Source organism: Pelobates fuscus, chromosome 4 (genome assembly GCF_036172605.1).
Source record: "Pelobates fuscus isolate aPelFus1 chromosome 4, aPelFus1.pri, whole genome shotgun sequence".
NCBI classification, from domain to species: domain Eukaryota; kingdom Metazoa; phylum Chordata; class Amphibia; order Anura; family Pelobatidae; genus Pelobates; species Pelobates fuscus.
This window is the reverse complement of record NC_086320.1, coordinates 69,438,124-69,563,360: the sequence shown is the minus strand read 5'-3', so window position 1 is coordinate 69,563,360 and position 125,237 is coordinate 69,438,124. Positions and strand designations below refer to the sequence as shown.

Below are 125,237 nucleotides of genomic sequence, written 5' to 3'. Positions count from 1 at the left end.
TAAACCGACTTGACAAAATTCATCACATATTAAACTTGAAAAAAACAACACAATTTTCTCTACAGTAAGTGCAACATTTTAATATATTCACAGATGTTACAGTGTGGGAGAAACAAAGTGTGAAAGTGAATTCATTAAAGCTAAATGATTAAAAGTTATTTTTATGTATTTATCTTAATGGGAAAAAAGAATAAAGCAAAAAAAGTACTTTTTTTAAAATATCTCTGGACACTCCTTACTAGAAATATGCATGGGGGAAACATTTGTTTAGGTATGTTTCAGATCAATTTGCCATTTTCCAATTTTGGAAAGCCGAAAATTCGGAAAATATTAATTTGGACTAATGAATTTCGGTTTTGAAATTTGTTACTTTTCAAATTTCAGTTTCAGTTTTCGAAATCTTTCAGCTGTTCAGCATATAACTCCCTAATTGGATACGTTTATGAGAGATATTTAAGAATACTAAATTCGGGCTGAAAATAAAAATTGGTGAGAGCACACAAATACTGTACAATTTTACCACAGGCTGTACAAGGATATAAACCTAGAAAAACTAAATGTATAAAAGACAATTTATTAAAATATGAACAAACACAAGTTAAAACATACAATTGGTCTCACTCACAGGATGCTGAGCCACTCAGATAGCTGGCTCAGACTTAAAGGCCTTCAATGGAAAGATGAAATGGATTTTTCATGAGATCGGCTAATTTGTATTGCCCAGCTTTGTTGTCAGAGTTTTCACATTATAGAATCCAGGATGCAGGATAAAAGTAAAATTTAAAATTATTGAACAAAAAATAATGAAAGAAAATAAGACCCCCACTTGATGTGTTTCGGCTCCTACCTTTATCAAACGTGTTCAGGTCTTTCCATACCAGGCATAGGTCATCCTTTTTATATCAAAATTTGGACCGCTTTCCAGTCAGATTCCAGTGTTTCTCCCGTCGGCCATGGTCTCTCCCTCTTTTGCATTCATCATCACTAACTTTAGGATGCATCTCCCGTACACGCATCCTTGCGCCTGACGTCATGCGATAGCATATCACGTGGGTCAGCACTCGAGACGACATCCTTATGTGATAGCGTCTTTCCGTCTTGCGGTTTATAGTCACATGGTCGACCACAGAGTCTTTTGATCAATCGGACGACACTATAATAGTCCGCCATTTTATTGGAGTCCTTGATCATTCAAGAAATCGTAAGATACACATAAGGGAATGTGGTGGAACCAACCTCGCCACTGTGCACTGGAGAAGCCTGGTTGCTCACCTGCTCCCTTTAGACTATGGCCCGGCAGTTAAAACCTTTTATTTTCCCTGCTGAAAGGCTTATTCGTGCCTTTCTGCCGGGGTGTTCGGTAGATTCAATCTACCGAACAAAGTAACGATCGATGGACCACTTGGGAACTGGAGTGTGCCGTCAATTGACCGCCCAGAAGCTGCGGTTAACCGCAGCTTAATTGACGAACGCTGCGTGGCCTTTGTTCGTTTGCCGTGTTCAGCGCCCAAACTATGGAACTGAAAACGGACACTTAATTGCGCGAACACCGCTGAGCCGCCAGTCTCCTTACCTCTGCATTCGGTAGTGGAACAGACTGACTGTTCATTCGGTAGTTTGACCGTATGAACAGCATCACCCCAGATAGCCATGCCATGGAGCCTATTCGTGTAACGAAAGACTATGGGAAAGACTTTGGCTCCATGGCAATTGAACCGTATGTATGTGATCTGAGTGCCATTCGGTAGTAATGTGGGCTCAGATCTAAGCTATCTGGGGATATGTAGAATGTGTGGGTTTTGTGTAAAAGCAACCGTGTGTAATTTTATGTCTTTTTACCAACATGTGTGTAATGGAGTTTTGCCTCTGTCCTTGGAGATAATTGGATTACTTCCCAATTATCTCCAGGCCAGAGAGGAGGGATTGTGATGCATTGTGGGATGCTTGAAATGTGTAAGTCTGTGATTGGTTCTTTTACCCTTTGTGTCCCAGTCTCCCATCTGGTCCCCTAGGGGAGTGTCCACCAGGTGGGAGACCTGCATAAAAGCCGGGCAGTTAGCCCCAGTAAACCAGATTCTGCTTGACCCTCAAAACGAAGTGTCGTCTCGTTCTTGGGGGGAATTGGATTGTATGCTTATTGCCAGGAGTGTAAGCTGATTGTATGCTTTTCCTGTTCGGCTGTTTCCAGTGTTCGTGTGTTTCCGGTTCGGGGGTTGGAGAATTTGTGTAGTTTGCAGTTCGGGAGATTGGTGCTTACAGTAGCTGCCTGGGCATCTGAAAGGGGAATATCGCCTAAACGGTTTTTAACGTCTGGTGAGAAAAACGGTCCGTTACAGGGAACATAGATATAATATTAATAGAAAATTTAGCAATCATAGTGTAGAAAAAAATTAAGTCCACTGCACTGGAGAGGTGGAGATAAAAACAATCTTCTTAGCAAAACAGAAATGAGATGGATTTTTAACAAGGATACTTTGCTACCTCATGGTTTAAATGCTGATTTTGAAATTAACTATTTTATTTAATTTATTGATTTTATTAATCTTGCTTTTACCCTTTGTTGTGCTAATCATTAATTTCATGAAGAGCCAATATTAAAAAGCAATAATCAATTACCCTAAGGTATATTGGTGGGCACCAAAACCCTATTGGGGATGAGTGAATTGAGTATTTGAGAAAGGGAAAGAAACTGACACCAAGTACTTGTAAATAATCAATACCAACTTTATTGACTAACAGACACTTAATTAATAAGTAATAACATTTAATCTATAGTGCACATTCAGCTTAAGGAATCAGTTTAATTATCTAGATATTCAGTTTAAGTTATACATCACCATTAGAGAAGCTTGCTGCACTCGACTGAGAGAACTTAGAAACATAGAACGTGACAGCAGATAAGAACCATTCGGCCCATCTAGTCTGCCCAATTTTTCTAAATACTTTCATTAGTCCCTAGCCTTATCTTATAGTTAGGACAGCCTTATGCCTATCCCACGCATGCTTAAACTCCTTTACTGTGTTAACCTCTACCACTTCAGCTGGAAGGCTATTCCATGCATCCACTACCCTCTCAGTAAAGTAATACTTCCTGATATTGTTTTTAAACCCTTGCCCCTCTAATTTAAGACTATGTCCTCTTGTTGTGGTAGTGTTTCTTCTTTTAAATATAGTCTCCTCCTTTACTATGGTGATTCCCTTTATGTATTTAAATGTTTCTATCATATCACCCCTGTCTCGTCTTTCCTCCAAGCTATACATGTTAAGATCCTTTAACCTTTCCTGGTACGTTTTATCCTGCAATCCATGAACCAGTTTAGTAGCCCTTCTCTGAACTCTCTCTAAAGTACCAATATCCTTCTGAAAATACGGTCTCCAGTACTGCGTACAATATTCCAAGTGAGGTCTCACCAGTGTTCTGTACAATGGCACGAGCACTTCCCTCTTTCTACTGCTAATACCTCTCCCTATACAACCAAGCATTCTGCTAGAATTTCCTGCTTCTCTATTACATTGTCTTCCTACCTTTAAGTCATCAGAAATAATCACCCCTAAATCCCTTTCCTCAGATGTTAAGGTTAGGACTCTATTAAATATTCGGTACTCTGCCCTTGGGTTTTTACATCCAAGATGCATTATCTTGTACTTATCCACATTAAATGTCAGTTGCCACAACTCTGACAATTTTTCTAGTTTACCTAAATCATTTGCCATTTGCGTTATCCTCCTTGAACATCAACCCTGTTACATATCTTAGTTTCATCAGCAAAAAGACATACCGTATATACCAGAGTAAAGGTCGACCCGAATATAAGTCGAGACCCCTAATTTTACCCCCCAAAAACTGGGAAAACTTATTGACTTGAGTACAAGACTAGGGTGGGAAATGCAGCAGCTACTGGTAAATTTCTAAATAAAATTAGATCCCCCAAAAATTATATTAATTTAATATTTATTTACAGTGTGTGTATATAATTAATGCAGTGTGTGTGTGTATAATGCAGTGTGTTTGTATGAATGCAGTGTGTGTATGAATTCTGTGTGTGTGTGTATGAATTCAGTGTGTGTGTGTATGAAAGCAGAGTGTGTGTGTGTATGAGTGCAGTGTGTGTGTGTGTATGAGTGCAGTGTGTGTGTATGTGTGTGTCAATGCAGTGTGTGTGTATGAATGCAGTGTGTGTGTGTGTATGAGTGCAGTGTGTGTGTGTGTGTGTGTGTGTGTATGAATGCAGTGTGTGTGTGTATGAATGCAGTCTGTGTATGTGATGAAGAGCCTTGGTGGAGGTGGCCATTTTCATTATTATTATTATTTTTATATTAGTAATATTTTTATTTTATTTTGTATAATTAAAATTTGTATTTATTTATTTTCGTCCCCCTCCCTGCTTGTTAGCTGGCCAGGGTGGGGGGCTCTCATTCCCTGGTGGTAGAGTGGATGGGCTGTGTACGAGGGGGGCTGGCAGCGAGCTGTAACTTACCTTTCCTGCAGCTCCTGTCAGCTCCCTTCTCCTGCATTCCGGTCAGCTCCCTTCTCCTCCACTGTAAATCTCGCGGTGTGACTGCCGCGCGGAGCGTTGCCACGGGCTCTGACCCCGCGGCTCTCGCGAGACTTACAGTGGGAGCTGACAGGGGAGCTGACCGTAACGCAGGAGAAGGGAGCTGACAGGAGCTGCAGGAAAGGTAAGTTACAGCTCGCTGCCAGCCCCCAACAGGACCGCCGGGCTTGCAATGAGCCCGGCGGTCCTTGTCTGTATTATGGCAATGTAAGTTGCCATAATACAGACATTGACTCGAGTATAAGTCGAGTAGGGGTTTTTCAGCACAAAAAATGTGCTGAAAAACTCGACTTATACTCGAGTATATACGGTACCTTACCATCAATACCTTCTGCAACATCACTAATAAAAATATTAAAGAGAATGGGTCCAAGTACAGATTCCTGAGGTACCCCACTGGTGACAAGCCCAAGCTTCGAATATACTCCATTGACTACAACCCTCTGTTGCCTGTCACTCAGCCACTGCCTTACCCATTCAACAATATTGGAATCCAAACTTAAAGATTGCAATTTATTGATAAGCCTTCTATGTGCAACAGTGTCAAAAGCCTTACTGGAATCTAGGTAAGCAATGTCTACTGCACCACCCTTATCTATTATTTATTTTTATTTTTTTTCAAACTTGTTTTACATCAGGTGCATATAGAGGAACAGATGTATACAATACATTTAACAAAAACTTCACATGTTGGAGATATTTGCACCCTTGTCAATCCACCCGTTTTTTATTTAGAGATTTGCCTCAAAACCCCCACTTGCTAGGCAAATTTATTCGATGCTGCGTATTTGGAGGGCGCTTGTGACCAGCTATATGAGCTCAGCTTTAGGATGCAGGGACTAATGTTGCACACGAGCTCTTGGTTGATGTTATGGGAGTACATAGGTACGTGGCTTGTGGCCGCTTAGACAGTTGAGTAGGGGTGGGGGGGAAGGGGGGGGAGGGAGGGGGAGGTCGTCTTACACATAATTGCCGGCTATTTGCTTACAGAGCCAGATGCAATAGTTTACGTAAGCTGAAAACTTTGCAAGCTATCAGCAATACACGGGTAGTCGTAGGATTCATGTTATAAAAGTAAACTTGATAGGTAAACTAAACGAAAAACACAATAGACACACATAGTCAACGGATATACCAAGTACGTGAGTTTGTACTAAAAGTCCTAGTTGTAGGCCTGCATTGGTTTGTAGCGAAGGCCAATTGTAGGTAACATGTCCACTAGGTGAGTCTCAGGTCAGGGAGCCTGTCGCCTTCTGTGCCATGTCTCTGGGTGCAAATGGGGTGATGTCTTCCATGTTCCATAACGGGCGGGCGCCCATAGATGCTGCCGGCAGTGAAAGTCCCAACGACTGTAAGAAGGTAGATGCCTCAGAGACATGAGACATGGAGATCTGCTTCCTGGCGTGTTCCGTCGTGAGGCGGTGTGGGCCCCATTTATATGGGATGGAGTTCTCCCTTAGCTGCAGGGTAACGGGACGGAGGGACCTGCGCCACGTGAGGGTCTGTCTGGATAGGTCTCTGCATAACGTTAGGGTATCACCCTCAAAGGTAACTGTAGGTGAGCCTTTTGCAGCTCCCCTCGGTCTGAGTCCCGAATAAACTTAATGAGCATGTCCCTCGGAGCTTCCTGGGGTGCCTTGGTCGCTTTGGGGAGACGAAAGCAGGAGTCCATCCCTACTTGTTTTGCTTGCTTTGGGACCAGTAACGTGGCTATGAGCCTCCTGCAATAATGTGGCAGTTCCACGTTGGTGATCTTTTCGGGAACTCCTCGGATCCTCAAATTCCTAGCTTTGGCCTGGTCTTCCATGCTGGCCATTTGGGCTGTCAGCGTTGCACATTGCTTTTGCAAGGATCCCAGCGTGGCATCCGTGGCCGCTTGCGCCACCCTGGTGCCCTTAAGGGACTCTTCGATTGACCCTACGCGGCCATTGAGCGTCGAGACCTCACCTCGAACTTGTGCCATGTCCGCGTCGAACATCGCCTAATATCTTGCATTAGGGCCTTGATGTTGGCCTTTGTAGCTGGAGCCGCGTCCCCTAGCTCGTGAGGCGGCAGGGATAGGATTTGTGTCTTCCCGGGAGCGGGAATAGAGTCAGGTACACTATCCTCATCCGAGGATTGGGAGGCATAGGCCTCTCTCGGCGCCATCTTGGCGGCACATGCCGTTGTGCCTGACGCAGAAAAGTGCCAATATCTTGGGAACCGGGGTCCGGATCGGCTCGGCTTTTCTTTGCCTTCTTCCCCATGGTGTACGGGACCAGTGGACCGGTTTGCGGGTCCCAGAGTTTGTTCTGGCCGCTGAAATGTAAGGTTTAGCGGGTCCCGAACACGGAGCTGTCGTGTATTGCGACTTGCTCGCTCAGGCGCTGGCTCCGCCCCCCTTATCTATTATTTTAGTTAAGCAATCAAAAAAATCAATAAGATTAGTTTGGCATGATCTCCCTGAAGTAAGCCCATGTTGTCTCTGACCTTGAAATCCATGTGTTTTTAGATGTTCAACAATCCTATGCTTTAACATGGTTTCCATTACGTTCCCCACTACTGAAGTAAGGCTTACTGGCCTATAGTTGCCCGACTCCTCCCTACTACCTTTCTTGTGAATGGGCACAACATTCGCCAACTTCCAATCTTCTGTGACTACTCCTGTTAACAATGATTGGTTAAATAAATCTGTTAATGGTTTTGCTAGTATACCACTAAACTTCTGGCAGTCAGGCTTGAAGGGGATCTTCTCTTACTGAGAATCAGCAGAACCAGCAATACACGTCCGTATTACAGGTGGGTAGTACTCCAAGGAGTGCCAAGTTTTCTCGTATTTTATACCTTTTTTACCAATGGGATGGATAGTCTGTACTTTTCCACCAAGTCTCCTTATCAGTGCAGCCCAGCAAAGACCTTGCAAAAGCGTTGGATGGGACCGGCAGCTGGCCAGGCTGTTCAGGCCCACCAACAATGCCATGCCAGGTATGTGCGGTTAATTATCTCTTATCTAAAAGCTAGCTCTGTACTAATAATTATCTCGTGATGGTATGCTGTGTTTTGTGGTTCTAATAACATTTTTAGTGCTGTGTGTTAACCGGTGCCATTTTAACTATCGATAAGAGTTTAATTTGCTCAATAGTGATCAATCAATCATTCTTAATTAATATGGAATATTATTATCACACCTTATAGATCTCTTATTTCACTATTGAATTAGACACCTATGTTAAATTAATTATAATAGTAAATTAACATATTTTCTCTCTATATTGTTTCAAATTTTTAAAAAAAATAATATAATTTTCTTTAAAATGCATTAATAATTTAAGTATATACTTTAAATAGTTTTTAGTTTTATTCTATTTTGTACTTGATGTGTGTGGTGGTGTGACCCACATAGGTGATAGTAGTACCAGTTTTTATTCCTTACCAAATAGTTTCTCGTTTATTATTGTCAAATTATAGATCTATCTACTAAAAAGCTAAAAGATCAAAATTAAGAGCCCTTTTTTTTAATATTGATCTTTCAGATGTTTAGTATAACACAGTAGATGCTCAGTTAGAAATTCTGTGAAATAGAAATTACACACTGTCTGTAGTAAGCTACAAAGAAGAAATTGCTTAGTAAATGTTTTACTTGGTTAAATAAGAGGTCTGACAGTTCATGCAAGGAAACAAAGGATCTGGTTCTCATTTATTAACTCTTTTTATTTAGTCTAACATTATTATATATAATGACTGTCAAATGTCCTTGTCCTTAAAAGCCCTCACCTCTCCCCCCTACTCTGGATTGAGTATCGTGTTTGGTTAATGCACAGTAGAGTGTATTTAACTATTTAATGCTCCAAAAAACTAAAACAAAAATTACAACTTGGAAATTTATAACTGTGCTCTTTTAACTGAATTGTGTTACAAAATAATTTAAACACCTGAAATTAAACACAAGTTTAAGTTTACATTTACAAGGAAATGCTCACTTCTGAGAATTCCGTGAAATGGAAATATGTATTGTCTGGTTACGAGAAAGGAGAATGCAAAGCAAATTGTCTTTTGTTTTTTTATTTGGTTAAATAAAATGTCCAGCAGACTTCTCTGCAAGGAGACAAAACGTTTCAGGTACTCCTTTATTTAGTCTATTGTTATTTTTAACCAGGTGCCACATATAATTCCTGTTGTTTCAAAAATTAGCTTAGACTTGCCCAGACCAATTGAATGTTAGGTAATGAAAGTTAAAACATACCCTTTAATTTAATACAATGAAAATGGTGTCTGAAACACTCAGGTGCAGGGATAAGAAAAGCTTTATTAGAGTAAGAAAAAAAATATATAAGATTAAAAAAATAAGGTATATACAAGGGAAATTATTAGGAAATATAAACAAAATGATCATTAAGACCAGACTTTAGTATATCAAGAAATATCAGACTTATATATATTTAAAAAAAAATGCCATTATTCAAGTCTCCATGAACAGTCCAGAGCAAATTCCAAACAACTGGCGGACATTGGCAAAGGATTGTGGCACTTTTGTTTCGATCGGGACATTGTTTTGAGAGCAGATTATTTTCCCGGTCTTTCCAATAATTATTGGAATTTCCAATTTCTAGTGGATTACAGGGATTGGATCCTACCATTTTCCAACGTCTATTTTACCTTTGGGGTCTGTTTCACTACAACCTATTTACATCACATCTCAGTTGTCAATTAGAAAAACATTTTTAGTTGGAGTCTGGACCTAGAAGTGATATCAAGATGCATTTTTCCAAAGTTGGGAAGATAGAGTCAACTATGCATTTGCCCCGTTTGCAATTATCTCGAGTTCTTCTCTAAACATTACCCAAGACTCATCCAGATGCGTCGGGATTCTCTTCTCGATCCGGAGGAGAATTTTCATTGGGTGGTAGTATCAGGTCAACTACCTCCTAATAGCATCACTTATTTTGCATCACAGTAATCTCATAGAGAGTTTTCAAATTCAACTAGAAACATTCTCTCAGAAGCATGGGCACAAGGTACCTGTGCAAATTGGGCATCAGCTTGGAAAATTTGGCTTAATTGGTGCTTGGAACGGGTTGTCGATTCATTACATTCTAATTTAGCTAACATTCTAAATTTTATCTTTCTCTTTTGATTTGGGTAAAGCTTACTGCACTATTAATGTTTACCACTCAGCTATATCAGCAAATCACAACCATTTTTACTCTTTTCCTGTGGTCACACATCCTCTAGTCTGCAGTCTTATGAAAGGTATTAAATGCCCTCAATGCCTTAAATATCAACATACATGGGATATTACCCTGGTCATCAAATTAATCGAATCCTGGGACCATAATGATTATTGTCCCTTTAAATTCCTTTTGTTTAAATTTACAGTTTTGATTTGCCTCACTTTATTTAAAATAATTTCTGATGTTAAAGCTTTAGACCTAAATAAAAGACAATATACTCCTGATGGTGTTCTTTTCTCTATTTTTAGACGTACTAAAACTAATCTCTGTTTTTTTTCCAGATAATCCTTTTTTATGTGTTGTCAATTGTTTACAAATGTGTGAGCTGAAAACTTCTTCTATAAGAAATTCGAATTTCTCTCAACTACTAATTTATTTTCGTAAACCTTTTTTTTTTCCTGTCTATTCTACATCTTGATCTATATGGGTAAAACAAACTTTAGCTTTAGCAGATATTGACATTTCTATTTTCAGAGCTCACTCTTCTAGAGGGGCTATGTCTACTAAAGTCTTTAACCCGTTAACGCCGTTACGGCGTTCTATGCCGTCCCGCATTAAATGGGCTTTAAAGCCGTTGCGGCGGCATAGAACGCCGTAACGGCTTTGAGCCCTGGAGCGCCCGGTATACTCACCTTCCCGGCGCTCCGCTTCGGGAGGACTGCCTGACAGCCTAGGCAGCCCTCCCCTGGCAAAAGAAGCCCCTGGGGGCCATGTGATCGCTCTCAAAGAGCAACCACATGGCCCCCTATAGCTGGCTGTGGATCTGCCAGCAGGGTGACTGACTGAAATGTCAGACAGTCCCCCTGCTGGTGGGAAATGAAGAAAAAAAAAACATTATTAGACAAGTTTTAAAATAAAATCGAAATGTATATATATATATATATATATATATATATATATATATATATATATACACATATCCAAATGAACGGATAGCACTCCAAGGTCTTCATAAATAAAATTTATATAAATAAACTTTTATTTCATAATAAAATAAAAAATAATATCAACGTTTCGGCTCACATCTGGAGCCTTCTTCTACACTAAAGGGGTAAAACATTCAAGAGGAAGGGATAAGTTCCAAATGAACTGGCAAAAGATAAAAAAGGATGTTGAAGACTAAATAAATGAAAATAAAGATGATAAAAGCAGGGAAACAAGACTCAAAAGAGAAAGAAGACACAAAAAGTTGGTAAGATACAGAAAAGGACCAAAAGGATGAGTAAGGGGGGCAAAAGGGGAGATAAGAGACACACAGGCCTACACAGTCAAAGACTAATTTTAGGGGGTAGCGAAATGTGTCTTCGCATGTGTAGCCAAAAATCTTTGTACCAGCCCTACCTTGATGTATTTTATGACAAATGTTATAAAACATTATAAAAGTGTATTAAATCAAGCATATTATGATGTAAAAATAATAATACTGATTGAATCCCAGACCTTACCCACTCTCTCCTTTCTCTCCCCAATTTTACTTCTTTCTTCTAGATTCTAACCTTTTAGCTTTAATGGTTCTGGTGACTATATTGTCCATTTAATATGACATTCTGAAGAGTGGTGGTTCTGTATGAGAGGAATTTTGTGTACTTACTATTGCGTCTGTATGCTACTACAAAATTATTTCAACAATATTTGAATATGAAAAAGACAATTCTGAACACGTATATCAGCAAAAGGCTAATGACTTGTGAGTGAAAGAAGCAGTACCACAAAATGGTGTAGTGTGTGGATGTACCAGCCCATGATATGACCTAGTGTTTAATCCCAGGCTTCTGTCATCCAACTTCACAAATATGAGGTGAAGTGAATTTGCAAAGTTTTGGTGATTTTTTTTTAGGTATGATATAAGATGCCATATACAAATTTTACCAAACCCAGGAATTGTTATTGGGGTTGCCCCATGGGATAGGCTATGGGATAGGCTTACATAATTTAACACCTTCACTACTTAGTAGGCTCTATTTTGTCTTATGGTATCTCTTGACTGCGTTGGAATTTCAATGTAATTCTAATACAGTCAATATGAGTGTTTCATCAAGATTCTATGTTTATGAAACTTATTTTTTTTGTGAAGTAACAGAGCCACTTTAAAAATGATTATAGTTAAGTTTTTTGGGGTTAAAGAACAGGAGTGTGTCTTTAGACCAAGTTTATATTTAATATTCCAGAACACTAGCTAAACATGCATTCTAACTTGGAAATGTATAATTGTGATCTGTTCATAGCGTCTGCTTTCAAGAGAGTAAGCTGCAAAGAAAATGGTTTTAGTAAATGTTTTACTTGGTTAAATAAAAGGTTTGACTGTTAAATAATGACAGTAAAATGCAACTAAAAATCCTCAATCCTCCCACCTACTAAGGATCCATTAAATTTTTATACCTCCCTAGTGTCCCTATTTTTCGTCCAAATCACATTTTTACACCAGTGTCCCTCTTTAATAGAAGCTCGATATTGTTGTTGTGTCTTAAGAGTATAACAGAGCTCCACAGCTATAATACTCCAAGTAATGTATCTTTAAACTACAATAAATGTATTTCTCAATTTGTGTATATATGATACATTGTTCTGCTTTATTACAATTTAGTTACATAAAGTGCTATTAGTAAGTCACCTAAAATTGCTCAGAACAACCCCACCCCTGGCCACACCCCTAGAATTAAAGTATCCCACTTTCCCCATTTGAAATGTCAAGAGGTATGCTTTTTGGTTAAAGCACAGTAGAATGTCTTTAGATGGAATTCAATTGTAATTGTTCAAAACAATTAACAAAACATAAATTACAACTTGTATTTGTATAATAGTGCTCTTGTCAACGCAAATGTATTACAAAATAATTTATACACCTGAAATCAGGGGTGTCCAAACTTTTTTCAAAGAGGGCCAGATTTGATGAAGTGAACATGCGTGATTGCCAACCATTTAGCCTGACATTCTTTGAACCATTAAAATTGAATACAAATTAACTATTTGATGCAAAGTTTATTGCAAACGGCATACCTTTAATTTAATCTCTTTATACTGTCCCTTCTCTCTTTATTCTGTCCCTTCTCTCTTTATTCTGTCTAATTCTCTTTATTCTGTCCCTCCTCTCTTTATTCTGTTATGTCTCTCTTTATTCTGTCCCTTCTCTCTTTATTATGTCCCTATTTATTCTGTCCCTCTTTATTCTGTCCATTCTCTCTTTCTGTCCCAGCAGGGAGAAGGAACCAAATCCCGCAGTCTTGCGCACCAAATCCCGTGACGTCCAAGAGATTGCAAGAACGCAGACTGAGGTCACTGCACGCGGCATTCAAAGATCCAGAGATCCCCGGGGTCCTGAGCGGCGCTGGTGGATTCACTGGGGGCCACAACAGATAGATTTACCAAAATTAACTGTGGGGCCATATTAAACCGGAACGTGGGCCGTAATTGGCCCGCGGGCCGGACTTTGGACATGACTGCCTGAAATGAAACACAGATGGAGTGATATTTGAAATAAAAAGTCCAGCAGACCTCTACAAGGAGACAAAAAGCGTCTGGCACTCTTTATGTAATGTATTGTTATTTTAACCATGTGCCACTAGCAGGGACTTACCTGGAGCATTTTGCACCTGTGGCGGACCCTGTATTTGACACCCTACCCTCTGCCCTCCCGCTGCCTCCTACTGAGTACACAACTGGCCACATATCATTGTTGGTATATGTCCAAAAATTAGGAGCATTGGGAATGGTAGGTTCTCTATTGCTGTATGATATATTACAACCAAAACTAGATGAGCATCTGAGGCATATGGAGTACTCTAACACTATTGACAAACAATTTAATTTGTGGTAATTTTTTTTAGCTTTAATATTTGCATATACATTATAATACTTTATTTGTGTTAAACAACTAGTTACATACATATATATATATATATATATATATATATATATATATATATATATATATATATATATATATATCAAGGAATATGTAACTTTTAAAAGAACAATGCACAATATGTGTGCAAGGCCGGATTAACATAGGGGCTAATGGAGCTGCTGCTCCAGGCCCATGGAATAGGCCCATTGTAAAAATTATTTTTTTTAACTACCTTTTGTGTTATTTTTGTTTTACTACCTTGTGTTTGCGCACTATGGACTATTGCTGCTTCAGTCTCACTAACACTTTGGCATGTTCCCTTTCTTCTACACTCACTAAATACACATTTTCTCTGTTCCAGACTATATATTAGGAGCTTTTGCTGCTAGTAAGAAGAGGAGTGGACAAGTGAGTGTTAGGTCCTAGTCCCTAGAAAGCGTAGAGCAGGGTTAGGCAACCTTCAGCACTCCAGATGTTGTGGACTACATCCCCCATAATGCTCTTACCCCCATAATGCTGGCAAAGCTTCATGGGAGGTGAAGTACAACACATCTGCAGTGCCAAAGGTTGCCTATGCCTGGCGTAGAGCGAGCGCACTATTAGACACATTGCCAAGCTTGGGGTGCTGTCTGCATGGTATAACCTTTGTTGGCCAGCATGCATGATTGGCAGGTGGGCTTTAATGCATTCACGCCAGTCTGACCTAAATGTTGGGGCAGACACACACCCTTTTTGGGCATTTTCTAGTAATGTAATTTGCGTCAGTGGCCCACCCTTTTATCCCGCCCAATGACATTCTGCTTCACCAGACACTGCTGTTAGGGGGGTCTGGATTTACTTGAAAGATAAAAGCAATAGATTAGCATAGGGTATGTGTTTTCTGATAGCTATATCCTGTGAGTTTCCCTTTAGAACCACCTCAGCCAGATACATGACGCTTGCGTGTTATGACTTTTAGTGTTTTCTGATAAGATTTAGTGATTAAGTCCATCAATTGTCAGCACCAGGCCCAATGGGCTCTTAATCTGGCCCTGTACGTGTGGGTACGCTAAATCAGAGAGCAGAACGTTTTAGTCGAACACATTGCCAAGGGCCTCCCGGAGCCAGAACGAGGTAATTTCAAAGAAATTGTTATGGTGCCCAGAGCGTTTCTTTAAGTAGATTCCACTACTGAATTGCAGTGAATTGAAAATTAGAATTGCAAAATAAAATAAATCAATAAATAGCTCCAATTATTCCATAGTAACCTTTCCGGTATTTTAGCCTGAGGTTTGTAGTTCAGTTTTGCAATTCAGCGCCATAAGTTGTCTAAAAGTGCAAATTCAAGTTTATTTGCAATAATTTTAAGTTTTTTTGCACCATAAAAGCCATGAGAAGCAAAACCCCTGTGTTTGCACTTTAGTAAGAGCTGCTACTAAAACTGCAGAGCCAGCTATTAACCATCACTAACCTAAGGCACTCCTACAGAATAACTGAGCAAGCCCTGATACAACCCATCCTGCAGGTAGGGGGCGGGGAATATTCACACAGGCGGCACGCCCCCGAACCGATGGAACCTATCAGGTCATGCATAGCAGTCGGAGAGCGTGGCACGTACATTGATTGACAGTTCGCTCCCTTTAGACAGTCACCAGGAGTAAGTAGCTAGTGAGAAAGCTGAAACAGGCACGCTATTGGCCGAATCCCATGTCACATGTCGCCGCTGGCGTGGTGACGTCACTGGCCGTTTGACTTGGGACGCGGTAGAAAATATTCCTGTGGTATGGGAGCCGTATAATTAGGACACCCCCGCCCCCCCCCCGTTACCGTGGCAACCAAGTGCAACATTCCCAGTCCCTGCGATGAAGCCGTACAATTAAAGGGGAAAGGCCTGGTATCTGAATGTGTAGCTCGGGGTACCATTACAGGCTCTGTGTATTAACCCCTTCATAGCCGTCACCAGCCAGGACCAGCACCCCAGCACCCCAGCACCCCATAGTGTGAGTGGGGTGACAAGATGGCAGCCGGGGATCCAGAGAGCAGGGAGCTCAGCCTGATGGATAAGCAGGTCTCCAGGTAAGTCCCCTCTCACCCTGGCGAGCTTATTAAACATACCTCATGCAGGGTGACCTGGATACCAATTCAGCCATGCTCCTGCTCTATGAGCTTGCTTAATTTATGTATTTATAAAATGAAATAAAAAAAAAAAATGTATTTTATATTTGTGTGAATTCTGATGCAATATCCATCACACTCTTTTTTTTTTTTTTTTTTTTTTTTACACAATAAAACAAGTTCTGGCTGACTTTCTGATTGCTCTGGGTTGCTGGCTTATGACTGCAGCACATTTCCCCCATTAGAGCAGTTATAAGGCAGTGTCTCTCGTTTAGTGGATGCACAGTGCTTTCTGTACCATCATCACTGCAATCATGCAAGCTTGTCATGATCCCTAGATTAACCCTTTTAGACCCGCCTCAGACAGGATGGTACGGTGATTGAGTGATCTACTGCCCACACTAACTCTCAGCCTGGATGGTGATCAGCTACCATTTAAGGAATGTTTGGACCAGCCCCTTGGACCCAATAAGAATTGTAGAGAGGTCAAATTGGTTACTTCTTAAGGCATACTGCGCTATCATACATTGTATCGTAATATATTTTAATGCTTATTCAGAAAATGAGTTAAGATAAAATCCGGCAGCTTGCTTCAGACTTCCAGCTGTGCAAGCAGACATACCCAAATGAAAAAGCACCTTGTCACAACAAGCCTTTACTTTAAAGGATCACTATAGTGTCAGGAAAACAAACTCGTTTTCCTGACACTAGAGCATCCTTAGAACCCCCCACCCTCAGGGTTCCCCTCCCTTGGTGCTGAAGGGGTTAAAACCCCTTCTGCCTCTTACCTTTATCCCGCGCCAGGCTCCCTCGGCGCTGGTGACATCTCCTCCCCTGCCGACGTCAGCTCCCGAGTGGAGCGGAATGCGCATGCACGGCCAGAGCCGCACGCGCATTCAAACAGTTAATAGGAAAACATTTCTCAATACTTTCCTATGGACGTTCTGCACGCTGAATGCAAATTTTGCATCCTGCGTCGCAGAAGCGCCTCTAGCGGCTGTCAGGAAGACAGCCACTAGAGGTTGGATTAACCCTGCAATGTAAACATAGCAGTTTCTCTGAAACTGCTATGTTTACATCTGAAGGGTTAAAACCTGGGGAACCTGGTCCCCAGACCACTTCATTGAGCTGAAGTGGTCTGGGTGACTATAGTGTCCCTTTAAGCACTTTTTTGCCTTTTATTTGTGTCCTGATGTGACTCCTAAATATATTGAGTAAATGTTTTTTGCTGCAAGAATGATGTGCTGGGATTGACAGTTAATCTGATTTTAGGATCCAGCACCATAAGACATATATCACCCATCATTTGCAGTCATGCAGTACCAATTGGTTACCTGTAAGCATATTTTACATTCAGGAATTGCATGTCTCCTTGTATGTATGCAGGTATAAATGTACAATGTGGCCACTTTTTATATAGATACACCAGTCTATAAAAATATATATATATATAAATATAAAAAAAGTTACCTGCGCTCTTCCCAAATCCCTATGCATATTTAAACAAATGGAGGTTATTTAGTTGCTCCAATGGCTATGAGAGTTTAGCCATGTCAAGGCAGACCTCTCAGGTGGGTCCTACACTGACTTTGCACCTTGCTTCATTGAGCTTCTGGCAAAGATATCTCTAATGAGACTGAGAGGAGTATTTTTATAAACCCCTACATGCATATCAACCCTTAATAAGAAAAACATGGTTTGGGCAGCGGCATTTTAACATAGCTGTGTAATTCTAAAGTGAATACAAATAGAAACAGGTCCTGCGTTAAATCTCTGTATGATTTTGATTGTATGCCATTTATGATTGCGTGCCTGAAAACGATGCCTGTGTGCCTGTGGCTTGGAAGGAAAGACACACAGAGGGATCTGGAGGGGAGGGACACATAAAACGGACTGAGGGGAAAAAGAGCCACACAGAGGGACTGTGGTGGAGAAGGAGACAAAGAAAGGGGCTGGGGTAAGAAGGAAACACCGAAAGGGGCTGGGGTAAGAAGGAAACACCGAAAGGGGCTGGGGTAAGAAGGAAACACCGAAAGGGGCTGGGGTAAGAAGGAAACACCGAAAGGGGCTGGGGTAAGAAGGAAACACCGAAAGGGGCTGGGGTAAGAAGGAAACACCGAAAGGGGCTGGGGTAAGAAGGAAACACCGAAAGGGGCTGGGGTAAGAAGGAAACACGAAAGGGGCTGGGGTAAGAAGGAAACACAGAAAGGGGCTGGGGTAAGAAGGAAACACGGAAAGGGGCTGGGGTAAGAAGGAAACACGGAAAGGGGCTGGGGTAAGAAGGAAACACGGAAAGGGGCTGGGGTAAGAAGGAAACACAGAAAGGGGCTGGGGTAAGAAGGAAACACGGAAAGGGGCTGGGGTAAGAAGGAAACACGGAAAGGGGCTGGGGTAAGAAGGAAACACGGAAAGGGGCTGGGGTAAGAAGGAAACACAGAAAGGGGCTGAGGGAAGAAGGAAATACAGAAAGGGGCTGGAGGGAAGAGACGCACAAAGGGACTGGGGGGTTGTAAGACACACTAAAGGGGGAATAAAATACACTAGAGCACAAAAGGGGTAAGAAATTCAAAGGTGGGGGGTTACAACAAGATTCATTTTTTTTTTAATTTAACAGGGGGTGGGGGCGGCAAAATGCGTCTTCGCCTGTGTAGCTAAAAATCCTTGCACTGGCCCTTGGCCCCAATACATATAGTAAAAACCAAAGAAAAAAAGGTACCTGCGCTCTTCCCAAATCCCTAAAATATAGTATATTTTTTGCAAATACAAAAAAACAGGTCCTGCGCTCAAACTCCCACTACTCTTGGGTGGCAGCAATGACCACAGTACACATCGGCCCCAATACATACAGTAAAAACCAAAGAAAAAAAAGTTACTTGTGCTCTTCCCAAATCTCTATGCATATTTAAACAAATGAAGGTTATTAGGTGCTCCAATGGCCATTTCTTCTTTGGTTTTTACTGTCTGTATTGAGGCCGATGTGTACTTTGGTCGTTGCTGCTGCCCAAGAGTAGTGGGAGTTTGAGCACAGGACCTGTTTTTTTGTATTTGTAAAAAGTAAACTATAGTTTGCCATTCAGTGTTCCACAAGATAACTTCTGATTTAATGCATTATTAACCACAAGGAAGTGTTTCATTTGTTTAATGATGAAAAGCATTAAACTGGTGGCAGACATTGCATTGCAACTTTGTTAGCTTGACATATAGTTTATTTCCAGAATATTACACAGACTTTGCAAGTGACATTCTATATTATCTAAGTGGTACTTTTTATTTTTGTGATTACTTTTATTTTTCTTTCTTTCTTTTTTTTTAGCTTGTTTGATATTTCCTTGAACTCCCATCTCATTTCCATAAATTTACACTGCAATCAAATCTGTAAGCTTGAAGGACTGGAACATCTACGCAATTTACAACATCTCGACCTGTCATCTAATCTCATAACTAGAATTGAGGGCCTTGACTCCTTGATGTGTTTACGCACTTTGAATTTGTCTTGTAACCAGCTTACAAAAATTGAAGGTTTGTGTTGCATTAAGTAGGAATATACTTTGCCTCTTGATACTGTAATTATTAGATCATAAAACATTTGTACTTATAGATTACAAGAAAAAGGAAATGTGAGTCTACATAGATCAGTGGCTCTTGTCAGAGTTCTTGGGGACTGTTATAGAATATGTGTGTGCAGTTGTCATATTGTTGTCAATATTTATAAAACAATGAACAGTATCTTTCAAGTCCTTCATAGATATAGAACTTTAATGCAGTCAACGCCTAAGGTGACCTGTTATATTATGTATACTAATTCCACCATAATCAATTGTCTATAGTGATTTAAGTCCCTTTATTCATTGATAAAGCTCCCATTGGAGCAGAGATTACACTTGTCCTTAGTTATACCAATTCATACCATCAATGGCAGACTGTGATTGTCTGAGAGCGGTAAGCTTACATTCTCAGCCAATCACCTCTGCCAATTGTTGCTTAAAGGACAACTGTCACTTTAAAACAATTTGTAACATAATAATCATTTACTTACATTTTGAAATATATTTTATTTTTAAAAAAAGTATATGTAAAAAAGAAAAAAATGCATCCACACCTTTTAGTATATGACAAAATACTTCAACCATATACATGCACCTTGGGTCAAGCTATGGCTTTTTTGGGATGGATATGAGCGTAGTATATTTAAAGAAAGTGGGGACAGCACCTGAGGAAAAGCAGTTGGAGAAATATGGTAAGGACTGCACAATGCAAAGGGGAGAGATCTGATAAGGAGTAATGGGTGGATGGTGGGAAGAGAGGGTAAAGAGAATGCAGACACCTTGTTTAGTAATTGGGACAAAGACCTGAAGGCTAAGCACATAGCACCAAATCAGAGAGAGAGGAGAATTCTTCCCTTAATTGATCTGTCTTGTCAGTAAAATAGCATAGTTGTTTTGCTTTCGCAGGGTGGAGTATCAAAAAGATGCGTAAGATTCTGACAGTAGATGATTGAGGAAAAAATTTTTTGTTTTTAGCAAAGAAGAGGGCTGTGCTGGTCAAGCATTGTGAATTTGTAATAAATGAAATTTGACAGAGTGCAATACTTTGTTTAGCAGCATTATGCTCTGCAAGAGCTTCTTAGTTGAAGTAGTTTAACTTAGTGTTCCAGTGTTGGAAATGTCTGCCTTGCGTTGTATATGTTTAGTGTGACTACCTTAGTGTGATGATATGAGAGAAGAAATGGGATGACTGATAAAACACCGAACACGTATCTTTAAAAAAAAAAAAAGAAAAGAGGATGAGTATTACCAGCTACATGTGTGTGATTTAGTAGTCCTCTGGGATATCCCAATGGAGGTAGTAATATAAATGAAACATGTTCTTTGTTGTTAAACATTATTGTATGGCATAACATCCTTCCCCCTTTAAATAATTTTACTCCACAATCATCCCTGGTTATGTTGATCATACATTTTTAAATGCTGTTTTAAAGGCTAACCCATCAGATTTAGCATTGCAATTTGGTGTGGGGAAAATATTTCACGTAGTCTGCTCCAAGTTTTCATATTCACTGCAGAATATTTGGTTAAAAATAAAAAAAGCTGCAGGGCAAATAAGGTAATCATTTTATCTGAGTTATTTTTATTTTCTCTCGGTAGGTAATTTCTTCATGTGTTATTTCAGCTAAACATGTTCATATCATTTTTGTTCCTAGGGCTGGAGGGATTATTAAACCTCAGAGAGCTCAATCTAACTTATAACCGCATACACGATCTTACTGGTAAGTAAATGCATAAGTGTTTATTGTTTAAAGTGACATGCATCACTTGACAACTTTTATTTTTTAAACCAAGCAAACACCCTTACACAAATATACAAACATAAAATGAATTATAACAATACCAACTTATGTTTCTGTTGTCAATATTGTGTTATGCAAAACAAACTGTAGTCATGGATTTAAAGGGAAACTGTAGGCACCAATGCAACTTCAGCTCACTGAAGTAGTCTGGGTGCTGTGACCCTTTTGCACTTAGTGCTGCAATGTAAAACATTGCAGTTCAAGAGAACTGCAATGTTTACATTGCAGCTCTAAGTCTGCCCTCTGTGTCTGTCTACCAGACAGCCACTGGAGGGCTTCTGGAATCCAAACTGACTTTTGGTCCGTTATCTGACGCTGGACGTCCTCACGGACCTTCAGAGAGGGGGGCCCTTAGGGAGTTGGGGACCTATTAACTCTATAGTGCCAGTAAAACGGCTTTGTTTTCCTGGCACTATAGGATCCATTGAATGGCTCTGCATAAAGATGAAAGCAATATATGGACATATAATGAAAAGTATTGCTAGGCCTTATTTACACACTGAAAAACATTTAAAATAAACACATTGTGTGTAGAATATAGAGTGGGAGGCATGGAAAGGGAAGATGGGAAGGTGTATTGTTTGTAGGGTGGCTAGGAAGGAAATAAAGGAGACATAAAGAATGGCTAAGGAGTGACATATGGGGAAGGCTGAGACATAGGCATGGCTGGGGAGGACTCTGTAATAGCATACTTTATTATATACGCTAGAGATTAATAGCAGCTTTTTAGTTGTGTAGGGGACGTGCTGGACTGGAATCTGCATGTGGCACATTTGGGGTCGGTGTAGTTCCTAGAATGATGCACATTCCTAGGGAGAGGACACTGCCTGAATTAGTGTCCCCAGGGTGGCTGTGGAAAACACAGGCGAGAAGAAGTAGGTAAATATGGAAAAAAAAATCATATTACCCGTTCTGCCTGCAGGATGAAACAATTGTCTCATTCAAAGGCAAAGCCTTTGTGTAAGACAGTTGTCTCAGGCATGCATGTCACTTTAATTAATGCGACTCTGTGCCTTTTATCCTTCATTAACTTTTCTTTGATAATTTACAATGTTACTTGGGACATTTTATAGCTGCACTTTTAGTTGTGGCTTACATACACCAGCACTGGCATACATTAAAAAAAAAATCTCAAAAGCTATGCACTTAACAACCACCTTCAGTATATGCTAAAAGGGGCATCACAGCCAGCAAGATGCTTCTAGTGTGCATTAAGACTGGCTTAGAACTGTAGTGCCTTGTTTTGTGCATAGAAAACTGTTTGACCTGGTGTGTATTATTAAACTGTAATTATTGCACTATTGTTACTCGATGAGCAGAGCAATACCATACTACTACTGGGATGGTGCAAGTCATGGATGCCATGAGTAGTTGCTTTCACAAGCAAACAACCAATGAGTATACTTAAAAAAATTAAAATGGAAACGTATCCACCCTTTCTTTCCCTCTCTCCTAACCTGTAGTATTAAAATGAGCACTCCAGCATTATAAATAATTATTTTTTTAATTGAACTCTGGAATGTTTAAAATTTATTGGTCCCCCACTTTCCTTTAAAAGTAAAGGGTTAACATGCCTATAATTTAAGAGCGAAGACCGCTCCTTACTGCATATCTGCTCCACACTAGTGACAATCTCCCAGCCAATCCAGAGTTTTATGAAGCAGGAATAATGCGTGTCAATTGCTGTGCGGCACTGGGAATGCTTCTCAGAGTAGAGTAGAGAAGGGCTTAAAGCAGCCAGAAAGAGTTAGAATTAGTCCCTTCTTTGTCTCGGTACATCTCGTGACATTGCAGCTTTAATCTTTAACACGAATTTTAATGTTTGGATGTTTAAATATTAGTTTTTACATGTTTCTTATTTTTGAGAAAATAACTGTAAAATAATTACTCCTTAAATATTTATTGAAACTTTCTCCTAATTCTATAACTTTTACCCTTCAACCTTTCTTTTGCTAAATATTTACTCAAGTTCTGTGGAAAAAAGTATGTGTATGTACTTTGAGTTTCACAAATGTTCCAACTTGTTAAATGGGCAGTTTCTGTGTTTGCAACCAGTAAACTTATATTGTGTGTTTTTTTTATCTTGTTTCCAAGGACTAATACCACTCCATGCACAGACTTATAAGCTCAGCCATCTTTATCTCCATAGCAACTGCATCAATGACTTTGAACATGTAATCCATTGCATAGTTGGGTTACAATCCTTGCTTTATCTCACGTTTGAGCAGAGTGGAAAAGATAATCTGGTTTGCAGTTTAACAGGTAAAATCAAACTTTTATTTTTCCTTCTTGAAGAAACCTTGTCTAGTAATATATTGTCCATCGTCACCATGGCAGTACTGTTAGCCACTGTTTAGTTGAAATACAAGTAGAACCATTTTGTAGAATTTTTTTTTATTTTATTTTTTTAAATACTTTTTAAAAAGTCTTTTCAGTGTTTTCTTAAATTTTTGATAGAGGTTTTACTACATACATCTTGCTAGCCTGCATACCTGCATTTCCTTTAGGCTGGGATATAATCACTACAACTGTACGAATCACTGATTGGCAACTACCAGCTTCTACAATCCGCATAGTTTATTATTAGTAATGATCAGTGAGAGTTTACTTTGATACAGAGAATGTTAATCAATTTCCAGTATTATTTTTCAACTGATTTTATTTAAAAAATATTTAAATAACATAGTTAAAACAATGGAAATGGGGAATCCGATCCCCCGCTAAATAACTGTATTATCTACAGGATACAGAGAAGTTATTTTAGAAGCTTTGCCAAAACTAAGAGGACTTGATGGAATAAACCAGAGTGGTGAATCACTTACTGGACATCATGGAGGATCAATGGACCTGCCTAATATGGAGTTCTTGGAATACTTGATAGCATTTGATATTGGAAGTGGATGCAAGGAGGTAGAGGTAATGGTATTTATGTATTTATTTAATATTATAATTATTGATTGTTGCTGCTTTTTACTTTTTTATTCCCACCCCCCAGATCACCAATAATAAGCCACTTTTTCTGAAAAGCTAGAAATTCTGTCTTTGCTACAGTAAGTGTGCATCTCTCTCTAAAAAAAAAAAAAAAAAAAAGTGTTCCATTATTTGTTTGGATGTAACAAAACCAGAAAATGTCCGTTTCGCTCATATTGGCCAAAAGCTGCCTTACTGTAATGAAAACAGTATTTTCTTTACTTTCCCACATCATTCCATGAGTTCCACCAATCATGAAATTTTGTAGCTATAAATTTAGGGAACTTTACACCAAATGAATAACACCATTTAATCCCACTGTAGACAGTACCCTCACTGCAGCAAAATATTTCCTATCTTTAGATTCACTTTCCCTATGGAAATCTTAAAGGGACACTCCACTGCCCAAATAAAAAATAAATTAAAATCCCTATTTAGTAGATATACCCCAAATAAAACTTGCATGCATTTAATTATGCATATTTTCAATGGTTGTATATCTAAAACAGCTTGCAAAAGCTACAGAACACGTGTGCAGTCTTTACAAACCCTCGCCTTCTAACCCCGTCCAGACTTTCTGTGGCTGTCCTATTACAGACTTCCCAATGGAGCTCAATAATAAAAACAAGAAGAAAGTATATACACTAAAGGTGAAAAAACGTATAACTGGAAGTGATCCCAGGTGTACTTCACAGCCACCTAAGAGAATATACACATATATAAAGAAGTGGAAACCACCCAGAATACGTTAAGATATATATATAAAAATAGAATGACCTGAGGTAGATTATCCAAGAATGTGCTCTGTATAAACAAATCAGATAGCTAACATAGCGTAAAATAGTTTATATTAAGGATGTAAATAAATGTGGTATGAATGCACTCACAAACAGATGAGAGAATCAAGCCTTTCACCCACGCAGGGGTACTGTGATGAATATAAGATGTAGTTTCTTCCAACAAGATATGTAAAATAAAAGAATCAAATATGGTGAAGTACGTTATAAAATAATATAACACATTTTATTGGTCGCACTTACACTTAAGTAGTATAAAACAGCGTATCTCCAAATAGTTATGGACCTCTTGGTGATGTAAATCCAAAGTTTCCACAATAGGAGTCTAGGAGCAGTGATTAAAATACAGCAAAACATAAAATAAACAGTAATAAATAAAAAAAGTTCACAGGGAAAAAGTTCTTTGCAAGACAGGTTCTCTGGGAAATTGTTGCTTCTTGAGTTTAGCTCCACTGAGCTAACCAAACCAGGAAGTAGCAGGACCAGTTTTCTGATTTACAGCCAGGGGGTGTTACCAAATAAATATTCCTTATCACCTACATTTAAAGAAAATGTCAGATCATTTGATAATCTGCAATGCATTTTGTTTAATGAAAGCTAGTTTGCTTTGATTTTAGCTTTTTTGTGCTTCATGTGTGACCAGTTCATGCACACTGTTCTGAAAGACTCCATTCACAATAACCGTAGCAACAACCTGAACCTGTAACTAAAATTTAAAGCAAAAAAGTATTTTCTCATTTAGGTTTAATTACTGTATTATGTTGTATATCTCTTCCTAGGATTCTAAAAATGTACCCGTGATAACACCAAGAATTGATCAAGTATTATCTCACTATAGAAAATCTCCTGGTAGCTATGTATCAGGTAATATGAGTAATGGTGTGAATACCACCACTTCATCAGATAAAGAGAGTGCTACACATCAAGATACCAACAGCATGTTGCGTGAAATGAGAATTAAGAAGCTAGAGGAACAAATGGCAAATCATTTGGAAAAGGTTTGAAATTTTATGATCAGTAATAAAGTATTGTAAATTTGCTATGACTAGACATGCTTATGTCCAGGAGGAGATTATGGAGTCATTTGGCAACTTTTGGTAGCCTAACTGATGCTGGATGTCTATGTCACCCAAAACCCATAGGAAAGCATTATACAGGTAGGTAACCGGTAGAGTGGTTTTTGTTTTCTTTTATTTTTATACAATTCTTTTCCTTTGGGGGGAAGTCCTAATGCAAGCACGGCCAACGATACCCCAAAACAATTCCATAAGAATGAGGCTTGCGGCCAGTCAGCTTTCGAGGGTTGCTGTGCGAACACAGACATACGCTTCCTCTGGCTTTTAGGTAGCAAATGCTCCCCCCAGTCGGTAGTTCATATCTCCTGAATGTCATTCGTCTAGGTGGTCAGGAAGTAGAACGGGCAGCGGTATGAACTCTGCTCGGGTTCGTGGACTTGCGTAGCCAAAAATAGTCCCAGGCCACCCAGGGAAAGCACTCGAGTTAATGTGTTAAGGTGTTGATTTGTGGGTAATAGCCGGGTTTGGGGAGGTATAAAAAGGGGGATCACACACCATCCATTCAGGAGACGAACAAAGGGTACAGACAACCGAACACAAGACAATCAAGTCTGCTACACCAAAATCCTGCAAGCATGAATTGATCAGATGAAATTCTTTTTTTTGTTTTTTTTAAGAAATCTGATTTATAAAATGCTCATCAGCATAAATATAAACTGTTGTAGGTGTGTTCCACACTATGAACTAATGTTTTCCAAAATTTACATGTCAGGCAAATTAAAGTAGCAAGAATAGGTGCAGGGAATAGACTAAACAATGAAGTGTAAATCAAAGCACTGTTGTTCAGTATGTGTCCAGTAAGCTTCCATAGGTAACCGGTAGAGTGGTTTTTGTTTATTTTTTACCATTCTGACTTTATTGTGAAAATTACATTTGAGGGGGCGTGGCCTGGACGCAGAGCTGAGCGGGCGCGGGACAAAGCTGCTCCCGCTCCAAACGACGAATTTGGCGAATAAAATGCCACAAATCTACATTAAAACCCGACAAATGGGCCACCAACGGAGAGCTGCTGACGAGGGCTACACGTTGGTGCCACACACCAGGCACCGACTGCAGAACACCCGGCAAAGCAACCCGAGGCCTACAAGCATGGCCAGCGCGGAGGAGGCGGCCGCTCCTCCGCCGCCAGCGACGGCTTCCAGACAGAGACTAGGCCCACGTTCCCCCTCCTATGGACCGGTGGGGGTTATCCCGGTCCCAGCTAACCATTACTCGATGCCAAATGATGACGGGGTAACCCGAAAACTACGACCACTCTGTGCAGTAGCAGACAAGATGGCGGACTCCACACAGACCCTCACCACATGGGACCTAACGGAGCCGCTGGAGGTCCGCCTTGATCGGCTATTCACAGCCTTCTGGAAGAGGCTTGAGAGCAAACCGCGAACCATGAAACTGCCGCCTGACCCAATGTACCCTCCCCGCTACGCACCAAGCTTGCTCTGCCAGACAGCTCCTGAGACACACCATGATAAGCGGCGGAGGGGACGGGTGAAGCACAAAACATACTCAAAACCACCTCAACTGGGTGACGGAATTGCTACCAGGCCCAAAGATGTGCCCCAACGCCCAAAGCGCAACCTACGACAGGGACGCGGTACTGAAGGCCGCCCACAATGCCTTCCCAGGCTGAAGACCACATGGAGTCAGACTCCTAGACACCGACCACACCGTCAGAGGCTCACCCGCCGCAGGCGGCGGCAGAACATCCGAGCCCCACATGACGCCCGCAGAAGGGACGACCCGGCCTCATTGAGCAACCGTGTCAGTGGAACACAGGTGAGGGCCTTCACGGAGGCCTGGGGCTGGCAGACGGCTGCCACTAGTCCGCACCAAGTCATACCCCTATGGATTTTACAAGCTGCCGGGGCCATTTTTCCCAATCCTCAGACGTGCGCGGCTGCACCACCGAGCAGCGGTATAGGCCGAACAAACCTACAAGGACTGTTGGGACATTACCTGGCTAAGGACTGTTGGGACATTACCTGCTCAGCTACACGACCTCTCTTTGCTGGACTTATGTTTGTAACCTCACCCCCAAGTTACCTGTTAGTTTTCATGTTTAAATATGTCCCACATACAGCGGCTAGGCAACGCATAATTTCATACACCTTCACACGCATAGATGTGAACAGAAGCTTGCAATGTACCTGTATGTACTACTACACTATGTGTGACTGTATGCCCCAACAAGATGACCTATCACCTACATACACGGTACGAGTACCTTTAATATGTGGCTAACTACTACTGTTTTTCACCAAACTATATTGATACAACATTTATTGTACTGTCACAAGCATTGCCTCAGTATTGTTTCAATGATGTTTCGCGGTTACATGAGCGACAACCTACACTGTTGAAAGCCTTAACTCATATTACTTAACCTAAAGATGCCCCACATGATAATACTCTCTAATGAAAAGCCCTTACCCGTTGTATTGCATCTTACTTTAGCTTGCTTAAAACACGTCTCTACTAAGCGACTAACAAAATATAAAAACAAGGCACTACCTTCCTGGAAATGTACCTAACTATGTTTTCAATGTTTTACCACCAAAGATATGTACTACTTATGCATTTCCTTCTCTTTATTCTGTATCCCTCATATATGCCTTAATAAAAGAGAGATTTACAAAAAAAAAAAGAAAATTACATTTGTGTCTACCAAAAAATAAAAGTTGTATTATGTTTCAGTAGCACTCTAAATTGCGATACAAAGTTATTATTATTATTATTATTATTATTATTATTATTATTTTATTATTAGTATTAGTATTTATATAGGGAAACTAACCAAATGAGACAATAACAAGATGTAACAGGAACAATAGGTACAACAAGCTTACAGTCTAGAGGAGGCGGGGTATAAAAACACAATAGGAAGGGATTTGAGAGAGACAGCAAATAGACATGGTGGGAAAGTAGCAGAACTGGAGGTGAGAGTGGAGTGTGGCCCTATAGGAGAGCGCGAGAGGAAGGTTTGAGAGATAGGATGTATGACCTCCAAGAGTAACTTCTAACATCTTACAGTACATTTATACTCTGGATTATACTTGTTTGTGTGTGATATACCTTTTTGGCTTGTAAAACTCTGCTTAGTTCTAGAGAATTTTTTTTAAACATGATTTAACATTTAATCCCCTGACGAAGGTGCCGTTGTTAGCACCGAAACGCGCTTCGGGCACTTTGTTGTTACGTTTTTTTCACTAAATTAGCACTATGCACAGTTAGCACTTTAGGTTTATAGCTTTGATTTATCTTGATAGGGGTTGGGGGAGAGGACGGTTTTATTTTGGAACTACATCTTTCCAGCTTAGAACACCCTTGAAGGTGTTATACAGGAGTTAGATGTGCAGGCTTATTTTCTCTCTCCAGATTAGAACACCCATGAAGGTGTTTACATAGGAGTGGCAAATTTCATCTACATTGACAGCCAGCAGCCTATTCAGACGTTATAGTTTTTTCCTCATGGTTAAGTTCATTTAGGAATTGTCCTGTTTATTTATAATTTTCTAGAGGTTTACTAACAAGCACATGATAGCTGCACAGTAATTGTTACTGTTAAATAGCCCTCTTCTCTAGACATTACTTTGCTCATTATCAGCTGGCTTTCTGAGGATTGATCCTACTCCTGGGTATTTATCCGTCATCCACCTCATTTACATGCAGTGAATTCCTCTAACCAACTCGACAGTGCACTGTTTAGGGGACCTTCCCCTTGTCACATTTCTCTCCTGACTAGCAATTGGGTCCTATAATATCCATAAATCAGGATAGTCACTAGGGGCATCCCACAATTATACTAGAGGTGATTGCTTACCACTCCAATAGTGGGAATAGACTGAACATATGTATTAACCTTTACTTTTGTGACTGTAATAAATTGACTTTACTTTTACATTTTGATACACTGTTCTGAATTAAGTTCCCTGTGGGACTGTGTGGTTGTCTCCCTATCAAGTTTTTAAATTGGTACTTTGCTTTAATTTCATCTAATATACATTTATTTACCAGTCTGGAATCCCTTACTCTTGTTTAGAGTGGGATTTATTCGTTTTTGGTATTACATTTTGATTTAACATTTAGTAGGACAGATCACCTTTTTAAAGTTTTTTTTTTTTTTTTTTTTTTTTTTTTTTTAGACTTCCACATCAAAAACCAAAAGGCCAGTAAGTATAATGAAAGCAAAGAGAGACACCGATCTGACAACTGAAAGTGACTATGATAGTGGAAAAGAAAACTCAAGAAATAGTGAAACAAACCGTAGCCGAATCCCAGCCTATTGTAAAAATAATTACACCCCCAGGACCACTAACAAACCGTCAACAGCCAGGATATCAAACAGGTATTTTGGACACTAAAATAAAAAAAATGAAATATTGTGTTCCTTAACTTACTGTAAAGTGGACACTGTTTACTACTGCAAATATATTTTAGTGTTGTATATTATATAGTGCCTGGATCTAAAATCTATTTTCATGTTATACTTTATAATTAAAGGGACATAACTTAATTGCAATTAAGTTGTTATGGCGTAAGTAGGTCCCGAGCAACTCATACCTGAAGTGGTTAAATTGGTCACAAATGGATTAGTCTGCAAGCCAATGCCCGATCATTTTGCCTGAAGACTTCTGCTCAATGTCCAAGGCTTCAAATCTGATGCCTCTGACCAGGTTCCACTGATAGGATGAGAGCATCAGTAGCTTCCATTTAAGCCCCTTCAGCTAAGACTGTGCCCAGGACCTCCTCGCACTGTAACAACTTAATTATAATTAAGTTGTTATGGTGCCCGGAGTGGTATTTAAACTCCTTCTGCCTAAAATATAGTAAACCAATAAAAATTATTTCACTGTAAAGAGCAATTATTTGTTCTAAATGTTATTACAAAAGAATTGGTGGCCTTTCCTGTGTGCACCAGCTAGATACTTGCATACTGCCATGGTCCCTATCAAATTGCTATGAGGTGTTGTTTTTGTTGTTGTTTTTTTTGGATTTCTATCTTGTTTTGAAATGTAATGAATTTTGCGAAGTTTGTGATGAAATGTATGATGATAGGTTCTTTATCAGACAGACATTGAAATTTTATGTATACATTATCTGATCTAAAAGACTGCAAATGTACAGTATACATTTTAAGTACCTGAAGTTGCATTTCCTCCAATGCCAGTGCATCTCTCACTGCTATAGGGGTGTAGATGCCCATGTATGCACACGTTGCTAAATATTTAGTATATAATTATAGAATGATTTAACCCCTTAAGGACCAAACTTCTGGAATAAAAGGGAATCACGACGTGTCTCACACGTCATGTGTCCTTAAGGGGTTAAAGCAATCTCTTTTTGGATGCTGACTTTGTGTGGTTTTATTTTTTTGCGGGGAGGAGGGGTGATGTGTGTATTCACTCCAGTGGTGAAATTGTACTTTTAAGAATAAAATTGGGCCAAAACAATATATTTTATAATATTTTATTTGTGTTGTTTATATTTTATTTTGAAGTAGCTTCCTTTATTTTGCAGTGTGTTGAAAAAAAGTGCAGTACGGAAGCAGAAAAGCCCCAATCCCTGGGGAAAAGCTGGCGTTCAGAGTTGTTTGTCTTCTGATAGACCAGAAACAGACAGCTCCGAACAAGTATCTGGAAAGCTGCCGACATACCTAAAGAGTCAAAAAAGCAAAGCAGCAGCAACTGTGCCTAATCCAACAGAGGAATCCACTTATCGGGTACATGCTCCAAATAACTATATGGATTGCAAAGTAAACCTGTGTAATATGTAGCTTGTTGGGTCACATGCCTTTTGATATGATGGCACAATTTTAAATGATAACCCACTACTGTATTTTAAGCCTTTATTTTGTTTTTTATAAATATTATTTTGGTGGTTGCTGAAAGGCCAACAAATAAGTTACTGTATAATCCTGATGTTTCTCCAATTCCCATTGGTCACATACTGAATCCCAAAAGTGAGTGTAAATGTACTTTAGATGTGGATTCTCTGGGAAATGCCAGACATGAAACTGCAACCCTGCCAGACATTTTGTAAAGTGGATTCCGCTATCTTTCCTAAACAAAACTACACATTCTGTTATCTGTTAATGAAAATATCCTGTTGTATCATAGAATGCACCTGAGCCAGGTACTGTGTTTATATATAGCTCTATAAAATATTATAAAGCTCTGCGTGAAAGAAACTGCTCTTTGATTCATACAAGCTAATTTAAAACCCTTTACTGCTGTTGTAATTACAAGCTGTTTTTTATGATAATACAGAACAATTGTAGGGGTGTGTAATAAACCATGTTTGTCATGTGGCACCCAAATGAAATTTTGGGACTACAAATCTTAAAAGCCAGGCTGTTTGTGATAGAGAATAATGGGCGCGTCAACACAACATCATCTATTAATCTGCAATGTATTTTCTGTAGTAAGGCAAATACAGTAATCCAAGAATACATAAGAATATGGCTAGATTGGAAAATAAATCCACAAATTAGCCTGACATGTTTTACATTGCAGGGTTAACATGACAGCACCACTGCACCCAGGCCATTTCATTGAGATGACTTTAGTGGTCCTGGAAGGATGTAAAAGGCCAAAGATAGCATTTGCATCCTCATTTGATATGCTTAATTGAGAAAGAATGACATGATCCTGAGAGGCATCACTATATTTCAGTGTTCTAAAACCTTTTTATCTATTCCTGGAGTGTGGAATTATGCCAATTAAAAGTTTGCTGGAGCTACCTGTCCAGTTTCTAGAGGGGGAGCAATAACCAATTCCCTCAAGTACTTAGAGGGGGGGGGGGGGGGAATTGCAGTGAGTAAAAAAACCAAAACTATTTTCATTTTACAGGCTCTTGTACAGGAATTGGACCAAGAACGAGAACGAAGATGGAAAGCAGAACAATCTTTAGTGAGACTAACTGAAAACCTCAAAGATTTACAGTGTCAGGCTAAAGAAGAAAAAAATATCAACAGCGTGGCTGTTTATACCACTGATAGGTAACCCGGTATTATTAGATTGCCTCACTTTATTTTGTTTTGGCTTTGACAATCTGGAGGCTAAGCTGCCATTAAAAATACAGTAGGTAGATTCAACGGCACTAGGCTCTAAATTCTTGGAGCAGCCTAACATGCAATGCATATGTAAAAAGAAAAATAAATCACTGCAGTTATCAGTATTAAAGGAACACTTAATTAAAATAAAAAATCTTGGCTTGCAATACCTTCAAATCTATCATACGCAAATAAGAATGCCCAATTTTGATTCATGCGCATTGCTGTCCAATAACAAACTTTTCAATGAGTATTACAGGCCGTTGAAAAGTCTTTCAAAGTCCAGCACTTTGGTCAAATGTCTGTCTTTGAGTTTAGCTCATTGGAGCTAAATTACAAGGAAGAAAAACCTCCCTGCTGTCTTATTGACGGCCAGAGAGATGTATCAGTGTTTACTTACAAAAGTGCAGATTTCTTTTAAAATGAGAAGGGGAAAAAAAGAGAAAGGGACACACTATACACACAAAGAGCACTTCAGCAAGCTAAAGTGCTTGTGTTTCCTTTAATAAAAAAAATTACACAATACTTGGAAGATACATGAATGCCATAGTTACATAACTGAATGTCCTAAATGTTTCCCTTCTCTTTGGGCATTATATAGAAGCAGAAATGTAGTTTTAGGGCAAAGTTCTTACATTTAAGCAAACCAATAGAATATTCTTCCTTGTTATTTCCATTTTTGAATTTTTCCTTTTATGCACATTAACAGTTCATTTGTATTTTGTATTTACATTTTCAATTGGTTTCTCCTTTTCAGGATTAAAGAATTACTTTTAAAGGAAAAAAATGCAAATGTCATGTTAAAAGGTTTTGTTCAACGCTTGAAAGAAGAAAATGAGACCCTTGCAAATGAACTTGAGAAATGTGCAAACAAAGAGGAAGACTATAAGAAAGCTTTAAAGAATTTGGAAGATTCTCTGTCCAAATTGGAGACCCAACATGTGCAGAAACAAACATTGGAGGTAATCAGTTTATTTATTTTTCTTTGCTTATTTTATTTTTATATATGAATGCAAAACACAGACCCTTTCAAAACCATTTTGTAAGTGAAAACGTCACATATAACATTGCCCTGTGTGTTCTGTGATTTTTATCAGCAACAATGTTGCATATTGCAAAGGTCTCTTAAGGTGATATCTCTGGTTAGGGTCCAGTGGCAGTGGGGTGCAGTCAAATTTAGGTTTACTTACCTGAAGCTGTCCCCTCACGGCTGCTGCTGTCTTCATCCAGGTGACCCTTTTCAGCTCTGACACGAAACTAAGACCTATGGAGGAGACCGTGGAAGCCTCTATAGATGATTTCTAATGATGAGCGAGACGATGCCTGAATCCCACAGCCGTCACTTTTGGTCAAAAACTGATGTTGCTGCTCCTTCTTTTGTCATCAAAGTAGTTCCTTCAACGAAATTTCAGAACACCGCATTAATATTTCATAAAGATTAAAACTATTTATTAAAAACTAAGAAGTGGCAAGGACCTTTTAAGCATATCAAATCGAAAAAAAAAAAAGTTTTTTTTTTTTTTTTAATGTTTTTTGTTTGTTTTTTCTAACTAGTACATTGTTAAATCGGAACCGTTACTTTTCTTGAAGTATAAATAACATGATCAGCCATGGATTTCAAATTATGTACTATATTCACTCACCACAAGATGCCCTGGCAACAGTTTAAGCCTTTTGGGTCTTAAAGCGGCACTGTCAAGTAGGGACTCTTTGCCTTATGGAGGATTCCTCCGCTTGACCAGCTCTGACCAGCGGAGGAGCAAAGTGTGCTTCTTTTCCGCTGGTCAGAGAAATTTTCCCATGATCCTTACCTTTCCTCCCTGTTCCCATGATGCTTCCTGTCATTTTAGACGAAACTGCCGAATTGCGTTCTAACTGAATGAGAACAGTATGTTCGTTTCTTTTACAACGCAATTCGGCACTTTGTTCGGATCGCAATTTCATTCTAATGAATGAAACTCCGATCCTATTCATTGCCGCGGCTGCATCTTGCAGCCGCTTAGTAGATAACTCCCTAATTCCCACGGTATTAGGGAGCTATCTACTAAAAGGCTGAAAGACCTAAATTGGTCTTTCAGCCAAATTTACTAATACTAAGTAAAGATTACGTAGTATTAGTAAATAATATGCCCCTACTCGCTATACCGCGAGTAGGGGCATGTCTAGTAAGCAGTCAGCAGCCTGTGGCTGCTCACTGTAAAAACAAACCAAAAAAAACTAATAACCCCCCCCCTGCGCTGCTGGTGGGGGCCCCCTAAATAACAATAAGAACAATAAGGGCGGGGGGACCTACTGGCCCCCACCCCTTATTGTTTTTTAAAAATAAAGATATGGTGGGGGGGACCTACTGTCCTCCTCCCCGGCCCCCAACCCTGAGCAGTGGGTGGGGTCCCTAAATAAGAATGGTGGGAGGGGGGGGAACCGACCATCCTCCCCCCGGCCCCCACCCCTGAGCAGTGGGTGGGGGCCCTAAATAAAGAGAGGGGGGGGACCTACTGTCCTCCCCCCCTAGCCCCCACCCCTGAGCAGCGGGTGGGGGCTCTAAATGAAAATCCCCCCCCTCCCCCCAATCAAGGTGACTAGGGTTTCCAAGCCCCTAGTCACCCCTCCCCCCAACCCAAATCAAACTATCCCCTACCTAATAGTGTGGGGGAAAAAAAAGAAGACGTCAAATGGTAAGTTTAATTTTTTTTTACAGGTTAGTTATTTTATTCCCCCCACACTATTTTTAGGGTGAGGGGGGTAGGTAGGGGATAGTTTGATTTGGGTGGGGGGGGTGACTAGGGTCTTGGGACCCCTAGTCACCTTGATTGGGGGGGGGATTTTCATTTAGGGCCCCCACCCACTGCTCAGGGGTGGGGGCCGGGGGGGACAGTAGACCCCCCTTCCTCTTTATTTAGGGCCCCCACCAAGGGCCGGACTGGCCCACCGGGATACCGGGAAATTTCCCGGTGGGCCGCGGCACCTGGGGGCTGCAGAGGTATGTGCCACCGGGTGGCCGGTCCGGTGGCACACTCAGAGGGGGCCGTCCGCTTTCCACGCTGGTGCCGCCGGGCCGGGTGGCAGCTCCCTCGCGGTTCCTGTGCTGTGAATTGTGGGAACCGCGAGGGAGCATGGTACAGAGACATGCTCCTCCCTCCTCCTCGCTCCGTCCCCAGCATTAGAAGTGCCGCCGGACCGGCGAGGCTGCCACCCGGCCCGGCAGCACCAGCGTGGAAAGCGGCCGCCCCCCTCTGACTCACTCCTCTCAGGTAAATGGAGGGGAATTATAGAGACACAAAGGGGGGGAGGGGGAATTATAGAGACACAAAGGGGGGGAGGGGGAATTATAGAGACACAAAGGGGGGGAGGGGGTATTATAGAGACACAAAGGGGGGGTTATTATAGAGACACAAAGGGGGGGTATTATAGAGACACAAAGGGGGGGTATTATAGAGACACAAAGGGGGGGTATTTATAGAGACACAAAGGGGGGGATTATTATAGAGACACAAAGGAGGGGAGGGGTATTATAGAGACACAAAGGAGGGGAGGGGTATTATAGAGACACAAAGGAGGGGAGGGGTATTATAGAGACACAAAGGAGGGGAGGGGTATTATAGAGACACAAAGGGGGGGTATTATAGAGACACAAAGGGGGGTATTATAGAGACACAAAGGGGGGGTATTATAGAGACACAAAGGGGGAGGGGTATTATAGAGACACAAAGGGGGGGAGGGGTATTATAGAGACACAAAGGGGGGAGGGGTATTATAGAGACAAAGGGGGGGAGGGGTATTATAGAGACACAAAGGAGGGGAGGGGTATTATAGAGACACAAAGGGGGGGATTATTATAGAGACACAAAGGAGGGGAGGGGTATTATAGAGACCCAAATGGGGTGGGGGGGGGGGGGTATTATAGAGCCACAGGCTGCTCACTGTTTAGTAGACATGCCCCTACTCGCGGTATAGCGAGTAGGGGCATTCGGGAGATTTTAATCTCCCTTGTGCTATTATGGGGGTCATATTGACCCCCATAGAGTGAGGGGTGGGACATGGGGGGCTTATGAAGTGGCGGGGAGCACTGCTCCCTGCTGCTTCTATCTGTACATATTACAAGGAGGGAGCTGCATGCCGGTAGCTCCCTCCTTGTAATAAACCGAACGAGCAAACGAACACTGATACACAGTGTTAGTTTGTTTGTCTGATTTTTTTTCTATTCATTCATTCATTTGTCTGTCTGACGAATGAATGAATAGATGAAATTCCCGTTCGCATGTTCAGGTGTTTCACTGTGCATGTGCGGGAATCTCACAGCGCTATCTAGTGTGGGCAGATGACATGTCTCACAGGGACTTCACCTACCCACACAAAGATGGCGGCGCACTGAATAAAGATCGGGGCAGAAGACAAAGATTAAAAAATATGTAATCTGGGGGGCTTAGGGGTATTTGGGGGTGACTAGGGGGTCAATTGGATGTAGTGGAGACGGGAGGGGGGTTAAAAAAAAAAAAAAAACCGGGATTCGGCATGACAGTGCTGCTTTAAGTGCGGTATCAGAGGTGGTGTTCCTTACCAGAGGTTTGCCAGGAGAGCTGCAATGGAAGGAACAGTTCCTTTATTTCAGTGAGCATTATTGAAGCATTTTCTAGGTTCAATAATGCAGCAGAAAAGTAAAAACGTAGGCCTTCTAGGCATCCTCACTGCTCCATTAATGCCTTTAGTATGCATCTGCGAGGAAATACTGAATGAGCGCATACATATTCAAGTATTCCTTCAGTAGTGCTGTACTCTTGTGCATATAGCAGTGCAGTGGTTAATATAATTTACATGCTGTCTCTTGGTTGCCCAGCAGTGCATGTAACCCTGTGTTCCAAAAATAGCTCAGTCCATAGCTGAACTAAAAGTCTCATCTGTGAATGCTACACTTTAAATGAACCCACTAAGCACTATAACCACTACAGCACACTGTAGTAGTGATGGTGCCATGAGTGCTCTGGCACCATCTCAGTGTAAGTAGTCTAATGTTCTTAGAATGGTAATCCAAAGTATTAGAATGGTTTGACAGCTTACCCAGGACCTGAAAGCACCAGTGGCTTCATGAGAATTCAGTTAGCTTTACTGAACTAAGCAGGTCCAAGTAGGACTGCGCACATCATGCCACAGAGCTATCCTAAACATTAGAAATGCATGGACTCATAGAGCTGGATTCATGCCAGGTAAATATCTGTGTATCTGCTGCCTATATCACTACAACATATGTGGAAGAGAGGAGAGCTTTAAGAAGTAAGACTGATTTCTGGGTTTAGTAGCTTTTTCACTTAGATTTATTTTAACCAGTGGCCAATTCATTTTCTGCCTGGCACAGATGAAGCATATTCAAGAAGTGGAACGTAAAGCATCTGCATCTCAAAGAGAAGTTGACCTGCTTAGAGTGTCTGTTCGCAAGCAGAAAGACAAAGTTCAGCAACTCCATGAACTGCTCACTGCCCGAGAGGAGGCACACAGGTACCGACATTTACGGTGGTTTGAATTTTTCAGCAGCACAGCAATTTTACGAAAGCATAAATTACACAGAGGTTTGATATAATTAGCATCCTGTTCGTTCAATGATTTTTGCTCCTGGCAGTTTAGCTTCTTACTGAGAGAATCACATTCAAACCAGCTTGTGCTTTGCAGTAACCTTCACAGAGCACGTCAAATAGAGCTCGTGTTCCCTGCAGTTGTAGAGAAGCCCATAGGGCAAAAGCGTTTATGTTTCATACTCTTTAGGCCAATGATCAGGCCAAATATTCTAAACATAATCTAAAACACGTTTTTTTCATTTTTTATTTTTATTTTTTTGACACTGCCAAGAAAAACAACAGCGCAAAATGTGTGGAGAAAAATAAGCGTTGATATCAGATAGCATCTGTCCAGTGGAATTATTTTATTTTATATTCTCAACCTCAAGTTTGGTGGTCCCATTCACCTGCAGAAACATATTGTGAATCGATGCTGGTCACATAGCTTTTTGTATATTATTGATTATCAGGCAAGGTTTTGTCATTATAACTAATCTGTCTCCTCTTATGCACTAAAATCATTACAAAACTGAAGAAGCAGAGCCAGTTCATCCATAATTATATCATACTTTGACTGTGGGGTTTATTCACTAAGTGATAAATTGTAGTGAATTGGAAACCAAATACTAAATTTAAATTGTAGGCAGTGCAAATCTGTCAGGTTTTTTCACGAATGTGCTAATTTTTGTAAATTTACCAATACACAAAATGTTAGTGTTTAAAGTTAAACCCTTTATGTAAGTTGTATACTGGATGACTGACATTTCCCCTGTATGAAAAATGTCAAGAAGCACAAAGCTTCCTATCCATTGGATCAGCATTGTGCTCTGCTATATCGAGTCAATAATTTGTACAGTGCTGCCCCCATTGTACTTAGATGGCTGCACTGAGAGGTATTTACAGCTGGGCACTGGATTCAAGCTCCTTCTTGGGAGGAATATGGACCCATCACCTCATTCCTAAACCAATGGCTGCTTGAAATAAATGGCACTTATAGATGTTCAGTATTTTTTTTTATTGCTACTTTAGGAATATGGCATTTCTGTGTTTTTAAAAAAGAAGTGGGCAACTTAATTACCTGTGCGCATATATGTCAGGGGTAGGCAACCTTTGGCACTCCAGGTGTTGTGGACTACATCTCCACTGATGTTTTGCCAGCATTATGGCTGTAAGAGTTTGTGGATGTAATCCACAGTTTGCCTTAACCTGGTATATATAATGTGTATAATATTATTGTTATTATTCAGGGCTCAACGATCCCAGGTGCCAGGTTGCCATGGCGACTAGGATTTTTAAACTGATGTCTGGGTATTTGCTAGCCCATTCCCTCCGCGGCAGGCGGTCGACTGTGGCAGAATAAAGCAGGGCGGTGAGTGAGCTGTTATCTTCAAGCTCCCTTGCATGCCCTGCAGTAATGCATGTCTCTGTCTGTCAGTGTGGGAGAGGTGTTTTTACTAATCTTTTTTTTCCATGCTGTGCCTGTCTCGCCGTAGCTGTCCCCATCTTTATTGCTGAGATAATCAAATCAAGCTTGATGATCTCCGCCAATCCAATGCTTTTCCAGGAAAGCATTAGGAGACTATTGCATGTGCTCAAAACGCTCCACTAATCAGCATCTCCTCATGGAGATTAATTGAATCAATGCAGAGCATGGAGACGCGGAGCGTAGTTGCTGCACACTGAGTAAATTATTTTATTTTTCTTGAATGGCTTCTCACTGTAATATATTTTCCACTGCCCCACACTCCCCTTGTGGGCAAATCGCAAATCTGTAATTAAAAGTACCCTATAGGCCAGATCAGTTTAGCTCAATGAAATATGGGAGCAGTGCCCTTGTAATTTGAATCCTACAATGTAATACGTTGCCTTTTAGAAGATAAGGCAATATTTCCATTGCAGAGTTAAACACGCCTTTCACTGTGAAAACCAAGTCAGACTCTGGTCTCTTACATCACCTTCTCTGAATGCTTCTCATAGAGAGCATTCGATTTTAGAAGCACAGCACTTGCTGCACATGCGCGTCTTGTCCCCAGTAAGGAGCATTGTTTATGACAAGAAGTCGAATAACTAATGATTGCCGATTGAGGTCACGTAGAAGGAGCAGTGGGCAGCACTGAGTAAGTCTCGGCTATGATAAAAAAAAAAAGGCAAGTTTAGATTTTTGTTACATTTCTTTTAGGAGAACACTATAGCATTAGGACTATATGTTACACACTTACGGTGTAAATGCACATACATTCACATATATGCAATGTGTTGTAATGAGAAAAATCATTACCTCTGCCTTTCCAGTTTGTCTATTTTGTCCCAAAATATGAAATTCCTTTGCATAGTCTCCACAATTTCCTGTTTAATGAGTAAGCCTTAATTTGCTCAGAAGCATCCCCCCCCCCTGTCCAGCCTGGGAAAAGGCTCTGTCTATGGATGCTCTTGTTGGATCCTCAAAAGACATCAGTGTTGTACTCTAGCACATGCGCAAGTACGGCACAGACATTGGCTCCTGGCAGATGAAGTGCCAGGAGTTAAAAAGAACCGTGCAGAAGTAGATGGCAGCAGCCATGAGGTACAGGTTCAGATAAGTAAAATCTTTCCCTGTACCCCACAACCATTGATCTGTAAGTGGCAAAATCACCAACGGGGATCTTGACAAACTATGCAGAGCTGCTTACTTTAAAGTAGGGGAGTACAAACTCAGAAGAATAATTTTTATACTGGAAAAATCTGGATCTTCATAATAAATGGCCTCTAAATATTGTAGGCTAATTAAATGCCTGATTTGTAAAGATGTGTTATATTACTGTGGCTATAAAAAAGGGAAGCAGACTCAGTATTTCTATAATCAACTGTGCTGATATTGAATTATACAGTTATAGTGAGTGGATTATTAAAGGGACACTATAGTCACCAGAACAACTACAGCTTATTCAATTTGTTCTGGTGAGTAGAATCATTACCTTCTGGCTTTTTGCTGTAAACCGTGTCTTTTCAGAGAAAATGCAGTGTTTACATTACAGGCCACTCCTCAGATAGCTGATAGAGATCATTCCTGGGTCATGGCTGCCTAAAATGCATCCATTCATTCAGTATCTCCTCCCTCTGCATGCAGACACTGAACTTTCCTCATAGAGATTCGTTGATCCAGTTAATTTATATGAGGAGATGCTGATTGGCCAGGGCTGTGTTTGAATCCTGCTGGCTCTGCCCCTGATCTGCCTCTTTGTTAGTCTCAGCCAATCCTATGGGGAAAAACTGTGATTGGATCAGGCCATCACTTCTGATGATGTCAGCAGACTGCTTGTTTTTGTTATTTAAGGAAAAGAGCATGCAGAGTTACAGCTTCTGGCTTGAATACAGTAAGATTTTGCTATATTTATGGAGGCATGAGGGGCCCAGGGGGGCTTGATGGTGGTTTGAACACTAAAGGGTCAGGAGTACATGTTTGTTTTCCTGACCCTATAGTGATCTTTTACGAATGCGAAGTAAGCAACTCTAACTGTACTGGCTACATTTTAGTGTCAGCTATTTTGATCAACATTTTTTTGGATGGTTTGCATTTCACTTTGTTTCTATTGTTGCTCAACTGTGACAGCATATATGTGCTTACACACTGGGAACACACTGAATTCCAAAGTTGTGTACAACTAATGCAACAGCCATTTCACTCACACTCTGATATTAATGGTCTTGGTGATAAATAATTCACATGGGGGAAGGGGTAATGTTCAGATTTGCATTTACAAAGTCATCTTTACTACAATATCTATCTATCTATCCATCCATATATCTAGATTGTGTATTCTACAATAATTCTTGGTACTGAATATTTGAGCGGCAGCAGCAGGTTTATTTAATAACTTGTATTTATAACTAACAGGAAAGAATTAGAATCAAGAGTACCTCTACATGGGCCTGAATTCCAAGAAGCTGTGTCTAAGGAAGCTTCCAAGGAAGAACGTCGCCATAGTCAACAAATAAATGAATTCCAAGAGAAAATAAATGCACTGACACAGCAGTATACAGCTCTAGAAGACGAATTTCGATCCGCTCTGATTATTGAATCCAGACGGTTTAAAGAGGTACTCTTATTGTATAGAAAGTTTCTATTTTTTCCTTTACATTTTAACTCTTTGTGTGCCAGGTCTTTGTGAAGCAGCCGTGGATGCTCAAAGGGTGTGAATCTATGGCTCTTTCCTTTTATTTATTTTAAAAAAAATTAAGCATGCTGCAGTTACAATTTATTTTTTTATATATAAATTCTACAATACTGAAGTGTGTGCGATAACCACTAAAGAAAATGATTTACAAAAGGGTATTCAAGTGCAGTTATAGTGCTGTTAAAATAGTTTGCATTTTGGGAACTGGGGACTGCTTTTCTTTTTCGAATTACAATTTTTACTAGCTTATCCTTTAATCTCTATTTGAGTCCTACTAACAGACAAAAATGGATATGAAGCAGGTCTTAATTACATGACACAAAGAAGCAGAGTGTGTGCCTTAAACGCCACTATTTGGTCAAATCAGAAGAGTAACCGTAAACTGAGCTTATGCATTCATAAGTGCATAATAAACAAGAAGGTCCCCAGTAAATATACACCGTACTGCACAGAACTGAATTGTAAGTGTTTAGAAGAATGAATACTTGCTGTAGTGGTGGGATGTCTCAGACTAACCCCAACAGTATAACAATTGTCACTTGTAGGGTACACCAGACAACTTCTGAATACACTACTCGTTGCCAATGAATAGATCATAAATTGTCATGGAGAATTCCTTAAGGAGGAGAGCAAAACAGAACATGTTACACACACGAAATGCACACACAATACAGATAGACAATACCTACCATACAAGCACACAGACACATTATACACACCACGCAAACATAACACACATTACACACAGCCTTCAGACACACACACACACACACACTTTGGAGTAGAGGTGGGGAAAACAAAGAGAGACAATCAGTGGGAAGAGGGTGAGAAACTCAGTTATTCAGTAAACTCACAATTTTTGCAAATTAAAATGTTTTGAAGTGATCATGGTGCAAAGAGCCAGTATGTGCAGCATTTCAGTATGATATTTAGGCAGCCTGGCTGTGGTGTAACTGCACCTCTGGCAGAGTAACTAGCAAGCCTGAAACGATAGTTTCCAGCTGGATAATGTCAATTGTTTGCATATTATATGCACAGACGCTCATTCATTGGCTGAGAAGACTTGGCTGACACTCTCTGCAAATGAACCAGCGTCAGGATCAGAATCTGGCTTCTGCAGCTCTGTAGAAGTCAGATACGGTTCAGCCACAATTACAGAAGGCTCTATGCCCTGCAGGACCAGGTAAAAGGGTCTTCTCAACACCAGGAAATAGTGGCATGGTACTCCTAACTTCATGAACATTTCAGCATGCTCTGGTGATTATGATGCTTAGAATAACCCTTTTAATCCAAATAGGAAAACAGAAGCAAAAGGTTGTGACTATAGTAAGAGAGAATTTTTCTAGATTCTTTTTTTTTTTTTTTTTGCCCACGCTTTTCCATTTGGATTTAATTAGCAAAATGCCAGTGGTCACAATCTGAAATTATTATTGTGTATCAGGACAAGTAGATTGCCATGACAGACATGTAGATTGGGTTACCACTTTAGTCTCTTGGACTTGCACCCCTGATAAAAATCCAATAGTCTTTATTTATTGTTGAATCTTCGTATTGGCACACTACAATAGTAATGCTATTGGCACGGGGAAGGCAAAAGAAAGTGCTTTCTCAACATACTTCCATACAAAAATACTGCCATTGTGACAATTGCAATACTGGTATTCCAATAAAAGTTGAGCTTTAATTCTACAACATGTATTCTTTGAAGTGGTAGTAGTACTATGTTACTGCACACCTAAAATTTAGATCTGTTTACACTGGCCAAAGCTATGTCACCACTCCATTGCATGTAAATAGGCATTCAAAAATGGAGTTTGGCTCAACTTACATAACACATGGGAATGATAGAGTTTTTTTTGCTACGGCCTCCTTTGTCTCAATACAAATGAATGTTTGTTCAAAATAAATGGTTACATTATTTATTTGATGATGCGCCAAGGAAAGAAGTTTCATGTTCAGGCAGGATATAGGAAACCGTGTGATAGATTTTAAATTCGTATTTGACAACATTTATTTAGTGAGATGTAGGAAATTTGCATACAGTTATAAATTTGTGTATAACTGTAAAAAAAATGGGGAAAATAATGCTATCTATGTTCTCTAGAGACTCCATAATAATGCCCAAGATTAGCACTGCTTGCTCTTAAGGCATGATTCACCATGTATCTTTTTTAATTATTAAAAGGACACTAAAGTGACCTAAACAACTTTGGTTTGTAGATCATGCCCCTGAAGGTTTACTGCTCAATTCACTGCCATTAAAGCGTTAAATCATGTTTAATTCTGTTTATGCAGCCCTAGCCTCCCTTCCCCTGGCTGTTACTCACACAGCCTGCATGAAAATGAAATGGTTTCATTTTCAATCAGATGTAACTTACTTTAAAAGTTTTTATATCCTGCTCTGTAAATGTAACTTTAATTACATACAGGAGGCTCCTGCAGGGTCTAGCAAGCTCTTAAAAGAGCAGAAGATACACAATTCTAAAGTAGTCAGAATTTGTGATAAAGGAAGTGTAAACATTAAATGACTCTTCACAGGAAGTGTTTAGGAAGCCTATGCAAGTCACATGCAGGAAGGTATGACTAGGGCTGCATAAACAGTGATTTAATTCCTAAATGGCAGAGAATTGAGCAGTCAGGGGCACAATCAATACACCAAAACTGCTTCATTAAGCTACATTTTTTGGTGACGATCGTGTCCCTTTATTATATTTTTTCTTTCAATACGTTTAGGGTAACTTTTCACCCCAACAGGAGTTACATTCCTGGGAAGCTGTTACTGTTATTTCAATCCTCCTTCCAATATTGTAATAATGCTAACATGCAGTGCTGTTGCCCCTGACCTTAGGGGAGCTTATGGACATTTCCATGCATAGAAACATAGAATGTGACGGCAGATAAGAACCATTCGGCCCATCTAGTCTGCCCAGTTTTCTAAATGCTTGCCCATAATTAGGGGGAGGTATGCCACTGGGCATAAATTCACCTTAATTACTTGTCCATTTATTTTAAAGGGCCACACATTTGTTGTTTGTTTTTACCTAAGGAAACTGCCTGTTAACATTGAGGCAGCTCATTTAACAAGAGTTTGAGAATCTTAGAGTAACTTGCCCCATGGCATTCTTTACATTTTGCTACACCCTGGGTGAGAAGACATGGTCTTTTCATCCAACCATTTACATTAATTAATATATATATATATATATATATATATATATATATATATATATATATATATAAAAATTTATTATTTTTGTGTGCACACATCTATTTTGTCAGCGATGCTGTGTAAAGCAAAAATGATTTTAGACATTTTACTTTAATTGCTTTGATTAAATGTTGGTGCTATCTCCATGGCTTCTTCAAAATAGTTCTGTATTTTCTTTTTTGTTGTAGGTTAAAGATGGCTTTGATAGCATGTCTGCAGAAATATCCGAATATAAGGAGGCACTTAATTGCTGCCAACGAAAAGAAAAGCAGTTGGCGGCTTTAAATCAAGAGCTAACTACCATGGTGAAGGAGCAGAAAGCAAGGATAGCAGAAATTACAAAAGCAAAGCAAGAGAAAACCAGTGAATTAAAAGTGTGTAATTTTCTTGGAATTAACTGTTTAATCCTGGACAAAATATAGCTTCTAACTCCTTAACCCCTTCACGTTGGCACTTATGTATACATGATTGCCAGGAAATGTATTCATACCCTACCATCATGTATACACAATTTGCTAAATTGCAAATGAAATTTGTTTATTGCAAACAAACTTTGTTTGCAAATTATGCCTTTATTACAGTTTCTGAGGTGCACACTGTGAACTTCAGAGCTGAATACAGTGAGACTGACTCTGTGTTCATCTCTCCTCCGTCCGAGCTGCAGAATTCTGAAGTGGTGGGAGGTCAGCATTTAATCTTCCCATCTATATTTATTTATATATTTATTTGCAACACTGTTTCCCTATCTGTAGCTTCATTATTTGGTAAATGATTATTCAAGTTTTTTTCTGTCCAACCAAAAGTTTAGTTTAGTTATGTTTTTATTAAATGGTATGCTATCTATATGTACTAAAAAAAAAAAAAAAAACATTTAAACTTTACTTTGCAGGACACCCAAAATACTCGGATTCTGGAGGTCGTTGTTGTGGGTTTTTTTTTGTTATTTTTTGTTTTTTGCAAACTGCTTGGAAGTGATGGGGTTAAGAGCAAATTATAGTTTATAGACCTTATAACTACATGGAATATTTTGCTTATTAAGCATCACCAATACTACACAATCCCCACATTCCCCAAACAAGCACTTAATAGCCTTCAGTGGACTAGATATTTTAACAATGAAATGAGCCATCATTGGTCCTGAAAAGGACACTCTAAGCCAGGGTTAGGCAACCTTCGGCACTCAAGATGTTGTGTACTAAATCTCCCATAATGCTTTTGCACCCATAATGCTGGCAAAGCATCAAGGGAGATGCACTCCACATCTAGAGTGCTGAAGGGTGTCTACCACTGCTTAAGCATTAAAACAAATGTAGCTTAATGAAGTGGCTTTAATGTAGTTTCATGCTCCTGCAATATCACTGCTTAATTATCTGCCATTTGGGAGCTAAATCACATTGTTTGTTTATGTAGCCCTAGCTACACATTCTCCTGGAACCTCAACACACACTTCCTGAAAAATAAGTTTACATTTTTTTCAATTCCCTTATTGCACTGTGTGTTTAATTTAGAAATTCTTATGTCATGCTCTTGTAATTGTCTGCAGCAGCTTCATGTGTGTGATTAAAGTTTAATCGACAGAGCATAAGATAGGAACTTCTAAAGCAAACCACACTGTGCTGCAAAAAACAAAGTGATTCAACACCTAAACATCAGATAATTGAGCAGAGACACTGCAGTGGCATCTACACATCACAATTGCTTTATAAGGCCAGGCGATTTGGGGCTTATATTATGCCTTTAACTGTGCATTCCAATGTAGTGAGTGAATTGCAAATCTTTTGCAAAAGGCTTGTTTTAAATTGTCTCCAAATTTCTTTTTTTTTTTCTTGTTTAGTTTTTTTTTTTCCATATGCACCTTGTATCTAATGACTTACACCCATATAGCCATTTGCAATTATTTATATTTATTATCCTTTCATCCTTGTGCTGGACCTTAGTACCTGGGCTCCTCCATTTGTTCTTCTCTGTCCATGATGTCTGCAGTACCATCTGTGGGATTATTTTATCTGATGCATTTCAGATGGTGCCTTGCCCAAGTACCAACCATCGCCTTTGCTTGTCAAAGTTTACCCTACTTTTTCTTATGCATAACCTAAAAGCACAAGTATAAAGGTGAAAATAAAGGATTCATTTAAAAGCAAAACCTACAAAGTGAGGGAGTCCTAACTGAGGGAATGAATTACAAGCCTTTACAAAGCACAGTTAGAGGGTGAATCTATATTAATATTTTGCTATTTTAAATAAAAATGTATTGCATAAACTTGTTAATCTGAAACATATTCTTATAGAGCAAAATCGGTACCCTGGAAAGAGTTGCTGAAGAAGAAAAACGCAAAACTGTTCAAATTGAAGTTCTGAAGCAAGAAAAATCAAAACTGATTTCACAGCTCACTGCACAGGAGTCATTGATAGATGGATTAAAAGCGGAGAGAAAAATCTGGGGACAAGAGCTAACTCAACAAGGTAGAGATCTAATTTTGTATTCATACCATAGAACTGAATTAAGGTAATAGATCCATTGTGACTTAAAGTTATACCTCACGTCTTGCCTGTAGAAAAAAAAAAAAACAGTTTCAGGTAGATGATCTTGCGATTCGTTTTAACATGGTAACAGAATGATGATAACTTCTGTTAGTATCCTTTCAATGGAAAAGACAAACCAAGTTAAGATGTTTAAATAAGAATGTGGAAAAAACTCGACCTGTCAAAATACAGTATGTTTCTGCATTAATTCACTATATTTTGATTTTGTTAAAGCAGCTCTGTCCCGCTGTTACCACCCTACAACCACTCCACAAAAAAAAAAAAGCAAATTAGTATTTTGTAAAACTGCAAACTTCATGAAATGATCACATTGACTGTGTTATGACCTCTTTAGACTGTGTTGAAATTTAATTGAAGTCCCCCCCCCCCCCCCCAAAAAAAATAAAAAAAATTGGGACTGCTTTGTATTGTGCAATTTTCATGTGCTTAACAAAAAGGTGAGCTACCTCGTCCAGTTTTGTCAGTTCCCCCAGCAATCACTAGTGATGGCTGTGGAGGAAAAAGGCATCGCCTTCCTAATTGCAAGACAATATCTATGGAGGTTCCCATGGTCTCGATCAATGCATTTCGTATCAAACATCTCGACAAAGCGCAACAGCACTTTCCATCATGCTGGACACTTTATTGGTAAACTGTGATATAATCCTGGACTAGACCAACCTGTATTAATCCTATCATTGAGAACCAATGTTAACCTTTCATTTGGACTATGTAGCAAGTTTACATTGTTGCAGTTGTTGCCAAATAAGAAGGGGAAAGAGCAATTTATTTTTGTGAAGCTACTCTTTAAAGCAAGCTTCCTCAAACTCTGGCCCTCCAGATGTTGCTGAACTACAATTCCCTTGATTCTGTGAATGAAATGGGCTGAGAATCATGAGAGTTGTAGTTTAGCAACATCTAGAGGGCCGGAGTTTGGGAAGCCTGCTTTAAAGGCACACTATAGTCACCAGAACAACTACAGCTTAATGTAGTTGTTCTGATGAGTAAAGTCAGTCCCTGCAGGCTGTTAGCTGTAAACACAGCCTTTTCAGAGAAACGGTAGTATTTACATTACAGCCTAGGAACACCTTCACTGGACACTCCCCAGACGACCACTAGAAGTGCTTCCTGGGGCAGTGCTGCACAGTGTGAGGTACACATGTTGAGTGTCTCCACGCTCTGCATGGAGATGCTGAACTTTCCCTATAGAGATGGATTGATTCAATGCATCTCTGAGGAGATCCTGATAGACCAATACGGCATTTGGCTCTGCCCCTCACCCCCATCACCTTGGTGAATTTTATCAGAACTTACTATCTCAGCCAATCCAATGCTTTCTTATAGGAAAGCATTGTGATTGGCTGAGATAATCAATTCTGATGATGTCAGCCAAGGAGGCATGTTGGAGTGGAGCCAGTGCTGGCAGACCCCCACAGAGCTGGAAATCAGGTGAGTTTTTACTATTTTTAACGGGGGCCAGGGCGGCTAAATAGTGTTGTTAACACTATAGGGTCAGAAATACACATTCGTATTCCTGACTTTATAGTGTTCCTTTAAGTAATCTTGGTTAGAAGCACCACATAGCTGTGGCGACAATATGCAGTTTGGAACTCACTTACGCATACTATGTGCACACTTGCTCTCTTCTGCATCTGTTACATGCCTTTGCTGTGGTTAGATAAGGGTCTTTCAGACCAAAGAAGATTTAAAAATGGCAGAAGCAAAGGTGCTCCATTACACAATGAAATTATGTAGTTATTATATTCCTTTGAAAGTTTAACTTACTATCAAGCTTATTTTGCCTCATTCAAGATAGCTCCTGTAGTGTAGTAGATACACAAGATGCTCAGTGCAGCATCTCACAATGCATAGTTGCACACAGAGATCTTCTTTCCAATCTTAGGAATGGTCACAAGTTGTCACCGTTAACAGCCAGTATGCAAGCTACCAAGCTGCCAAAAGGATTCCATCTTTGTCGCTATGTTTTTGTTTTTTATACTGGTTGGCTGCCAATAATGTATTCTTGCAAAGATTAAGACCAGTCATTGCTTAGCGACTTGTGGATAAAGCACATGCTGTATAAGTCATTGCTTAGCGACTTGTGGATAAAGCACATGCTGTATAAGATGACATCATAGCAACCACATGTTGCTGGTATAAAAGACTCACTCGGACCATGCATACTACATCCTTTGATTGGCAATAGCTGAAGATAGTGGCACTGTATACAATCTATTACCCAGTGATGTTTTGCGGGGAAGCTGATATTATGTAGGACAGGGTGGAGACCAGTTTATATTTAAAGGTTAGTGGCTCCCACAGAGAATAGTAGGAGTCATTAACTACTATGTATCATCTAACTTGTAGTAGCAGCAGTTGATCAATATCCACTACTCACTAAAAGTAGCAACAGGCATCTTAGTGAGTAGCAGATGGGCAGTAAGAAGTAGTGACAACATTGGAAATGAGCCCAGAGAAGTCGAGCATACTGCCATTCTGATTAATGAAGGAAATGTATGATCGTGTAGCTAATTATTTAAAAATGAAATCTAATATTTACCTGTAAATTTGCTAACATTGTTTATACAGACATTTGTTTAATCTATATGTTTATTTCCTGTCATCTGTGCATGTCTTGTACAGTTTAAAACCATCACTGTAAAATACTTTCTATTTTAGGGGTTTCACTGGCACAGGATCGAGGAAGGCTAGAAGCAAAAATTGAGGTTCTTTCAAATGAAATTGAAACCTTGAAAAAGCACAATGAACGTGACAATGATGCTCTAAAAATCAAAATCAAAGTTGTTGATGACCAGACAGAAACCATAAGGAAACTTAAAGAAGTGAGTATTTTCATATTTCTTAAATTTTGTTCTTTATATTCATTAGCAGTGTTTTGCTTTTTTTTTTTTTTTTTACAAGATTGCATAGTTTTTGTAAAGAGATTCTATAGTGTAAGGAATCCAAAGCAAGACGTGCCTCTAGTGGCTGTCAGACAGTCTTGGTCCAGCAGTGTAATTATTGCAGATTCTCTCAAACTGAGTGATTTACATTGCCTCACAAGTGCCTCCTGTTGGTATGGCTAAATGTATGTTTGTATGTAATGTTGTATGCTTGGCTGTGGCTGGTTGGTTAATGTGACTGGCTTTGGTGGTGTGTGACATGGTTTGTGATTGGTCTGTATTGACTAGATGAATAGCTACTGTAGTTTGTTGGTTTTTTTTTTCTTCTTCTTGTTTTCAGTGAGATTAGGGTAAGTGGATTAGTATGTGAAAGGGCATGTGATTTATTGGATGTATGCCAGTTTCACATTATGGTATTTGAGTGAGCTGTGCTGGGCCCTGTCTAGCCAGCATTGAAGCAGGGCAAATATTAACAGGATTATTTGCTAAATACCAAAGTGTACACAATTAGATTCAAACCAAAATGGCAAAAACAGTTGATCAGGAAAAATTCTCCAGCTCGATAATAGTCACTGGTTTAAGATTTCAGCATCCATTTTGCAACTCAGATTTGTATTTGGTATAGTTAAGAGTTTGGTGAATACCCTTGTAAGAGGGGTTAACTAGTGTTAAATACAAAGAGCCGGCACAGAGCAGGGACTGGATTCCAGCCAGATTAACCCTTTAACTGAAATCCCGTGATAGTGTCAAAAAGCTGTGGTATAAAGGCACTAGATGAAGGATATAGTAGGTGAAAGCTAAGTGCAGGTTATGGCAGACACAGAGTATAGAGTCTTTTTTTTTTTGGCAAACTTAGCACCTCTGCAGCCAGAATGGCTGAGTATTATGGAAATCATGCATCCCTGTGATGGCACAATATATTTACCTGAAGGTCACTCTTGCAAGCACCGCCATCTTCTTCTTTCTGCTTTCGGTGCTTTGTCTGAGAGAGTGCAAATTAGAACTCTATGGAGGATCCCGCTAGACCGTAATGCAAGAATAAATGCCTGTTTCGTTGTGTCATTCGTAACTGCTGTGGAAATTGACAGAACATATCGGTAAAAGTTTATTGTTTTGTCAACTTCAGACATGACCATATGTAAAGTAGGCCCTTCATTGACTTCTATCTTTTGATTGCTTTGTGATTTTAGTGACACATTTTATCCATATGAAATACTCAGAATTTTATTGTTGTGACAGAGCTGCTAAAAGGTTGACAGAGTTTAGTGTGAATTGTAGTTCACAAACACCTGCAGTGCCACTTGTGATTTTTGAACTACATTTTCCATTTTTTCCATTTATATTCAGCCATATAGGTGACTGCAGTATCCTGATACAAGAAATAAGATCCAAACAATTCTTAGTATGTAACAGCTATTTAATGTAGCATAACACCAAGTGACAAGGCAACGTTTTGGTCACAAAACTTCAGTCACCTTCGTAAAATTAAATGTAAAGTTTAGCTACAGATCCTTGTCAAAATTGGTTTGACACTGAACAGTAGGAACAGCACTTGGGAATCCACTTCAATAAAATGAAGTAGTTATAGTGCCTAGAGTTGCCCTTTATATTTATTTCTTGAGTGATCTAATTTTCACATGGTCTATGCTCCTTTGTATTCATAAGGCAGCAAACGTGTCTTGACTCGTTAAAGCGTCTTCCTCAAAGAATACTCATTAACGAGTCGAAATGCGTTTCCTGCTTTGTGGAACTTTACTTTGAGCTTCTTGCAGTGATTCTTACCTTTAGCCTTTTGAGCTTTTTTATTTTTCACTTCTTATTTATTTTGTGTTCTAGTCCTTCAGTCTATTTTGTTTTTATTTATTTGTAATAAAGTATTCCATCTTTTATCACATCCTGAGTTTCTGAAGTTCCTACCTTGGATCTGAGATCCTGATTTGGATGTAGTTCCTAGCCTGTAAAGAAACCTTGGAGCTTATAATATAGAGCCTGATATTGGCTCTGTTTTTGAGAGTGACATTCTTTATACATATTGTGTTTTATCTCTATACAGAAATGAAGATTTCTCACAAACCATTTTTAATCTGTACCAGCGAGTAGATTACTTTTCCTGTTCTGCTTCATACTAACCGTATATCCATATATTTATTGGTTGATTTGTTTGCACCATAAAGAACCGTGGTTATATCATTGCATTCAGGGGCGTATAATCCGCGAGGCAAACAAGGCATTTGCCTTGGGCGGCATTTTCCAGGGGGCGGCAAAAAAAGCCGCCCCCAAATGCCCAAGGCAAATGTCTTGTTAGCCTCGCGGCTAACAGACATGCTGGGCTGCCGGCGGGCTGCTGGGCGGTCGGGCGGCGCTGGTGGGCGGCCGGCGAGGGAGCACTTCCTCTGAGCTGTCTGCTCAGCTCCCTCGCGCGCCGCAGAGTGAGGCTGGGAGCCGGAATATGACGTCATATTCCGGCTCCCAGCCTCACTCTGAGACGCGCGAGGGAGCTGAGCAGACAGCTCAGGGGAAGTGCTCCCTCGCCAGCCGCCCGCCAGGCAGTGCCGCTCGCCCAGCAGCCACTGGACCACCAGGGAGGAAGAGACACCTCCCCCCCCCCCCCCCAGCATTCCCAAAGGTAAGGAGGCTGGGGGGGTTTAAATAAATTTTAAAAAAATGTGTTATTGTGGGTGTATGTGTCTGTTCGTGTGTGTGTGTGTCTGTTAGTGTGTGTGTCTGTTAGTGTGTGTGTCTGTTAGTGTGTTTCTGTTAGTGTGTTTCTGTTAGTGTGTGTCTGACTGTGTGTGTCTGCTAGTTTGTGTCTGCCAGTGAGTGAGTGTGTCTGTTAGTGTGTGTGTGTTTCTGTTAGCGAGTGTGTGTTTCTGTTAGCTAGTGTATGCGTATCTGTCAGTGAATGTGTGTGTGTGTGTATTTAGAATGCGGGGCGGGGGGAAAGGTTGGGTGGGGGTGGCGCGGGGGGGGGGGGGGGGGTGTATCCACAAAACCAGGATACACCACTGATTGCATTGTGCCCATTGTATGCACACAGGGACTGCAAGAGAGAGATGAACGAATCCGAAAGCTGCGTGAAGAAAATATTGGGCTTGAGAAAGCATTACGAGAACAGACCGACGAAAAGACAGCACAACTGGAGGAACTAAAAGGGAAGCTGGAAAGACAGATTGCGAGGAAGGACGAAGCCGAATTGCTCCTTGAAGAGAGAGAAGCTGAACTGGAAGATGTGAAGAAGGCTTACAGGTGATTAACCGGCCTCTAGAGCAGAGGTTTTAGCAAATAGAGCTTGTGCTGTTTGAAGTTGAATCTCGGCTTATTTGAGGCATTTGCTCTTTCTATTCTTAGTGCAATGAATATGAAGTGGCAGGATAAAGCGGAATTACTAAACCAGCTTGAAACGCAAGTCAGGAAGATGAAAGAGAATTTTGATGCCAAGGAAAATAAGTTGATTGAAGAGAGAGACAAAAGCATCCAAACTCAGAAGTAAGTAAAAAGCTAATTTTGCTTCTATGGAACTTTTTTTAGTTTCCCACTATTCTCCTCCTGCAATCTCTGTGTTAAATCAGCTTTTACATTATAAAGATATTCTCCTTACATTTTCACTATCAAATATATTACATTTAGAATGTATATGTGTGTGTTTTATGTATACTCAAAGTCCTCCCCCCACCCCCATAAAAAGTACCAATAAAACAGGAACAAAGGTGCTATGCAAATTAGACCAATACAGCATTTATAAATTCTCATCAAGCAATGTGCCTTATTTGTATCAATGTCTAGAACCAATATAGGCTAAAGGCAGCTTTAGTGTGTAGAGGTATATTTTGACCAGTTTCTGTGATAGATGCAGTTCTCATACTTTTCTAAAATGATCTCTTAAGTGACTAGATTTAATTCTCACACTGATATGATAATATAATTTAAACCGTTTCATTCCTAAAACACATACTGCATGTCCTGATTAGATAGACCGCAACCTTAAGAAAGCAGTTGTTTCTTTAGTTGTTCCTCTAAATCAGGTAGTAGATGCCATTCCTTCATATGTCTAGGTTTCAGTTTATAACTGGTCACTAAGTAGACGGAGTATTTGTTTTTAAAGTACATTTTTATTAAGAAAGTTGAGTAAATTTAAACTGAGTTGCAAATCATATAGCAGGGTGTTAGAGAGAGCCATTTGATTTTAAATTTTACAGTTGGTTGGTATAAGCAACATTTTTGTGGTTGTTTTCTTTGATTTTATTGTGGAATTTGGTATGTGTCTTTTAAGTTTAATAGCCATTAAAGGAAACAAAATTGTCACACAAAAGTATATATTTATGTAAAGTCTTCACAGGCTATTTATCCACGTTTTTATGTAGCCATTTAACTGCCATTTTCTGTTAAATATTGTCTTTTGAGAACAACAATACAACTAATGTATGCCTTTCTTTGCCAATGTAATAAGTGCCAACGTGCCATAGTAATGGGGGCGAATCCCAATAACTCCCGTCCAGAAGAGGCAGTACCATTCTGTAGAGGGGCTCACCCTCGCAATCATTACCAATAATGATAGGTAATGGCTCAGCTAACAGAGGTGGGCCCAGGTATTTAGGACACCAGTGGTTCTCTTGTTACCAATAGGGAAACAGTCCCTGCTGGTAATATACCGCATAGTGAAATTATTCCATCATGGGTGCTTAATGGAAGAACAAGAATGACAGAATCATTGTTTTTGTTTTTTTCCTATTCAGAAAAATAAAAATCTGCATTATCAGACTCCCTGCAATTCTTTAGCAATAGTTTGCCATTATCCAACTTGTTTATAGAACAAAGTAGAGACACTAATTTGTGTTATGATTTGCTTTTTCACAAAGATAAAGTATTTGTTAATCCGATTTGTTTAGCAAGAGGTCAAACTATCGTGTTTTGTTTCTTTGCAATTCAAATAATGCAGAAACCTAACGTTAAGAAAATTTTACTTCCTTCTCCCGTACTGTCTCCATCCACTCACTGACCATTGTGTAGGAGTCTTGTCGTTATTGGGCAATGTTTTTTTTACAAGTCTAAAAACAGTTTTACAGTGTTAGGATATCTACAGATTCCATATACCTAATAGTTTTCAAACATTGTTTAAGGGTTTGTTAATTCATAGTCCAGAAAGCTGAATTGGCCATTTTTTTCTAAGTCTGCTATTTTGGCCTACATGTTGCAATTGGATTTTGTATTCACCACAGTTAACTGTTTTTTTTTTTTTGTTTGATTTTTACTGAAATAAACCCAAGTGACCCTAAAAGTGGAGAGTATTCTTAAACATACTCTCATTACTGACTGTTTGTTTATCTCTATCAACAAAGACATTTGGGCCGATGTGTGTCTTGTTTCATTTAATATTGAAAATACAAATTTAGACCACCCAGGTGCAGTATGTGAAATATATGTAAAGGAATAATTACTTCCCTTAGTTTGGTCAGGTATAACAAAAGGATTCCTCTTAAACCTCAGTATACACAGAAACAAAGCGAGATATACCTATACCAAAAAAATACAAAAGAAAATACGCTCATAGGGGATTAACGTTCATATAATGAAGTGCCCCTTGTTTATGTGTCACACTCACAAGATTATAGTTGTTTTCAAGCCCATCAAAATATGTAGATTCTCATGGATCTCCCGTTGTTGAAGTGATGGACATTACATGCAAAAAATGAAAGATAGCATAGTATAGCACTATTTGAAAAAGTATAAATTGCTTTAATGGTTGCACTTACAGCATAAAAGATGTAAAAAGGCCCATCAATACAAATCTGTCATCCAGACAATGCAGAGTAACGAAGTCCTTATGGAAATCTCAGGCAAGATAACAAAAAAATATATAAAATCAAGTAAAATCAAATAAAGTAAAAAGTCCAGCAAATAACTCTACGCGTTTCGTCTGTTTGAACAGACTTCCTCAGGAGTGATGAAATGCTTCAAACCTTCTGGGTGCTTTGTCCTCCATTTATAGGTCCTCCCGCCGTTTTTTTCAAGCCAATTTTCCCCCATCAGCTGTCTCTGATCTCCTTTTTTACAGTCCGTGATAGTTTTCCATACATGGAGTTCCGGAGCGTCTCTGTGGAACGCACGTGCGTTCCACCAACCCGGGAACATCCACATCCATTTCGGCTGTGCGGAAGTAATCGGCTCTGCCGGACGCAGTGCATCCCGCTGGAACGCACGTGCGTTCCATTTCGCCCCCACGAAGATTGAGCAGTCATCATAAAGTAAATATAAATAAAAAATACATGGTATTAGTAATTCATAGCACTGTTATTATTAACCAAATCAAAGGGTATATATAAAAACTAGGATCACACTCTGAAGTGTGTTCCAGAGAGATAAGATACTCATGGCTTTTCATGATCTTAAAGTGATATCTGCATGAAAACTTATCACATATAGTGATTCAATATTGGTTAGTCACATCCATTATTCACAATCTATTCATAGAAGACATCATCCATATATAGTTGTAAGATGTCCAAAGTTAAATAAGATACATAAGATGGAACATCATAACATCACAACAAGATTCAAGTGAGGTACAAAAGTAAAAATAAAAATAAACATAAACATAAAAGATAAAATATAACAACTGGAATGAGTGCATAGTGGAGAGAACAGAGAGAGGGATTCTGGAATGTCAAATAAGCCTAGTAAAAATAGATAAAAATGGTAATAATAATAATAAAAAATAAGAAATAAAAAATGAATAAATATGGAAATAAAATTAAAAATAAAAGTAAAAATAAAATAAAAATAAATATAAATAAAAATAAGAAATGAAAAATGAAATAAATAAAAGTGAAAAAATAAAGAAAATTAAGAAAAAATTAAGAAAAAATATGTTATAAAAAACAAACTAAATCAAAATCCACATTCAGCCCTAAGGGCTGAAGTGTTTTCCGCTTATGGATCCAGAATCCCTCCCTCTGTCTGAGTTTGTTCATAATATCCCCTCCTCTTACATCCAGATTCACCCGTTCAATAACAACCCAAGATAGATTGTGGGTTTTAAACGCTGGGCATGTATTGCAATGTGTGGGGACTGAGTGGTTCCTAACCCCCTTCTTAATGTTGTTTAGGTGTTCCAAAAAGCGTATTTTTGCTTTTCGTCCTGTTCTTCCCACGTATTGTGCCCCGCAGCCGCAACTAAGGAGGTATACTACATTAGTGGATATGCATGTGATATGTCCCTTGATTTTAAATTCCTCTCCCGTTGTTGTGCTTTTAAAGGCTGAGACGTGACATGGCATGGATCTACAAGCTTTGCATTTTCCACATGTGAAGAAACCTTTTCTACTACTCTTTTCCTCCTTGGTTTTGTTAGGCGGTTTAAATAGACTAGGTGTTAAATGAGTTGAAAAGTTTCTCCCTTTTCTATAGATGACTTTCGGGATGTCTGGTAGTTGGCATCTCAAAAATTCGTCCTGTTGTAAAATGGACCAATGTTTTTTAATTATTTTATTAATGTGAAAAGCTTTTGAATTATACTGTGTATTAAATGAAAATTCAAAGGGATTCTTTTTGTTGGGTGATTTTTTATGTTTATCCACCAGGAGGTCTCCCCTGTGGATATTTCTAATCTTTTGTACTTCAGTTTGTAATTGGTCCTTCTTGTAACCCTTTTCTACAAATTTTCTAGTCAGGAAATCTGCCTGTTCTATATATAGACTCTCATCTGAACAGTTTCGTCTCAATCTGGTGTATTGGCTCTTTGGAACTCCTGCGAGCCATTTGGGATGGTGTCCACTATCCGATTGGATGAAACTGTTCATATCCGTAGGCTTGAAGTATGTTTTAGTTCTAATCTTTAGATCTTCAATAAAGATCGTCAAATCCAGAAAATCTATAGTTATGTGGTTGAAAATGGGTGTGAACACCAATGAAAATGTGTTATTATTTAAGTATGAGAAAAAGATTTCCAATTGTTCATCAGATCCTTTCCAGATTACAAGGATGTCATCGATGTACTGATGCCAGAGCACCGGGTTTGCCCCAAACGGATTCTAGTTCTTGTAAAAGATGTTTAGTATCTTTTAGGTAAGATTTAGCAGTAACTGCTAAATCTTACCTAAAAGATACTAAACATCTTTTACAAGAACTAGAATCCATTGAATGGCAGAAAGATTACATCTGGATTACTCTGGATGTGAGCTCTTTGTATTCAGTGATAGACCACAATCAAGGACTAGAAGCAGTGAAAAAGAATCTAGAGGGAGATGATACTGTGGATTCTGACTTTAGGTTGTTTTTACTTGAGGCCATTGAGTTTATTCTGACACATAATTTCTTTATGTTCAATGACGAATTTTTTCTACAGATCAAGGGTACGGCTATGGGCACCAGGTTTGCCCCTAGTTATGCCAACATATTCATGGACTATTGGGAGAGGGCCTTCATTTGGGCCGATAGTCCGTTTGGGGCAAACCTGGTGCTCTGGCGTCGGTACATCGATGACATCCTTGTAATCTGGAAAGGATCTGATGAACAATTGGAAAACTTTTTCTCATACTTAAATAATAACACATTTTCATTGGTGTTCACACCCATTTTCAACCACTTAACTATAGATTTTCTGGATTTGACGATCTTTATTGAAGATCTAAAGATTAGAACTAAAACATACTTCAAGCCTACGGATATGAACAGTTTCATCCAATCGGATAGTGGACACCATCCCAAATGGCTCGCAGGAGTTCCAAAGAGCCAATACACCAGATTGAGACGAAACCGTTCAGATGAGAGTCTATATATAGAACAGGCAGATTTCCTGACTAGAAAATTTGTAGAAAAGGGTTACAAGAAGGACCAATTACAAACTGAAGTACAAAAGATTAGAAATATCCACAGGGGAGACCTCCTGGTGGATAAACATAAAAAATCACCCAACAAAAAGAATCCCTTTGAATTTTCATTTAATACACAGTATAATTCAAAAGCTTTTCACATTAATAAAATAATTAAAAAACATTGGTCCATTTTACAACAGGACGAATTTTTGAGATGCCAACTACCAGACATCCCGAAAGTCATCTATAGAAAACGGAGAAACTTTTCAACTCATTTAACACCTAGTCTATTTAAACCGCCTAACAAAACCAAGGAGGAAAAGAGTAGTAGAAAAGGTTTCTTCACATGTGGAAAATGCAAAGCTTGTAGATCCATGCCATGTCACGTCTCAGCCTTTAAAAGCACAACAACGGGAGAGGAATTTAAAATCAAGGGACATATCACATGCATATCCACTAATGTAGTATACCTCCTTAGTTGCGGCTGCGGGGCACAATACGTGGGAAGAACAGGACGAAAAGCAAAAATACGCTTTTTGGAACACCTAAACAACATTAAGAAGGGGGTTAGGAACCACTCAGTCCCCACACATTGCAATACATGCCCAGCGTTTAAAACCCACAATCTATCTTGGGTTGTTATTGAACGGGTGAATCTGGATGTAAGAGGAGGGGATATTATGAACAAACTCAGACAGAGGGAGGGATTCTGGATCCATAAGCGGAAAACACTTCAGCCCTTAGGGCTGAATGTGGATTTTGATTTAGTTTGTTTTTTATAACATATTTTTTCTTAATTTTCTTTATTTTTTCACTTTTATTTATTTCATTTTTCATTTCTTATTTTTATTTATATTTATTTTTATTTTTATTTTATTTTTACTTTTATTTTTCTTTTTAATTTTATTTCCATATTTATTCATTTTTTATTTCTTATTTTTTATTATTATTATTACCATTTGTATCTATTTTTACTAGGCTTATTTGACATTCCAGAATCCCTCTCTCTGTTCTCTCCACTATGCACTCATTCCAGTTGTTATATTTTATCTTTTATGTTTATGTTTATTTTTATTTTTACTTTTGTACCTCACTTGAATCTTGTTGTGATGTTATGATGTTCCATCTTATGTATCTTATTTAACTTTGGACATCTTACAACTATATATGGATGATGTCTTCTATGAATAGATTGTGAATAATGGATGTGACTAACCAATATTGAATCACTATATGTGATAAGTTTTCATGCAGATATCACTTTAAGATCATGAAAAGCCATGAGTATCTTATCTCTCTGGAACACACTTCAGAGTGTGATCCTAGTTTTTATATATACCCTTTGATTTGGTTAATAATAACAGTGCTATGAATTACTAATACCATGTATTTTTTATTTATATTTACTTTATGATGACTGCTCAATCTTCGTGGGGGCGAAATGGAACGCACGTGCGTTCCAGCGGGATGCACTGCGTCCGGCAGAGCCGATTACTTCCGCACAGCCGAAATGGATGTGGATGTTCCCGGGTTGGTGGAACGCATGTGCGTTCCACAGAGACGCTCCGGAACTCCATTTATGGAAAACTATCACGGACTGTAAAAAAGGAGATCAGAGACAGCTGATGGGGGAAAATTGGCTTGAAAAAAACGGCGGGAGGACCTATAAATGGAGGACAAAGCACCCAGAAGGTTTGAAGCATTTCATCACTCCTGAGGAAGTCTGTTCAAACAGACGAAACGCGTAGAGTTATTTGCTGGACTTTTTACTTTATTTGATTTTACTTGATTTTATATATTTTTTTGTTATCTTGCCTGAGATTTCCATAAGGACTTCGTTACTCTGCATTGTCTGGATGACAGATTTGTATTGATGGGCCTTTTTACATCTTTTATGCTGTAAGTGCAACCATTAAAGCAATTTATACTTTTTCAAATAGTGCTATACTATGCTATCTTTCATTTTTTGCATGTAATGTCCATCACTTCAACAACGGGAGATCCATGAGAATCTACATATTTTGATGGGCTTGAAAACAACCATAATCTTGTGAGTGTGACACATAAACAAGGGGCACTTCATTATATGAACGTTAATCCCCTATGAGCGTATTTTCTTTTGTATTTTTTTGGTATAGGTATATCTCGCTTTGTTTCATTTAATGCATTTTTATTCATGTTAAAATTGTGATATAAAATCACACATAGTGACAGCACTGACACTTATTGTGAAGCTTACTTTAACAAGGTCCCTCTTGTTTACTGTTATTTGCTCCACAGTAATATTATAAAGCAGTGCAGAATGTGTTGGGGCTATATAAATGCTAATAAGTTTAAAAAAAACAAAAAAAAAAACAGAACAAATACAATGAATGTGCAGGGCCAGAATGTGGACATCCTAGTGATATCAACTAAAAAAGGGTGCATCAACTATCAGGCTAGGACTATGCAGATATCCTCCCTCTTGTTCAATGCAATAATATTTAATGACACACAGGATTTTCCCTTCCAGAATAGAGAATGTTGAGATGTAATTTATGCTGTATGTAAGGACGTTTATCACTGTCATTTGGTGATGTAAACATTTGTAATAAGCAATCTAATTCCATAAGATCATTGTTTGTATGTGTCTGCTCAGAGCTTTAACAGAGAAATTGCGCTTGGTGGATGACGCCTTTCGTCAGCAGCTGGAGTCGGTTCTCGCTGCTCATCAAGCTGAACATATTAAGGTAGCAAGTGACAAACAAAAAGAAATCGAAGCAGCACACGAGAGGGTGAGTGTTTGCATTGTGTCATATGCAGAGATGTATAAACCCTTTAGCGTTCTATATGTTAAAATCTGTTGTACATTTTATCATTCTCACAGGTTTTCCAGGTGGAAGAAGAGATGCGTCAGCTTTTACAAGAAACCGCAAAGAGCAAAAAAAACACAGAGGAAAAGATTAAGCGACTTACGAAAGCTTTGAGTGATATTCAACAAGAACTATAAATATATTTTAGAATTTCAGATACGTGTAAGAAAATGTTCATGTAAAAAGGATATGTATATATTTCAGTGTTATATCTGTTAATTTTATGAAAGGCACTTTCAAGGTAACTGGTAAGTGATCTGCAACTCTTTAAAAGAACACTCCAGGCACCATAACAACTTAAATGGGATGAACTGGTTATGCTGAAAATATGTTCCTGGCACTAACTTATCTTTAGGTTTTAAGAAGTCTTCCTTCCAGCGCTCTTTAGCTCTGTCCTTGTCCTTCTGCTTTTCTGAGATTCTTCAAACAGGAAGCCTTGGACAGGAGCGCTGCTAATTGGCAGAGTAGCCCTCCATTCATAAAAATTACTTGAGAATAATATGTACGTATATCAAGCCGTTTTATGAATGAGGAGCTACAGATTTGGCTTAGAGCGTCATCTGAGGCACTCAGATAATCTGCGGCACCCCTGTCTCCGAGGCAGTCTAAAGGCTTCCTGAGACAAGTTCAAAACCAAGTGGGATACAGTCATATACCTAAAAATTCTTTACATCAACAGGACATAGTGCAACACTGTATATATAAATTAATATACTGCTTTAATGATTGCACTCACACACATAAGAGAAGTATGCGCATATTACAAATCCTCCCCTGTAATGGGTATGGGATCAGGAACTCCTACGTGCTTTTCCTTCTCACAAACAGATACCAGGTCTGAGGTTTCCTGTTTGAAGAATTTCAAAGAAACAGAAGGACAGGGGCAGAGCTAAATGACTCTGGAGAGAAGACTTTGTGGTTAAACCGTTTGTGAACAATTTAATCTCTACAGATAAGCCAGTGGCAACATAATAACCTCCTGGCAACATAACAACTTAATTTTCATTAAGTTGTTATGGTGCACAAAATGTTGCTTCAATTAGTTATTAGAAGCATGTTTTGTATCTTTATATTTGTGAAGGGTCTGGTCTCTAATGTAAAATCAGATCTTATTTTTATTATTTATTTAAAATTGTAATTCACCAAATTAAATATGTTACAACAACAAAACACTGGCCTAGTGATGAATGGATATACTTTACAAAATCAAAAAGATGTGTGGGTTCCTTGACCCAAATGTACCAACCGACCAACCAATATCTAAGCTCTCTATAATTCTGGATAAATGTTAGAAACTAATAAGAGAATACCTCAGAATGGGGTATACAGGCAAAGAACACAAAAGGTAAACCGAACAAAACAACAATTAAATAGAAAACAAAATAGGATTAGAGCACATAAATAGGGAGAAAATATATTCAAAATGTGACTTCACATATGCTGCAAAATGCTACATTGCGCAGATCAGCATCTGCTCATAGAGATGCATTGATTCAATGCATTTGTATGGAGAACATACAACGCCTCTATGCAGTTCTCTATGGGGAACTGTGCAGTACTGACACAGTAAGCACCTCTAGTGGCCATTTGAGTGACTGCCACTAGAAGTGTTACTAGGCACCAATGTAAACACTGCCTATTCTCTGAAACATTGAACAGCCTGCAGGGGCAGGCTATAGACACCAGAACCACTACTTTAAGCTGTAGTTGTTCTGGTGATTATGGTGTCCCTTCAAGTAGTCCTATCTAGTTTTGAAGGTTCTCAGTATTGAACTGTATGAATTAGTTTGCATATGAGCACATGTAACTGGAATGTGTGAGAGCATGCACTAAAAGAACATAAACTTAAACTGTATCTAAATCTAAAACTTTATCATGGATGCCTGTTAAGTTACATCAACAACAAACTAAATTTTGTCTATATTTTAAAGTGTAACTGTCATTATCGGTACAACAAATGCTCTTTTTATCCCAAACTATACATTTTCTAACAATCTGCACGCTATCTATACATTGTGCTTGCAGATTGTTGGAAAATGTATAGTTTGAGATAAAAACCTATTTAAAAAAAATAACTAGGTGTCTAATACCTGTCAGTCAAGTGACTGACCAGGGAGTGGTAAAATGACCTCCCTCAGATGGCCCTTCTGCTCTCCACATACATGCTGTGCGGTTGCCATGGTAACTCCATAGCCTATACTGCTATAGAGTGCTGGCTAGGAAATATAGGACCGGTGTGAGTAACATCACTCCGTTCAGACGTCAGCATGTCGGCATTACACAGCATGTTGCCCTGCTTAGAGAAGACTCCCCAAGCAAAACAAGCCACAGAAAAGAATGGATAGGATTTTTTTTATCTGTTTATTACATTTTTTCCTAAAAACGTTTATACAAATTCAACAAATCAAACATCAATACAGATTAACACGATACAATTGGGTAAAAAATGTCTTACCATCAACAGTGTCGGTAGCATTAAAATCAATCTAATTATCCGACCATTTAATGTAGCTAAGAGAAACGAACATCGATAAATACACATACAATAAAGTGCGTAGTACAATTATTCGATGTAATAGTGTGTCCAAGTATGGCAGGTCACTTCTGCCAAATTATCTCCACGGGAGGTCAACAAGACTCAAGTATATTGATTTTTTTTTTTTTTCAACCAATTGTCATATCGTTATTTATTAGATAAATTCAAGGATACGCCATGTAAATCTCTTTCCATTTTAATTTGATATGTGAGTTGGTCAATAAAATTGTTTTTTTTTTTTTTTTTATACAAAAGGAGATTTGATTTCCATTGTCTAGCTTTTATGATTTTAATAGCTAATAAGCAATGGGTAGCTAGACATTTTAGAGAAGTGGATGTTAAATCCCAATTCAAGTGTGTAACGGACCGTTTCACTTACAAGAGGATAAAACCCAGTTTAGGCGATATGCCCCTTTTCCATAGACCAGCAGCTACTGCAATCACCAATTCTCCCGAACTCCAAACTGTACGAATCTTCCAACTCCCGAACTGGAAACACACGAACTCTGGAATCAGCTGAACAGGAAAAGCATACCATCCGCTTACACTCCTGGCAGTCAGCATACAATCCAATCCCCCCAAAGAACGAGACGACACATCGCTTTGAGGGTAAAACAGGAAGTCTGGACTGGCACATCCAGCCTGGCTTTTATTACAAGAGTACACATACAGGCCACACCCAGGGGGAGGCATAAAATAACCAATGACATAGATGTTACCTCCCACACATCCCCTCCCCTTAGTGTGACACATAATCCCATTATTCATACAGTTTAAAATATACTTTTTACACAATATTTATAACTTCAAAACCATACATCACATTCACACAAAATTACATATCCACAATCAATCCATTCAGGGGGACATATTAAAAAATGGCATGGATCAGACCAGGGGTTCAAAAGTTAGTAAAGTATCTTTTAAAACCCCTAGCTTTCCAGCTCAGACCAGTTTTACAGAGCCTTCTCTGTGCTGGAGAAGTAATCCAATTACCTCCCAGCACAGAGACAGACTCCATTGAGCACATGGGGACACAAAGACAGTAAAACACTTTAAAATACATAAATTCACCTTTTACACATAACACACAGACATTTCACCTATCCCCAGATAGCTGGGATCTGCGCGCACATAACTACCGAATGGCGCGCAGATCCTACTCACACAGTTCACTCGCCACGGAGCCGAAGTCTTTAACTACACGAATGGGCTCCATGGCATAGCTATCTGGGTTAACACATTCACATAAAGTCTGGTCCATAGTCCAAAGGCAAGAGGCAGGCAAGCAGCCCCCTCCAAGGACACGTGGCGAGGTCGGTTTCGCCACAAAGTGTAACAAAGCCACATCTGTTTTCCATTCAAGATCTCTATATGTTAAAGATTTAAACGCCATAAGGGTTTGACCAAGTTACAATACCATCATACACGTAGCAAGGATCCATCTAGACATCCACATCGCCAACAGTGACAAGTCTGGCTTGGATACATCTTTGAGATTTTATTAGGCGTCAAATACCATTTATGCATTATCTTAAATTGACATTCAATTAGATTTAAAAAGTTAATGTTTTTTCGTATGTCGCTAAAAGAACGATACCATTCATTTTCATTCATTTCCACATCCAACTCTTTTTTTCATTTATTCTAAATCCCTAATGGCTTTTGGTCAGATAAGAATATTATATTGATCGCTTTTGAGGTAACCTTTTTAAAAAAATGTATTGGTAAAAATTGATTCTATTAGTCTATCGGTTTTAGTCGAGTTATTTAGTATAGCCTTATTTAGAAAAATTCTAATTCTCAAAAACCTAAAAAGTTCTTTGTTTGGTAGTTGTAATATTTGACCTTTTTGTAAAAAGTCAGCAATTCGTCAGTCATGTTTAAACCAGTTTTTCAAGGATATGTCTTGTATGTTATCTTGTATAGTAATGAGTCGGCAAGTTTTAGGTATCTTGTGTATAATTTTAAGCCCTTTTTTATTACATCCCAAAATATGAATAGTTTGTGATAATATTAACGACTTATTCTATAATAGATCCGTGACTTTTTTATCACTGTTAAGCCATAAATAGAATTCTAGCCCATCTCTTCCTGCCGCTACGGATTCTAGTTCATACCACATCTCATTTTTAGAGGTGTCAATTTGCAGCTTATGCACATGACCAATGATATTAGCTAAATAGCAGTTTCTTATGTCAGGATAATTTAGGCCTCCTTGTCTATATTTTCTCAATAGGACCTTAGAACTTATTATGGTTTTTTTGCTTTTCCATTTATATGCCTGAAAACTGGATTGAATCACATTTCACCCCCTTGCCGGGGAGGCGGCATAGCAAGTCCCCGCAGTCCTATGTACTTACCCGGTTGCCGGCAATCACGGTGTGGGGGCTCACCTGGGAGCCCAGGGAGTCCCCCTCTGTCTGTTTCGGGCCCCGTGGGCCATGTGATCGCAAGGTCCTTGCGTGGACCTCGCGATCACATGGACGGCATAGCCGTCCAAGGCAGTGCCAGAAGGGGGAGAGCCTGTAATGACATCTACTCCCCCTGCTGCCTGAAAAAAAAATTAACAGTGTAAAAGTTTAAAATAACATTATATATACTTAGATCATATATGTATATGATCGAAGTATATGTATATGATCTAAGTGTGTGTGTGATATATATATATATATATATATATATATATATACACATACACATAAATACACACACTAAGTGTATTTTAATATTAATAGATTTCATTATATATATATATATATATATAATTATATATCAAAATACACGTAGAATGATAATGATAAATATATATATAATATAAAATTAAATATGTAACTACGTAAAATAATATATGTGTGTAATTTCGTTCTAACTGTATTTTAAAATTTATATATATATATATATATAAAAAAATACACGTAGAACGAAATATATATATCGATATACATAAGTATATACGTATATATCACTATATATATATATATACAGAAGTATATTTTACTCAGAAAACTGAACAAAAATATTCGTCTTTCAAAACCGTAAAATGTATTACAACAATATCGTCAGTGAAAGTGAAATTTTTTGCATTTTTCACACACAAATGGCACTTACACAGACTATATAATTGTTGTGAGACGTTTTACTGTTTTGAAACACTAATATTTGTGTTCAGCGAAGTCTCCTGAGTATAACAGTACACCTCATGTAAGGGTTTTATGGTGTTTTCAAAGTTACAGAGTCAAATATAAGGCTTGCGTTTCAGATTTTTCACATTGAAATTCATCAGATTGGTTACGTTGCCTTTGAGACTGTATGGTCACAAACACTGGCCAAAAATGGCATTCAAAATAGTTTTTTGCATTTTTCACACACAAATATTAACACTAACTTTGGCCAGTGTTTGTGACCAAGTGGCTACTAAAAAAGACTGGACATACCCCATTTGCAATACCTTGGGTTGTCTACTTCTGCAAATGGAATGCCATCATGGGGGTAATTCTTATTCCTGGGCTACCATACGGTCTCAAAGGCAACGTAACCAATCTTGCAAATTTCAATGTGAAAAAACTGAAAAATTTATCATGCTATATTTGACCCTGTAACTTCCCAAAATACCATAAAACCTGTACGTAGGGCTACTGTTTAACACGTGATACATCGCTGAATACAAAAGTGTATTTTATTGCAGTAAAAGCAAGCAGTATTATGACATTCACAGTTAGAATGTCACGTAGAACTAAACTTTTTTTTTTTTTTTTTTAATTCATATTTTCTCCCATTTTTTTTCCCCATATTTAATTTTTATTGAAAGGTCATTAGGTTACATAAATGCATTTGAGTTCAAGACATGTACATCATTCATTGTCATGGTCAAATACTAGACAACATGTAGCTAACATACATAGCGCTTTAGTCTTTTGCGTAAGATCAACTATGATTTCTTGATTAAGAGAGTAGTATGCACAATAGACGCAAGCTTGCTTGAGTCCTCCTATAACGACCTGACCATCATATCTATCATTTTAATTATTTTGTGACATTTCAGGGTTTAACATGAACCATACGGGGAGAAGGGGCGTAGGGGTACAGAAAGAAAAAGGGGTGGAGTGGGGGAGGTGGGGGTGGGTTCACACAATTTCAAGCCCTGACAGCAATGCACAGTTCGTACATCAAGTGTTTAGTGTATTATATACTGATCGGTTTGTTTGGCTTGCCTGCTCCTCAACATCTGTGCCCTATCAGGTCGTTTACTCGTCTGAATCAGATATCCAGCAGCCCCAATCCCTTGCATATTTCTCCCCACATCCTTGAAGTCTATATAGGCTATTCTTTCGTATGAGCTAATAACATCTAACTTTTGTTTAACGACTGCAATGGAGGGGGTTGTCTTGCTTTTCCAATGGGACGCTACATTGACTTTTGCTAGTGTGAGTATATTTATGATCACCTTTCTGTGGGGCTGTCCTGCTAGTTCAGATAACGTGTAGAAGGTAATGCTCTGGTCTTCGTGGTAGGCGCACTTGCGCCGTGGTTAGGATCAGTGACCTCACTTTTTCACAGTAGCTGTGTAAGTCTGCACAGTCCCAGAACATATGCTACATTGTTCACGTCTCCCTTTCACACCTCCAACAAAGTGGTACATGCGACCTAACCTGTGCGGTACTAAGTACCACCTCTTAGCTATCTTACAGTACGCCTCACAAAGTTTTCTCCCATTTTTTTTACATTTTATTCATATTAAATTATGTTTCATACCTAAAATATTTGATGTTAAATGAAAGCCCTGTTTTCCTTGAATAAACTGATATATAATAAGTGTGGGTGCACATAATATGAAAGAGGTGAATAATGCCTGAATAGACATATAGCGCAATTTCAAGTTTTTGTTTACGTTTTGTTTTGATCACAACGTGTACATTTGGCTCAGTCCTTAAGGGGTTAATCAGCGTTCTGAAATTCGAAAAGGTAGAATTCTGAACAGGTATGACGATTTTGGCATAATACAAGCATTTATTGTATTGATCCTATCTCTCCAGGAGAATTCTAACATCCGTCATTCTTTTAACATTTTATTAGTGTATTTTAGAAGGTTAAGTACATTTATTTACATAGTGTTCTTAATGTGAGGGATATGAGGTTTTTGTTACAAGAGTAACCTCCACAAAGCTGATGTCATAATTACCAATCAGCGAACTCCCAAGGAATCCGGGTTTCACCGATTGGACCCCAACCATGCGTCTGATGTCAGACGCTGCCGCATTAAAAGTAAGCCGCGGTACTCCAAACTTGCTCAGTCAATTTGTTGTGTTGCTAAGTATTTCTAAATTGCCGCCTGAGTTCCTTGTGATATCTACCTGTGTACTGAACCGACTTTGCTGAACTCTATACTCCCTGGACAAGGAACGGACTTTGATTATTCTACTACCTTCTCCATTAAGCTCAGTTGTTTGATCAGTTTGATGCAAGTAAATTGCTACATTGTCTCGTCACTTCATTTGCCTGCTGTCAAAGGATAATCTCAGACACTAATTAAGCTAATTATAAATAATAATATAAATATCAGCATTTCATTTATATCCTGAATTATTTCTTCACAACTCCAGCATTAATCTGATTGCTTTTCATATTACACCTGCATTATTTCCATACTGAATTATTGTGCAAATTAATCCAAAAAAAGAAATTATTATTCTTTCTGGATTTAATCTTACTTATTGGATTGCTGTTGGAAACTTACTTTGGACTCACAAGACCTAAGCACCATTTTGTTTTTCTTAAATTACAGTACAAATTTGTTTAAATTCTGCAGTTGTGTTCCAAGTAACTTTATTTTCTTGAGTATAACAGTTAATGAAATGGCAGTGTTGGATGGTCAGTATAAGTCACACTTTTAAATTCAATACATCATTAGGGATGCACTGAAATTTGTATTTAAAATAACCCCCCCCCCTCCCCCCCCAGCAGGTTGAGGATGGGGTTGAGGATGGAAGAGGGCGAAGAGGAAGGATGGGGACTCCCTGGGCTCCCAGGTGAGTCCCCACACCACGATTACCAATGTGGGATCGCCGGCGACCAGGTAAGTACATAGGACGGTTTGGGCGTAGAACGCCCACCGTTCTTAAGGGGTTAATTATCACACAAAGTGGAAATAGATCACAAGCCCATCAAATGTAATTTCCAATCCAATTCCCAATGATATCAGCAGCTGGAACTTTCACAATTCTCTTAGGCTAAATAAAACAGCAACATAAAAAATAAATAAAATCAAGAACTAACTATGCGTTTCGTCTAACATATAGACTTCTTCAGGAAAAAAAAAGTGCTAGTTAGTGTATCAATAAAGTGCTATGGTATGTTAAGACCAGATATTCTTCTTTTAAATGTCCCTCCTACGGCTATTCACCAATCGCTTCTTATCTTCACATGTGTTGATGCTTCTTCGGATTGCCACAATCCATATATGGACCTCCGGTAGTTCTAACTGGAACGCAAATGCGTCCCATATACCCAGAAGTAAAATCCGCCATGATAGATAACGTCATTGCGTCTGGAACGCATATTGCGTTACAAATCGTCCATGCATATACGTGGGATCCTTCCCCATCCGTGACCAAATAGAAGAGAAAAATAGTATTAAGCCATCAGGCAGGAAACACTTATAATCCTTATGAATGAACAATAGACTCTCATACAGAAACAAACATTCTTTTGACATATAGGAAAAATATAAAAAACCTAAGAATAATGATGATCCATTCTAAGTGGTTCAGAAAAAAGCCTGATTTTTTAAGTGCATATTATTAATCCAGAACATCACCACCAGATGTGTATTTAGAAGTATTAACGTACATACAATATATCTGACAATAGAGAGGGAATCTGGATGCACTATTAATCCCCCCAAAAAAGGGGATGGTTTAAAATAAGGGATACATATGGAAACTATGAAATGGAAAATAAAAAAGACTAAAAATAAGGATAAAAAGAAACTGAGAAACTGCTATGTTTATAATAGGGTTAATCCAGCCTCTAGTGGCTGTCTCATTGACAGCCGCTAGAGGCGCTTCCGCGCTTCTCACTGTGATTTTCACAGTGAGAAGACGCCAGCATCCATAGGAAAGAATTGTGAATGCTTTCCTATGGACTGGCTGAGTGCGCGTGGCTCCTGCCCTGCATGCGCATTCAGCCGAGGAGGAGGAGGAGAATCCCCCGCCCGTCGCCGGAGAAAGAGGTAAGTTTAACCCCTTCCACCCCCTAGAGCCCGGCAGGGGGGGACCCTGAGGGCACTATGGTGCCAGGAAAACAAGTGTTTTCCTCGCACTATAGTGGTCCTTTAATGGTCTCTGCGACGATGTTGGTTGGTATTGTGGAATGTGCCTCATTAACCACAGCTAACATACTGTTTGATAATCTTGTCGAGTGGTCATGGGCAGCTAGCTTGACTATCTTTCTTATATCTGTTACATAGCTGAAACGAGACTTGCGTCTATCAAGTTCAGCCATCCTCACATATGTTTTTGCTGTTGATCCAAAAGAAGGCCTAAAAACACAGTCTGCAGCGCTTTCAATTTTGCAACAAACTAGGAAAAAAATCCTTCTTGACCCCAGCAGTCAGATATCTCCTTGGATCAAGCAGCTTTTACCCCACTAATTAGAAATGATATCCCTGTATGTTATGTCTTTGCAAGTATTTATCCAATTTCTGTTTAAACATCTGTATGGACTCTGATTTAAAAAAAAAAAAAAAAAAAAAAAACACCTCTTCAGGCAGAGAATTCCACATCCTTATAGGTCTTACTGTAAAAAAAAACATTTTCTTTGCCTTAGACTAAATCTCCTTTCTTCAAGCCTAAATGCGTGACCTCATATATGTATAGCCCTGTTTATGAATAGATTTCCAGATATTTTTTTGTACTGGCCCCAAATTTATTTGTATAATGTTATTTACCCATTGTGTAGCGCTACGGAATTTGCTGGCGCTATATAAATAATAATAATCATATCCGCTCTGAGGCGCTGTTTTTCCAAACTAAAGATATTTTAATTATCTAACCTGTCGTTATGCCATCTTGGGGCAGAGATTCAGGTTGGCAATTATAGGTGTGGGTATGGGAACTTCTTCCTTCTCATGGCTAATGCATGATGTTTTGTGTATTTATTTATTACTGGTATTTATAAAGCGCCAACAGATTCTGCAACTCTGTACAATTAGTGGAGGATGTCATATATACATAGACAAATACAAAAGGTAGAGAGGGCCCTGTCCGTAAGCTAAAATCTAGCCATTTAAGCTCTTTTATACAAAGTGCTTCGCTTGATAGCCCGTGAGCTTACAATCTAAAGGGGATTTGAGACAAGAGGTAGCAGGGGAAATTTGGAAGTGATGGCTAAAAAAGTGAACAGAGAGTTGCAGCTATTTAATTAAAGTTGTGACACTAGCTTCCTCTTGACAATGTTCAAATGTTGTCTCACTAAATATTTCGGCATTAGCGTAGATGAAGATTTCTTATTCATCCACAGTTACCACATACATTTCATGTAGTCACTCTCACTGGGTCTACTTTTGTAGTAGCAGTCAGGCAGGTCTTGGTTCTCACTTTGTGTCCAGGAATGGTTTGTTCCAGTAGCCCACGTCAGATTGTCCTGGTTCCCTAGTATCTGACAAGGACCTTGTTAATCTTGGCGCCAGCATGGCTGTGTTCCTATCATATCACTGAGGTGGGCACGTACATATTGTTAGGTTTAGGTATATATATATATATATATATATATATATATATATATATATATATACACATTTAGGTTTTTACTAAAAATGGAAATATACATGTACTTACATTTCTATATAAAAAAAAGTATTTTTTCCTTTAAGGAATAATTTTACACTTCAGATTTCGGTTTCTTACTGCCCTTCATTACAGTTCACTTTAACTAATATAATCACACTGACTGCTTCCCTGCCATGACCATCCACACGTGCTCCTGTTATTCTCTCTGGCATCCAATCACAGATGGCAATGCTTGACAGATCACATTTGGCTTATTACGCAATTACGTCAACAACGTCCGTACGCGGCGGCCATGATTGTGACGGGCAGAACATGTACAAACAATAATACATATATAAATTAGCTGTCGCATACTCACCCTTCTGGCCAGGCACACCAGACTCAGTTTACAACAGATGTAAAGACTTCCTGTTTTTTTGCGTCTTCTCGAAACTTACCATTGCCCCTACTCAAAATGGCTGCCGCAAACGTTGTGTGAAGTGACGTGAGGGCCTACGCCTGTGCATGTGTCGCGTATTCCACCCCGCTAGCTTCTGTTTCCTTGGTAACAGTGCGGAATCTACGTCACGTCCGGTCTGTCTCACGGCTCTCGTGGTGTTCCTCGTGTTCCGTGGGGTTGGTTTGTTTGTTCGTTCGTTCCTACCTACCTACCGGAGAAGGGGGCGGGCACGCGGCCCGCCCCGGTTATACCGCCAGCCATGACGGAGCCCGCTGGAATTTCTAGCAGACACGAGAAGAGTCTGGGTCTCCTCACCAGTAAATTCGTTACCTTACTACAGGAGGCGAAGGACGGGGTACTGGACCTGAAGGTGGTGAGTGAGCTCTCGGGATTCCCAGGGGCTGAGTGTGAAGGTGGTGAGTGAGCTGTCAGTGTTTGGGGGGCTGAGTGTGTAGGTGGTGTGAGCTGTCAGTGTTTGGGGGGGCTGAGTGTGAAGGTGGTGAGTGAACTGTCAGTGTTTGGGGGGACTGAGTGTGAATGTGGTGAGTGAGCTGTCAGTGTTTGGGGGCTGAGTTTGAAGGTGGTGAGTGAGTTGTCAGTGTTTGGGGGGGGGGCTGAGTGTGAATGTGGTGAGTGAGCTGTCAGTGTTTGGGGGGGGCTGAGTGTGAAGGTGGTTAGTGAGCTGTCAGTGTTTGGGGGGCTGAGTGTGAAGGTGGTGAGTGAGCTGTCAGTGTTTGGGGGGCTGAGTGTGAATGTGGTAAGTGAGCTGTCAGTGTTTGGGGGGCTGAGTGTGAATGTGGTAAGTGAGCTGTCAGTGTTTGGGGGGGCTGAGTGTGAAGGTGGTGAGTGAGCTGTCAGTGTTTGGGGGGCTGAGTGTGAAGGTGGTGAGTGAGCTGTCAGTGTTTGGGGGGGCTGAGTGTGAAGGTGGTGAGTGAGCTGTCAGTGTTTGGGGGGGCTGAGTGTGAAGGTGGTGAGTGAGCTGTCAGTGTTTGGGGGGCTGAGTGTGAAGGTGGTGAGTGAGCTGTCAGTGTTTGGGGGGGCTGAGTGTGAAGGTGGTGAGTGAGCTGTCAGTGTTTGGGGGGGGCTGAGTGTGAAGGTGGTGAGTGAGCTGTCAGTGTTTGGGGGGGCTGAGTGTGAAGGTGGTGAGTGAGCTGTCAGTGTTTGGGGGGGGTTGGTGAGTGAGCTGACAGTGTTTTGGGGGCTGAGTGTGAAGGTAGTGAGTGAGCTGTCAGTGTTTGGGGGGACTGAGTGTGAATGTGGTGAGTGAGCTGTCAGTGTTTGGGGGCTGAGTTTGAAGGTGGTGAGTGAGTTGTCAGTGTTGGGGGGGGGAGCTGAGTGTGAATGTGGTGAGTGAGCTGCCAGTGTTTGGAGGGGGTGCTGAGTGTGAAGGTGGTTAGTGAGCTGTCAGTGTTTGGGGGGCTAAGTGTGAAGGTGGTGAGTGAGCTGTCAGTGTTTGGGGGGACTGAGTGTGAATGTGGTGAGTGAGCTGTCAGTGTTTGGGGGCTGAGTTTGAAGGTGGTGAGTGAGCTGTCAGTGTTTGGAGGGGGTGCTGAGTTTGAAGGTGGTTAGTGAGCTGTCAGTGTTTGGGGGGGCTGAGTGTGAAGGTGGTTAGTGAGCTGTCAGTGTTTGGGGGGGGCTGAGTGTGAAGGTGGTGAGTGAGCTGTCAGTGTTTGGGGGGCTGAGTGTGAATGTCGTGAGGGAGCTGTCAGTGTTTTTGGGGGGCTGAGTGTGAATGTGGTGAGGGAGCTGTCAGTGTTTTGGGGGGACGGAGTGTGAATGTGGTAAGTGAGCTGTCAGTGTTTGGGGGGCCTGAGTGTGAAGGTGGTTGGTGAGCTGTCAGTGTTTGGGGGCCTGAGTGTGAATGTGGTGAGTGAGCTGTCAGTGTTTGGAGGGGGTGCTGAGTGTGAAGGTGGTGAGTGAGCTGTCAGTGTTTGGAGGGGGTGCTGAGTGTGAAGGTGGTGAGTGAGCTGTCAGTGTTTGGAGGGGGTGCTGAGTGTGAAGGTGGTGAGTGAGCTGTCAGTGTTTGGGGGGCTGAGTGTTAAGGTGGTGAGTGAGCTGTCAGTGTTTGGGGGGCTGAGTGTGAAGGTGGTGAGTGAGCTGTCAGTGTTTGGGGGGGGGGGGCTGAGTGTGACGGTGGTGAGTGAGCTGTCAGTGTTTGGGGGGGCTGAGTCTGAAGGTGATCAGTGAGCTGTCATGGTGCTTAGGGTCTGGACCTGAAGGGGATCAGTGAGCTGTTGTGGTGCTTGGGGGCTGCTTCTGAGAGTGGTGAGTGAGCTGTCCTAGTGCTTAGGGGCTGGACCTGAAGGTGGTCAGTGAGTTGTTGTGTTTAGAGGCTAGACCTGAAGACAGTGAGTGAGTTGTATAGGGGTGAGTAAGCTGCCATTGTGCTTAGGGGCTGGACATGAAGGTGAGTGAGCTGCCATGTTGCTTAGGGGCTGGACCTGAAGTCACCAGAACTGCCGCTTATTGTATTTCTTCTGCTGAGTATAATCATTCCCTTCAGGCTTTTTTCAGTAAACACGTTTTTTACAGAGAAAATGCAGTATTTACATTACAGTCTAGGGATGCCTCCACTGGCCTTCAGGTGGGTAGTGTGACAGACCGCCTGGCACCCCGACTGGGTGACTCAGCCAATCGATGCTTCATAGCTGATGCTGAGGACCATAAGCACTGCACCGGACACCATATGTACCGTAGCCCCCACTAGGCGCTGCAGCTTGGCTGGGGTCTCACCGTCCCTTCCCACCCTGGACCAAACTCCTGGATCCAGCTCTCAGTGGGAAGGCCTCTCCTCCAAGAGAGTATAGCTGTGAAGCTCTTACAACAGTTAGTGGTTATAGCAGTATAGCTGTTCCCTACAATCACGAGACGAGGCTGCGTGTTGAGGGTGAAGTGGACTGGTTTAATGGTAGCCACACTGGCCTTTTATGCAAGTCTCCATGCAAGGGACACACCCACATGGACCTTGTTGGGGACTGTGACACAAACTTTACAGAGAAAATGCAGTATTTACACTACAGTCTAGGGATACCTCCACTGGGGGTATCAACTGGGGGCCTCCGCCAATCGATGCTTCCTAGCTGACGCTGAGGACCATCAGCACCGCACCGGGCACCATAAGCCAAATCATGCTTTTCACCACAGATAGTAGAGGTGCATTCTGGGGCTGTACTGCCATTCGGTGTCTCCACCCTCTGCATGGAGACACTGAACTTTCCAGATGCATTGGTTCAATGTATCATTATGAGAAGATGCTGAGGACTGGGTTGGGAACCACTGCTTTAGAGTGTAAGTTTGTTTGGGCAGGGTCATCTTCACCAAATGTTTGCTGTTTTCCTATTGTACAGCACAACACATGAGTTGCACAAAGTAAATTTACATGGGGGGTCAGGGCATGAATTGCATGGGGTGCCTTTGTGTGGAGAGTCTGTTTGTGGAGAGATGTTTGGAATTTTGTCACTGGAGGCAGTAACCACTATTAATGCCTGTTGTGTGCTGTATATGCAGTGCATCTATTTGGGGTTTTCCTGACATTGCTTACAGACCTGCATCTTTACTATTATAGTACTGCTTTAATATACACACAAAATATATTTGATGATAGCTACTCATTGTATTCCCCCCACTTTTTATTATTTTTTTGGTTATAATTATTCTCTTCTGTATTGTGATTGAAAAATGTATTAATAAAAACTATTTGAAAGACTAACATCAAAAGCATATAGTATACAGGATTTTACTTCTCTCAATCCTGAATCTAGCCCTCCCTGCTACGTTTGGTAGCTTAGCTACTACATTACCACTGCAAATCCATGCAGGTTTGGGCAGTCATAAGTCTGAGAACAATGGAAGTGGCTTTGCTCAGTACTCTTAGCCTATCATTGCCAGCCAAACTTGGATGAAACGTATACATTAACTTAATGGCAGCAGAGGGTTTTGGTGCTGGGAGAGGTCCGGCTCATATAGCAGTGGAGCAGGCCTCTATTTTAGATTCTCTCCAAATAAGGGCACAAACTCTATCTTGAATATATCATCCAATGCCACTTGAGGTCAGCTGCATTGAGCTAACGAAAACAGGAAGTACATTACTTGTTGTCTGCTTCAAAGCCAAGGGGGTGTAACCAGGTTAATTTGTAAAAGTGTCAATTTCTATTGAACTCTGCCCTTTTTTCCAAAGGGGGGAGGGAAGAGGGCACACTTTTCACACATGAAGCTTTTTTAACAAGCAAGTTGTTTAGGCATCTGGAGTGACCCTCTAAGTGAAGTAAAAAAAAAACCCACTTATCTTTGATCTTATGGTTTGGTTATGCAATGCGATAAGCCCCTATGTACAGACAAAATGTGAACAAAAGAAAACTAAAATATCCTCCATTGTCATATGATTCTTAAAGGAACACTATAGTCACATAAATAACTTAAGCAAAATAAAGCAGTTTTAGTGTATAGATCATTCCGCTGCAATTTCACTGCTCAATTCACTGTCATTTAGGAGTTAAATCTGTTTCTGTTTATGCAGCCCTAGCCACACCTCCCCTGGCTATGACTGACAGAGCCTGCATGAAAATAAAACAACTGGTTTCACTTTAAAACAGATGTAATTTACCTTAAATAATTGTATCTCAATCTCTAAATTGAACTTTAATCACATACAGGAGGCTCTTGCAGGGTCTAGCAAGCTATTAACATAGCAGGGGATAAGAAAATCTTAATTAAACAGAACTTGCAATAAAGAAAGCCTGAATAGGGATCTATTTACAGGAAGTGTTTATGGAAGGCTGTGCAAGTCATATGCAGGGAGGTGTGACTAGGTTTCATAAAAAAAGGCATTTAAATAGCAGAGGATTGAGCAGTGAGGCTGCAGGAGCATGTTCTATACACCAAAACTGCTTCCTTAAGCTAAAGTTGTTCAGGTGACTATAGTGTCCCTTTAGCCCCTTAAGGACCAAACGTCTGGAATAAAAGGGAATCATGACATGTCACACATGTCATGTGTCCTTAAGGGGTTTGTTATATATCATACATTAACTCTACATATATTCAAAGTCAAATAATGGGCTACAAATCATGGCTTTCATAAAACCGAGTGTTTAGCATAGTCTGTAAGTTGATTCGAAAGTATCTAGACACTGATATTTTCGGTATATAACTTTTCCCTTCATTCTGTCTGCTTAGACTGTTTATATGGAGTAGTTAGAAAGCTGACGCGCTGAGAAATAACAGTGCCTGAGTCTCTCATATCACCTATATCTATATGGCATTGGATACAATGTCTGACTCTCTTAAAATTATTGAGTCTACTAGAAAAAGGATCCTTAGCACTACTGAAGTCTATTGCCCTGAAATACCTTGGAGCTCTGTGAGAAACCACACTACATCTTCTACTTACTTTGCTCTCAAAAAAGCATAACCTTCCAAAAATAAGTGAAGTTAGAAAAACACATTACCATTTTAAAGCCAAACGAAATAAATTGAAGTGAAAGAACTAATGTGCATTTGAGTGCCAACCATGTGCCTTCCTCCGAGGGCTACAGAGAAATATTTATACAGAAAGTATGGGTGTCTAAATCCTTTGTATCAATTTGCAGATTAGATGATCTGTGACTCTGTAGTATTCCTTTAAAGGGACTCTCCAGGCAGCCGTTTTTACTCACCTGGTTCAAAATGACGAAATAGGCGGGCGCGAGCAGTGAGCAATCAGACGCTTCCATTTGGAAGCATCATTGCTCCCTTGTGCGCATGCGCGGCTTCGCCACACATGCGCACATACTTCATAGGGCGGCATTCATGCCGCCCTCTGAAGTCTTGAGCGCAGTATGCGCGGCCGCGAGCGGAGCTGACTGACAGCTCAGCTCGCGGTCTTTGCCCGCTCCCTCTCCTCTGCTGACAGGCTGGAGAGAGAAGGCGCGCACACAGTGCCTTCTCTCTCCTGCACACGTCAGACTTATCTTAATACGTCTGACGTGTACAGGGCCTTTTTAGGGCCCTACATGATAGGAAGTCCCTCTGGTGGCCGTCTGAGTGACGGCCACTGGAGGTATTCCTATCAATCAATCAATGTAAACACTGTATTTTCTCAGAAAATACAGTGTTTACATTAGATTGCCTGCAGGGAGCTATAGATCTCATTTGAACAAATACATTAAGCTGTAGTTGTTCAGGTGACTATAGTGTCCCTTTAATGTTTTACAAAGAAAAGACCCCCAGAGGGTGGCTCTATAGAATAAACATAATCAAAATGAACCTTCTCCTCCGCGCACTCTACCCTCTTCAAACCCTTCCGGTCACAATTCCGAGTTCGTTCTTCAGTACTATCAGATCCTTGCTCACAAGTTTCATTTGGGCTCACACCCCACCCCGTATAGCTTACACAACACTCACTAAACAAATTGAGAAAGGGGGATTGAATCTACCTGATCTGGAGTTATACCACAAAGCCATACACTTGCATAGGGTGTACGAATGGACCAGGACAACACCAACCCATCATTGGGTATCTATAGAAAACTCATTCCATGACTCTCCCTCCTTAAATACAAGTCTCTGGTTGAAGCCATTGACCCCAAACCACATGTCGAAAAGATATCTTACTCACCCCACAATTGCACCCACATTGAAGGTATGGCACAAATTGCAGACATCAACGGGAATTGCACCTTTCCCATCCCCCCTATACCCTCTCACCCGTAACCCGCATTTCCAAGGTGGTTCTGTAGCGTTTCTACGAGATCACCAACACAACTCTACACCCCTTCAACTACGAGAGGTCACATTCGACGGTAAACTCAAAGATATCAGGCAACTCTCTCAGAACTTAAACTACACGGGGAACCAACACTTCCACTATCTCCAATTATCTCAATTCATAAAATCTCAAGCACTACTTCCTAGTGGAGATAGACTTTTGACAAAGTTTGAACAATTGTGCTCCACCCACCCAATTTCCAAAAAGCTTCTCTCCTCTATGTACACACTAATTAGGGACACACAGGAAGAAAAGCTCCCAAACTACACTGTCAAATGGGGAATGGAGCTCCACAGGGAGTTTACTCCCCTCCAGTGGAGTTCTATCTTCAAGGCGGTACATAAATCATCAACATCACTAAGGGCAAGAGAGAATAATTACAAACGGATCTCTCGCTGGCACCACACCCTGGCCAAACTAAGTAAGATACATAACACCTCTTTGGACAAGTGCTGGAGATGTGGGCAGGATACTGCACATCATGCTCATATCTGGTGGCAATGCCCCAAAATAGCCAAATTCTGGACCAGAATCCACAAGATTACACAATCTATACTTCATACCAACTTCCCTAGTTCACCAGACATCTACATATTCCTCCTGAAACCATTGGGACTCACAAAGTCCAAGACTGACCTGTTCTACCACTTAGCTATGTCAGCCTCACAAATGATCCCCATACACTGGAAATCACCAAACACACCCACCATCAGAGAATGGTTCCAGAGCGTAGAAAATACCAAACAGATGGAAGAAATTACACACGCTAAACACAAGAACTTCCAAAAATTTACAACAACATGGAAACCATGGACAGTTTACATCTCTAATTTCCACATACGCCAATCTAAAGACGGTCACTTGTTAAATACACAGCCTGAACTTACTCTAACCCACAATTAGTTATACCGAAACTTCCCTAGTCAAGCCTACGAAGGGTAATCACAAAAGTTTATAATTCTAGACCTACCATGCCGACCTAGCTCTTTCACCAAATTTGTTTTTAATACTCTTTCCTCTAATGTTATTGTCTTGGACTAAGATTGCATTGTTTAATTGTTACTATCAAACCTACCGGACAGTATGTATCACTTCTCAATTGTATAACATAGTATCAATGTATCTACTGTATTCTTTCGATTTCCTATTCCTTATCTTTGAGTTTCATTGATATATTATTGCCAACATTATTAATGTATGTTTAATGTATGTTTATCTTACAAAACAATAAAAAAAAATTGAAATTAAAAAAAAAAAAGAAAAGACCCCCAGAATTCTTGAGGGTAGTGGATAATCTATTTACACCATTTTGCAAGTCTTTGTTTAACACTAAATAAATTATAATCACATGACCCACTCTTATGCAGATTGTTAGAAATGTAGTAGTTTTATTTAGATTAAAATAGGAAGGCAAAGTGACTATTTGCATAGCAAGGTGTGATTGTGATTGCTCTATTTCTAACTGCCTGTTGCTATTGTAAATCATCATAGAAACATAGAATGTGACCACAGATAAGAACCATTCGGCCCATCTAGTCTGCTCAATTTTATAAATACTTTCATTAATTCCTTATCTTATATCTAGGATAGCCCTATGCCTATCCCACACATGCTTAAACTCCCTCACTGTGTTAACCTCTACCACTTCAGCTGGAAGGCTATTCCGTGCATCCACTACCCTCTCAGTAAAGTAATACTTCCTGATATTATTTTTAATCCTTTGCCCCTCTAATGTAAGACTGTCCTTTTTGTGTTTTTTTTTGTTGGTTTTTTTTTCTTCTTCTTTTAAATATATTCTCCTGTGTTGATTCCTTGTCTTGTGTTTCCTCCAAGCTATACATTTTAAGATCCTTTTCCTGGCACTATAGGGTCTTTAGGTCTCCCCCACCCTCAGGGTCCCACTCCCGCTGGGCTGAAGGGGTTAAAACTCCTTCAGTCACTTACCTTTCTCTAGCGGTGGGCTCCTTCAGCGCTGGGGAACTCTCCTCCCTCTGCCGACGTTAGCGCTGAATGCGCATGAGCGTCAAGAGCCACACGCGCATTCAAACCGCTCATAGGAAAGCATTTCTCAATGCTTTCTTATGGACTTCAGCGTCTTCTCACTGTGATTTTTCACAGCGAGAATCGCAGAAGCGCCTCTGGTGGCTGTCAAGGAAACAGCCACTAGAGGCTGGATTAACCTTCAGTGAAGTGTTTTCAGCTGCAGGGTTAACACTAGAGGGACCTGGCACCCAGACCACTTAATTGGGCTGAAGTGGTCTGTGTGCCTATAGTGGTCCTTTAACCTTTCCCGGTAATTTTTTTTTTTTTTTTTTTTTTTTTTTTTTTTTTTTAAACCTGCAATCCATGATTTAGTTTAGAAGCCCTTCTCTGAACTCTCTCCAAACCATCAATATCCTATTGGATATACGGTCTCCAGTACTGAAGAGACTAACCTTAGGCACCCAGACCATGTGTGTGCAATGTCTTGATTGCAATCTAGTTAACCTTTTTCTATTTTATTATTGAAAATTTAAACGCTACGGTTAAAGAACAAGATAGACAATACTGACATATTTATGTTTTTTCAGAGAATGTAAGATGGTGTACTTCTTAGCTAGCTCAGCTGCTGCTAATGTGAACAATCATGATTTTTTTTTTTTTTTTTTCCTAAAGAGACCATGAGTAAACTTGGGTGCAAGCTTAAAGGTACACTACAGTGTCAGGAATAAATGTTTATATTCCTGACACTATAGTTATTGTGCATCGGTCTTGCAGTGGGTGGCTCTGCCTCTCAGACTGAGATCAACCGATTTGATTATCTTAGTCAATCCATGTTTTCCCTTAGGAAAGTATTGGGAGGCTATTGAGCATGCGCATTATAACGATATGCTGTGCCAATTAGCATCTCCTCATTGAATACGTGCATCTGTATAGGGAAACGTTCAGTGTCTCCATACAGATAGTGGAGACTCTGAATGCCAGTGCTGCACTGACACAGGAAGTACCTCTAGTGGGTGACTGCCACTTGAGGTGATCCTAGGCACCAATGTAAACTGTGCCTTTTCTCTGAAAAGTCTGTAGGGAGAGGTTATTAACCTGTAGCTGTTCTGGTGTCTGTAGTGTCCCTTTAATCATTGCATTACACCTTTTGTTATGTTGAGCCTCATGAAGATAATGGAAATGTAATTCATGTTGGTACATCTTTTGATCCCAGGTTTTGTGTTATTTACTTTTTAAATATGTAAACCTTTTATTATTTTGCCTAACTTATAAAAGTTGAGTGCATCAGTAAATACATTGGGCACCATGTTACAAATGCACAGAATTCCTTTCAAAACCTTTTTATGAAGGCTCTAATCCTATCACCTGTGCCCAAGGGATCATCTTCTTTCGTATTGCATAAATATTTACTTGTGGAGTGCCAGTATTCAAACTAGTTGTATATTTTCTAGATAATGGTTGGTATAATGACTGCCATACTCAGACTAATGTCAGACAATTGCCATGGAAATATTGTAGCACTTTGTCTTTTTGGGCAGTAAAGTGGATTTTATTTTAATTAGTATATTGCAATTCTGACTGGTTTTCATTGAATTATGTTTTTGAAACATTTTATTTTCGCTTATATTTTAAGGCTGCAGATACTCTTGCTGTGAGACAGAAAAGAAGAATATATGATATTACCAATGTTCTGGAAGGCATTGGCCTAATAGAGAAAAAATCAAAGAACAGCATTCAGTGGAAGTAAGAACAATTTAACTTTCGTGTGTGTGTACCCTCCCTCTCACTCCTCAATGTCACAGTGGTGCGTTCTTACTCAATAATTATTTTTAGAAATGCAAGCTCTATGGCCATTACTTTTGTTTTTCTCATTAGAGAAAACAAATGCAGACTGATATATGACCATGTCAGCACAATGTATTTGGAATTTATCAAAGCCTTCCTGGTAAAGAAACTGATAAGACAGGTTATTGTAAAGTAATACATAGCTAATGTTTTCTTAATTAAATGGTCATGGTGGACAGATCATGCTCTTGTAGTCTCACTGCTCAGTTATCTGCCATTTAGGATTCAAATTACCGTATTTATCGGCGTATAACACGCACTTTTTTCCCCTGAAAATAGGGGGAAAATCGTGGGTGCGTGTTATACGCCGATATCCCATAACTACTTACCTGTCCTGAAGCGTGGGCCGGGTTCACAGCGCGCACCGCGGTACAGGAACTTTAATTTCAGGTTCCGGTTTCCGGCGGGACTGAATGGAAGTGTGCACAATAGTGTGCACACTTCCTTTCAGTCCCGCCGGAAACTGGAACCTTAAATTAAAGTTCCTGTACCGCGGTGCGCGCTGTGAAGCCGGCCCACGCTTCAGGACAGGTAAGTAATTATGGGAGGGGAGGAAAGTACACTATGGGAGGGGAGGGGAGGGGGAGGAAAGTACACTATGGGAGGGGAGGGGAGGGGGAGGAAAGTACACTATGGGAGGGGAGGGGAGGGGGAGGAAAGTACACTATGGGAGGGGAGGGGAGGGGGAGGAAAGTACACTATGGGAGGGGAGGGGAGGGGAGGGGGAGGAAAGTACACTATGGGAGGGGAGGGGAGGGGAGGGGGAGGAAAGTACACTATGGGAGGGGAGGGGGAGGAAAGTACACTATGGGAGGGGAGGGGGAGGAAAGTACACTATGGGAGGGGAGGGGGAGGAAAGTACACTATGGGAGGGGAGGGGGAGGAAAGTACACTATGGGAGGGGAGGGGGAGGAAAGTACACTATGGGAGGGGAGGGGGAGGAAAGTACACTATGGGAGGGGAGGGGGAGGAAAGTACACTATGGGAGGGGAGGGGGAGGAAAGTACACTATGGGAGGGGAGGGGGAGGAAAGTACACTATGGGAGGGGAGGGGGAGGAAAGTACACTATGGGAGGGGAGGGGGGAGGAAAGTACACTATGGGAGGGGAGGGGGAGGAAAGTACACTATGGGAGGGGAGGGGGAGGAAAGTACACTATGGGAGGGGAGGGGGAGGAAAGTACACTATGGGAGGGGAGGGGGAGGAAAGTACACTATGGGAGGGGAGGGGGAGGAAAGTACACTATGGGAGGGGAGGGGGAGGAAAGTACACTATGGGAGGGGAGGGGGAGGAAAGTACACTATGGGAGGGGAGGGGGAGGAAAGTACACTATGGGAGGGGAGGGGGAGGAAAGTACACTATGGGAGGGGAGGGGGAGGAAAGTACACTATGGGAGGGGAGGGGGAGGAAAGTACACTATGGGAGGGGAGGGGGAGGAAAGTACACTATGGGAGGGGAGGGGGAGGAAAGTACACTATGGGAGGGGAGGGGGAGGAAAGTACACTATGGGAGGGGAGGGGGAGGAAAGTACACTATGGGAGGGGAGGGGGAGGAAAGTACACTATGGGAGGGGAGGGGGAGGAAAGTACACTATGGGAGGGGAGGGGGAGGAAAGTACACTATGGGAGGGGAGGGGGAGGAAAGTACACTATGGGAGGGGAGGGGGAGGAAAGTACACTATGGGAGGGGAGGGGGAGGAAAGTACACTATGGGAGGGGAGGGGGAGGAAAGTACACTATGGGAGGGGAGGGGGAGGAAAGTACACTATGGGAGGGGAGGGGGAGGAAAGTACACTATGGGAGGGGAGGGGGAGGAAAGTACACTATGGGAGGGGAGGGGGAGGAAAGTACACTATGGGAGGGGAGGGGGAGGAAAGTACACTATGGGAGGGGAGGGGGAGGAAAGTACACTATGGGAGGGGAGGGGGAGGAAAGTACACTATGGGAGGGGAGGGGGAGGAAAGTACACTATGGGAGGGGAGGGGGAGGAAAGTACACTATGGGAGGGGAGGGGGAGGAAAGTACACTATGGGAGGGGAGGGGGAGGAAAGTACACTATGGGAGGGGAGGGGGAGGAAAGTACACTATGGGAGGGGAGGGGGAGGAAAGTACACTATGGGAGGGGAGGGGGAGGAAAGTACACTATGGGAGGGGAGGGGGAGGAAAGTAGGGAGGGGAGGGGGAGGAAAGTACACTATGGGAGGGGAGGGGGAGGAAAGTACACTATGGGAGGGGAGGGGGAGGAAAGTACACTATGGGAGGGGAGGGGGAGGAAAGTACACTATGGGAGGGGAGGGGGAGGAAAGTACACTATGGGAGGGGAGGGGGAGGAAAGTACACTATGGGAGGGGAGGGGGAGGAAAGTACACTATGGGAGGGGAGGGGGAGGAAAGTACACTATGGGAGGGGAGGGGGAGGAAAGTACACTATGGGAGGGGAGGGGGAGGAAAGTACACTATGGGAGGGGAGGGGGAGGAAAGTACACTATGGGAGGGGAGGGGGAGGAAAGTACACTATGGGAGGGGAGGGGGAGGAAAGTACACTATGGGAGGGGAGGGGGAGGAAAGTACACTATGGGAGGGGAGGGGGAGGAAAGTACACTATGGGAGGGGAGGGGGAGGAAAGTACACTATGGGAGGGGAGGGGGAGGAAAGTACACTATGGGAGGGGAGGGGGAGGAAAGTACACTATGGGAGGGGAGGGGGAGGAAAGTACACTATGGGAGGGGAGGGGGAGGAAAGTACACTATGGGAGGGGAGGGGGAGGAAAGTACACTATGGGAGGGGAGGGGGAGGAAAGTACACTATGGGAGGGGAGGGGGAGGAAAGTACACTATGGGAGGGGAGGGGGAGGAAAGTACACTATGGGAGGGGAGGGGGAGGAAAGTACACTATGGGAGGGGAGGGGGAGGAAAGTACACTATGGGAGGGGAGGGGGAGGAAAGTACACTATGGGAGGGGAGGGGGAGGAAAGTACACTATGGGAGGGGAGGGGGAGGAAAGTACACTATGGGAGGGGAGGGGGAGGAAAGTACACTATGGGAGGGGAGGGGGAGGAAAGTACACTATGGGAGGGGAGGGGGAGGAAAGTACACTATGGGAGGGGAGGGGGAGGAAAGTACACTATGGGAGGGGAGGGGGAGGAAAGTACACTATGGGAGGGGAGGGGGAGGAAAGTACACTATGGGAGGGGAGGGGGAGGAAAGTACACTATGGGAGGGGAGGGGGAGGAAAGTACACTATGGGAGGGGAGGGGGAGGAAAGTACACTATGGGAGGGGAGGGGGAGGAAAGTACACTATGGGAGGGGAGGGGGAGGAAAGTACACTATGGGAGGGGAGGGGGAGGAAAGTACACTATGGGAGGGGAGGGGGAGGAAAGTACACTATGGGAGGGGAGGGGGAGGAAAGTACACTATGGGAGGGGAGGGGGAGGAAAGTACACTATGGGAGGGGAGGGGGAGGAAAGTACACTATGGGAGGGGAGGGGGAGGAAAGTACACTATGGGAGGGGAGGGGGAGGAAAGTACACTATGGGAGGGGAGGGGGAGGAAAGTACACTATGGGAGGGGAGGGGGAGGAAAGTACACTATGGGAGGGGAGGGGGAGGAAAGTACACTATGGGAGGGGAGGGGGAGGAAAGTACACTATGGGAGGGGAGGGGGAGGAAAGTACACTATGGGAGGGGAGGGGGAGGAAAGTACACTATGGGAGGGGAGGGGGAGGAAAGTACACTATGGGAGGGGAGGGGGAGGAAAGTACACTATGGGAGGGGAGGGGGAGGAAAGTACACTATGGGAGGGGAGGGGGAGGAAAGTACACTATGGGAGGGGAGGGGGAGGAAAGTACACTATGGGAGGGGAGGGGGAGGAAAGTACACTATGGGAGGGGAGGGGGAGGAAAGTACACTATGGGAGGGGAGGGGGAGGAAAGTACACTATGGGAGGGGAGGGGGAGGAAAGTACACTATGGGAGGGGAGGGGGAGGAAAGTACACTATGGGAGGGGAGGGGGAGGAAAGTACACTATGGGAGGGGAGGGGGAGGAAAGTACACTATGGGAGGGGAGGGGGAGGAAAGTACACTATGGGAGGGGAGGGGGAGGAAAGTACACTATGGGAGGGGAGGGGGAGGAAAGTACACTATGGGAGGGGAGGGGGAGGAAAGTACACTATGGGAGGGGAGGGGGAGGAAAGTACACTATGGGAGGGGAGGGGGAGGAAAGTACACTATGGGAGGGGAGGGGGAGGAAAGTACACTATGGGAGGGGAGGGGGAGGAAAGTACACTATGGGAGGGGAGGGGGAGGAAAGTACACTATGGGAGGGGAGGGGGAGGAAAGTACACTATGGGAGGGGAGGGGGAGGAAAGTACACTATGGGAGGGGAGGGGGAGGAAAGTACACTATGGGAGGGGAGGGGGAGGAAAGTACACTATGGGAGGGGAGGGGGAGGAAAGTACACTATGGGAGGGGAGGGGGAGGAAAGTACACTATGGGAGGGGAGGGGGAGGAAAGTACACTATGGGAGGGGAGGGGGAGGAAAGTACACTATGGGAGGGGAGGGGGAGGAAAGTACACTATGGGAGGGGAGGGGGAGGAAAGTACACTATGGGAGGGGAGGGGGAGGAAAGTACACTATGGGAGGGGAGGGGGAGGAAAGTGCACTATGGGAGGGGAGGGGGAGGAAAGTGCACTATGGGAGGGGAGGGGGAGGAAAGTGCACTATGGGAGGGGAGGGGGAGGAAAGTGCACTATGGGAGGGGAGGGGGAGGAAAGTGCACTATGGGAGGGGAGGGGGAGGAAAGTGCACTATGGGAGGGGAGGGGGAGGAAAGTGCACTATGGGAGGGGAGGGGGAGGAAAGTGCACTATGGGAGGGGAGGGGGAGGAAAGTGCACTATGGGAGGGGAGGGGGAGGAAAGTGCACTATGGGAGGGGAGGGGGAGGAAAGTGCACTATGGGAGGGGAGGGGGAGGAAAGTGCACTATGGGAGGGGAGGGGGAGGAAAGTGCACTATGGGAGGGGAGGGGGAGGAAAGTGCACTATGGGAGGGGAGGGGGAGGAAAGTGCACTATGGGAGGGGAGGGGGAGGAAAGTGCACTATGGGAGGGGAGGGGGAGGAAAGTGCACTATGGGAGGGGAGGGGGAGGAAAGTGCACTATGGGAGGGGAGGGGGAGGAAAGTGCACTATGGGAGGGGAGGGGGAGGAAAGTGCACTATGGGAGGGGAGGGGGAGGAAAGTGCACTATGGGAGGGGAGGGGGAGGAAAGTGCACTATGGGAGGGGAGGGGGAGGAAAGTGCACTATGGGAGGGGAGGGGGAGGAAAGTGCACTATGGGAGGGGAGGGGGAGGAAAGTGCACTATGGGAGGGGAGGGGGAGGAAAGTATACTGTACTATGGGAGGGGAGGGGGAGGAAAGTATACTGTACTATGGGAGGGGAGGGGGAGGAAAGTATACTGTACTATGGGAGGGGAGGGGGAGGAAAGTATACTGTACTATGGGAGGGGAGGGGGAGGAAAGTATACTGTACTATGGGAGGGGAGGGGGAGGAAAGTATACTGTACTATGGGAGGGGAGGGGGAGGAAAGTATACTGTACTATGGGAGGGGAGGGGGAGGAAAGTATACTGTACTATGGGAGGGGAGGGGGAGGAAAGTATACTGTACTATGGGAGGGGAGGGGGAGGAAAGTATACTGTACTATGGGAGGGGAGGGGGAGGAAAGTATACTGTACTATGGGAGGGGAGGGGGAGGAAAGTATACTGTACTATGGGAGGGGAGGGGGAGGAAAGTATACTGTACTATGGGAGGGGAGGGGGAGGAAAGTATACTGTACTATGGGAGGGGAGGGGGAGGAAAGTATACTGTACTATGGGAGGGGAGGGGGAGGAAAGTATACTGTACTATGGGAGGGGAGGGGGAGGAAAGTATACTGTACTATGGGAGGGGAGGGGGAGGAAAGTATACTGTACTATGGGAGGGGAGGGGGAGGAAAGTATACTGTACTATGGGAGGGGAGGGGGAGGAAAGTATACTGTACTATGGGAGGGGAGGGGGAGGAAAGTATACTGTACTATGGGAGGGGAGGGGGAGGAAAGTATACTGTACTATGGGAGGGGAGGGGGAGGAAAGTATACTGTACTATGGGAGGGGAGGGGGAGGAAAGTATACTGTACTATGGGAGGGGAGGGGGAGGAAAGTATACTGTACTATGGGAGGGGAGGGGGAGGAAAGTATACTGTACTATGGGAGGGGAGGGGGAGGAAAGTATACTGTACTATGGGAGGGGAGGGGGAGGAAAGTATACTGTACTATGGGAGGGGAGGGGGAGGAAAGTATACTGTACTATGGGAGGGGAGGGGGAGGAAAGTATACTATACTATGGGAGGGGAGGGGGAGGAAAGTATACTATACTATGGGAGGGGAGGGGGAGGAAAGTATACTATACTATGGGAGGGGAGGGGGAGGAAAGTATACTATACTATGGGAGGGGAGGGGGAGGAAAGTATACTATACTATGGGAGGGGAGGGGGAGGAAAGTATACTATACTATGGGAGGGGAGGGGGAGGAAAGTATACTATACTATGGGAGGGGAGGGGGAGGAAAGTATACTATGGGAGGGGAGGGGGAGGAAAGTATACTATGGGAGGGGAGGGGAGGGGGAGGAAAGTATACTATGGGAGGGGAGGGGAGGGGGAGGAAAGTATACTATGGGAGGGGAGGGGGAGGAAAGTATACTATGGGAGGGGAGGGGGAGGAAAGTATACTATGGGAGGGGAGGGGGAGGAAAGTATACTATGGGAGGGGAGGGGGGGAAGTACACTATGGGAGGGGAGGGGGGGAAGTACACTATGGGAGGGGGGGGCAATACTATGGGAGGGGAGGGGGGGGCAATACTATGAGAGGGGAGGGGGGGAAAGTATACTATACTATGGGAGGGGAGGGGGAGGAAAGTATACTATGGGAGGGGAGGGGAGGGGGAGGAAAGTATACTATGGGAGGGGAGGGGAGGGGGAGGAAAGTATACTATGGGAGGGGAGGGGAGGGGGAGGAAAGTATACTATGGGAGGGGAGGGGGAGGAAAGTATACTATGGGAGGGGAGGGGGAGGAAAGTATACTATGGGAGGGGAGGGGGAGGAAAGTATACTATGGGAGGGGAGGGGGAGGAAAGTATACTATGGGAGGGGAGGGGGAGGAAAGTATACTATGGGAGGGGAGGGGGAGGAAAGTATACTATGGGAGGGGAGGGGGGAGGAAAGTATACTATGGGAGGGGAGGGGGGGAAGTACACTATGGGAGGGGAGGGGGGGAAGTACACTATGGGAGGGGGGGGCAATACTATGGGAGGGGAGGGGGGGGCAATACTATGGGAGGGGAGGGGGGGGCAATACTATGGGAGGGGAGGGGGGGAGAATACTATGGGAGGGGAGGGGGGGAGAATACTATGGGAGGGGAGGGGGGGAGAATACTTTGGGAGGGGAGGGGGGGAGAATACTTTGGGAGGGGAGGGGGGGAGAATACTATGGGAGGGGAGGGGGGGAGAATACTTTGGGAGGGGAGGGGGGGAGAATACTATGGGAGGGGAGGGGGGGAGAATACTATGGGAGGGGAGGGGGGGAGAATACTATGGGAGGGGAGGGGGGGAGAATACTATGGGAGGGGAGGGGGGGAGAATACTATGGGAGGGGAGGGGGGGAGAATACTATGGGAGGGGAGGGGGGGAGAATACTATGGGAGGGGAGGGGGGGAGAATACTATGGGAGGGGAGGGGGGGAGAATACTATGGGAGGGGAGGGGAGGGGAGGGGGGGAGAATACTAGGGGAGGGGGGGGAGAATACTATGATGAGGGGGGAACACTATGGGATGAGGGGGGAATACTATGGGAGGGGGGGAAATTTCCTGGAATTTCTTTCTAAAAATGAGGTGCGTGTTATACGCCGATAAATACGGTATTTTATTTATGCAGCCCTAGCCACACTTCCCCTGGCAGAAACTCATGCAGCCTCCCCACACTCTTCATGTAAAGACAGTTTATATTTTGTAGCTTTCTTTATAGTCAAAATAGATAAGGCTGGTTTCTTATATACATGTATTTATATGCATCTTGTATTTTTCCTATTATAAGCACCAACATCACATATTGCTTAATGAAGAATTGAACAGTGAGGCTATATAAGCATGATCTATACACCAAAACACCCCATTAAGTTAAAGTTGTTTATGTGCTCAGTGTCCTCTTAATCATTTTGTTCACTTTAATGACATTAGACCGTGTCATTTTGTCCTGGCAATATTTGGCCTTAACGCCGTTTGGGCATATTGACACGTCCCAGTGAGTAGGGTTAAAATCAAAGCTCACAAGGGGGAGACACAGGTGTTAATTGATACATGTGGCTCCCCTGAAAGTCAGCTCTGCATACAGCCCTTAACCCCTTAAGGACACATGACATGTGTGACATTTCATGATTCCCTTTTATTCCAGAAGTTTGGTCCTTAAGGGGTTAAAATCCTTTGAGATCACAGTAGCTGTTCGCTGAAATGCAGTGTTCCTAGGGCTGCTAAAAGTAGAGGCTCTGAAAAGACCTTGACAGTCTCCCTCCGTGTCCCTAAGCAAGTTGTGATCACTTGGTAATTGTCTGGGAAAGCATGTTTAATTCAGTAATAGATGAAAATATTTCTGTAGTACTGGAAAAAGAAAGTAAATGCCAGCAACATACCACTATATACTGTTTTAAATAGATAAACCCCTCTGCTGATAACTATATTGATATCAGCAGAGGGTTTCCTTAGGGTTATTTTTGTAGGTTAGTGTAGGGCTTGTGTTAGGGGGAAAGAGTTTATGATGGGTTTAGGGTTAGGGATAATGTAGGGTAGGTGTATTGCTAGTGTTAGTGTAATCATAAGGTAAAAATGGTATGATTGGTTTAGCACTAAGGGGGGTTTAGTATAGGGCAGGGATAGGCAACCTTTGGCACTATACTGCCGAGAAATCATCATGGGAGATGTAGTCCACAACATCTGGAGTACCGAAGGTTGCCTATCCCTGGTATAGGGTTAGCATTGACTACTAAAAATTAATTTAGATTCTTGACGTATTGCACATTTAATAATCAAGACTGATATGTGAATCTTTTATGAGTTATTTTTATTAAGTTGCACTGAATGTGTAAAAACAAATAATTCTAAGCAAAAATATTAAATGCATTTGTTTCCAGTTTTCAACATTTTTTTCACACTTTAGGTTCTGTGTGTGTGTATATATATATATATATATATATATATATATATATATATATATATATATATATATATATATTAAAAGAAAGTCCCTACTGTTCTTTAAAAATCTATTTATAGTATGTGTAGGGGCACTTGAGGAGAATCCCTTAAAGCAGGGGTTCCCAATTAATTTTTCCAGTGGAACCCTTTGATATAGTGTATCAACATCGTATGTATCGGAGGGAGGTGGGGGGGGCGGGGGCATCTGATATACACACACCTTGACACGCAGTGTATATCTGTGTATCAAGGTGTGTGTATCTGTGTCAGTGTGTATGAATTTGACACACACTAACACACAGTGTGTATCTGTATGTGCTGGTGCGTGTATCTCTGTCTGTGTGTATGTATCTGAGACACACACACACACACACACACTCACTTAGTGGCCCACAGACACACACACACACTCTCAGATGCACTCAGTGACACATACAGACATCTTGATTCAAAAATACTCTCATATACACATGCTTGCACCCACGGATACACACACTCGGATACACACACTCGGGCACATACAAACACACTGATATACAATGGCACATATATACACACACACTAATACACACATACTGACACACACACTAATACACACATACTGACACACACACTAATACACACATACTGACACACACACTAATACACACATACTGACACACACACTAAGACACACATACTGACACACACACACTAAGACACACATACTGACACACATACTGACACACACACTGACACATACTAAGACACACATACTGACACACACTCAGATACAAACAGTGACACATACCTTGACACACAGATACATACTTTTTGACAGACACACATACATTCTGACAATCACACACAATTTTTTTTTTTTTTTTTTTTATTTCACTGCACCCAGCCTCCCTACCGGCTGGCGTGCAGTCCCTGAGATCCAGTGGGGCTGATGGGCTGAAAGGCTGGCGTGCAGTCCCTGGGGTCCAGCGGGGCTGAGCGGCTGGCATGCAGGCGTACAGTGTGGGCAGCGAGGAGCAGTGATCTTCCTGCTCAGCTCCCTCGCGCGCTTCTTAGTGATGCCGGAGCCAGAGTGACATCATATTCCGGCTCCTGCATCACTGCTGTGCGCGCGAGGGAGCTGAGCCGGCGAGAGTGCTTACTTGCCGCCTGCGGCCATTTTGTTTCACCTGGGGTTCCGCAGAACACTATTTGTGAAATGCTGCCTTAAAGTACAGTGGAACAAACACAGCGCAAATTCAAGGTGTTGTTTTGATTCAGAACAATTACCTCCATCCTTAAGAGGTCCTGTGTTACTTTGTGTTATCTTTGTATGTGATCTAATAAAGGTTTGTGTGCTTTTTTTTTTTTTTTTTTTTTTTTGTTTTTTTTTTTTTTGTTTAGAGGTGTAGGTGCAGGATGCAACACAAAGGAAGTATTGGACACACTGAAAAATCTTAAAGCTGAAATTGGAAATCTGGAACTTAAGGAAAAAGAACTTGACAGTCAGAAAGTGTGGATTCAACAGAGCATTAAAAATATCATTGATGATCCCTTGAATAAACCATATCCTTTAACTGTTTACGTATGAATATTTAAAAAAAAAAAAAATTTGTCATGGCTCCCAAATGTTTGGTTGTTATATATTTTGTTATATTTTTACATATTTTCTGTTAAACACATTTTAATTAAACAATTTTACCATTTCAACCGCTCAAGTGTTTTATGCAAAGCCAAACCATTTTATTGCGTGGATTCCTGGCACTATAGCAGTTTAGAGCCCCTTTACCTCTATTAAAAATGTGATTTACTCCCCTTTTTTCCAGTGCCACGCATTTCTCCTCACAGCTGGCCTTGCACCGGCTCCATCTCCTTGGTTGATATCATCAAAATTGATAATTTTACCTAATCCAGTGCTTTCCCATGGGGATACTATTGCACATGCGTTGCAAAACACTGCGCTGAATTGGTCTACATCTCTTCATACAGATGCGTTGAATCAATGCATCTCTATGAGGAGAGTATCCATGCAGAGCGTAGACACGCTGCACATCAGTGCTGCACATTGTACAGCACTGAACCAGAAAGCACCTCTAGTGGCCGTCTGAGTGACTGCCACTAGAGGTGTAACTTGGCAGTAATGTAAACACTGCCTTTTCTCTGAAAAGCTGTAGTTGTTCTGAAGACTATAGTGTCCCTTTAATCTGAACTAATTCAGACTAGGTGGCAGTAGGAAGTTCAAGAACTAAAGTTGGGTAGGAGGCCATTGTATGATTATTTGCTACTGCAATACAGCTAATAAAAAGCTATCAGAACTACTCTAAGCTAGATGTTTTCTAGAATGCTGTGGCTTATCCCTGTGTTCACCTGGAGTGCAATACTATTACTATGCGGTGGGCAAAGCTGCTTTTGACTTGTCACTTTTTTATTTATCATGAAAAGAAAAAAAAAAAGAATCTTCCTTAACCTCACCCTACATTTTCATTTGTAACACATGATGATGTCTGTAATGGATTCAATGGTAAGCATACTTGAACAGGATTGAATTTTGAGTTCAATATGTTACCGTATTTTGTCATAATCTGTATTGGTTATGTGATGTCACCTTATCTTAAGTGTGATTTATTTAGGGTTATTTACTAATACACTGCATAAAGTAATTTATTGATGGTAGTTGGCAGAGCTCTGATAAATATAATGCCCCAACCAATGGGGTACCCAATTTAGGGTCCTGATCCAGGGTCTAAAAAATACAGTATTAGATGTTGCTGCTCCAGTGCCGTCAGTCCTGAAGGCCCCTTTGTGTTATGCAATTGTGTATTCTATGGTCCTACCCCTTCTGCACAGCCATTAATCCAGCTTGGGGACACTTCACCAAGTAAGCTCCCTAAGGAAGCAGACATGCTGTCTTCATTACCAGCACATTGATGTCACAGTGGAGTTAAATCTGACACTCCATTTCCCCCTGCCAGTGCTTGCTGTAGGAATATTACTACCTGGGGGAGAGTTCGCTTGCTCTCCCCTTCATTCTGAGCTTGCTATAGATATCTCTGCTGCAGGCATTTAAAGATCTTTAGATTAAAGTCTACATTTGCTACCACGATGTATAGTTAAACTTTAAGGCACTTGAAAAGAAAAGTATTTTCTAAGTGAGGTAATCTAGACTGATGATTTATGGTCAAATCAAATGTTTTACATAGCATTGAAAACCTATGGCACATACAAAAAAATATCTGCATCCACCAATCGAGTTCTTCTTTTCGAGACACATTTAGTCTCCGTGGCTCTCTGAGAAGCATTAGTGCTGTTTGGCATATGAATTGTGCTGTTCCTAAATCAGAATGTTTCCTATTCCCAGAGAAAAGGATAGCATATTTTTACTGAAATCATTACATAAAGATGTAGTGTTTTTTTTTTCCTTAAAATTTTGATTTAAAGGAGGCGCAGTGATGTGTTGGCTTTTCTTACTTTTTTGCTTTTAGCCAATTTCTGATAGAAATCTAGAATATGATAGATCAAACATGTTAACACCGTAGAGAATATTAAAACCTATTTTTTACCCTAGGAAGTGTCAGAAAATATAGTTAGAACATATATATATATATATATAACACACACGTATGTGTAGGTGAGTCTTGGCGTGTGCGTTTTTTGTTTTTATTTACTAATGTATGAGTATGGAAAGTTAATAAACGTTTGTGTACAATTGGTTTTTTTTCCCCCTAGGTGACACATTATTGGCAGTTCAGGCTCCATCAGGAACACAACTGGAGGTTCCTATACCAGAAGTGGTATGTGTTCTCTTTTTATTGTCTAAATTGCTTCTACCAAATAACTATTTCCTGCAGTCTTTGTAAAAAAAAAAAAAATTGTAACTTGAGATTCTTGCAAAAATATCATTTGCTTTCTTATACATTAATTGGTCTTTCTCCAATTAATAATTCCCATTAATAATGAACTTCTATAAAGGTGTAAGAATGCAAAATCTTTAATTATGTCCAGCCCTAAATATTAACATATAATGCGAATTGCTAGCTCTTCCTGAAACCAATATGCCTCTAAAATTGTTAGCTGTTTTGTGGAGGTGGGCGGGGGGGGGGGTTCACTTTCTTAACATAACTCTTAGAGATTGTCCTTCCTGCTAGCATGTCTTGTTTAGTTTGTTTTTATATTATTCTAGTAACTGGACTATGAAAAGCATTTTTCCAGAGAGAAATGCAGTTTATAAAGTGTATTTATTCCCTTTATAAACTTTTTAAAGTCTTAAAGGGACACAATATGCATTGAAGTGAACAGCTCATTGAAGTGGTCTGGGTAAACTGTCCCAGTCCCCTTAACCCAGCAATGGCAAATATTGCAGTTTTTAATTTAGCTGACAGCCACTAGAGGGACTTCCGGTTCTTTTGATCGCCTAACTGACGCTGGAAGGCCTCAAGCTATACATGAGGACATCCAGCGTCACCCGAATCCCCTTAGGAAAGCCTTATATAATGCTTTCCTATGGAGAATGCCTAATGTGAGTGCGGGGGAGAAGCGGAGGTGGAACAGAGCAGAGGGACATCGGCTTTGGACTGAGGTAAGTGTCCTTCTGCAACATGGGGTGGGAGGAGGGCACTATATGGAGCTATAATGCCAGGAAAACAACTTTGTTTTCTTGGCACTTTAGTTTCCCTTCAAGTCCTCTCTGGGTGAGCTGACAAGTATTCATGGGGACTGAATACCTCCACCAACTGCATCGAGTGTTAGAATTATTTTATTCAAATATTAGAGGCTGTGAGGTATACAATCTGAGGCCATTACAGTTTTTATGTGCCTGAAGATATTTCTCTTTTCTTTAAAATATAGAAAGTCTTGATTTAAATCATGTCTTATTACTTTCAACAGACTCATTCCTGCTGGTTGTTATAACCTTTCTTAGCAACCATATTAAGATTTCATGTTTAGAATATTAACTTTTCAGATTAGTTTAACAGTTGTCAGAACTGATTTTGTTTATACTGTTAGAAATACAAAGATATTGATGTAATTACTGCAAGGTGAACTGTCTCCAGTTCAATAGGTCCTTTCATCATGCAGTTTTGGAGAACAACTTAAATTAAAAGTGATCCTTGTGTGTACATAGATATGCAGGATAAAAATGGGATGAAAGAAACACGTCGGACAATTAAAGTTTTCAGGAGTCTGTCATTTTTGTGACAGTTTAAAAAAAGTGCAGATTTTAACAGAAATTTGTACTTTTATAATTGTGGGCAGAAGCACCTCCTTGGCTGTCACTCAGACAGGTAAGAAGCGCCCCCTCCCCCTTCTTTTAGCTTGCTTGGCTGCCTCTCCACCACAATCCTCTCCTTCTCAATGAGTTGTAGTACAATAGAATGTCTCAATCACTATAACAAAGTTTTCAGTGGAGTATTCCTTTTTAAGATTTTTTTTTTTTTAACTGATCTTTGTATGTCTATTTTAGAACTTTGATTGTTTTTTTTCCTGTGAAAAAGTGCATGTACACACAAGTTCAATTAACTGCAATATTTACATTTTACATTAACATATACAGCCTCTTGCTACATAACTAACCCATATTTCATACTGAATAACCTTTGGACTGTATCTTGAGGTAGATCTTTTTCTGCAAAAATAATTTTATTTAAATAAATTCACTTTAAATAAAAATCTTTAATATATTTTATATAGGTTTTCTAAAGGCACCCTACAAAGGTCTACAGTTTTGTCATGGTAGAGTGGTCCACCATGGCATTAAATTACATCTATGGTTGGTCTGTCATCTGCCCCTTTTTTTTTTTTTTTTTTTTTTAAAACCTAACTTTTTAAGTACAGTTAACTGTTGATGTAGATCCCTAAAAATTTTCACTTTTTCACCCACACTTCTTTTCAGGGCAAAAACGGACAAAAAAAATACCAGATCATTTTAAAAAGTGACTCTGGGCCTATTAAGGTACTGTTAATTAATAAAGAATCCAGTTCTACCAAGCCTGTAGCTTTCCCTGTTCCTCCACCTGATGATGTTACCAAACGGCATTTGGCATCCACTGAAAGTCAAGCGACCCTAACACAGAATCCATACAGTCAGACAAATACAGTCCAAAATAGCAATTCTTCACACAATCCATTTGGACACACAAATGCAGTTCAAGATGGCAATCCTTCACAGAATCTGTATGGAGAGACAAATTTAGTTCAAGATGGCAATCCAGCCCAGAATACGTATGGACAGACAAACCTGGTCCAAGATTGCAATCCAGCCAAGAATACGTATGGACAGACAAACATGGTTCAAGACGGCAATCCAGCCCAGAATACGTATGGACAGACAAACATGGTTCAAGACGGCAATCCAGCCCAGAATACGTATGGACAAACAAACCTAGTCCAAGATGGCAATCCAGCCCAGAATACGTATGGACAGACAAACATGGTTCAAGATTGCAATCCAGCGCAGCATACATATGGACAAACAAACCTAGTCCAAGATGGCAATCCAGCCCAGAATACGTATGGACAGACAAACATGGTTCAAGATGGCAATCCAGCCCTGAATACGTATGGACAGACAAACATGGTTCAAGATGGCAATCCAGTGCAGAATACATATGGACAGACAAACATGGTTCAAGATGGCAATCCAGTACAGAATACGTATGGACAGACAAATGTAGCTCAAAATGACAATCCTGCACCGTATGGACAGACAAATGTGATTCAAAATAGCAACCCAGCTCAAGATTCTACTGCAAGTGAGTAATAATTATACATTGTCCCTGATAATTGTAACTGCTTAGAAAGTATGTGTTAAAAACGGAATAAAAAAAACAAAACCTGATAAAAAATATGTAAACGTTGAAAAGGCATCATAAGAACAGTGTTGGATTTACAAAGTAGAGTCAGGCAAGTTATTTTTTTTTATTTTTTTTTGCGACAAAAGATTTTTGCTTATTTTTTATATATATTTTTTTTCTTTGTAGATTGCAGTTTACAAGTGAACACAACAGCAAGCCGTTACTCCCAATTTCCTGAATCCAATTTATATAATGATCTTGCTACACATTCAACACACAGTGCAGCTGGCACCAATGATTATACTCCTTTGCTTCCTCAGGATGACAGTGGTAGTGGTACCAGAAAGCCACACTTGTTTGATGTTACGAAAATGGATGAATCCGATGGTAATTAATGTCTGTCCGTTTCTTTATATTGGTTCTATGCAGTGCTTCTCAGACGAGTACCTTGGTGTTGCCTTATTGTGTTGAAATAAGTCCAAGGACTAAGACCCAAAACAACTTTAGCTTATTGCAGTAGGTTTAGTGTACAGATAAGTCTTACTGCTAAATTATCTGCTATTTAGGATTGACATCGCTGTTTCTGTTTATGCAGCTCTAGCCCCACCTCAACTGGTTGTGACTTGGCCTACATGTAAAAATTGTCTCCTTTTCAACCAGATGTGAATGAACAGTGTGTTTACTTTAGACGTTTTTATCTCTTGCTCTGTTAATAAAGCTTTAATCACACACAGTTAATAGTCCTGAAGTGGCTGTTGGAAGGCTATTGCGCATGTGCTGCAGAACGCAGTGCTGTGCCAATCAGCATCTTCTCATAGAGGTGCATTGAATCAGGTGAATCTCTATGTGGAACATTCAAAGTCTCCATGCAGAGCGTGGAGATGCAGAAAGCCAGTGCTAGGAAGCACCCCTAGAAGTTGTCTGAGTGACTGCTACTGGAGGTGTTACTAGCCAGCAATGTAAACACTGCTATTACGCTGTAGTGGTACTGGTGACTATTGTGTCCCTTTAACAAACCAGGAGATGAGAAATTCTAATTTAAGGAGGCTACTATAAAGAGGTGTAAATATTTGATCTCTTCACAGGAAATGTGTATAGAGACTGTGTAGGTCACATGCAGGATAGGTGTGACTAGGGTTCATAAACAAAGTGATTGAACTCCTAAATGGCAGATAGATGAGCCGTGAGACTGCAGGGGCATGATCTATACACCAAAGCCACCTTAAGCTAAAGCTTTATAGTATCTCTTTAATAAATCCTGGACTATTGGTGATCCCTTGGGGCTGGTTTAATCCTTTCACAACCAAGGGCATGCTATTCTGTTCTACAAAATGAGGGCCACCCACAGGACCGAATACTCACCCATGCTGTCAATCGTGATCGGGAGGGCATCACAGCATACAAATGTGTTTTATTACAGTAAAAGCTAAGGATATTATGACATTCACTGTTTAAAATGCCATGAAGAATTTCTCACACTTTTTTTTTTTTTTTTTTTTATTCACATGGAATTATGCTTCATATATAAATATTTGATGTGAAATGAAAGAGAGCCTGTTTCCCTTAAACAAAATTATATATAATAAGTGTGAAAGCACTTAAAGGGACACTCCAGGCACACAGACCACTTCTGCCCATTGAAATGGTCTGGGAGTCAACTCCCACTACCCTTAACCCTGCAAGTGTAATTATTGCAGTTTTTTATTACCTTGCAGCGTTAACTCCACCTCTAGCGGCTGTCTAATAGACAGCCACTAGAGGGCACTTCCGTGTCTCTAGCACAGATTTTCTGTGCTAGAGCATCGCTGGACGTACTCATGCTGTGTGAGGACCTCCAGCGTCGCTCAGTTCCCCATAGGAAAGCATTGAAAAGCATTTTCAATGCTTTCCTATGGGGAGCTCTAATGCGCATTAGGTCTCCCTGGCGGGTGGGATCAGTCTCGCCCACCGGCCGACGTAATGCAGAGGAGGAGGAGCGGCGGCGGCGGAGGAAGCAGCGGCGACGTGGGACATGTCGCTGCCTCTGGTAAGTGACTGAAGGGGTTTTTACCCCTTCAGCAACCGGGGATGGGAGGTGGGAGGGAGAGGGGACCAGCAGTGCCAGGAAAACAGTTTCCCTTTAATATGAAAAAGGTGTGGATGTACTTAATATGGTTGAACAGACATAAAGCTCATATTCCAGGTTTTGTCTTGGTTGGAACTTGTAAAATTGCCTCTGTCTTTAATGGGATGAAGTGGCACTGTGGCTTGTCTGCTTGTATGGTAGCACCTTGACAGAGTAGATAGGGATATGCAATTTGTCCATGCCTTTTGATTCTACTCATGATTGTTCTGCTCTTGGCAACTTCAGCTGCATGGTGTTAAGGTTGTTTTTCTTACTATCTATCTTGGAATATGTCTGAACTATTCCAAGAATCGATTTGCATGCTCGTGAATATGTGAGGAAAATATTTTGCTGTAACTCGCACACCCCCTTTTTGTCAAATGATGGGCTCCGAAATTGGGTGAGCACACTGCCCTTTTCTGCAGGTGGATCACAGCGAACAATGTAAAACATTTTTACAGGACAGGGGTAGTCACTAAACCAAGAACTGCAAATGCTCCAAAAGTAGCAACACATTTTTAAAATTGCTTGAAATGTTAATTGCATGTTTGTTATTCAGTACTTTCTAAATTTATATATTTTTTTTCTTCTCCATTAGGTCAAATATGTAGTGATCTGATTGATGAGTTAATGTCTTCTGATGGTATGTACTGAAATTCTTTTCCATAAGGTTTACATTTTTTTTTTTTTTTTATGGAACTCCTATATTCCCACTTAATGGCAACTTGTAATTGTATATGCATTGTTGCTAACAAAAATGTATATTTCCATGCTGCATAGCACAAGCACATAACCTTGGATGTTGCAGTGTGGCCAAGATGTGCCAGCACGGAGCCTGTGGGCCACTAAATGGACCTAGATCCCTCTAAATGAAGTGGTCTAGGTACTGTAGTTTTAATTCCGTAATGTCAAACATTTTAGTTTTGCAGAAACTTCAGATAGCCACTAGAGGATCTTACTCTGTTCATTTGGTCATGTGAATTACATACCTTCCTTTGAGTAGGATTTGACTTCTGAATTTTTTTCTTCTATTTTTTACTTTGCAAAAGGGAGGGCTTTGAATTGGGTCTATGGCACTTTAGCATTAGGAATACACTTTGTTTCTCTAAATCTATAGTGTCCCATAATATAATTAAAAGTGTATATTTAAAAAAAAAAAAAAAAAAACACCTATTTTCCTCGGGATCTGATGATTTAGTGACAACTTGCTGTGTAGAAGTCGCCTTGGATATTTACACCAAGCTACATGTATGTAAATAGGACTACTCCGCAAGTAGACAATTAGTTTGAGCCAAAGTGCAAGTGCCTCTTTTAAAGCTTTTCATTATTTGATAAAGTCATCCTGTCTTTTTGCATGATACTCAGATGCCTTAATGGGAGCATGGTGTCCTTTTTAAGGAACACTCTAGGTACCATAATCACGTAATCCTATTCATTTGCTTATGGTGCAAATATACTGTCCCTCATTCATTTTAAATGTTGGAACAGCTTGAAAGTAGAGTTAAATTACTCAACTTAATAGTTCCTGTTAATCAAAGCCAAGAATTAAATTTCATTACAGCAGGAGTTACTCTGCAGGAGTGAGTACTTGCATGTTCAAAGAGAGAATTGGTCTCTGTGATTATTCCGGGGCACCTGCAAATGGGAGTCTTTAGACTTGCAAAAACTCTACTTGGGTGCAGCTATTACAAGTCTTCTCATTTAAGTACACTATGCTTGTTTTTCTAACAACTCCTTATGGAAAACTGTTATTTAATTGATTGGGCTTCTTGTCCACTTCTAGCTCTGCTTTAAAATGCTGTTTTGTTTTACAAAATGAAAATGAAATTGAATTTAAAGAAAACTAGAGATCGTATCCTAGCACCATAACCATCTAAATTTAATATGGTGTTTGTTGTCCTGTTTAATTGACAATTTGTTTCCCCCAACACACAAAACGGCAGTTTCAATATGCTTACCGTTAGTCATTTTTTTTTAGGATTGTTTTTCTTCTTGGTATTCTTTTAATTATCTTATCTTTTTATATCTCCTAGTGTTTCCTTTGTTGCGGCTTTCCCCGACTCCAGGAGATGATTACAGCTTCAATTTGGATGATACCGAAGGTGTCTGTGATCTGTTTGATGTGCAGATATTAAATTGTTAGTTTTTATTTTTTTCCTCCCAATTCTTCCTTTTGGATTTTTTTTTATCTACCTCCTACATGCCTTACACAGAGTAGCATCAGCATATCTACCAGTGGATTGTATCTTTTATTTAGGAATTTACTTTTTATATACATGTACTTTTGTAATTAGTTTAATTTAGTTTTAAGTTTTTGTTTAAAGTAATTTTTTTTTTTTTTTTTAAATGATACTTTTTATAATTGTAACTGTGAATTACTGATTACAACCTTTGTTGTTTTTGTGTGGAAAAATTTGATTTTTTTTTATGCATTATCATGCAAATTTACTGTTACAGTGGCAAAAGCATGATAAAAAACAGAATTTTGGAAAACCGTGTTCTTGATGCATTATGTTGCTGGGTTTTCTTCTCCACCCTCACATGTGATCGGCTGGAGGAGTAACTCCTACTGCTTATCTGGAAATGTGTGGCACACTTCTACAGTGAGATGCCCATTCACCATCTAGTATATGGATCTATTATTTTGTGTGACACGATGGTGCTTGTGTATCAAAATCTGAGAAAGCATGGTGGTTATCCTAATTAAAAGAAATGCATCTGAAAGTTTGTACTATTTTAATATTTAATTCTCTTTTTACCTTTCACCTACCACTCTTAAATGTGTAATCAGCTGCTCCACCCTTATTAGTTTTCAGATGTACACATTTTGCAGTAACATGAAAGTTAGAACATTCTAGTGAAATTGGAACAAAGGGATAAGCATTCCTTCAGATACTTCACTCTTCTTTTTGATTTTTGGAGAATTAGCATGCTGACCTTCACTAGAGTATACATGTGTAGAATCATTTAAACAATTTTTAATGGTGTAACACTAAACAAGAGTCCCCAGCAGCCTGTCACCTCTGGTGGTGGTGACTGACTTAGAGTTTCAACTGACCATTCATATGAATTGGTATGGCTAAGGAATAGTGTAAGATTAGCCATGCTTCCAGAGGGCCCAGACTGTGGATGACCAGGGCCCTTTTATTTTGTGTTAAATCATTTAAAAAAAATTGTTTAATAATGAATGGAGAGATAGCACATTGGACTCTAGACACTAATCGCTTCAATGAGAGAAAATGGTTATAATTTGTAGTGTCTCTTTAACAGTCCTATACACGAACTGGTGTTTCTCTCAAAAGTTGCTTACATTTTCTCCCTAACTGCAGTAATCTAATGGTAGATAAGTATATTACAAAGATGCTTGGCTAGTAATATTGCACATCAGACTACACCAGTGATTCTCTGATTTATCCACCTGACTCATGCTTTAAGTTTTATTTAAAGGTGTGTAGTGAGTTTATCCAAAATTACTGTTTTAGTTTTTTTTTGTTTTTTTTTATGCTGTAAATGATTATTTGCACTTTTGGTTTTCGTTTGTATATCTAGTATGACTTTTTGTAATCAAACTAATGGCTGCTATGGGTCTATGCGTACTATTTAAAGGAACACTTCAAGCATCATAACCACTATAGCCTGACGTGATGAGTATGGTGCAAGGAGTCCCCTGGCCCAGTCACATAGTTGTGTTTTTGTTTTAATACATGCATGGTTTCCTTGAGCATCAGTAGTCCTTCAAATCTTTGTCGCTATCACTAAATCGTATGTTGTGATTCCATTTTGTGCAAATTGTCACATCATTTATTTAAGTGTTGACCGTGCCAATGGCCTCCTGCTCCTAGCATTATAGCCACTATTGAGGGATGTAGTGGTTATGGTGCTTAGTGTACCCCTTTGAATATTAAATAGCAGTAAAATGTTGTAAATGTCTGATATCTTTATCTTGTTATCTGTATTGGGTGGTAGCTAAACGGCAAATATATTTTTTATTTTTTTACTACTTACTCATTGCAGAGAAGGTTATGTCATACTATAAGCAGTTTCATAATCCATACACAGAAACGTGTTTTCTAGCCACTGGATAGATGGGAAATTTAAATATATATATTTTTTTTCTGAGCGACAGTCTAAAGCACTGTGATTAACAATAGATGTGGCAGTGGAGAGGTTTGTCAGTAATAATCTAGGCTAGTGTTTGGCAACAGATGCCTCTTCCTATTGTCCTTTGCTGGCCTGCATTTTTTGTTTGTTGCACCTTAATTCACTCCAGTGGTGGCAAGCAGGAGTTGTGAAGCTTTACTGGAATCTATTTTTATACTGATCGTTTTTATAAGTGCCGTTAGTTCCCAGTGCATGCTTACTACTTTGCATGTAACCTTTTTAGTATAGTTTTCTGTGAATAAATACAACTTGCATGTGATAGATTTTGGCCTCAATAATATGCTGTATTTTTTTTGCATGCTCAAATCTTTGCATGAAACAATGTTTTGGATTGCTCCACCGTAAGCCTGCTACTTTAGCCACTCCCCCTCCAGAAAAATATGTCCTTATCAAATACATGCACACAACTCTGCCACAGAGAGTGCTGAGAGATTTGAACTACAGAACACCCTGGGAGATATATTGTAAGATTATTACTACCGGTTTATAGTTTCTCAACTGTAGGCAGCCAGGTTGTGAATATTGGGGTTGAGACTGTGTGCATACATCTGATAAGGAAGTCTTTCTGGCATTAGAGGGTGTGGCTAAGGAGGCAGGTTTATGATACAGCATTACAAAAATGTGCAAAACTGTAAAGATCTGAGCATGCACAAATAGATATCTTAATGAGGTCTAAATCTATGAAATGCATACAATGAACACTGTAGTTACCTAGACCACTTCATCTCAATGAAGTGCCATGCCCTATATCCGTTTAACACTGCGGCTGATAATATTGCAGGTCTGTAGGTACAGCAATGTTGTCGTCATAGGGTTAATCTGCTACTAGTTGAGGTGGATCCGCCAAAAGAGTGGAGTAAAACTCTACTATTTCAATCATATGGTCTCAGAGAGACCATGTAATTGGTGCAGCGGGGCATTTTGGCACATATACACACTATCCTCCAGGTGCTTTCCTATGAGAACACTGGATTGGCTGAAATCATGGATCTCAATGATTTAGACAAAGAGTGGAGCTTCACCAAGGAGACTGGCGCTGCGAGAGAGAAAAGGTAAACTCCCCTTTTTAACTGTTGAGTGGGGGCCCGGTCACCTTAACAGTGACATTTGTATTCCTAATGCTATAGTGTTTTAAGTTGTATTGGTACCCAGATTGTCCCTTTACATTTAATGTTTGTTTGTTTAAAGTATACCCTTGTCCAAACAATGTTAATCTAACCAACATTATCTTAAAATTCACATTCAAAAATATTTGGTATGTGATTTGGGCGGTCCAGAATTAAAACTGTAAATATTGTCCAGGATGCTTCAAAAGTTTTTAAACTTGTTTATATTTCTTCAAAAGATTGGGTTATGTTGACATGTTCAAAATACAGTTTTGCAGCACAAATCCTTTTTACCTGCCTGGTATCCTCTTGTTCTGCCAATATCCTTTTTATTTTTGTGTGTGTGAATAATCACTGCCTGTTTAAAACCAAACCTTTTTTTAAAAGAGAAACTAGTTGAGTTACATTCTTCAAGAACAGATTAGTAAAGTGCCTTGTAAAATAGTTGGACGCAGTACTTGTTACACTAATTTCCTGCAAAAGGACTACTAATTATTTCCTTTATTTGAAATTGTTGTACGAATGTACCAATGTGTGTAATAACTTTTAATAAACATGTACAGACAAATCATTTTATTGCTTTAATTATTACAATTGTGAAAACAAATCTGCAGCATTGTCTACATCTGCTGGTGGTTCCGCTGTCTGTTTTGAAGGCTGGTGGGAGAAAATATAATCTGTTAAACTATACAGATAATTGCATCTAAAACAATTTAAAGTGTTATAGCCCATTGTAATGGTGATGCCACAAGTACCATGGCACCCTCACTCAGTACGGGGGCAATCCATTTTGTAAAGGTCTACCCTCTTACGTGGGCCGCACCGTCTCCTCTGCACTATGCACAAGAGCTGCAGGAGCCAGTTGCCAATCCTGCTACTCATTCATTGGCTGAGAACGAGCTTCTGTGCATAGAATATGCACAGACTTGACATTTGCCAGCTTAGAACGCTTGTTCTGGACTGGATAATGAAGTAACCGTGACGCTGCCAGGTGTGGAGTTACAATGCTGCCAACGCTTGGAGTAACCCTTGTATTATGTTAAGGAAATAGCTGTCCAGTGCCTCATGAAATGTCAGAAGTCTAGTATTCATTTTTGTTCATTCCAGAATTTACTACAGCATGGTCTATTGTGTCTGGATAATTTTCTCTAGAGTCGTCCATTTTAAAATGCTATTTACTTGGAGTGTAACTTAAGGGACACACCACAGGTACATATAAGGCCAGATTACTCAAAATGGGAATATACACAACTAAACCCCAATCAAATGTACACTAGTTAGACATACTGTCCAGTTTAATATAAATACACGTCATTTACAACAAATGCATAGGTTTAGGGTGGTGTTCTGTGACAACGCTAAAATCTACCTTGTATTGTTGCAAAATACATCCACAAACTGTGTCCATAAAAAAGAAAAAAACAACTTGCACCATGTGTCCAGATGTTTTTCAATCACTCGTGTTAGATTAAGTAAGAAGCAAGTAAGGGTGGTGAGGGGGTATGACGGTGCTGCTTTAAAGTAGCAGTCTACTACATAGCCCAAAAAAAACACTGTGGGCACTGTATATGCTTCACATCTCATTGAAGTGGCTACAGTGTCGAGTCACCTGGCATAGTCATTCCTGTCGGTGCGAAAACGTTTTTATTTGATATGGGAGGGGGGGGGGGGTTCCCAGCAGTTCAAACTCGCCCCCGTGCTGCTTGTGCCAATAAAAAAAGCAAGAGCCTAAGAAGCAATTGGCAGAGTTTTTTTTTTTTTAGCCCATCACAGTCCCCATTCAAGTATGGCATCTCCCTCAGTCACACCTATAACTAATTCGATGAGATGGAATGTTTACAGTGACTACAGTGTCCCTTTAACTAAGCTGTAGTAGAAATATTGCCTATAATCTTTGGGCGCTGTACCTCAATATTATGCCAAACTGGTGTGGAGCAGTTTGTGGCTACACAGCACCCACAGACCACATCGATAATGTAGGGTTTTCACTTCCGCATTATCAATGCCAATCTAGTTCAACCTGGATAGCAGTGATTGGCTTGGTATGGGTTATTCCTGTGCTTTTAGCTACATTGATAATGTTAATTCTTCATTATCAATGTAGCTGATGAGAGGGTCATTTCAAATGCCAGAAAGAGTCCTGTGGGTTTTTTTTTGTCAGATTACCGTATATACTCGAGTATAAGCAGAGTTTTTCAGCACATTTGTGCTGAAAAACCCCAACTCTGCTTATACTCTAATCAGTGTCTGTATTATGGCAATTTACATTGCCATAATACAGACAGGGGGCTGTGGGGGCTGCAGAGCGTTTACTTACCTCTCCTGCAGCTCCTATCAGCTCCCTCCTCCTCCGGTCCGTTCAGCACCTCTGTCAGCTCCCAGTGTAAGTCTTGCGAGAGCCGTGGGGTCATAGTGCGGCCGCGAGACTTACACTGTGAGCTGGCAGAGCGAGCTGCATGGACCGGCGCGGAGGAGAAGGGAGCTGACAGGAGCTGCAGGAGAGGTAAGAGCTCTGCCAGCCCCCTTCTACACAGTGCACACCACTGGGCCACCAGGGACTGAGAGCCCCCCTCCCTGGCCAGCTAACAAGCAGGGAGGGGGGAGGAAAAAACATTAAATAATAATAAAATATAATAATACAACATAATTAAATAAAAAAATTACAATAAATAAAAAAATAATAATAAAATTGCCCACCCCCCACCAAGGCTCTGCAACACACACACACACTGCACTCATATACACACAACTGCACTCATATACACACAACTGCATTCATTATATACACACACTGTAAATAAATATTCAATTAATTTTTTTAGGATCTAATTTTATTTAGAAATTTACCAGTAGCTGCTGCATTTCCCACCCTAGTTTTATACTCGAGTCAATACGTTTTCCCAGTTTTTTGGGGTAAAATTAGGGGCCTCGGCTTATATTCGGGTCGGCTTATACTCTAGTATATACGGTAGTTCTAAATGGTTTTATCTATAATTAGGGGACAGCTCACAGAGACTCAAGGCAGGAAGTGATGTAGTTGTTAATGTTACTTAGTGTCCAATTCAGTATTCAAGAGTAAGCTCATTTGAGCAGGGTCCTCAACTACCTATTGTTCCTGTTACACTTTATTGTCCCATTTGGTAAATTCCCCTATTATTGTAAAGCGCTGCAGAATAAGCTGGTGCAATATAAATACCAATTATATAAATTAAAGGCACCTTACGAAAAGCAGTGCTATTTTTCAGTATGTGTTTGCCTTGAGGTACTTCAGGTAATTCCCACAAAATTGGTTATGTTTTTAAATTTCAGAGCTCAGGGAAATGTAATTGAATAGGTTCAACAATTTTAATTATGGTATCTGTTGGATTCTCTTCCATCACAAATGCAAGTGTGGCTATTGGATTTGTGCAGAAATTCTTGAAGCCTTATTAGACTAGACCGGTATAGATGTATACTTACCTCTGTTGTGCTACAACAGCCTCAACAGCGTAAAAGATAAGGGCAAGTAATAGAGGATATCATATTTGGTTGCAATCAGTTAAACACTGCATAATATGTTGGTACTCCAAGTAATTGTGACAAAACAAGTTGGGCAATCTGGAGCAAAAGGTTACAGTCAAAGCCCCACAGAAACACGTTTACAGTCAAAGTAAGGTATAATCATTCCAAAGTTTAAAAATACAGTATATCTAAAAGGACAATTAATATACTGAAGTGTTAACCATGTACAGTATTTACATAAATGCATAACATGGCAAATGCCTACTCAGTGAGCTGACAAGCTGCTTTGGCTAAACCATTATAGGAGGCTTGCTTTGAAGGAATACTATTTATAAATATCTTTGTTATACCATTACAAAACAAATGTAATTCATGTATATTGAAAATTGTGAAGAATATCCGCCTACCTTCCCACTTACCCTTTCTGACAGCCATCTTTATCACCCTTTGTTGGATTGTCCATTATTAGACCCAATGAACACTATTTTGCAACCATCCATTGCTTTTCAAAATCACCTGACAAAATGCTGCAGGCAGAAATTGCACACAATGTTTTTACGAGTAATAGATGGTTGCATAAGAGTGCGTATTGGGTCAGAGAACAGACAGACATTCTCTTCAAAGTTTCATAAACATGGTTATTTGAATGGCAGACCAGAACAAGGAAACAAATTCAATATGTGACTTAAAATATACAATTTAACATCTTTATCTTACACAGATTACACACGTGCAAGAGAATGAATATACTGCATATTGGTTTCAAATAAACATACATCTCAGAGCTAGGGTCAAAAGAGGGGAATGTGCATAATTCACAGACTATACCTTCTTGCTCTTGGCTAGGCTGGACTGACTTTTCTTTTTCAGTTGTGCAACCTCCTTGTGCAGTTCTGTAAAAGCTTCATTGACTGTGCTCACCTTTTCTTTGGTAGCAATGTTGATCTGTTTAAAATGGAGGCCAAACAAGATAAGGTAAGAGTATTCAATCTGCTATAATTCACATATGCCTCTGCACGAAGCAACAAAATGTAATGGCAGAGAAAGGATTGTGCAAGATGTATTCCTGTAATGCTGTATATGTACATTTTCTTACACTGGCATTTAAAGCGGCACTGTCATGGCCGAATCCCGTTTTTTTTTAGCGGTATAGCGACTAGGGGCAGCATTTACTAATACCAAGTAATCTTTACTTAGTATTAGTAAATGTGGCTGAAAGACCAATTTAGGTCTTTCAGCCTTTTGGTAGTTAACTCACTAATTCCCACGGTATCAGGGAGCTATCTACTAAGCGGCTGCAAGATGCAGCAGCCTCACAAATAGGATCGGAGTTTCATTCATTAGAATGAAATTCCGATACGGACAATGTCCCGGATTGTGTCTTAACATGAATGAACAAGCGGTTCTCATTCTGTTAGGACGCCGGCGAAACTGCTGAATTGCGGGAATACTGACAGGAAGTATCACGGGACCAGGGAGGAAAGCTTGGAATCGTGGGAAAATTTCTCTTGACCACCGGAAATGAAGCACATTTTGCTCCTCCGCTGGTCAGGGGTAGGAAACCTCCATAAGACAAATAGTCCCTACTTTGTCTTATGTTTTAACCCCTTAAGGACACATGACATGTGTGACATGTCATGATTCCCTTTTATTCCAGAAGTTTGGTCCTTAAGGGGTTAAAGAACACTAGAGCAGACAGGAAGAAATGGAGAGAGAGAGAGAGAGAGAAGAGGAATAGATTAAAGAAAGGTAGGTTTCGCATGACAGTACCGCTTTAAACTTGTTTAAACAGTACTGCTTTAAACAAGATCAGTGTCATTGTGCTGCATTCACATGTGTGAAGGGAAAAAATGCTGGCTGGAAAGCACAGAATAAAAATATACAAAAAAGGGTGTTCTTTATGACTGTATTATCTGTAGAGCTGGTATAGTGTGGCACACTTGTGTCCAGTGGGTAGAATTGAGACTAATAGCAGTAAAACATGTAACTATCATACATCACCTCAAACTGGACAATTCTGTTTACGTTTAATGAAATGTGAAAAAGGTTTATATATAAATTTATAGTACTGACCTTCTTAAGACTTGTTTTCACTGGTTTGGCTTTATGTTTTGCTTTTACACTCTTACTGTTTGCTACATGAAAGACACTTGTCTGTTTTTGCCCCTTTCCTTTGCTTTTTGCCATTGCCTGTAAAGATATAAGAAAACACAATCAATCAGAGTAAAGAAAAGACCAGTCACTCACAGGGTACTTTAATTCTAGTCACTCAGGCTGACATTTCAGCACCAGTGAGTCTCTTAAAGGAGCACTACACACACACACACACAGTACTACTGCTGCATATATGGAGTTCCCGTCTTAATAGCACTTTATAATTCAATATTCAAATAAACACCAAACTAGCTTTAAAAAAAAAAAAACACACTGAGCTAATGGAAGAAGGAAACCTCCCCAGCTGTTTGATCGATAGCCGAGGTGGTTCTCTTCTTCCGTTAGATCAAATGAGTTAACAGAAGCTGCAGATGCACTCTGCCTTCTTCCACAAGTGGCTGAACGTACGTACATGGGTCCACAAAGTTCTGTTTTACCCAGTCACCCATGGCTGTAAGCAGAAGGCTTCCAAAGGCTGCAGACAGAAGAAGATTTGCCCCCTGCCAAACTGATAAATGCACCCCAACACTCCTTTTGGTGCTTGTTTTTTTTCTGTATATAAATTGGTTACAGGTAGTGTTCTGGACATATGTTACAGCAGTGTATGACAAAAAAAAATTGTATTATCTATGTAAGGAGCACAATCCTAAGAATGTAAGGTGACGCTGAAAGTGGGTTTATCAGCGATCGTCAAGGTGTTCATGAAAGTGTCCTCTAACAAGTCAAAACATACCAACAATGGTTAAAAACACAGAATTTGTGTCCCTAAATCAAATAGTCAGAATTAAATGGTGACTTTTACAATACAATATATTAACAGATCAACAGCAATATTTTATGACTCCATGCACCCTAATGTTTAACTAATACACCATAAACCTCAACCTTGTCAATATTACTATTACACCAAATAGAATAGTTATTTTCATTAACCCCTTAAGGACTGAGCCAAATGTACACGTTGTGATCAAAACAAAACTTAAACAAAAAATTGAATTTGCGCTATATGTCTGTTCAGGCGTAATTCACCTCTTTCATATTATGTGCACCCACACTTATTATATACCAGTTTATTCAGGGGAAATGGGGCTTTCATTTAACATCAAATATTTAGGTATAAAACAATTTAATATGAATAAAATATTGAAAAATGGGGAAAAAATAAGAATTTTAAAAAAAATGTTTAGTTCTACGTGACATTCTAACCGTGACTGTCATAATACGGTTTGCTTATACTGCAATAAAATACACATATTTGTATTCAGCGATGTCTCACGTGTAAAACAGTACCCCCTATGTATAGGTTTTATGGTGTTTTGGAAAGATACAGGGTCAAATATAGCATGTTACACTTTTCAGTTTTTTCACATTGAAATTTGCCAGATTGGTTACGTTGCCTTTGAGACTGTATGGTAGCCCAGGAATGAGAATTACCCCCATGATGGCACACCATTTGCAATAGTAGACAACCCAATGTATTGCAAATGGGGTATGTCCAGTCTTTTTTAGTAGCCACTTGGTCAAACAAACAAATCTATATAGAGATGCTGATTGGCGCGGCCCGGCGTTATGCCACGCAAGCACAATAGCCTTCCAATGCATTCCTATGAAAAAGCATTGCATTGGCTGAGATCATCAAGGGTGATGATCTCAGCCATGAAGGTGGGGCAAACCGCAGCAATACCTGCATTGAGATGTCGAAAAAGTAAGTAAAAACCTTTTTTCTCCAGTCTGAGGGCCCTGGATCCTAAATGGTTAATCCAACACTATAATGTTAGAAATACATGTTTGCATTCCTAATACTATAGTGTTGCTTTAATTCGTTAATTAATGGTTTAGCCCCTTGAGGCAAGTCTATGCCTGGGACCTCCTAACACCACAACAACTTAATTCCGATAAAGTTGGTGCCTAGAGTGTTCCTTGAAACATAATTCCACACAGCAGCGATCTATTAATGCTTTTTATTATCTATATAGCGCCATCTTAAAGCACAATTATAGAATGAGGATATTTTACAAGTAATTGGCATACCAAATAGAGCTGAAGATGGACCTGCTCTTATAGAGTAACCCTGATCAGTTTATTCACTAAGCAACGTATTGTAATAGATTCTACATTTTTGTTTGGAATCAGATAATGCGTCCTAGGTTTTACCATTCTATGTCTCCAAAATTAGGAGATTCGAGTATAACCAATTTCCAAACCTGGCTATATTTACCAACACTGCACTCACATTCCCCAAAGCAGAGCACCATTCCACACACACACCAACCTCTATCAGTCTACTTATAAAATACGTTTCTGTTCTACACCTTCTCTCTCCGAATTTTACAGACCGCAATGTATACAGTGGAGATCAGAGAGGCCAGCTATGTGTGCAGTAAGCTGCTAGTTTCTGTATGGCAGGAGATATAAACAACGTACCTGTGCTACTGCATTCACCTGGTAGCCTTTAGCCCTCTGTAACACGTGTTGTGGTGACGTAATCAACGCGCGACTCTAGTTAAAGGAAGAGTACAACGCGCTAGAGTTCGACACACGAAAGCATCTGGTTTCTATGTTATAAACAGTAGGGTCGTGCTAGTCATAGACATTGCCTTCCTACTACAGGGAGCGTGTGATGTCACGGAAACCATGTGACTGCCGAGGTCACGTGATATAGAGGGAGGCCAGAAGCAGCCAGCATGAGCTCAGTAGGAGCTGATGTGAGGGACAGCACACATACTCTGACTGTCTCTCTCAGCCACTCACTGTCTCCCACTCACTGTACTTATAATGCACACTTGCTCTCACTCAATCTTTGTCTTTTTTCACTCTCTCATGCTGTAACTCCCTCAAACTTACTTGCTTTGTCTCTCTCATCTTCTCCCCCACACACGACTGCCTCTTTATAGGGACACTATAGTCACCAGAACTACTACAGCTTAAGCCTTTAAGGACGGTGGACGTGCTATGCCGCCCTTAAAGCGATACTATAGGTTAGGAATACAAAATCGTACTCCTAGCACTATAGTGTCCTCTCCCCCACCTCACTCTGTAATCCCTAAATCCTGGTCTGTTAGGTGTGCTTTGAGGAGAGGGTTGAGGATCACTGGGCTAGGCGACTCAAAGTCACCTAACGACCCAGAAGCGCCCAAAAGGGAATAGTGGTGGAGTTAACCCTGCAATGTAATTATTGCAGTTTATCAACATAGAAACATAGAATGTGACGGCAGATAAGAACCATTCGGCCCATCTAGTCTGCCCAGTTTTCTAAATACTTTCATTAGTCCCTGGCATTATCTTATAGTTAGGATAGCCTTATGCCTATCCCACGCATGCTTAAACTCCTTTACTGTGTTAACCTCTACCACTTCAGCTGGAAGGCTATTCCATGCATCCACTACCCTCTCAGTAAAGTAATACTTCCTGATATTATTTTTAAACCTTTGTCCCTCTAATTTTAGACTATGTCCTCTGGTTGTGGTAGTTTTTCTTCTTTTAAATATAGTCTCCTTCTTTACTGTGTTGATTCCCTTTATGTATTTAAATGTTTCTATTATATCCCCCCTGTCTCGTCTTTCCACCAAGCTATACATGTTAAGATCCTTTAACCTTTCCTGGTAAGTTTTATCCTGCAATCCATGAACCAGTGTAGTAGCCCTTCTTTGAACTCTCTCTAAGGTATCAATATCCTTCTGAAGATATGGTCTCCAGTACTGTGTACAGTACTCCAAGTGAGGTCTTACCAGTGTTCTGTACAATGGCATGAGCACTTCTCTCTTTCTACTGCTAATACCTCTCTCTATATAACCAAGCATTCTGCTAGCATTTCCTGCTGCTCGATTACATTGTCTGCCTACCTTTAAGTCCTCAGAAATAATCACCCCTAAATCCCTTTCCTCAGATGTTGAGGTTGGGACTCTATCAAATTTTCTGTACTCTGCCCTTGGGTTTTTACGTCCAAGATGCATTATCTTGCACTTATCCACATTAAATGTCAGTTGCCACAACTCTGACCATTTTTCTAGTTTACCTAAATCATTTGCCATTTGGCTTATCCCTCCTGGAACATCAACCCTGTTACATATCTTAGTATCATCCGCAAAAAGACGCACCTTACCATCAAGACCTTCTGCAATATCACTAATAAAAATATTAAAGAGAATGGGTCCAAGTACAGATCCCTGAGGTACCCCACTGGTGACAAGCCCAAGCTTCGAATATACTCCATTGACTACAACCCTCTGTTGCCTGTCACTCAGCCACTGCCTTACCCATTCAACAATATTGGAATCCAAACTCAAAGATTGCAGTTTATTGATAAGCCTTCTATGTGCAACAGTGTCAAAAGCCTTACTGAAATCTAGGTAAGCAATGTCTACTGCACCACCCTGATCTATAATTTTAGTTACCAAATCAATAAGATTAGTTTGGCATGATCTCCCTGAAGTAAACCCATGTTGTCTCTGATCTTGAAATCCATGTGTTTTTAGATGTTCAACAATCCTATCCTTTAACATGGTTTCCATCACTTTCCCCACTACTGAAGTAAGGCTTACTGGCCTATAGTTGCCCGACTCCTCCCTATTACCTTTCTTGTGAATGGGCACAACATTCGCTAACTTCCAATCTTCTGGGACTACTCCTGTTAACAATGATTGGTTAAATAAATCTGTTAATGGTTTTGCTAGTACACCACTAAGCTCTTTTAATAGCTTTGGGTGTATTCCATCAGGTCCCATTGACTTATTTGTCTTTACTTTTGACAGTTGAAATAGAACCTCTTCCTCTGTAAACTCACGTGTAATAAATGACTCATTTATCCTTTTTTTTTAACAGAGGTCCCTTTCCTTCATTTTCAGCTGTAAATACCGAACAAAAATATTCATTGAGGCAGTCAGCTAGACCTTTATCCTCATCTACATACCTTCCTTCTTTTGTTTTTAATCTAACTAATCCTTGTTTTACTTTTCTTTTCTCATTTATGTATCTAAAAAAAGTTTTGTCCCCTTTTTTACTGACTGTGCCATTTTCTCTTCTGTGTGTGATTTGGAAGCTCTTATAACTTGCTTAGCCTCTTTCTGCCTAATCTTATAGGTCATTCTGTCTTCCTCACTCTGGGTTTTTTATAATTACTAAATGCTAACTTTTTGTTTTTTACTATTTTGGCCACATCTGCAGAGTACCACAGTGGTTTCTTGAATTTTTTGCTTTTACTGACAAGCCTAATGCAATTTTCTGTTGCCTTCATTAGTGCAGATTTTAAATAATCCCATTTCTTTTGGACTCCATTTAAGTTGCTCCAGTCTGATAATGACTCCTTTACACATATTCTAATTTTAGAAAAGTCTGTTTTTCTAAAGTCTAAAACTTTTGTTTTTGTGTGGTGTGACTCAGTCACTGTTCTTATATTAAACCACACTGACTGATGATCACTGGATCCTAAACTTTTACCTACAGTAATATCTGATACCAAATCTCCATTTGTTAACACTAAATCTAGTATGGCCTCTTTACGAGTTGGCTCCTCAACGACTTGTTTTAGAGACAATCCCAGTAGGGAGTTTAGAATATGTGTGCTTCTGGCACAAGTAGCTATTTTTGTTTTCCAATTCACATCAGGAAGATTAAAGTCACCCATGATGATAACTTCCCCCTTCATTGTCATTTTAGCTATTTCTTCAACAAGTAGATTATCTAACTCTTCAATTTGTCCTGGGGGCCTATAAATCACACCTACACGAATTACTGTGTGATTACCAAATTCTAACGTAACCCAAATGGACTCTATGTTCGTCTCACTAACCTTTATTAGGCTAGATTTTATGCTATCCTTCACATACAGGGCCACCCCTCCCCCTTTCTTGCCTTCCCTGTCTTTTCTATATAAAGAGTACCCTGGTATTGCTATGTCCCAGTCATTTTTCTCATTATACCATGTCTCAGTAACAGCGACTAAATCTACACTATCAGTTGCCATTATTGCCACAAGTTCATGGATCTTATTCCCTAAACTGCGAGCATTTGTAGACATGACTCTAAGCTTATCATTTTTTAACACACTTGCTACAGGCACCTTCTGTCCTTGTTTTGGGGGACAATTGGGTTGATGTTTTATCACCCTTTTGCCCCCCCTCCTAGTTTAAATACATCTTAGCAAAACCCCTGAACTGCTCACTGAGAACATTTGTTCCCTTTTGAGAAAGATGCAAACCATCTTTTTTGTACAGTTTATTTCCATTCCAAACAGAGCTACCATGAGCAATAAAGCCAAATCCTTGCTCCCGACACCATTCACCAAGCCACAAGTTAAAGTCCCTAATACGCATCCGCCTGTCATTCTGAGTGTTATGCACAGGCAGAACTTCAGAGAATGACAGTGTGGAAGCAACCTGCCGTATATCATTGGCAAAAACACTAAAAACTTCCTTAACCTCTGAAACCTCATTGCAAGCCAAGTCATTTGTCCCTAAATGGACAAGTACATCCAATTCCCCTTCCTGCTTTGCTTGCTTAACAATATTACAGATACGTCTCCTGTCTCTGTGAGCAGTAGCTCCGGGAAGACACCTCACAAGACCACCATTGTCCATCTCCACACCTCTTATGATGGAATCCCCCAACAACAACTGCTTTCTATTAGGCCTCACCATAGTCTTCAAGCCTCTCTGCACAACACCACTAGCCTCAGTGCCTCTCTGCACAACACCACTGGCCTCAATGCCTCTCTCCACAACAGCACTAGCCTCAGTGCCTCTCTCCGCAACACCTCTAGCCTCAGTGCCTCTCTCCACAACACCTCTAGCCTCAGTGCCTCTCTGCACAACACCACTAGCCTCAGTGCCTCTCTGCACAACACCACTAGCCTCAGTGCCTCTCTGCACAACACCACTAGCCTCAGTGCCTCTCTGCACAACACCACTAGCCTCAGTGCCTCTCTGCACAACACCACTAGCCTCAGTGCCTCTCTGCACAACACCACTAGCCTCAGTGCCTCTCTGCACAACACCACTAGCCTCAGTGCCTCTCTGCACAACACCACTAGCCTCAGTGCCTCTCTGCACAACACCACTAGCCTCAGTGCCTCTCTGCACAACACCACTAGCCTCAGTGCCTCTCTGCACAACACCACTAGCCTCAGTGCCTCTCTGCACAACACCACTAGCCTCAGTGCCTCTCTGCACAACACCACTAGCCTCAGTGCCTGTCTCCATGACACCATTACACTCTGAAAGTGCAGAAAATGAATTATGTAGAACAACAGACTGTGCAATATGCCTTTTATCCACAACTCTAAGTCTACCAGATCCTACAGTGATCCATCTGCCATTCCTAGTACATCTCTGCGGCAGTGGCTTTGCAGCAGTTCCAGCCTGAGTTTGTTTACCAGATAATTTACAAATCTCAGACTTCAAAAATACAATCTCCTGCCGCAAAATAGAGAACTGTCTACAGATTAGACAACAACTAAACCTCCAAAAAGTGGAACGCGAAACAAATGCATAGCAACTATTACACTGAACTAAGTCTGCCATTCCACTGAGATCAATTTTTTAAATCAAATGAATCTTAACTTTTTATTTATCCTCCTGAATACCTCAGATTACCTCCAGAATATCTCCAACCACAGACACTTAGAAGCAACACTCTCCAGAATATCTCCAACCACAGACACTTAGAAGCAACACTCTCCAGAATATCTCCAACCACAGACACTTAGAAGCAACACTTAGATGAAGCAACCAAGCTCTAATAGCCAAGTTAATGACAACAGCCCTTATATACTCCTAAAATCACCTCCCACTAGGAATGTTTAACACCTGGGTAGGCCTCTGCTTATTAGCAAACAATAGCTAATTTACACAGCAATCAATAGCAAGTAGCTAACTAATCCAATCATATGCCTTATAATTACCAACAGGAAATCAAACCTTGTGCAATCAGTAACCTTTTCCTACAGATGAATCTTACCTGTAACAGTAAAAAAGAAAACTCTTAGCACAACTCTTAGACAGTTGAAGCTTCTGTAAAACTCTCCAGAATATCTCCAACCACAGACACTTAGAAGCAACACTTAGATGAAGCAACCAAGCTCTATTAGCCAAGCTAATGACAATAGCCCTTATATACTCCTAAAATCACCTCCCACTAGGAATGTTTAACACCTGGGTAGGCCTCTGCTTATTAGCAAACAATAGCTAATTTACACAGCAATCAATAGCAAGTAGCTAACTAATCCAATCAAATGCCTTATAATTACCAACAGGAAATCAAACCTTGTGCAAGCAGTAACCTTTTCCTACAGATGAATCTTACCTGTAACAGTAAAAAAGAAAACTCTTAGCACAACTCTTAGACAGTTGAAGCTTCTGTAAAACTCTCCAGAATATCTCCAACCACAGACACTTAGAAGGAACACTTAGATGAAGCAACCAAGCTCTATATTTCATAGCTCTATCAATAACTGCAATAATTAAAATTTCAGGATTAAACCACTTAAATGAGCTGAAGTGGTTTGGGTGTGTCCCTTTAGGCTGTGTCAGTCACAGCCAGGGGAGGTGTGGCAAGGGATGCATAAACAGAAACAAAAGTGATTACCATGTATCCAAAACAGAGGATTGTACAACTAATTAGAAAATGTATTTGAAAAGCTGATGCATCAAAGGTGTATTGTCTACAGCACGACTTCACTACGGTTAGTGTTTATTAGTAGGTTTCCAAAACTTCACTGTTGGTACAAATCTCACTATAACACCACCAATGCAAATATAGCCTGGATACACTCACGCATAAATATATACACCAAATATATACACCAATCAGCATCAGCAGAGGGACTGACTATCAACATGATGGAAATCTCATAATAGCAAAAGTATGTGGACTCAGTGTTTTTTTTTTTTTTTTAACTGTCTAAAGTTAACTAAGTCTAAACATCCGAATAGCTGAACAAATGTATTATAAGAATGAGGAAGTCGAGGAAAGGCCACCGCTGATAGGCTTAGAGCAACAGTTCTCAGTTTTTTTTGCCTATAACTAAAAACACAAAACTGCACGAGAAAGGTATGTAATCACATATTTATAACGTATAAAAACTCAAGCGGGGGCGCGTGGCCGACTGCCGAACTTAATGGCCGCACAGTAGCTGTGCTCCCGGGCTAACGCGGAGAAAACCACAGAAACCGGAGGAATACACTCACCATGGGGAACCACAAGAAGTCCCAAACCCCCTCCCATTAACCGGGTAAAGCAACAGCCGGAAAAAACGGGTACGGTGACCCGGCTCTTTAAGGATTACACGGGCCGCGTGTCTGAGCATGGGGACAGCAATATGGCGCCGACGTCCGCGATTGCGGAATCAGATTCGCCGAGCCCCACTGCTTCGGTGGCCTCCCATTGCTCGTTGGACGTGGACATTAAAGAAATATTGAAAAACCTCCCTTCCAGATCTGACCTGGCACAAATGCTGGGGAAACTAGAGAACACCTTCCAATCCAAAATGGACGGCCTCAGTACTGAAATCCAACAGGTAGGCCGCAGGGTACAAGAACTAGAGGATGAGAGGGGGTCCCAACAAGCCCAAATACTTACCCTATCAGCAAAGGTCCAAGCACATGAAAGACAACTATCCATTATGCAGCGCTCCCTCGATGACCTAGACAATAGAGGTAAAAGAAACAATCTGCGAATCAGGGGAATACCTGAGGAGGAAGGGGAAAATTTATATACCACACTGGCCACGCTATTTAATCTCATACTACATCGCAAGACAGACACCCCTGTGGTCCTGGATAGAGCCCACCGATCCCTGAGACCCAAGTCTATGACAGGGGAAACCCAAAGAGATATTATCTGCCGCTTACATTATTTTGCACTTAAAGAAGAAATTCTGAGAAACCTAAGGGCAACATCCACCACTATGTTATTTCAGGGACATGAAATTCAAATATATCAGGACCTCTCCTGGCACACCCTACAGGGCCTTAAGACCCATCACTGAGCAACTACGAGCTCGTAACCTGAGATACAGATGGGGGTTCCCATTTGCCCTCATTGTCAACACCCACGGACAAACTCACTCAATCGTAACGCACCAGGATATCGCTCCATTTACCAAAGCACTTAATCTACCAGAATCACCCATTATGGACTGGAACGCTCCGGACCCAGCCCTGACATATGCACCTGCGCAGCAGAGGACGAGATGGAGGTCCCCGGCGAACAGACAAAAAACGACCCCAACTGGACACCAACATCGGGAAGACAAGGACCGTAGCAGCACCATAGAACACTGATCGATACCCACACCAACCAAAGACTCCCCTCCCCGCAGTACTGTCTCGATCCCGGACGATACTGGACCGTTCATATTTCATGGTCTATTTCTGCGAAACTGAACTCTCACTACCACCACCGCCTTAAACAGAACCATACCCGAACATCCCTGTGTAAAGAAACATACAACCACAACCATGACCTCAGGTCGTATATATGTGTATTTTAATGTCATCTTATATGTAAATGCGTAATGTTATATGCCGTAATACACCTAGAGGTGTCATCCACCTCATACTGACGAGACAACAGGAAAACCAGTAACTTTTAGCCGACAAAATTAAACAACCTAGACATACATAGAAAGTAGAAGATACAGGCAAGATCGGATCGAGACGGACCAGGGGACGGGATCCTTACCCAACTATCACATACCCAGACAAGACGTGACAAATTCTTTACTCAACCCTTCCCCCCCCATCCCCCCAAAAAAATAAATAATAATGAATAAATAAATAATAAACACACAGCTCCACGAAGCTTCCACACAACCTCAGATGGTTTTTCTCCGTGAGCCCACCATTGCTCACAAATCCTAAAACATATTATGCGTGGCATACCCATGCCACA

At 40.8% G+C, this 125,237-nt stretch overlaps 3 protein-coding genes across 4 annotated transcripts; 2 read left to right on the top strand and 1 right to left on the bottom strand.

Moving 5' to 3' along the window:
- Positions 1 to 15,379: 15,379 nt before the first annotated feature.
- On the top strand, positions 15,380 to 64,098 carry LRRCC1 (leucine rich repeat and coiled-coil centrosomal protein 1). The gene is made up of 19 exons (XM_063450349.1): positions 15,380 to 15,665; positions 19,018 to 19,223; positions 20,905 to 20,970; positions 23,146 to 23,313; positions 23,795 to 23,967; positions 25,598 to 25,816; positions 30,040 to 30,242; positions 31,415 to 31,616; positions 32,746 to 32,894; positions 33,706 to 33,910; positions 38,299 to 38,438; positions 42,369 to 42,570; positions 46,045 to 46,230; positions 48,145 to 48,319; positions 51,059 to 51,222; positions 54,320 to 54,528; positions 54,631 to 54,768; positions 62,731 to 62,866; positions 62,959 to 64,098. Exons 1-19 carry the CDS (start codon positions 15,607 to 15,609, stop codon positions 63,079 to 63,081), a joined length of 3,123 nt encoding a protein of 1,040 aa, XP_063306419.1. The 5' UTR covers positions 15,380 to 15,606; the 3' UTR covers positions 63,082 to 64,098.
- A 10,756-nt stretch (positions 64,099 to 74,854) lies between these two features.
- Positions 74,855 to 109,075, top strand: E2F5 (E2F transcription factor 5). The gene is made up of 9 exons (XM_063451283.1): positions 74,855 to 75,081; positions 85,067 to 85,176; positions 95,938 to 96,101; positions 97,013 to 97,054; positions 98,260 to 98,324; positions 100,424 to 101,282; positions 101,511 to 101,711; positions 104,027 to 104,071; positions 105,462 to 109,075. Exons 1-9 carry the CDS (start codon positions 74,968 to 74,970, stop codon positions 105,569 to 105,571), a joined length of 1,710 nt encoding a protein of 569 aa, XP_063307353.1. The 5' UTR covers positions 74,855 to 74,967; the 3' UTR covers positions 105,572 to 109,075.
- A 178-nt stretch (positions 109,076 to 109,253) lies between these two features.
- Positions 109,254 to 116,929, bottom strand: RBIS (ribosomal biogenesis factor). 2 transcript variants are annotated; one of them, XM_063451296.1, is made up of 4 exons: positions 116,775 to 116,929; positions 114,270 to 114,386; positions 113,025 to 113,141; positions 109,254 to 109,352 (listed from the first exon to the last, which is right to left on the bottom strand). In XM_063451296.1, exons 2-4 carry the CDS (start codon positions 114,381 to 114,383, stop codon positions 109,284 to 109,286), a joined length of 300 nt encoding a protein of 99 aa, XP_063307366.1. In that variant the 5' UTR covers positions 114,384 to 114,386; positions 116,775 to 116,929; the 3' UTR covers positions 109,254 to 109,283. The 2 variants fall into 2 exon arrangements, with proteins under 2 accessions (XP_063307366.1, XP_063307364.1); XM_063451294.1 differs by having other exon boundaries at positions 116,793 to 116,928.
- Positions 116,930 to 125,237: the final 8,308 nt, after the last annotated feature.

Coding starts and splice junctions, on each gene's coding strand:
- E2F5 (XM_063451283.1), top strand. CDS start 74,968: ATGACGGAGCCCGCTGGAATTTCTAGCAGACACGAGAAGAGTCTGGGT. Junction 75,082..85,066: donor GGGTACTGGACCTGAAGGTG/GTGAGTGAGCTC, acceptor TTATATTTTAAG/GCTGCAGATACTCTTGCTGT. Junction 101,712..104,026: donor GAAAATGGATGAATCCGATG/GTAATTAATGTC, acceptor CTTCTCCATTAG/GTCAAATATGTAGTGATCTG.
- RBIS (XM_063451296.1), bottom strand. CDS start 114,383: ATGGCAAAAAGCAAAGGAAAGGGGCAAAAACAGACAAGTGTCTTTCAT. Junction 113,142..114,269: donor TGAAAACAAGTCTTAAGAAG/GTCAGTACTATA, acceptor CATTTTAAACAG/ATCAACATTGCTACCAAAGA. Junction 109,353..113,024: donor GCCTAGCCAAGAGCAAGAAG/GTATAGTCTGTG, acceptor TTCTCCCACCAG/CCTTCAAAACAGACAGCGGA.
- LRRCC1 (XM_063450349.1), top strand. CDS start 15,607: ATGGCAGCCGGGGATCCAGAGAGCAGGGAGCTCAGCCTGATGGATAAG. Junction 19,224..20,904: donor CCAGCTTACAAAAATTGAAG/GTTTGTGTTGCA, acceptor TTTTGTTCCTAG/GGCTGGAGGGATTATTAAAC. Junction 54,529..54,630: donor GATGTGAAGAAGGCTTACAG/GTGATTAACCGG, acceptor TTCTATTCTTAG/TGCAATGAATATGAAGTGGC.